The 126768-nt window shown below is 35.5% G+C and overlaps 4 protein-coding genes across 5 annotated transcripts; 3 read left to right on the forward strand and 1 right to left on the reverse strand.

Moving 5' to 3' along the window:
- The first annotated feature begins 15661 nt into the window (after positions 1–15661).
- LOC102809107 (gamma-aminobutyric acid type B receptor subunit 2-like) lies at positions 15662–68348 on the forward strand. 2 transcript variants are annotated; one of them, XM_085501059.1, is made up of 21 exons: positions 15662–15764; positions 19051–19515; positions 54072–54209; positions 55924–56094; positions 56459–56560; positions 56659–56724; positions 56916–57107; positions 58835–59059; positions 59783–59843; positions 60401–60481; positions 61288–61438; positions 62119–62251; positions 62390–62497; positions 63075–63197; positions 63864–63974; positions 64964–65188; positions 65641–65787; positions 66155–66263; positions 66481–66786; positions 67052–67124; positions 68253–68348. In XM_085501059.1, exons 2-20 carry the CDS (start codon positions 19237–19239, stop codon positions 67060–67062), a joined length of 2739 nt encoding a protein of 912 aa, XP_085357185.1. In that variant the 5' UTR covers positions 15662–15764; positions 19051–19236; the 3' UTR covers positions 67063–67124; positions 68253–68348. The 2 variants fall into 2 exon arrangements, with proteins under 2 accessions (XP_085357185.1, XP_085357184.1); XM_085501058.1 differs by lacking the exon at positions 68253–68348 and adding an exon at positions 67376–68076.
- Positions 68349–73084: 4736 nt separating this feature from the next.
- LOC100375057 (serine/threonine-protein kinase PLK1) lies at positions 73085–81392 on the reverse strand. Its single transcript, XM_002730907.4, has 12 exons — positions 81114–81392; positions 80356–80463; positions 79980–80096; positions 79361–79578; positions 78725–78820; positions 77817–78130; positions 76001–76117; positions 75790–75885; positions 75486–75639; positions 75228–75357; positions 74612–74728; positions 73085–74397 (listed from the first exon to the last, which is right to left on the reverse strand). The coding sequence occupies exons 1-12, from the start codon at positions 81219–81221 to the stop codon at positions 74176–74178; spliced, it is 1797 nt and encodes a 598-aa protein (XP_002730953.1). The 5' UTR covers positions 81222–81392; the 3' UTR covers positions 73085–74175.
- A 147-nt stretch (positions 81393–81539) lies between these two features.
- On the forward strand, positions 81540–99305 carry LOC100375654 (PIN2/TERF1-interacting telomerase inhibitor 1-like). The gene is made up of 5 exons (XM_006811727.3): positions 81540–81648; positions 82614–82736; positions 84681–84843; positions 96798–96921; positions 97427–99305. The coding sequence occupies exons 1-5, from the start codon at positions 81576–81578 to the stop codon at positions 98126–98128; spliced, it is 1185 nt and encodes a 394-aa protein (XP_006811790.1). The 5' UTR covers positions 81540–81575; the 3' UTR covers positions 98129–99305.
- An 8174-nt stretch (positions 99306–107479) lies between these two features.
- LOC100375503 (sodium-dependent glucose transporter 1A-like) lies at positions 107480–125445 on the forward strand. Its single transcript, XM_002730910.4, has 4 exons — positions 107480–107621; positions 110584–110788; positions 120937–121222; positions 121982–125445. Exons 2-4 carry the CDS (start codon positions 110612–110614, stop codon positions 123526–123528), a joined length of 2010 nt encoding a protein of 669 aa, XP_002730956.1. The 5' UTR covers positions 107480–107621; positions 110584–110611; the 3' UTR covers positions 123529–125445.
- The last annotated feature ends 1323 nt before the right edge of the window (positions 125446–126768 follow it).

Raw genomic sequence — 126768 nt, forward strand, 5'->3', positions numbered from 1 at the left:
AAGATATTAAGCCAATTTAAGAATGTTGAAATTAATATTGCCCTGAAGATCTTTGACGTCAAAATCGTACCAATATTAAATTATATGGTTGCGAAATTTGGGGATTCCATGCTGGAGAAAATATTGAAAATGTTCATACCTCTTTTTGCAAGTATATACTATAATATGTTGAATAATAATACCTGTAAACCGCTGAACTTGGTAGATTTCCGCTGAGAACCCTTATGATGCCTAGATCGTGACAAGACGTCGTATATTAAATGTTATAACTACCAATGTGAAATGGCCGAAAAGGGTTACAAGTGCTGGGCATATAATGTAAAAACTGTTGGTTTTTTTTTTTTAGTTTTGATTTCGGTATGGCCTGGAATATGCAAAGGGTTGGCAATGTAAATATGTCTGTATCAAAGTTCGCCTGATTTTGCTGCATAACAATGGTCAATAAGTATGCAATCCTTTTCCAAACGTGACACCTATCACCTGTAAAAAAAATAATCTGTTTTTTGAGAAATATTTATTGATAAAGATTTGTTAGGAGTTTCTTATGCAGATTTCGTGTTTCTTGTCATAGATTGCGTATGTAAAGTGGTAGGGTACTTTATGTGCTTTACAGAAAGTGGAAGATGAATTTCATTTTTGTTGCGAATGTCTCTTGTACAAACATTTGAGAAACTTATGTCTCTAATATTATTACAAATACCGATTAAAAAGTAACATTAATTTGACTTTTTAATTCTCATAACCCGTTTGTACTTATGTCTTCATCAAAGTACATATTCTACGGTTTCAAATTTAAATGGCATGATCATTTATTTGACTCATTATTATAATTATATACAAACGGTTTATTTGAATATAACAACTATTCTAACATGTACAACATTTTCCCCATCAAAACTTCTCTTGAACATACGAAGATTGGTGATATTTGCTCAAAATATAGTCCTGAAACATTCTTTATTATATCCGTTGAGATGAGAGAGAGTGTAGTCCCTGTCTAAGTTGTGGTGATAACATACTAAAATGCTGAGAAACTACGTTAATGCTCTCATAGTGCTAACCCAAGTAATATTATTCACACTGTCAACTAACGCCTGTGAGTTTGAATTTTTAAGACTACAACTGACATCTAGGAATCGCCGACGACCCAGCTAAAGGATGACACTGAATACGATCTTGTACCCGAAACAAAGACATTACTAGGTCACAATACCACGGTGCAAACCCGGGGATTGATAAGCCCTCCCCGGCCGTAATTCAACATATCATCCAGTAAAAGAAAACATCTTTTTTACGGAATGTTCTACAACTTAAAGCGAGGTGGTCGTCGTGCTGCGCATGTGCGACATTTGTGTTGATAAATACTGATTTTCCCACAATCCAATGTGAGGTGTGAGGTTTGATCAGGGCACGACTTGCACGGATTACCGCCGGTAACTCCTTCGATACCTTCAAATCACCTGAAAATTATCTAATTAAAGCTGAAACGTCTCAGTTCGTACTCGTTGATCTGCGCAACAGTCAAAGTCGCCATCTTTGTTTACATGAGACCCATATATCTCGCACATGCGTGGTGCGACGACTACCGCCCTTTAATCAAGGGCTTTATGAAAAAGGTTTTAGGTTAGTGGTGTAATCTGCTTTTAAAGGTCTGAGGAATAATGTAAATGTGTGGCAGTTGCACACTCTGGTTTCCACGGGTAACTAGATATTAGGATTATAATTAATAGAATAATATACGTAATTGACATATGCACAAAATGGGTACTACCATTATATCTGTGTTTAATTTCTTCGCCGATTTGACACGTATGAAATAGAGAAAGCCGTAAGTTATCAATAGCGGCGTACATGAGAGCACAGCGCCGCCGCCGACGAAGAACGATTGTGGTCCCCTTCACGATCGATTGCGTAAATGAGAAATTCCGCTAAAGGATTATAAAATAGACATCGCATTCTATTACATTTTCGGGCATACCGCGTACTCGACTTCTCGTAGCGAACAGTCGAATTCTAATTATTTCGGTGTAATATGGTATGTAATTTGTATTTTTATGAAATGCGGAAATAAACCATACTTTACTAACCCAGGCAGTTTTGTCTGTTGCCCTTGATTTAAGGTAGAGATGCAGGTTGGGAGTGAACTTTTGTTTTTGCTTTTTATTATCCAAACAGTCTTGGCTATAGACTGTTAAAATTTTGTAGAATTGTGAATAGTGGAACATACTCAAAAAACGATTTTAAAATATAGATAACAGGTGCAAACATTCTCTCTTTTGAATGCTTGGCAAGATTTAGTGTTACAACAATCGTACAGACAACTAGCCTGGGTGTTAATTTATGCATAAACTTGAAGTAGTGAAATTTTAGCTACCGCCCTGCAAAATTGACAACTGGTAGACAGTTTTCAAGACGGCACTTTTTTCATAGTAAACAGATGGGTACTCACTAAAACGAAGGACCGCGAAGGACCGAAGGACCTAACCGAAAGACCGAAGGACTTAAACGGGTGTAATGACTATAATGTGGAAAACCTGCTATGTAGTGCTGCTAATTTAAGTGGCTATTTTAGTAACACTGATGACCTGGGGTCACGTTCACCAAGAGCCGAGAACAAACTTCTTATTTATCGATTTTTATGTTGACATTTGTTCCAAAAGTCTAGTTATTATATTAGTCTCAATTATTGTTATGAACATTAGCGAAGTTCAAATATGAGAAATAATTCTTAATTAGAACTTTCGGTATTCAGAGCGCATTATGAGAGTTGTTATGAACATCGTGACTGAATTATTATCGAACAACAAACATTCAGGATATATCTCATTGTACAAGATTCGTGATTTATTTGTGTGTACAATCTGATATCGGGAAATCGTTTATTACAAAATTTACGCACCAGCTATTCTACAGTTATTGTCATTCGCGATGATTTCACTCTGATTTGTAAGATAAATTCCCCATACTCTTACATTACCCATGATACTGTTCGAGCCTCGTTGGTAGGTTTTTCTAGAATGTTCAAGATGTCGCTGATGTAACAAGTGTTTGTAAACCGTTCCGTTGAAATAAAACAGAGTTTGTGTTCATCGAGAACCATGAGTTTCTTCAGTGTCACTGGGAATGGGCGAAAACCTGTATCAGAACATTAAACGTTCCCCGCAATAAAACGCTGATACGAATTACGTTGTTACACGTTGCATTTGTTCACAAACTATGCAGTAGTGATTAAATTTACAAAAATAACAAAAATGCGAAGGACCACCATTATATTATAAATATGAGCGAAGGACCTTGTTTTTATTGTAAATATGAGCGAAGGACCACGTTATATTATAAATAAGAGCGAAGGACCACGATTACGTGATAAATATGATCGAAGGACCACGATTATATTATAAATATGAGCGAAGGACCACGTTTATATTATAAATAAGAGCGAAGGACCACGATTACGTGATAAATATGATCGAAGGACCACGATTATATTATAAATATGAGCGAAGGACCACGTTTATATTATAAATATGAACGAAGGACCACGTTTATATTATAAATATGAGCGAAGGACCACGTTTATATTATAAATAAGAGCGAAGGACCACGATTACGTGATAAATATGAGCGAAAGACCACGATTATATGATAAGTATGAGCGAAGGACCACGTTTATATTATAAATATGAGCGAAGAACCACGTTCATATTATAAATATGAGCGAAGGACCACGTTCATAAAACATCACAAGGTCGGCACTCAGCTGGAACCCACAGGGCAAAAGGAAAAGGGGCTGTCCAAGAAATACCCGACGACGGGACCTAGAGGCTGATGTCCGGAGGTTGGGCTATACCTGGAGGGAAGTGGAGTGGCACAGTGGCACAGGACCGGCCTGGTTGGAGAAATCTTGTTGATGTCCCAAGAGGGACGATAGGCATTAATAATAATTAATAATCTATCAATTTGGTTTATACTTAGCTTTACAATTCATTAATTAACATTGCATTGGATACTAGCCGTACGTTTTTCGCTCAGGATTTTAAAATATACATGTCAATTGTTTTTTAATTCATACACAATGTTTTGTATAAGAAAACAACTATTATTATATGATGTTGGCAAATGTTTAGCTCCGGGTATGTTGAAAATATATAATAATATATCATCTTAACAAGTAATGTAACTTTAATATTAATAAAGTGTTTTTGTTTGAAAATTGCAAAAAAATTATTAATAATATAAAAGACTATTCATACAAAACTTTGGTAATTTTGAATACAAATTATAATATAGTCGTAGCAAATTGTATTTCAGAATATTTTTAAATGGAGTTTCTACGTGTATTGGGTATTGTGGTTTGTGCGTGGTTTTGATATTACTTTCATCTGTATTTTGTGACAATATGATTATTACTACAATTTCTAATGGAAGCAGGTGTTTTTCCACGCGTGGGTGATAGATTGTTGGCTCACATATCTATTTTTTCTACGCCTATATAGGCAATATTGCAACAAAATATACGAGGTTGAATAAGTTCAGGTACTACATGTTGATAAATGAGTGATAAAAATATACGACCCACTGTCTAACTGTTCATAATACCCGTCAGGGGAAGAGTATATAAAGTGAGTTTCAAAAAGCTCTAAAACTATTATTTAGTTCTGTTTTATTTGTAAGCATTATTTTTGTATAAAATGTGTTATTATTCTTCATCTCTATTCCCACGTCCACTAAAAAATGCAAATTATCACGATCCACTAACTCGTTTTTATCTTAGCAAGCAATTTAATTTTCACTGAATGTTTTGGTTTGCGCAAAATACGTATGTGCGAACACAACAAGTAACCCGAAAGATCAACTAGTGGTCGAAATTTGTTCATTGCTATTGCTTGTAGATAATAATCAGTCAATAAGCACTAATGGACTAAGATGTCATTTCAAACGTCACTGTTACGCGTAGAGAATCCGTGGAACTGTCAGTCTGGTAAAACCAGGCTACAACCAATTGACCGTCCGTGCCTGGCAAACCCTTTAGTTGCTTACATCTCAACATAAAGCAATCCGATGTTGTTGTATATTGGGTATGGGATGAACACATGTGGTGACAATGACCATTCCAGTCCAAAATATTCACATTAGCCCAATACACTTTAATATTCACAATATAGAGTACGACTATTATTACATGATATAAGTACCAATATTGGGGTGTGGTTAATGTCAAGCCAATTATTTTAGCAATTATTTCAAACTATGTTATCACGCAGAAGAAGTCCCTGTTTTGTTTTGTTTTAATTCCATTATAATGTAGCCTTGACTCCAGTCATTTAGATTTCCCTTCTCAGTGCATCCGAGAATGATCGGCTGAATTGCAACGTTAATACGTAGACGGCACAGAATTCTGTTTCATCACTGATTGGATGTCTCTATGACTTCAGTTCATTCTTATGGAAACTCTCATGCGCTGACCGAGTCGTAAATAAGGTCCGCTCACGTCAAGAACGATTTACTAGTCTATTATATAATCAATGATGTCAATGCCTAAAGAAAACCAAATGAAATGACTCCATTTCATTTCCCCTTGACACTTGATATGATATTAATACGGAATTAAACCACATTTTCTATTTCTTCACGATTTTTATTGGAAATAATTAATGTTATTTGTTTAATAATTGATAGTTTATATTTGCTATTCTTACAAGCAGGGTATAACTCGTCAAAATAATGACACCGACTGTGGCGTGTTAAAGTTTTGTATTTAATGTTCACCAAGTTACGATGTCGTTTGTTTTTGTTTTTATGTTGATTACCAAAATGTGCAATGATTGGGCATTTTGGCACATTTTTCTAACCATGCAGGCCGGGATGTATTGCCGTTGTTTAGGGGATAGTGGGCTCGCATCACATAAGTGAGATATATGAGTTCCATCCGATCCTTAACCATTCCTTCATGTTGAACATACATCGCTTCAATGCGTAATTACAGCCAGTCCCCGTGAAATTTAATTAAGTCAGGCATATTCGGTTAAACGGATTTCGAATAGATAAAACTTGTGCACTGTGTCAAATTACTAATAATTGTTGGATTATGTATTACCATATTATAGCACACGGGAAGATTACATACATAAACTAATTATTAATTGTTATTTATTTCAGTATCTCAAGAGCTGCATTTTACAGGAAACTCTTCGCTTTAGTGTAGGTTATCAACAGTTAAAACAGTTAAATAATCAATCCAATCATGTTAAATAATTATGCAAATACTTACACAGGGATATAAAGTTGGATAGCATACTGATGTGATTTTGACAAAATCAAATAATGTACATATCAAGTAGAATGCACGTGCGTGATTTATAGTGGTGATATATAAGGGCATCCCATTCTTGATTATGATATGTGAGCTACTGGTATATTATCAACATGTCAAAATGACGATATTAACACATAAATTACTAGTTTGGACCTATTGCATTCATAGTGCATTATTTTATTTATTGTATACAAAATGAACTCAGTTAAGAATGTACCGTATATTAAATTCTGTTGGCATTGCTTATTAGAGTGACTCTAAATATCACTCTGAAATAATGAGTGATGTGAAAAAAAGATTGAGTTAAATATATTATTAATAAATCCATATTTATTTTGTATTGTTAAAAGTTTATCAAAGACAAAACGGTTAATTCAACATATTCAAAAATCGTCAATAGTACATACATTTGAACTGTCAAAGGTCAAGGAAGCACTATATATTATCATTATTATTTCCATTTCTCTAAAGAAATATACCAAATTAACCTGGAGGAACAGGTTACACTGCATATAAAAAATAAAGTTACAAGCGTGACTTTAATCGCCTCAATAAAATAAAATATTATACCTCATCTGTTAGAGAACTCACACTAACAAATTATATCTAAACTGAAAAGCTGTGTATACAAATCTTGCAAGAATTTGGATGATTTCATGGTTATCCTGAGAAAATATATATATAAGTTTACTGATAGGCGAAAAGAGCTCAAATTGTGGTTCAATGCAGTTAATTCAATCAAAAAATGGTTTTAGAATATGGTTATATGCTGGACAAACTACCAGAAAATGAGTCTCATCTTCAACAGCATCTGTACATATTTGGCAGGTTCTATTTTCCACTGGAGTTCCATAATATCTACCGATCTCAATGTGTAACTTATGATTAGAGCACTGAAAGTTAGTCCAAATAATTCTCATAAAAAAATATTTGTTTTAAATTGGCGAAACGTTCGTAACTTATTTCTACTGTTTGGGGATTTACGAACATCGTCAAATAAAGCACTTTCCAACTTTCGAAATAACAATCTCTCTCTTTCTTTCCAATTAACAACGTTATTTCATCTCATCAATAAACCTATTCTCCCAAATAGTATGCATATTTTGTTTAATTAATAATTTCATAATAGCTAAAGCAAAAGATGGCTTTTCTACTAGTGCCAATTTTTCGGACTCTTTATAGGCTTTGTAAACGAGTGGATTAGATGACATTTCTATATTACGTTTCCAAAATTTAATACGGATTATATTTCTGTGGAGATCGTACGAGTTCCCCCATAACTGCATTGCTGGTTGTATTTTGCCCCACACCTAATATATAATTACACCACTTTAACTGAACATCTTCAATTGATTTACAATACCGATTTCCTATAACTGCCGCTCCATAGTTTAAAATTCGCTTAATTTTAGAGTTAAATATTTGTTGAAGTAATTTTGGAGAAATCTCGTTACCAATTCCTTTCCTGACCACGTACGCTGCCTTTGAAGTTTTTCCGGCCAAAATTGCACATGCCAACTTAAATGAACCATTTTCGGCAAAGACAACACCTAGATATGTATAATTTACAACAATATCAATTTGATTTCCAAATAGTTTCAAATCCAAGTTATCGTCATCACAGTCACGAATATACTATTGGAGATAATAATTTCAGTTTTAGTGGTGTTTACAAACATTTTCCACGTATAACAATAAAATTGAAATCTGGCAAGTAGCAACTGTAAACCCGAAGCACTATCAGATACAATAACGGTGTCGTCGGCATACATAAGACATGTTGGTGGATAATCATCCAATTCAACCCCATTAAATTGTGCTTTATTCAAAGCCTTTTCTAAATCGTTTAGAAAAATGCAAATTGGGCTTAATATGCCCTTTGTTGTACCCCAATCTCAGATGTATACGTTTTTGTATAACCATGCGGTACTTTTACATAATATTTAACCACACTGTACACATTCTTTAAAAGATTGACTATTTTAAAACTAAAGCTTACTCTAACAAGCTTTAAAAATAAACTAGCTCGGTCAACATAGTCAAACGCTTTTTATAGTCTACAAAACAAACGTAAAATCTCTTTCTAGCGACTCTATATTTCTCAATTAGCGTTGACAGGGTAAAATATTATCCTCAGTTCTGTGATTTGCCCGGACGCCTGCCTGATTATCACTGAGAATATTATTTGTATCAAGCCATTTGACTATTCTTTAGTTAATAATAATTGTAAAAATCTTACCAAAACAACTCAATAGGGAAATGTCACGTTAATTAGCGGGGTCGTGTATGCTACCTTTCTTAAAAATTTATATATCATATAAGTGATTGTCCGTCATCGTTCGTGTCAACTTTATTTTCAACTTATTCTTGAAAACTACAATTCTTATTGCTTTGATTCTTGGTGTCGTGTACATTGAGCAGACCTCTCTTAGATTTTTTTCATTTCGTGTTGACATCCTTAATTCTCCAATTTTGATGAATATTTTTGTCATTTTTGGTAAAAGTGATATCTTTGACTTGTTGAAAACCGCAGGTCTGATTGCTTTGATATTATGAATATAGGTACTACATGTATACCTCTCTCAGATTAATTCATTTCGTGACGATATCTTTAATTTTGATGAATATTTTTGGTAAAAATTGATATTTTTTTAATTCTTGTTGAAAACCAAAGTCCGATTACTTTGATATTATACTTATTGTTCATTTTCTAATGAAATATTCAGTTCTTTAATTGAAATGTGCATTGCTAACAGCGGAGCGGAGCCGACAATACGTGATATTGAATAGCATACATTAAAGTGATTGTTGTTATTTAAGTTTATTGAGTGAATCTACGTTATTTTGAACGTGGTCCTTCGCTCATATTTATAAAATCAACGTGGTCCTTCGCTTATATTTATCACGTAATTGTGGTCCTCGCTCATATTTATAATATCAACGTGGTCCTTCGCTCATATTTATCACGTAATCAAGGTCCTTCGCTCATATTTATAATATAAACGTGGCCCTTCGCTAATATTTATAAGATAAACGTGATTCTTCGCTCATATTTATCACGTAATCATGGTCCTTCGCTCATATTTATAATATAAACGAGGCCCTTCGCTAATATTTATAAGATAAACGTGATTCTTCGCTCATATTTATCACGTAATCATGGTCATTCGCTCATATTTATAATATAAACGTGGTCCTTCGCTCATCTTTATAATATAAACGTGGTCCTTCGCTCATATTTATCACGTGATCATGATCCTTCGCTCATATTTGTCACGTAATCACGGTCCTTCGCTCTTATTTATAATATAAACGTGGTCCTTAGCTCATTTTTATCACGTAATCATGGTTCTTCGCTCATATTTATAATATAAACGTGGTCCTTCGCTCATATTTATCACGTAATCGTGGTCCTTCGCTCTTATTTTTAATATAATCGTGGTCCTTCGCTCATATTTTTAATAAAAACGTGGTCCTTCGCTCATCTTTATAATATAAACGTGGTCCTTCGCTCATATTTATCACGTAATCATGGTCCTTCGCTCTTATTTATAATATAAACGTGGTCCTTCGCTCATATATATAACGTACTCATAGTCCTTCGCTCATATTTATCACGTAATCGTGGTCCTTCGCTCTTATTTATAATATAAACGTGGTCCTTCGCTCATATATATAACGTACTCATAGTCCTTCGGTCATATTTATCACGTAATCATGGTCCTTCGCTCATATTTATAACGTAATCGTGGTCCTTCGCTCATATTTATAATATAAACGTGGTCCTTCGCTCATATTTTTAATATAATCGTGGTCCTTCGCTCATACTTTTAATAAAAACGTGGTCCTTCGCTCATCTTTATAATATAAACGTGGTCCTTCGCTCATATTTATCACGTAATCGTGGTCCTTCGCTCTTATTTATAATATAAACGTGGTCCTTCGCTCATATATATAACGTACTCATAGTCCTTCGGTCATATTTATCACGTAATCATGGTCCTTCGCTCATATTTATAACGTAATCGTGGTCCTTCGCTCATATTTATAATATAAACGTGGTCCTTCGCTCATATTTATAATATAATCGTGGTCCTTCGCTCATATTAATAATAAAATCGTGGTCATTCGCTCATATTTACAATAAAAACGAGGTCCTTCGCTCATATTTATAATATAATTGTGGTCCTTCGCTTTTTTATTATTTTTGTAAATTTAATCACTACTGCATAATTTGTGAACAAATGCAACGTGTAACAACGTAATTCGTATCAGCGTTTTATAGTCATTACACCCGTTTAAGTCCTTCGGTCTTTCGGTTAGGTCCTTCGGTCCTTCGCGGTCCTTCGTTTTAGTGAGTACCCATCTGTTTACTATGAAAAAAGTGCCGTCTTGAAAACTGTCTACCAGTTGTCAATTTTGCAGGGCGGTAGCTCAAATTTCACTACTTCAAGTTTATGCATAAATTAACACCCAGGCTAGTTGTCTGTACGATTGTTGTAACACTAAATCTTGCTAAACATTCAAAAGAGAGAATGTTTGCACCTGTTATCTATATGTTAAAATCGTTTTTTGAGTATGTTCCACTATTCACAATTCTACAAAATTTTAACAGTCTATAGCCAAGACTGTTTGGATAATAAAAAGCAAAAACAAAAGTTCACTCCCAACCTGCATCTCTACCTTAAATAAAGGGCAACAGACAAAACTGCTTGGGTTAGTAAAGTATGGTTTATTTCCGCATTTCATAAAAATACAAATTACATACCATATTACACCGAAATAATTAGAATTCGACTGTTCGCTACGAGATTCGAGTACGCGGTATGCCCGAAAATGTAATGGAATGCGATGTCTATTTTATAATCCTTTAGCGGAATTTCTCATTTACGCAATCGATCGTGAAAGGTACCACAATCGTTCTTCGTCGGCGGCGGCGCTGTGCTCTCATGTAATATAATTGTGGTCCTTCGCTTTTTTATTATTTTTGTAAATTTAATCGCTACTGCATAATTTGTGAACAAATGCAACGTGTAACAACGTAATTCGTATCAGCGTTTTATAGTCATTACACCCGTTTAAGTCCTTCGGTCCTTCGCGGTCCTTCGTTTTAGTGAATACCAACAGATGTACCCATAAACCAATTTGGACAGGAAACAGAAGCATGGTTTAGAAGCTAATTTTTTTTTAATCACTTTTGACCAAAAAAAGCACATTTTTGTGCATATTTCAAACTACAGTGTCCATAAAAAAAATACTAACAACATTTTAAAATTCATACAATAAGCTTTCCGAAAATATATAGTTTTGTGGACAAGGGAGGTCATCTTGGTTGCCGAATTAACTAATTAAAATACCTGTCAGGTAAACTCCTACCTATATTAAATTTTTAAAATTTTACAAAATGCCATTATTAAGGCGTCTGCATTATATGCTGCTCCTTTCAGATTTGCGTGGCCCGCAGATGTTTCACCCCAACTAAAACAATCGTTTTTTTTTTCAGTTTTCATAATATAATTACTAATCTATTCAGTAGTAAATGCGACAACTCTGTCTATTCATTCGACAATCTAATCTGTGTAGCGAATTATTTGTTCGCAATTGTCAAAAACACGCTCAAACGTGTATAGCGCCACCCAGTGTTCAAATTGTCTACTTACTGGTTTTTTTTTAAATCATAATGTTGGCAAACTTTTGAATGTATATCTATATAATTTAATTTACATATCTACGGGTGCAATAGTCAGACAATCGAGTTACTGGGCCGATGAAAAAAATACCGTGTATTGTTTTTTTGTTTTTTAAAGAAAAATACTGCAATGGTTCGGTGTCTCGACACTTCTTTCATTCAAGGCAGCATGCGATGTGTACAACTTGGCCGCTATTTTGATTATTGGTTTACAAATTTGTTTGTTCGGTGTTTACGACATTTTTTAGTTATTGTACCTCCATTTAATTGTATTAAAGCGCAACATGCAACAGTCGAATTTGTAAACAATGTATTTTACACGCGCTGTATATGTCGCACGTCGAACACGACGCGGTGTGACCACGTGACGTCTGTGAACATTGTTACTCAACCGTGATGAGAGTGCTTGAACATTATATACAACATTTTTCTTTTAAGAATGTTTAACAATTTTGAATACAAGATGTGCAGTCGAATAATTATATATTATGTATTGTTAATCTTAATAATTACCAATGTCTTTATGGTTGTTTTGTTTTAATTTCGCAATTCGCCTGTTATGCCCTTCCACGAAGAACTGCAACATTGAAAGTACACACGAGTATAAAGTGACACGGTTTAGTGTGTTTTGTTATACTGAAGGGAATGCCTTTAGAGCTGATTAACTCTTAAGATGTCACTATCCACTTAAGTCATTGGATAGTGTTTTAATTTAACGTCACTATTTAACCTCAGTATACACGAATGTTTAGGATGAGTTCTATCATTTCCCCCGCCATTAAATAAACTAGGTCAAGACCCCTACATCTCATAGAACCCCGCAACATATATAATCAGATTCTTTTTAACTAACCGCTGATGTTGAGGCGACTTCGCGTGAATCGCTTGAATTAAAATACGAAGTTAATTAAGGTCTACTCATAAACGTCCAGAATTTGTCTAAATTGCATGGTATTGTACGCGAATCCAAATTTGCGTAAACACAGTTGAAGTCATCAAAATATTTGTTAAGGATATTTTGTTTTTACAAATACAGCTATGTTAACAGTTTCGGGACCATTTAATCCGTGGTTTCCATGGCAACGTCATCTTTCCATCTCTCAAATATTTGAAGCAAAGGGTACACTTGTACAGCATTAAAATATAGTACTCGAGTAAACCCAGTAAACTAGCTGTGCAATCGCCTTAGCAGTACACTAAATACTAATTCCAAAATACCGGATAGAAACAATGGATTAACTTCATTAATCTGTCCACGTTATTATGACGAATCACAATAACATATCTGTTCGTGACAGTAGCAATTCGTCTTCCATCACCAAATGAATGCACTATTCTATTATTCCGGTTGTCCTTGGTACACCTGTTGCACGTGTCACATGCCACTGTAACTGCGACTGGCGCAGCAGAGAGACTAAACATCCACGTCGTCATTTAAAAATAGTATCGTCCTCCAAAATCCCGAGCCATTTTCATCCTCATCGATCACTTCGATAACTGAATGATAGGAGTTTTGCAGTATTGTGTTAATGTACCTCATTGTGGGTCCGGTTTAGTGAACTTTTCAGATTATGTGATTGTTTTTGGGGGACGGGGAATGAATGATAACAAACATTGTAGCAGAAACTCAACCTTTGTATAAGAGCATGGTAGTTTGCACAAATTATTGCCAGTGAATCCGTAGAAATAACATTACCATTGTATATGTTTTCATCCGGGTTCACAAGTTGAGAAACAACAACCGTCTGCGATTTTGTTTTCTTCGTTCGCGGCTTAACGTCACAGAGAGACAACAATTTTGTCACTCTGGTTTCATCCGCTCAATTATACGTGCAAGTTTTCCACGAATAAAAGACGCAAAACCGTAATGGCGGAGTATAGAATTTATGTTTTTCAGGGTCATCATGTAGAGCCCATAAAAATTAAAAATAAATGAAATATCACTCACAGAGATTTTTGTTGACGTGTCTTTAAATACATTTCAGAATATATATCAAAGAATAGAATGCTATTCATTTTTTTTACTTTGACTTTGAGTGCTCTACGGCTACCACAAAAATACGTTATTTCAAGGCAAATATGTAATTTGCAGTATTTATGTTATACACACGAGAAATTTCACCAATGCAACCCAATTGAACATAGCAGGCGCGTTATGTCGACAACCCAAGAAAATATGTATGTATGCCGATATATTAAAGAACTTTTTATTTAAAAAAAAAGACTTAGAAAGTATTATTCGCCGCGACTGTTAGGTTCCAAATGTGAACCTCGACGAATTATTGACGAGAATGATGCGTTTCCACGATCCATTGACCCGAATGTACCCGCGGGTGCCCGTATAACCGTTTCGTCCCCTGAGACAGACTACAGACATGCGCACAGTGAGTGAATAGCCACAATTGACGCAATAACAATTCATTTGTTTTATTCATTGCCGCAGACTGGTTACTCACTATTATTTGCGTCTTCCACTAGTACGAACGTGTAGCAGTGGATGATAATCACCCAAGTGAGTCATATCTTAGTGGGTTTCATTTATATTGCTATCATAATTCCTCCCCTCATCGATGTCAAGTTACGGGATTTTACACCCGATGTGTTGATATTACCTAAGTACGTCCTTTAACAATACAGTGCAAAGGTATCAAATAAAAATAAACAGCTATAATTTATGATCTCAAGTTTTTTTTTTATTTTCGACATTTCGGGATTTTGTTTCTGGGTATGACTGCACTGTTTGCCATATCAATGCGGAAACAAGTATATTACGTAAAATGAATTATTCGTTCTGTTACATTCGAACAAAGCTAATATCAGCTACTAGTCTTCACATGGCACAGTTCCTGGTAATATATAACTTATCATGTCATGGAAAGTCATATTGATATTTAGAAGACGTGCCCATATGAGCATAACAGGGCCACTTAATTACTTGAAAACCCTTCATCGGAACACTACATATTCAACGACCCTGTTGAACCATGTGACGAGTCTCATCATTCATGATCATTCAACGTAAAAAAACACCGTGTGATTTATAGAATAGATATATTTTTAATCAAGGAAAGAGCTGGTTAAATGTCATGACATCTCGAGGGCAGTGGCGACCATCAGCTACCAACATAATACACGCATATCTATCGATTTTTTTTCACTCATCGGCCGTCCCATTTCCATCTGTATTTAGATACGGTAACTGTAATTTATCGGTTAATACCATTGGGATACAGAGAGTGAACATACATTTTGATGTTCCGTTTTTTTGCTGTTTTTTTACAGTACCTAGAACTAAATTTTTGGACAAAATAATGTTAAAATAAAAAATAATCTAGATAATGCTGAAAAAATTGTTATAAACTCGCCTTTTAATTTAGTGAGTTATCAATAAGTCTATAATATCATAGTCAACTGCACTGTTTTTTATAACTGCTTAGCTGTCTGTAGTTGCTAAATTGGGGCAAAACTCGAATCGGGTAAAACTCCATCAACACAAATGCACAGACAGGTGAAAATTAAAAATAGTGACAACATTGTTAAAAATTCAACTACTCTGCGACATTTAAGTAAATCGTGTTGTTAATAGATGTGTACCTGCATATCTATTTATAAACATATTTATAAGCTTACCACTGTTTTCATTTTAGCACCGTGCTTTGAGGCATATGGTTATATCGTGAATGTAGTGGGTTATTTTCTCGTACCTAATTCCAAGGCAAATTATCGTTGTGTGACGCTGATATTGGCGACTGTAAATTGGTAAGTTGGAAATATTTTCTTCTAGACAGTATTTCATAGTCAACTTTACTCTTTTCCTTGCTTGATACAGCCGATTTTTTTCGATCAATAATTTGTTTTCTTTTACTTAATTTTAAAGTCGGCCAAACCGTTAGATGGCAACAACAAAAACGTTTTCAGACCGTTTAGCTCTGCTATGAATCGAAATATCGATCTGTCGTTAGTGTGATAGAATACGTCATTTCGATTGTCTAAGTGATTGATCATACAGCAATCGGAGTAATTGATGAAAAGAGGCGGCAGTTTGCATCAAAGAACTTGAATAATTTAGTTAGACCCGATAAATCGATACGCAACGACTTGAATAGTGACGGGTCGGGCGGCGGGAGCTCTTTATTTGTCGGCACTATGTGAAGTGGGAGGCGATAATGGCAATGCATATACATTCTCAAATCGGTACACAGGTATGTGTCCTCACTTCGCGGTAGCTTTCTTTCACGCGATGAATCACCAGACAAAAACAAATTGAAAACCTCGTTCACATCGCTAAGTTCGTAAATTTCATGAACTCTGGTTATGAAACCCCTCTATTAGATGCTATGGATTGTTTTATAGATCTATATTATGAAGTATAGTACAAATTTGTCAACCTTCATCGCGTCTGTAATTATTGTTGTTATGGTGATTTTATTTACACATTGTTAGATTTTATCGATATTTTACTTTGGGGCTCCGAAATAAACTATCCAAATTAGACCATAATAATAATAATAATAATAATAATAATAATAATAATAATAATAATAATAATAATAATAATAATAATAATAATAATAATAATAATAATAATAATAATAACAATAATAATGGTGTACTAGTTACATCATTTCCACATACTGGTCCATGTTTACGATTCCGTTAAGCTACCACCAACGTTGAACACCATTTGACCAATCAGAACGAGTATGTATTTGACGTCACTACACTGCTGATGGATACATTCACTTGATTACGTGTACAACGCATATATCGTCCAATCAATACCATCGAGCACTATTACATCAACAGAATTCATCGTGCCCATGAGCGTATGTGGACTAAAGCAGAGTGTACGTATTTTCCTGTAAATCACGTCTTACTTTTCTTTCAAATATAGCTAAATGTGCGCCAATTCGCTAAGATTTATGAAGGTATCGTCTATCAGCAGAAAAAGGGGAAGTTGTATACGCGTTTTGTTGAATAGAGGGCAGCCTAACTGGACAATCGTCTAACCAATCATGAAGGACGTCAGTACAAATGGGTCTCAACTGTTTATAACTTTATTGAAATACATATGGCACTTGGTTAGGTTCGAAAGCGGCGTAAGAGAAGCTCCTGACTCAAATTCCACTTGTTCGGAAAACATGGCTACATTTATTCTTTTTTAACTTTGACAGCGAATATATTCTCGTCGTTTTTTTTTTCATTATAATGTGAGAACGTTTGTCTCTGAATATGAATATTGTCTCATTGTAGCTAAAATTATTATAACCATCAAACAATGCCCGCTTCGATACATTGATCTTAGAAAACCTTATCTCCTGAATATCGCTCCTGTGGCGATTAGTTTGAAATTAAATTGACCGTCCAAGAACTGAAGCCATATTTGCAATGCCCAGTGACTCTGTTTCGTTGTTTTTCAAATTGTTCCGGATTTTAATAATTCAAAAGCAAATTGCGTCTTATCCCTAATTAAAAACAACGAATACAATCTTTAATATGAATATATTAATTTTGCATTGGAAGTGATATTTTTCCAAAATTTGAAGCAAAGCAAAAAATCAATGCGTTATACAGCCCCAGTTAGTTCTCAATAGTTTTGTTATATAGTTTTGTTTATAGTAATATTGTTGGAATATAAACATGTGAGAGATATGGATCCAGGAGCTAATGCTTGATTATGATGATTTTTTAATATTAAAGTGGTTGACATTCAGTCATCTTGTATATGATCATCAAAAGAGTACTTGTCCATATTGAGAGATATTGCTCTGGAACAGCAATAATTAAAACTAAGTGGCCACCAGTCGGCCATTTTGAATACTACTGTATGACAAGATGTATAATGGATATGTAAACATAATCAGTCAAAGCACGTCTGAGCTATGGCATTCATTAAAACAAAATGGTCGCCAGTCAGCCATTCTGAATCCGATCTGAAAAACAAAACGACGTGCATCAAGAACCAATAATGTCAAATTTATGTAACAAGGTTGGACGAAATCCATCCATAAACAACCAAAACCCGGTTCCTGAATGCCAGAAGTGCTTCAGTTAATTTGTGATGATTTTTAGCAGAAAATGGCCACCATTTGGTCATTTTGATTCGGATGATCAAACCAATACATCTGTAAATCTATTACATGATGTATAATGAATATATAACATTTAAACAAAATCAGTCAAATCATGTCAGAGATATGAAACTAGAACCGCATTGATTAAAACAAATAGGCCACCGGTCGGCCGTTTTGAATCCGATCTGAAAAACACAATGTGCAAATGTATGTACCAAGTTTCAACAAAATCCATCTGCAAAACACCCGAGAACCGGTTCCGAAAAGCCAGAAATGCTTGATTTCATTTGAAAAATGGCAGCCATTCGGCCATTTAAATCAGATACAACAAAATGATATGCATATATATAATAGTATGTATGATGTATTGTGAAGTTTGAATGTAGGTTCGGACGCACGCACGCACGCACGAACGCACGAACGCACGCACACACAGTGCGTCCGAACGGGGGTTAATCAGTGAATTTGTTTCCATAGAAATTGTATATTTCTATAATATTAGCAGACATCATTGGCATAAACGGGTAAATCACTTTTGTGAAGCCCCAACTTTGAATAAAGATCAATAAACCCCGTGCATTCTTATGTATCAATCTAACATACATTGCTGTGGATTTGTAGTAATAATCTGATCACTAGACTAAGACAATAAAATGGTACTAATTTATATATGCTAATTGTTTTGAATACAATACTAGTACTCGAATGGGCTGTCCCTCGAGAAGCGCGCCCCCAGTGGTAATCAAAGTACTTTAACTTTGGGTGATAATTCGATAAAAGTGTCTGACTGACTGAACTAATATCGTCATAGATATAAATGATGCTACTCATGACACCAGCAATATCTGTTTATACTGTACACTCTGCTGTACTAAAGCAAATTTCTCGTGCAGAACCATCATCTACCCACAATCCTTTGGGAATTCACGCAGTTTTATTATTTAAACCGGCGGTTTATTTTTCTTTCCTAGGTCACCGATGAAACGTACGATAAGCACCAATTAAGAGGCACTTGGAGTCGACAGTGGAAACAAGTACTGCTAAGCGTGGAACTTCGTTCGCTACAGTTGTTTGTATATACACGTGCCTGGACGGTTCAGTCCACTCTGTGTCTCGTCCAAAGCGGCTGGTTCCGGGGTTTCAACTGTGACTCCGTGATGATGCTCCACTGTAGTTCTCTTCCCATGTTGTTACTGGCACTGCAGTTCTCATGGCCGTTACCGACAAAGACGGTTTCAGTTGCGTTGCCTGAGAACAATACCGACTCGGTTGTGGACTTGTATATCGCTGCTATGTTCCCGTTCACGTCAGACGGGCCCGAGAGTGGCGTCACCAGGGGCGTGGAACCAGCCATCAACTTGGCTCTTCGACATATCAACAATGACAGTGACGTTCTGAGCGGGTGCCGATTAAAAATGAAGTTCTATGACACTAAGGTAAGGCAGTTTAATTACTAATCGAAGTAAGCTAATTAACAACACAAAACACCAAGATCGTTTAGCATCACGGTCATTTGAAGATCATCATCAATTTTCTACGCAAATAAACGTGGGAGATTTTCATTATCTGTCGGATATGCTCGGTGCTCAGATTCAATGAATCAATGAAATATTCAATGAATCGTAATTTCAATTTCAACAAAAATCAAGGATAGGAATTTTGTGACCCTTGCAATAAGCTTTTTTTTCTTGTACAATTTACTCATTGTCGCAATCGTTAAGAACATAACAATCCGCAACATATCGATCGGGGTGTTTTCCGGGCGACGTCGCGGTGGTGTCTTATTTTTTCCTTACATACGGGGCTTACTCCTATAAAATGTACTGCCATCACTCGCTAAATGTAAATCAGACACTATATTAACTTAATGTGGCTAAAATTACCTATCATATTACGAACATTCAAGAAACTCATTGTAACAGTTCTGAATAAAGTGAATTAATTACTAGAAGTGAGACGGTCGGTGTACTCTGTACAGAAGAACTAACCGTTAAACTACTAATGTGTTACGATCCCGGGTGCTTGCCTTGGTACCTCAAAGATACTGGGGACGTCCCGCTACAGCAAACACATTGCAAATACGATTAATACTTTTCAAAAAAAATACAACAATACAACAAATATCCCGGGGTAATTTATTTCAGCAGAGTCTAGTTTAAGCTATGTATCCCGCTGATTAATACTTGTCGTATTTCAGTTGTTTATTTAAAAGACCACATTAGTGTCGTCTTCAAAAGGTCATTTTTTTCTTTCTTACTACTCACGAATAAATAACATGGGTATCCCCATCGAGGCTGAGATTTGGATCTGCGAACTTCAAAATTTTAAATAATAATAGATTTTTTTTATTTGTTTCGTTTCGCTTGTTATTCTCTCCATTATTTATTTAATAAATTAAATATCCAATTAAACAGCATATTATATTTTTTCACTGTATTATGACAAAAACTCCACAACAATGTTTTTGGAATTCGGCGGGAATTATCACAATGCAGTGTTCTCGAATTCCCTCACAGCTAAAAGCAAACTAACCGCGGTCACCGAGATTGAACAACATGGTGGTACCGATGTGCGATTTAGAATCCTTTTATACGCTACAGTCGATATACCAAGATCGACTTTTTTTTTTAATCACATGTTTCCCAGTGTTGAATTTAAATGTCAGGGACTAAGTCGGAGTGGTATTTTTTCAGACGTAGTTGATAAGCAATAATATTTAGATTGGAAAACCGAGCGAAACATTAATCTCAATAAAATGTCACCGAGCTTTATATGTTGTCGGTAGCAAAGTGATTAAAACCATCGTCACGTGAGCGGGCATGTGCAATACTAATTCAGGTATTAGAGAACTGATAACGCACGTCATCCTAATTTCCTATTTTTTTAAAAAATACCCGAATAAATGTGATTTTAATATACATCTATTTATTCACAAAAGTGCTACAATATAAGGAGATTTGTTTTACGAACCTATTTTTCTTGATATGTTAGTGTAGAGATTGTACCAATCAGTTCTGGGGAGGAAATAGTCATTCATCGCCATGGAAACATGGATTTTATTTATTTTAATTTAACTACACAGCGTTACGCCAGCACTGAAGTATTTTTCCGAGCTGAACAACTTTCGATTTCGAAATGTTGTTAGTTAAAATTGTGATATTGAATGTGGGACATGGTCTATATTTTCCACGCAAGTAAAATAGTGTCAAAAACGTATACCATTATTGTATCATATGTTTCCACAGTATTATGACGAAATTGATTATATACCCATCAATTACTGCTGATTTCCTTATGCAAAATTTGTCTTCTTATCCCGAACTGATAATACCAAAATAATGTGTAATCTTGTAAAGTCCTTTGAGCCAGTAAACTTCCCCAGGTATATAATGAAATATGTGTTGTGGTTATCATATTGTCACGAAATGTAACTTATGTCATTGTATGAGTGTTTAACGTATATTGTAGTGACTACTGTAGCAATAGGACGATTGTAATGAAAATGAATTATTATAGTATAATAAATTGAGTGTACTGCTGTAATAAAAACCACAGCAGATTATATGTATGATTTATTTCTAGTCCAACCGTTTTGATTACGTGGTTGTAAGTCGATTATTAGAAGTACACACTTTGTATCCATGTATTAAACAACTTGTTAAATTGTGTATCGACTAATACAACGTAACGGCACTGTCGCAGATATGACACTGGCGGTAGTAGTAAGTCGGTAAGTTGGCACGTTGCCAATCGACCTTGAGGGGACTCGTACGTACAAATATTGCTGCACAATTCTTAAAATTAACGAGCCATAAGCGTCAAGTGACAACGCGTGTAAACGACTGCGGCGCTATAAGGACAGAATACAGGCCATCATTATAACTTGAAAACTGAGCCAATTGATCATTTCTATTTATTCTCTCCGCTTCAGGACCTTCTTATCATGTGAATTACTCAAGTGTTGTCAACGTAATTTTAATTATGTTTTCATTTTAAGCGCCTTATTACTTATTTAAATGTTTTATTATTCCATTCATTTAGATACATTAGACAATAATGGGTAATTCCTAATATAAATTGACATAGATGGGGTATCACGTGACTATCTACTAATGGACTAAAACACCCCGTCATAAGGGAAGTACTAAGCGCGATTAGTGATGATGTGTCACTCTTACTTAAATGTTTTCATTTTATTCTCAATGACTCGCAGTAACGTCTATTTGTTCGTTACGTTGTATATAATTTCCAATTATTTGACTCGCCTTTGTTGGAATTGTTCTGACGATCGAACTTATTCAACATTTTTTTCAACTAGGTTAAAATTTTAGTTTACCCTTGTTCTGCCTTCACGCGACGGTGAAAAGCGCCTTGGAAACTTCCTAACTCTCGTCCTTTACCGGAGTTTTAATATCACACCAATTGGGACGATTCTATCCTCCGGAAACGTTATGTTAGATGAGATAATATTGAAATGACTTTCAGCCTACATATTCGGTAAATACAGACGGCTACTCGTCGGATATTGTGATGTAAATTAGAAGTCAGTCAAAATGGCCTTGGTATTATTGTATTGACTAAATCAATAATACGCATTGTGATGAGTTTGAATTTATAACATAGTACAGATGGTTGTTGCTATCATAGCAGGAGTGCCTTTACCGTTGACCACATGTTGTAATTTATGGGAATGCGGTTGTTGCATTTATACATCTTCTCGTTTCTTGCAATGAGCAACACCGATCAAAGCTCGAGGTACCCCAGCTGGGTGTCGCCGTGACGGTTCAATATGTTGCCACAGAACACAGTATAACATTCATCGGTACACATTGGTAACCTATTACAAGTTTAGCAGGATTAAAATCCATTTCTTTTTACCGAAAACTGCACAATTTCGGTAAACCACCTGCAAATGTGTGTGGCCTCTTGTAACACTAATTGTAATTCGATCAGTACGTGTCCTTGATCGAGTACGTTACCAGATATTCATTAATTATCGCAGTTCCTAATTAACATTTTAGAAATTCCATTTCAAATGAACTAGTCCAACAATTAACGTCATTAACATTCATGCTGGCAGTCGTGAATGAAAGATGATTGTTGTTTGCGTTCATTTTGGGATTGCATTGCTTCATCAGGGAGTCTAAAAGCTGATACCACATTGCATTAATGGCACCATATTAGTAGGATAGAGTTGTATTAAATCGCGGTGAAATTTATCTCCTTGGTGACTAATTACTATTACTGACTTGCAATTGCCCATTGCCAGTGAATTATAGTAACGTGCGTATAGCATATTAAACAAATCGTTGAATAATAATTCATCAATTTCTCACGTTTGTACTCGAGGTTTGATTCAGCGACTTAAGAACTTAATGTACAACGCTACTCAAATATTAAATGTTTATATATATATATTTTTCATTTTCATTTGAGACTTTAAAAATGAAATAAAAGTGTGACGTCACCGTACAGAGTTCTGAGGATACTGTACGATATACAGTATTGGTTGCTCTTCTTTCGCATTATAGCATTCTTTCCCATGTCACGCAAATATCACAATATTTAAAAAAAAAAGGTTATAAGTTATACGTATTTAAACATGAACAGAATTTAAGTAGGTTCCAATGACATAAAGTGTTTTTGTGGTCTATATAAACTGTTGAATACAGCAATAACCAGTTGTCTGTGACTTATATATTTATATACAGTCGAAAACATGTTATACTTCTACATATGGTTAAATACAGTTTATACAAGAAGTCTATAGACAGTAGGATATTGTCTATATAATTAGAGACAGCTAAAATATACGCGCAAATCTTTTGGATGGGATCCAATTTGACTATTTTTTGCGGCTTAATAGAAACTTTATTCGTAATGACATTTTGTTGCCAGCAATAATAATAAGCACATTGGTTGGATATATCTATAGTGAGTGTATGTTAATGAACACATTGGTTGGATATATCTATAGTGAGTGTATGTAATGAACACATAGGTTGGATATATCTATAGTGAGTGTATGTTAATGAACACATTGGTGGGATATTTCTATAGTGAGTGTATGTTAATGAACACATTGGTTGGATATATCTATAGTGAGTGTATGTTAATGAACACATTGGTTGGATATATCTATAGTGAGTGTACGTTAATGAACACATTGGTGGGATATATCTATAGTGAGTGTATGTTAATGAACACATTGGTGGGATATTTCTATAGTGAGTGTATGTTAATGAACACATTGGTGGGATATTTCTATAGTGAGTGTATGTTAATGAACACATTGGTGGGATATTTCTATAGTGAGTGTATGTTAATGAACACATTGGTGGGATATTTCTATAGTGAGTGTATGTTAATGAACACATTGGTGGGATATTTCTATAGTGAGTGTATGTTAATGAACACATTGGTGGGATATATCTATAGTGAGTGTATGTTAATGAACACATTGGTGGGATATATCTATAGTGAGTGTACGTTCATGAATACATTGGTGGGATATATCTATAGTAAGTGTACGTTAATGAACACATTGGTGGGATATTTCTATAGTGAGTGTATGTTAATGAACACATTGGTGGGATATATCTATAGTGAGTGAATGTTAACGAACACATTGGTGTGATATATCTATAGTGAGTGTATGATAATGAACACATTGGTTGGATATATATATATATATATATATATATATATATATATATATATATAGTGAGTGTATGTTAATGAACACATTGGTGGGATATATCTATAGTGAGTGTATGTTAATGAACACATTGGTGGGATATATCTATAGTGAGTGTACGTTCATGAATACATTAGTGGGATATATCTATAGTGAGTGTACGTTAATGGACACATTGGTGGGATATTTCTATAGTGAGTGTATGTTAATGAACACATTGGTGGGATATTTCTATAGTGAGTGTATGTTAATGAACACATTGGTGGGATATTTCTATAGTGAGTGTATGTTAATGAACACATTGGTGGGATATTTCTATAGTGAGTGTATGTTAATGAACACATTGGTGGGATATATCTATAGTGAGTGTATGTTAATGAACACATTGGTGGGATATATCTATAGTGAGTGTATGTTAATGAACACATTGGTGGGATATATCTATAGTGAGTGTTTGTTAATGAACACATTGGTTGGATATATCTATAGTGAGTGTACGTTCATGAATACATTGGTGGGATATATCTATAGTAAGTGTACGTTAATGAACACATTGGTGGGATATTTCTATAGTGAGTGTATGTTAACGAACACATTGGTGGGATATTTCTATAGTGAGTGTATGTTAATGAACACATTGGTGGGATATATCTATAGTGAGTGAATGTTAACGAACACATTGGTGTGATATTTCTATAGTGAGTGTATGTTAATGAACACATTGGTGGGATATTTCTATAGTGAGTGTATGTTAATGAACACATTGGTGGGATATTTCTATAGTGAGTGTATGTTAATGAACACATTGGTGGGATATATCTATAGTGAGTGTATGTTAATGAACACATTGGTGGGATATATCTATAGTGAGTGTACGTTCATGAATACATTGGTGGGATATATCTATAGTAAGTGTACGTTAATGAACACATTGGTGGGATATTTCTATAGTGAGTGTATGTTAACGAACACATTGGTGGGATATTTCTATAGTGAGTGTATGTTAATGAACACATTGGTGGGATATATCTATAGTGAGTGAATGTTAACGAACACATTGGTGTGATATATCTATAGTGAGTGTATGATAATGAACACATTGGTTGGATATATATATATATATATATATATATAGTGAGTGTATGTTAATGAACACATTGGTGGGATATATCTATAGTGAGTGAATGTTAACGAACACATTGGTGTGATATATCTATAGTGAGTGTATGATAATGAACACATTGGTTGGATATATATATATATATATATATATATATAGTGAGTGTATGTTAATGAACACATTGGTGGGATATATCTATAGTGAGTGTATGTTAATGAACACATTGGTGGGATATATCTATAGTGAGTGTACGTTCATGAATACATTAGTGGGATATATCTATAGTGAGTGTACGTTAATGGACACATTGGTGGGATATTTCTATAGTGAGTGTATGTTAATGAACACATTGGTGGGATATTTCTATAGTGAGTGTATGTTAATGAACACATTGGTGGGATATTTCTATAGTGAGTGTATGTTAATGAACACATTGGTGGGATATATCTATAGTGAGTGTATGTTAATGAACACATTGGTGGGATATATCTATAGTGAGTGTACGTTCATGAATACATTGGTGGGATATATCTATAGTAAGTGTACGTTAATGAACACATTGGTGGGATATTTCTATAGTGAGTGTATGTTAACGAACACATTGGTGGGATATTTCTATAGTGAGTGTATGTTAATGAACACATTGGTGGGATATATCTATAGTGAGTGAATGTTAACGAACACATTGGTGTGATATATCTATAGTGAGTGTATGATAATGAACACATTGGTTGGATATATATATATATATATATATATATATAGTGAGTGTATGTTAATGAACACATTGGTGGGATATATCTATAGTGAGTGTATGTTAATGAACACATTGGTGGGATATATCTATAGTGAGTGTACGTTCATGAATACATTAGTGGGATATATCTATAGTGAGTGTACGTTAATGGACACATTGGTGGGATATTTCTATAGTGAGTGTATGTTAATGAACACATTGGTGGGATATTTCTATAGTGAGTGTATGTTAATGAACACATTGGTGGGATATTTCTATAGTGAGTGTATGTTAATGAACACATTGGTGGGATATTTCTATAGTGAGTGTATGTTAATGAACACATTGGTGGGATATATCTATAGTGAGTGTATGTTAATGAACACATTGGTGGGATATATCTATAGTGAGTGTATGTTAATGAACACATTGGTGGGATATATCTATAGTGAGTGTTTGTTAATGAACACATTGGTTGGATATATCTATAGTGAGTGTACGTTCATGAATACATTGGTGGAATATATCTATAGTAAGTGTACGTTAATGAACACATTGGTGGGATATTTCTATAGTGAGTGTATGTTAACGAACACATTGGTGGGATATTTCTATAGTGAGTGTATGTTAATGAACACATTGGTGGGATATATCTATAGTGAGTGAATGTTAACGAACACATTGGTGTGATATATCTATAGTGAGTGTATGTTAATGAACACATTGGTTGGATATTTCTATAGTGAGTGTATGTTAATGAACACATTGGTGGGATATTTCTATAGTGAGTGTATGTTAATGAACACATTGGTTGGATATTTCTATAGTGAGTGTATGTTAATGAACACATTGGTGGGATATTTCTATAGTGAGTGTATGTTAATGAACACTTCAATAAACATACACAAGCGAGGCAAAGCTATGGTGAGTATACGTTGAAGTTGCTTTGCCACGTTGCAAATATCTGGAATATCCCACCCGGGACAAGCTAAGAACATAACATGTCTGTATATCATCTCTTAGACAAACTACAAATTAAATGTCCTTCAAGGACAAACAATGCCCCTAACTCATTGAGTGTGTAGTGTTTACAGCTTCATACTCTGCAGTTAATTTGTCATTACCCATCTGCAATCTCAGCATTTTAGTACCTCGAAGATTTGCAAATCGGGAATACAACTTTATTAAAGATGCTTTATGCGATTTATTGTGTTTATATTTATATTTTGTCTAAGAGAGATGGTGGACTTTCCTAATTAATTGGATTTCTTGGTTTAAATGGAAATGTTCAGTGGATAAGTGATATACATGAAGTCCGTCACACATGGCTCGGATATTTGGGCATTCAGTGCAGATTCGAGATATGTGGTGTTAGTCACATAATCCAGGTATTAGGACATTCAGTGCGCTGGTGATATATGTATCGTCACCTGTTCAATGTAATCCTACCTTTATTCTACAAATGAGAATACCCTGAAAACTGAAATTCAGAAGCACTGATATATTCATATACGCATCCATCCATCTTTAACCTAAACATGTTCCTGTGTTTGAGCACAACCTTTCACGTGGCAGCATTTGCTTCGTAATTTAACACACCATCGTCTTGATAATTGATATTACCCCAGTACTATTAATTATCTAGTATCACATATCAGCACATGTATGTTCATACTCGTTTACCAGTGTGATTTGGTTAGTCTGTGCAGTGCAGTATATATCGGATATGACGTACAGATATACCATTACGTCATATGCATTAGTTGCGTTTATTAAACGATGGCAGCGTGTAACTATCTGTAACTACGATCAATACATTCGTCCTAATATCCCCTCAAATGGAAATCGTAACCACGCGAATACTGTGCAAAATGGTTTTGCTTCAGTCATTGAGTACAACGATTGCAAATGTCCGGTTGTACTGCGCGATTGGTTTTCGAATGACTGTCTTTTAGACTGCAGACATCTCTGGTTCTTCGGATCACTTATCCCAACGAAATAGACCTCAGTAGCTCGCTCACTTTTGGTAGTTTTAAAACCCATTACTCAACACTCGTCATGACATCTACCGGTATTTATCTTCTATTGGACACGAATATCCTTGTCATTGGGCGATACACCATGCTTCTCTCGGATAATCCAATAGTGCAATGAAACTTAACCTATCACTGTCTGTGACCGCTGTTTAACCGAAAGGTTGTCAATCAACAACTTGTCTCTCACTGAGACTCTGAACTGAATTATATTGCAGTTATCTTAGTTTGACGTTGACTAACACTTGACTCATGAACTTGACTGAGTGACAGTTTTTATTGACCGACTCTGACTGCCACACTCGTACTGGGCATTTACAATGTTCTTTGCTGAATACATTCGTATGCATTATGTAATGTCCTACATGCCATAAATGTCTAGAATATATAAAACCACAATACATAGATCTAATCTATAAATTATCTGAACAAGACAAAAATAGCTATTTCTGACAGCATATATATCAAAAAGAAAAATCTACTTAACTGTCATTTTGAAATCATTATACTGTATTTTAAGTGATATCGCAAAAAGATGCAGAACCAACATGTACTGATATACTTTCTGTGAATGACATGTGGTCACTCTGGTCATAATGCAGCGTGTTATAATTGTTAAACTTCAACATCATTCTAATATTTTTCTTCTGAATTTAGGTTACAACTACGCAGACACAGGCGTAAAATACGCCACGGCAATAGGCAATCCTTAATTCAAAACAAGTTGTGATTGGTCAAATACTATTAAATTACTAAAGAGCAATTCCCAACACATATATAAAAGATATATATTATATGTGTAATACTTGAAATACATCTCGCAAACTGCATTGAAAATAGTATGTATAATGTTGCGTATTGGGTACCCTTTTGAAATTGTAGTTATGCGCACGCGCACACCGGACAGTATTAACGTGAAAGGAGAATGGAATCAACTTCTCGTAAGATGTTATCATTTTCTCGCACCTTAAGTTTCATTAATGGCATGTCACGTTCTCCGGATGCAAACAATTACGTCATATTGCTTTGCAGTTAATATTTATTTAAACGAGCACTCGGGTAACTAGGCAACAATCAATATCTTCAATGTCTGTTCGTCTAACAATCACCAATATTAGTTTTTTTTTAATAACGCCAATTTTACGGGTATGTGAGCTGGCGTCGGCGTATTAGATGTCGGAATAATCTGTTGGTGTGTTAGAGGTATGTGTCAAACCTGTCATACATATGACAGACTCTCTTCCCTTCCTCGTGCAAAATTGTCATAGTTGTCGCCAAACTCAAAATATCGTGCTTTGTTGGGTAAAATATTACCATATTAAAAACATTGAATCTTGCATTTTAGTAAGCTTAGACCAATTTGTATTTGTTATCTTCATTCAGAGGACTATGTCACATAAAATTTCATATGAAAACTAACGAATTATTGGTGTAAGGTCGTTTTAGTTTAGTTTAGCTGTTATTTTATTTTTGTGAGACCAGCGTCTTCAAGGCACTACTGATGTCATCGTAATGCAGCGTACGTCAGAACAACTAAATACTAGTACGTCACAGCACGATGACCGTGGCGCCGAAAAATGTATATGGTGTAGAACATAGCGCAGGCTGGTTCCGTGTCAACATATTTGTACAACTGACTTGGCACAGGATGGTTCCCGTATCAGCGTATTTGTACAACTGACTTAGCACATGATGGTTTTCGTATCAGCGTATTTGTACAACTGACTTGGCACAGGCTGGTTCCCGTATCAGCGCATTTGTACAACTGACTTGGCACAGGCTGGTTCCCGTATCAGCGTATACGTACAACTGACATGGCACAGGATGGTTCCCGTGTCAGCGTATTTGTACAACTGACTTGGCACAGGATGGTTCCCGTATCAGCGTATTTGTAAAACTGACTTGGCACAGAATGGTTCCCGTATCAGCGTATTTGTACAACTGACTTGGCACAGGCTGGTTCCCGTATCAGCGTATTTGTACAACAGACTTGGCACAGGCTGGTTCCCGTATCAGCGTATACGTACAACTGACATGGCACAGGATGGTTCCCGTATCAGCGTATTTGTACAACTGACTTGGCACAGGATGGTTCCCGTATCAGCGTATTTGTAAAACTGACTTGGCACAGAATGGTTCCCGTATCAGCGTATTTGTACAACTGACTTGGCACAGGCTGGTTCCCGTATTAGCGTATTTGTACAACTGACATGGCACAAGATGGTTCCCGTATTAGCGTATTTGTACAACTGACATGGCACAAGATGGTTCCCGTATCAGCGTATTTGTACAACTGACTTGGTACAGGATGGTTCCCGTATCAGCATATTTGTACAACTGACTTGGCACAGATTGGTTCCCATATCAGCGTATTTGTACAACTGACTTGGCACAGGATGGTTCCAGTATCAGCGTATTTGTACAACTGACTTGGCACAGGATGATCCCGTATCAGCGTATTTGTAAAACAGACATGGCACAGGCTGGTTCCCATATCAGCGTATAATTACAACTGACATGACACAGGCTGGTTCCCATATCAGCGTATACGTACAACTAACATGGCACAGGCTGGTTCCCATATCAGCGTGAACGTACAACTGACATGGCGCAGGCTGGTTCCCGGATCAGCATGTATGTATAACTGAAATGGCACATGCTGGTTCCCATATCAGCGTGTATTTACAACTGACTTGGCACAGGCTGGGACCTATATCAGCGTGTATGTATAACTGACATGGCACAGGCTGGTTTCCATATCAGCGTATACGTACAACTGACATGGCACAGGCTTGTTCCCAGATCAGCGTGTATGTATAACTGACATGGCACAGGCTGGTTTCCATATCAGCGTATACGTACAACTGACATGGCACAGGCTTGTTCCCGTATCAGCGTATTTGTACAACTGACTTGGCACAGGTTGGTTCCCGTATCAGCGTATTTGTTCAACTGACTTCGCACAGGATGGTTCCCGTATCAGCGTATTTGTACAACAGACATGGCACAGGCTGGTTCCCATATCAGCGTATATGTACAACTGACATGACACAGGCTGGTTCCCATATCAGCATATGCGTACAACTAACGTGGCACAGGCTGGTTCCCATATCAGCGTATACGTACAACTGACATGGCGCAGGCTGGTTCCGGGATCAGCATGTATGTATAACTGAAATGGCACAGGCTGGTTCCCATATCAGCGTGTATTTACAACTGACATGGCACAGGCTTGTTCCCAGATCAGCGTGTATGTATAACTGACATGGCACAGGCTGGTTTCCATATCAGCGTATACGTACAACTGACATGGCACAGGTTTGTTCCCAGATCAGCGTGTATTTACAACTGACTTGGCACAGGCTGATACACATATCAGCGTATATGTATAACTGAAATGGCACAGGCTGGTTCCCATACCAGTGTATACGTACAACTGACATGGCACAGGCTGGTTCCCGGATCAGCGTGTATGTATAATTGAAATGACACAGGCTGGTTCCCACATCAGCGTGTATGTACAACTAACATGGCACAGGCTGGTTCTTGGATCAGCGTGTATGTATAACTGAAATGGTACAGGCTGGCTCCAATACCAACGTATACGTACAACTGACATGGCACAGGCTGGTTCCCGGATCAGCGTGTATGTATAACTGAAATGGCACAGGCTGGTTCCCGGATCAGCGTGTATGTATAACTGAAATGGCACAGGCTGGTTCCCATACCAGCGTGTATGTATAACTGACATGGCACAGGCTGGTTCCCAGATCAGCGTGTATGTATAACTGACATGGCACAGGCTGGTTTCCATATCAGCGTATACGTACAACTGACATGGCACAGGCTTGTTCCCAGATCAGCGTGTATGTATAACTGAAATGGCACAGGCTGGTTCCCATACCAGCGTATACGTACAACTGAAATGGCACAGGCTGGTTCCCATACCAGCGTATACGTACAACTGACATGGCATAGGCTGGCTCCAATACCAGCGTATACGTACAACTGACATGGCACAGGCTGGTTCCCGGATCAGCGTGTATGCATAATTGAAATGACACAGGCAGGCTCCCATCCCAGCGTATACATACAACTGAAATGGCACAGGCTGGTTCCCATATCAGCGTATACGTACAGCTGACGTGGCACAGGCTGGTTCCCGGATCAGCGTATACGTACAACTGAAATGGCACATGCTGGCTCCCATACCAGCGTATACGTACAACTGAAATGGCACAGGCCGGTTCCCATATCAGCGTATACGTACAGCTGACATGGCACAGGCTGGTTCCCGGATCAGCGTGTATGTACAACTGACATGGCACAGGCTGGTACCCATATCAGCGTATACGTACAGCTGACATGGCACAGGCTGGTTCCCGGATCAGCGTGTATGTACAACTGACATGGCACAAACTAGGTCCCACATCAGCGTGTATATGTATATATATTTGATCGATCCCTTAATATCCATTGGAATGGATGATAATGGATACAATACACACACGAAAAAACACGAAAAGTGACGTGACAACAAATACACATACACAATCAAAATGAAAATGCCAAAAATCTAAGAATGATTTGTATGTACGACTGCCATGGGACAGGCGTCGATCATGATATCTAATCACTAACATTGTCAGACAAATCCGACTGTATAAATAGCAAATGTAATTCATTTTTGATAATAAATAAGAGCGTTTTTTGAATATATGATGTAGTGGTTAGTATGAGTGAATACAATCTACCACATTACACGTCACATTACATTGTGGGTACAATCAATCGTGTTTGCACTGGTTGTTTTATTGAAATAGTTTAGTTTCAATGTAATCATTGAAAATTAATAAGAAAAGAAGGAAGACAAATTTAAAAAGCACGATAACGTTAATAATTGTTGTCAGTCTGAGAATTAATTTCTAATAACCGTGTTATTATACCTTGCTCACTACTATGTTTATTTTGTTGATTCAATGACGATCTATTATATTTCGGCTTTCATCACTCATCACCAGAGGTGAATCACGTGTGTGTCACCGCAGTGAGGGCGAGTTCGCCTGCCAAATAATTCATGAAATAGCAATTAAACTCCTGTTAATCATGCTATAAAAAGATTCAGTCTTTCATGCATGTATTTAATTTATTATTATTTAATTATCATATATACATATAAATTAATAAATGTGTACCGGATACAGTGTCGAATTATTCTGATATCGAATATATTCATCAGTATTTAATATACGGCGTGTGTTTGATAGGTGTTAAATTTCCAACATAATGGCTTATTTACCTACTCGACAGTTGTGGATGGTGAAAACGAGTGCGAACAAGTTGGATGAATGATTGATCGGTCCACACCGCAACATGTCACTCGTGTGGTACACCCACCAAGCATATTGGGCCCGGGTATATGTCGTAATTGCGGTATTTAAAATAAATTTCCGCCGGTAGACTGCTACTTTGTATGGGTGCACTATGATGGTTACCAGAAACTAAGAATGTGTACAATGCAAATGCAGACTTTTAAAGCGGGGGAGTCGTCACCTGCGAATGCGTCAGATGGCCATATAGTGTCATTGTTTATAAACAAGCGTCTACCCATGAGCCTTTGCGTTTTTAGCGTGTGTTGTTACCGTCGCTTGGGACTCAATTCACGCGTTAAATCGTTGAGTTCGACAAAACAAGTTTGTCACGTGATGGGGTTTTACATTATCTTTAAGGTAGAAGCCTACTCATAAATTAAATTTAACATTGTGTTTTATGGAATTATTCTGAAAATAGCATTTTTCAAGAAATATTGGGACACGTTTCCCAAAACTGTAACACACAAAATAGTGCTATTTCATTTTCATTATACCATGAGACTTTAGCTTCATGATTGTATACATAATAAACTAATGAACATTGTCATGCGATTTATGACCAATTTTGTCAAAAATTATGACTCGGCTTCTACCTTAACATAACATTGGTATCACACTAATAGTTTTATTCTTCTTTTGTGTTCTAGATTATGTTTATTTCGATGATTATATTCGGCATCAATCGTTTAATCTCCCGGTTAGCGAGATCTCGATCATCGTACGTGACATTCGGAAAGGGTTAAACACACCGGGAAATGTCCTTGCTTGCTGTCGAATCAGACATGTGTGCGTGTGTGTGTATTTTCTCTATTGTAAATGTACAATTTTACATTACCCACAATCCCTGTGTGTCGCAGTGGATCTTCAATAGACCACTTTCCCGGATGTAGCGAGACTGGGCGCAGAAAAATGCTTTTGTCTTGGCGGCAAATAATAATAAATAATTCGGTGAAAAGGAATTTTATTTTTGCACGTCGATTGGTACATTCACGCACACAATATCACGCGTGCATGGTTACGTTGCATCATCCCATATCCGGTGTGCGCACGCATGCGAAACGTGGTATCTTCGACATCCGTGAAAGTGGTATATTGTGCGTTGTTCATTTGTTTGTGACAAATGGAATCGACTATCCAAAATTCATTTTCATTTTACCCAACCACAGTATACAGCCAACTATTATATCTGCCTCATGTCGAGCATCGTGAAATTCCTTTGTCGGAAACGTAATATGTGTTGTGAACTAATCAGGTTAACTCGTCCTTTTTTAATTGTGCATAAACTTCGTCACAAAGTCGGGGAACGCTTGATAGATCTTTAATTTCACAGATTAATAACACTCATCGACTACACATGTGAAAGTGAATTGTCACATGCATAGAAATTTCATTCACCACGAGTCACATCAATGTAACTATGGTGACCGTGCAAGATCCGATGGAAAGATACATACATGTCCCTATCTCGCGTCCTACTTTGATTTATGGAAGCCATGACCCTACACTAACGTAGACATCTCTGATAGTCCGTTTGCTTCCATTATAAATTATGATTGATCATTTTGCTTGGAGAAATAAAAAAAAAGAAATTAAATTCTAATAGTTAGTCAATGACTTTGTCGCCGGCATTGTTGTGGCTCTAATTATGTGCACAACGGGTATCGATCACATGGTTTCGGTGATTCCTGCTCGTAAGTTCCAATAACGACACCCAAAGAAAAAAGACATTTAGTTTGATCTCGGTCCCTGCACTGAAATCATTCGTAACTGACATTGTTCATTGTTTATTACGTCCCTTGGGTATCGTTATCTTTAGTTATCGTTTCTACGTATCACTCTGATGACGTCATGTGTTCTTCTCCGAAACAGACTGGTTAGATTGGAAGATAGTTAGCCTATTTCGCGGGAAGATTTCCGTACGTTAATACGACAAAACGATTGACTAGAATTGTTACCAAGGTGGTAACTTTTCTAAGCTTGTGAGCTCAACATCGCCAAAAAAAAGGAATCAGACGATCGAACTCACCACATTCGACTCTAAAGTTATCTCTTCGTATTTTCGTCATTATCTCATTTGCATATTCACGGGTTTTACGTCGATTGCCACCCATGCATGTTAGTCAGCATTTGTTTGAATATATAGACGTTTCGCCGTTACTTTCACCACCTATACAGCCAGATCAGGAGACAGGAACGGACGCGTGATGTTCGGTTAGAGGTATCTTTACAATGACGTCAGTGATGCATTGGATTGTGTGATATACACGTTTGAGTAATTTTCTCAGTTATAAAGCATTTTTAACGCCGGGGCCGACAGGAGACGAGCTGTGGTGATTTGGTGATGTACGTCGGCGTTTTTTTCGATTCATTCACGCAGTAATATTTACTTTGATCACCATAGCCATGTATTCGATATATGCAAATTCTTAGGTTCATAACCTCGCTCTGCGGATCCACCCCGTAGTCTGATCATTTATAATGGTGTTAATTCTGCTTCACTGTATGACACTCTCAGTTTTCTGATGATTTCACTATTTGTAATAATTCAATGCAATCCGAGGAGTCTTTTTATTTTAAACACTAACTGGGCAATTATCTCGGAGATCACTACGACACTGACTCCGAACGTTAACGGGGCAATACAGAAACCACGTGACATGACTGCTACTACTAGATTATGTTTCCGTGACAACTTAACGTTGGCGTTGGTAATTATTGGTCATAAGTGTTCAAAGGTGTTCAACAATAACTCTGTAGTTTACTGGTTTAAATATATATAATTGCCACTTGGTTCACATCGTATATACCAAGAGAATATGGAATAACGCGTTTTCTGTCAGTTATAAATAATAGTCAATGTTCTGTTCGTGAAAAAGATTTTCAGTAGCTTTTTGAAAAATGTCAATCCATTTGTAGGCCGTCATTTTTTTCAACAATATATGTTTATATATTATGAATAATCACACACTAAGATGCACTCCGAGTAACACATTCAATGTGAGATCTACTGTTCAGTGTTATCAGTTACAATCGTGGTGCAATCTATTCGAGTAGGTCAAAGCCAAATGTCAAGATCATCGCAAAAACAAACCGTAATAGCACGGGGTTCGTATTAATGGAAAATAATTTGATGCTATCGTTATCAGAAATGAACTTCATAATAAAAAGGTGACTTCTAAAAAAAACTTTAATAAATGGCACATTCGTCTTTTGCTTTAGTATCTAATCAAATATCATGATTTCATTCATTTTCACGTTCATCTTTAATGCTTTTTGTCGCCACAGTTAAAATATAGAGCTTGCAATAACTAGTATTATTATGCATCTGTCACCGTAACGCTACAGCGTGCCGTAATTTCGCGGTATTTTACGGGATATTTCCATTCTATCATATAAGGAAATGCGATTTCCAAATATGGAATGATTACGCGCGTAAGCGTCGTCTAATAATAAAAACAAACACGGCTGCTATCGGAGTTTGACCGGTCTCCACACAAAGAAGTTCGCTTATTCTGTTCTAAACTTTTTGGATTTCGGTATTCCCTAAATGTATCCTTGGATAGAAAAGATGTATAATAATAAGGTTATTATTATAAACTCATAATATGATTACCTTATTTGGGCTTGCTTGGGGCTGGTAGCGCTGCTTACAAACAATCTTTTCTAAGTGAGGATGAAATTCTGGTTTATTAAAAGTCATTCATTGCAACTGTTAATAGTCTTTCCAAGGACTTGTCTAGTAACTTGTCTTGAATATTCTAAGTGCTGCGGTTTTATATATGCGGGAATGTGCCTTGTTTAATCAATTAGATATGAAATTGTTCTAAATTTATTTTAACAGAAAAACAGAAAAGGAGCTTGCACCTAAATTCGGATAAAGTTATCCTTTTATAATTAATTGAAAGATCAGTGCACATTTTTAAATTTTATATCAGCGAAGTGGACGTTATTCTTAGTGAAAGAAAAACAAAAATGAACTCTGTTAGTCTTTTGAAAACGTTACCCTTATTCAACTTTTGATATTATTTTAAATATATTGTTACATGCGTTTGCGTCTGCACTGGCAGATGGCGGTGTTATTTTCGCGCGTATTTGAGTTGTTTCTTATAGGTATAATAAACATATCATGAACAATCTCAGAAGTTGGCTATTTTAATTTCCCAAGAGTGAAGCATATTGAATGAACGACCAGGTGGTTCTCGCATTTATTCTGAAGAGGCACCACACGTTTGATAAATTTGACTTCTCATATTCGAGAACGCAACTGTGGTTGGACGAGAGGCGGTCATGAGGAACTTGGAATTCAGTTTTAATTATTACATAACTCTTGCATTACTCATTGAGTATTTATTTAGTTTCTGTTGCAAGAAATGTACGTACTGTTAATTACAATGCATGTGCGCATTTGTGGTTCATTCACGTGCCGCGCACATGCTGCTCAGTTGTGAAAACACCGCGTAACTTACGATAAACAACAATCTGTGCATATCAATATATCGAACATGGATATTAAAAATATCTACTCCATATTGCCTCCTCAATAAAAAAAGACAAACGGAATAACCCCACCGCATGTTGTTATATGTTCTGTATGTTTTGCTATATCCAAGACCGCCATTAATTAAATCAGCATTTTCTCACTACCATCTGTGCCACCTCGATATCGGTAGGATACAGGGCAGCAATAAACCTCGGGGATTAATTAGCGGCGGCTTATTATCCTCGTTACAATATTTCCGCACAATGAATCGATTCATCTTCGATAGATCCTCGATGGGAAATAAATAACTACTTGCAGACAGTTTTATTATCGTGAAATACGTCATAAGCAGCAGAATTATTTTGGTCTCTTGTAATGGATTGTTTTAATTGTATGAATTCGTTAAAAGTGTACAGACAACTGAGCGTCAGGTACGGAGGTCAAGAGTAAATAAACAGATTTAAAATAAATAAATTTAAAATAAATATAAAAACAGTTTCAGCTTGAAATCGAATAAAAAGTAAATTAAAACCTGCCGGTGCTTATAAAATCGAATCCGGCAGTATCACCGACTCGGAATGTTGCTTTCTTTCAAGTTGAGTGGCGTTAAAAGAGTGATTGTCGAATAAATAGCAACTTAAATAAGGGTCACGTCCGAGCTTATATTTTGAATTCTTTGTTTAATAAGTGGATGATGTGCGAGGTTCTCTCATGTAGAAGGCAGCTCTGGAGAATGAAATCTGATATGCAGAACTCTATTTGACAGTTTATATTTCGTACATGTATATTTAACACGTCTACGTAATTACAGGATGGGCACTTTAATGTGTGTAAACGTCTTCATCTTAAACATTATTCATATTTGTAAACCATTTTTTTTTTCAATTTGCCAGTTTAGTCAAAAGTATGTTTCTGTATCCAACACTAGTCGTATGAATGACGTAACATGTGTTATAGATAAGAAATCGTTTGAATGAGAGGTATCCCAGCATGCTCCACTGATGCTTGGTAGACCATTTGACAAATCATAGAGAACAATTTACAATTCTTTTCGAATGTAGTCGTTTTAGCGGGTCAATTTGAAGTCATCCGAAATTGGGAAAATTAAAAATGTATAGTATAGTATAAATGTTTTACAGTGGACCAACACGAGTGGGGGTAACGATATGGGGGAAACGTGAGAGTCCTTATAATGGAAAATAAACACGTGTGAATCTAAAAACGACAGGAATTCAAAGAGCACTCAATGAGTACGTGCACGTGGATTTACAATATTGCCGGTCGTCCTGAGCCGTGGCCGTTAAACATACCAACTCTAGGATGCGTGTTATTTAGTAGGTTACTGATTGTTGAAATAAAATGAAAATCAATACCGTTTTTGTACATAAAGGATGCCGTGAACAATTATTAGCTACCATACATATGGGGAGTCTTCTTAAAACCTCCCTATGACTTGTTTATTGATATGAACATACTAAATGGGCCGCATTGTCGATTCTGATTGGTTATTCTTACTTTCTCATTTATAACAAAAAATATGATAAAGTGATACAGTAATTATCAGTTCCCTGTTTTTTTTTCGAAGCTCTACGGAAAAACAGCGTAAATGTGTTAACATTCTAAACAGTGACAGCAACACTAAAGAATCCATACGATGTATCAGTGAATATGCGAAGATTCACCGCAGACCATGGTAAACTAATCTCATCAGCGATAAATAACTATGTTTCTAAATAAAATTAGCTTCAGAGAAAATACTTAGAATGTCGTAATAGACTATCCTTAACATTGTTTGCGTACTGCATATCCCTGGGCATTTACTCGGTACAGCAAGGTGATAAAACAAACTCGCCAGGGATCAACGTCTCAGTTATTTATAGCTTTTAATCAAAATATAACCATAAAAGTGGCCTTTTATTTTTAATCCGTTAGAATAACACCACATCTCCAGCAGCACCCGGCATCCCACCCCATCATCACTCACTCATATTGGTACACTTCGCGCCGACATCAACATATCCATTCTTCATACGCACAGGACAGGCACGCCCATTCGAAACTTTTAAGTGAAACTCGGTATTCCATTCTTCCGGGAAATGAATGTATAAACCCCGCCAATACGATTCCAACAACAAATTATCCTTAGTATTTTGTTAGCTTTAAAAATAAAGTAATCCGATAAAAATATGAAACTGTCGGCGGATTCGTTGATTTATGTTAGTGTGTGTATTTTGAACTTAATCCCCGACGGGTTGTAACAACCGGCATACCAATACAGAGATTAGTATGTCTACAATATGGTGTACTAGATTGGAAGTCGCATTACACGGTCGTAATTGTATGGACAGATGTTGTCATTATTAACCGTTATTTACAGGCAATGCCGTGTTCCGCAACAATCTGATAATCTGGCCTAAAATGGATACAATTATTGAGGTAAGTCTCACGGCAATAAGAGTACGGTGACCTTTGACACTGACTAGAATTGAGTAAAGAATTGTTGTCGAGAAGTGTAATCAAATCACAGCGTAAAATGATTACATGTACGTCTTTTCTTTCTAATTTTATTTTCCTATTTGTAAGGGAGAAAGGAAAATTTATGTATGTCGGTATGTTCATTAAATATCCGAACTACTGAAGCATCATGGGATATAGAGTTATACAGCGTTTTACCATTATCACTGTAACACAGTTTATCATAATCACTGTAACACGGTTTTATCATAATCACTGTAACACAGTTTTATCATAATCACTGTAACACGGTTTTATCATAATCACTCACTGTAACACGTTTTTTTCATAATCACTGTAAAACGGTGTTACCTTAATCACTGTAACACGATTTTATCATAATCACTGTAACATGGTTTTATCATAATCATTGTAACACAATTTATCATAATCACTGTAACACGGTTTTATCATAATCACTGTAACACGATTTTATCATAATCACTGTAACATGGTTTTATCATAAGTACTGTAACACGGTTTTATCATGGTCACTGTAACACGGTTTTATCATAATCACTGTAACACGGTTTCATCGTAATCACTGTAACACGGTTTTATCATTATCACTGTAACACGCTTTTATCATAATCACTGTAACACGGTTTTATCATAATCACCGTAACGCGGTTTCATCATTATCACTGTAACACGGCTTTATCATTATCACTGTAACACGGTTTGATCATAATCACTGTAACACGGTTTTATCATAATCACTGTTACACGGTTTTATCATAATCACTGTAACACGGATTTATCATAATCACTGTAACACGTTTTTTTTTCATAATCACTGTAACACGGTGTTACCTTAATCACTGTAACACGATTTTATCATAATCACTGTAACATGATTTCATCATAATCACTGTAACACGGTTTTATCATAATCACTGTAACACGGTTTTATCATAATCACTGTAACACGATTTTATCATAATCACTGTAACACTGTTTTATCATAATCAATGTAACATGGTTTTATCATAATCACCGTAACGCGGTTTCATCACAAACGCTGTAACACGGTTTTATCATTATCACTGTAACACGGTTTTATCATAATCACTGTAACACAGTTTATCATAATCACTGTAACACGGTTTTATCATAATCACTGTAACACAGTTTTATCATAATCACTGTAACACGATTTTATCATAATCACTGTAACACGTTTTTTTCATAATCACTGTAAAACGGTGTTACCTTAATCACTGTAACACGATTTTATCATAATCACTGTAACATGGTTTTATCATAATCACTGTAACACAATTTATCATAATCACTGTAACGCGGTTTTATCATAATCACTGTAACACGATTTTATCATAATCACTGTAACATGGTTTTATCATAAGTACTGTAACACGGTTTTATCATGGTCACTGTAACACGGTTTTATCATAATCACCATAACGCGGTTTTATCACAATCACTGTAACACGGTTTTATCATAATCACTGTAACACGGTTTCATCATAATCACTGTAACACGGTTTTATCATTATCACTGTAACACGCTTTTATCATAATCACTGTAACACGGTTTTATCATAATCACCGTAACGCGGTTTCATCATTATCACTGTAACACGGCTTTATCATTATCACTGTAACACGGTTTGATCATAATCACTGTAATACGGTTTTATCATAATCACTGTTACACGGTTTTATCATAATCACTGTAACACGGATTTATCATAATCACTGTAACACGTTTTTTTTCATAATCACTGTAACACGGTGTTACCTTAATCACTGTAACACGATTTTATCATAATCACTGTAACATGATTTCATCATAATCACTGTAACACGGTTTTATCATAATCACTGTAACACGGTTTTATCATAATCACTGTAACACGATTTTATCATAATCACTGTAACACGTTTTCATCATGATCACTGTAACACGGTTTTGTCATTATCACTGTAACACTGTTTTATCATAATCAATGTAACATGGTTTTATCATAATCACCGTAACGCGGTTTCATCACAAACGCTGTAACACGGTTTTATCATTATCACTGTAACACGGTTTTATCATAATCACTGTAACACGGTTTTATCATACTCACTGTAACACGGGTTTTTTTCATAATCAGTGTAACACGGTGTTACCTTAATCACGATTTTATCATAATCACTGTAACACGGTGTTACCTTAATCACTGTAACACGGTTTTATCATTATCACTGTAACACTGTTTTATCATAACCACTGTAACACGGTTTTATCATTATCATTGTAACACGGTTTTATTATGATCACTGTAACACGGTTTCATCATAATCACTGTAACACGGTGTTACCTCAATCACTGTAACACGATTTTATCATAATCACTGTAATACGATTTTATCATAATCACTGTAACACGGTTTCATCATAATCACTGTAACACGTTTTCTTTCATAATCACTGTAACACTGTGTTACCTTAATCACTGTAACACGATTTTATCATAATCACTGTAACACGTTTTTTTTTCATAATCACTGTAACACGGTGTTACCTTAATCACTGTAACACGATTTTATCATAATCACTGTAACACGTTTTTATCATAATCACTGTAACACGATTTTATCATAATCACTGTAACATGATTTCATCATAATCACTGTAACACGGTTTTATCATAATCACTGTAACACGGTTTTATCATAATCACTGTAACACGATTTTATCATAATCACTGTAACACGTTTTCATCATGATCACTGTAACACGGTTTTGTCATTATCACTGTAACACTGTTTTATCATAATCAATGTAACATGGTTTTATCATAATCACCGTAACGCGGTTTCATCACAAACGCTGTAACACGGTTTTATCATTATCACTGTAACACGGTTTTATCATAATCACTGTAACACAGTTTATCATAATCACTGTAACACGGTTTTATCATAATCACTGTAACACAGTTTTATCATAATCACTGTAACACGGTTTTATCATAATCACTGTAACACGTTTTTTTCATAATCACTGTAAAACGGTGTTACCTTAATCACTGTAACACGACTTTATCATAATCAGTGTAACATGGTTTTATCATAATCACTGTAACACAATTTATCATAATCACTGTAACACGGTTTTATCATAATCACTGTAACACGATTTTATCATAATCACTGTAACATGGTTTTATCATAAGTACTGTAACACGGTTTTATCATGGTCACTGTAACACGGTTTTATCATAATCACCATAACGCGGTTTTATCACAATCACTGTAACACGGTTTTATCATAATCACTGTAACACGGTTTCATCATAATCACTGTAACACGGTTTTATCATTATCACTGTAACACGCTTTTATCATAATCACTGTAACACGGTTTTATCATAATCACCGTAACGCGGTTTCATCATTATCACTGTAACACGGCTTTATCATTATCACTGTAACACGGTTTGATCATAATCACTGTAATACGGTTTTATCATAATCACTGTTACACGGTTTTATCATAATCACTGTAACACGGATTTATCATAATCACTGTAACACGTTTTTTTTCATAATCACTGTAACACGGTGTTACCTTAATCACTGTAACACGATTTTATCATAATCACTGTAACATGATTTCATCATAATCACTGTAACACGGTTTTATCATAATCACTGTAACACGGTTTTATCATAATCACTGTAACACGATTTTATCATAATCACTGTAACACGTTTTCATCATGATCACTGTAACACGGTTTTGTCATTATCACTGTAACACTGTTTTATCATAATCAATGTAACATGGTTTTATCATAATCACCGTAACGCGGTTTCATCACAAACGCTGTAACACGGTTTTATCATTATCACTGTAACACGGTTTTATCATAATCACTGTAACACGGTTTTATCATACTCACTGTAACACGGGTTTTTTTCATAATCAGTGTAACACGGTGTTACCTTAATCACGATTTTATCATAATCACTGTAACACGGTGTTACCTTAATCACTGTAACACGATTTTATCATAATCACTGTAACACGTTTTTATCATAATCAACGTAACACGGTTTTATCATTATCACTGTAACACGGTTTTATCATAATCACTGTAACACGGCTTTATCATTGTCACTGTAACACGGTTTTATCATAATCACTGTAACACGGTTTTATCATTATCACTGTAACACTGTTTTATCATAACCACTGTAACACGGTTTTATCATTATCATTGTAACACGGTTTTATTATGATCACTGTAACACGGTTTCATCATAATCACTGTAACACGGTGTTACCTCAATCACTGTAACACGATTTTATCATAATCACTGTAATACGATTTTATCATAATCACTGTAACACGGTTTCATCATAACCACTGTAACACGTTTTCTTTCATAATCACTGTAACACTGTGTTACCTTAATCACTGTAACACGATTTTATCATAATCACTGTAACACGGTTTTATCATTATTACTGTAACACGGTTTTATCATTATCACTGTAACACGGTTTTATCATTATCACTGTAACACGGTTATATCATAATCACCGTAACGCGGTTTCATCATAATCACTGTAACACGGTTTTATCATTATCACTGTAACACGGTTTTATCATAATCACTGTAACACGATTTTATCATAATCACTGTAACACGGTTTCATCATAATCACTGTAACACGTTTTCTTTCATAATCACTGTAACACGGTGTTACCTTAATCACTGTAACACGGTTTCATCACAATCACTGTAACACGGTTTTATCATAATCACTGTAACACGGTTTTATCATAATCACTGTAACACGGTTTTATCATTATCACTGTAACACGGTTATACCATAATCACTCTAACATGATTTTATCCTAATCACTGTAACACGTTTTTTAGTTCCGCTGTCGACTTTGTCGAGCGGAGCTTATCATATGAGTGATTGTCCGTCGTCGTCCATCGTCCGTCGTCCGTCGTCCGTGTCAATGTTTTACTTTTTCGACTTCTTCTTGAAAACTACAAGCCTGAATGCTTTGATACTTGGTGTATATGTACCTTGGGTAGACCTCTCTTAGATTTGTTCATTTCATGATGATATCTTCAATTCTCTAATTTTGGTGAATATTTTTGTTATTTTTGGTAAAAAGTGATATTTTCAACTTTTTGTTAAAAACCGCAAGTCCAATTGCTTTGATATTACATATATAGATACTACATGTGGACCTCTCTCAGATTTGTTCATTTTGTAATGGTATCTTTAAATTCTCTAATTTTGGTGAATATTTTTGTCATTTTTGGTAAAAGGTGATATTTTCGACTTCTTGTTGAAAACCGCAAGTCCAATTGCTTTGATATTACATATATAGGTACTACATGTGGTTCTAACTCAGATTCGTTCATTTCATGATGATATCTTCAATTCTCTAATTTTGATGAATATGTTTGCAATTTTTGGTAAAAGGTGATATTTTCCACTTCTTGTTGAAAACCGCAAGTCTGATTGTTTTGATACTATACATTTTGTTCATTTTCTAATGATATCTTCTGTTCTTTAATTGAAATGTGCATTGCTAACAGCGGAGCTATCTCAGCCGGGAGGCTGCTTGTTTCATAATCATTGTAACACGGTTTTATCACTACCCCTTATAACATTACGACTCAGATTTCCTTTCAAAATTTAATCACTAGATTCCTAATTCTGTGGATATCATTTGTGAGTTTGAGTGTTAATGAATATAGATTGTAGTTTAGTCGCTCACTTCTTTCATGACATCTTTATTCGTGTGATTTATTTTATGACCACAGATATGAGTTTTAATTGGATGACTACAAAACAATATCCTGCGCTTTGTATATTTCCTCTTTATAATGTGAAATAGCAAAAGTCGTGTACATCATGGTAGGGGTCTCGATCTAAAATAAATTATGTTTAATAGAGATAACTGCACCGGAACTTCGTTGTCTCCGAGAGATAAGGCACGTTATGTCAATAGATATAGAAATATCGTACTCCGGCAAACAGTGTCAGTGTGAAAATATAAAAAAAAAATTACAATATCGAATTAATTATATTTGTACAACGTATTTCACCTATGAGTGGTATGTTAACAATTGCATTTTATTCGAGCTTGAGAATTAACAAATTATGAGATTACGTGAAAAACAAAGCTATTCCTGCATTTTTACCTTTAGGATTGTAATGAAAACGACGAAACCGTAAAGTAAGACACCATTGTGTCCTGACATGACGTGATTCCGACCCACTTTATCAATGTTGCCAGCGGGGATACACCCATGCCCCGACACAATTTCTATATATAGTTTAATATAATCTGATAGCAGACTGCACTGAATCGTCTTCTTCTTTTTTTTTTTTTTAATATCCGGTGAATAGAAGAAAATGTATGTCTAAAAAAATGAAAAGTCCTCTGCATAAATTCACAAATGAAAATCAATGGGAATCGATTTGGAATTCGACAGTTATTATTGCTAAGGAAATTGTCCAATATTGCCGACTTGCAATATACATATTGTTGATTTTGGAAAGAGTCTATTTTTGTCATCATATGGGGAGTATTCACTGCGGCAAAGAGAAACTTGAGATTACGTTATTCAATCAATAAGGAATAACACCACGTGACATTTAATAATTGTCCCCCTGTCCGGATAAAGTAGTTTCAAGTCTTTACTACATTCCATACAAATGCCGCTATTGTATAATTCTACTCTCTTGTCGGTCAAATCCGCCGCATATTGTTGAAATATATTGCATACATATCAAGTGTTTAAGAAAGCTATATAATCATTGCATGAGGTTACCACAACGCTTGTGGCAATATCATAAATGTGTATAAAAATAGCCCTGTTTATACTGAAAAAAACGTCGCTGTGTCTCACCCCGGGCCAGACGTGTAAAAACGCATATTAGGTAGAGTCAATGTTCCTAGAAGATGATATGGGAAAAACAAGTTGTAAGTTGAATTGTCGAACTGCATAAGCATGTTCAACACCCTTGAAATTAACAAGTACAATAGTAGTTCCCTAAGTGCACGTACATCTCAGCACTTATACTTCACTTTCATGATTTGTTATGTACTGCTGACAATATCAACTTTGAAGTTGCGCAAGCCCCATGACCGCTTACAGCTGACGCAGAAATAAACTGATCTTGAAAACTCTATCAGTTTTCCTTGAAAAACTGCAATATGCCTTGAAACATTCTTAGCCATGTTTGTTCCGAGTTTGTGTTCAGCAGTTTGTCTCCATGGTCGGTTGGTTTCGATGCTCGTTGCAATGCAGGCTCGAGCCAAATACCGGCATAATGTGAACGTAGCTTTTTGCGCACTATGTAATATTACCCGGCAGCCCAAAGAGATACTCATAAACTGTATGATGTCAATGGGTGGGATTCATTACTTTCACAGACCTACAATGTTTTTTTATCATTATCTGTGAAAAGGGATAGTCAAGATGACTGGATAACTGTGTAATTGGTTCCCTACATACTGAGTTAATCGGTCACCTACTAAGTATCACCCAGTAATCACTACCACAAGCGTAATATAAAACTATATTTGCCCAGTCATTTAAGTTTACACAACCAAATATTTAGGAGACCGAGTTGTCAGTGATTTACAAACACTGAAGTTTTGGGACGACAGATTGAACACATGGTACGTGAAATCAGAAGATGTCAAAGCACGGAGCAATATATACAAGGGGTCCTATCACTGCTTAAGGTGCACTATTACGTAAAGCTGCGTTGTATGTGTCATCGACGGATCTCTACACGAGATAGAAATGCATAAACAGAGTGTTCAGATAGGCACTATAATGGATACGATGAGAAACACTGATTATACAAACTCACCCGGGATATTCAGTCAGGATAACACAATTTTGATCACGTGTTCTGCATATTATATCTCGATAACCTAAATATGTACGTAATTTACGCTAAACCTACAAATGCCGGAGATAAAACTCAAACATAAATATCGCATAAATATAAGTCGAACTAATTGAACATTTTATCCTTCTCGTGATAAATTGCATTCACAATATATGCTGGTTGTTTTGTTGCGAATTTATGATTGTTTCAAACAGTTAGAAGATTCTAACTTTAAAATTCGTATTCATTGCACGGTCGTTTGTGGACATTCTCATTTAAAAAAGGCACAAATGTGATCTTAGTGTGATACATTTGTTTGGCAGCAAAGGGAATGAACAAACGAACATTTTCAAAACTAGTTTCAAGGGAATCCATCTTACTATTATTTTTATTATTATTCGTAAAAATGATAACGATATATACCTTTCTTATAACTACACTTTATGTCACCGAACTCAGTAGTGCTTTGGTACGATGACATTATTGTGCCAACGGAACCAATGGTGAATTGTCGTCGGTCGGATATTTGGCCTAGAATTTTTATGCAAATAATGATTCGATAATCACACTTCTTATCTTGGTGTTGAGTACAAGTACACAGTAAAAGTTGAGGGTATGTGATCTGTTTTACCCTAACGCAATCCTTCAATTGAATCTATCCAGTGTGTAAATCCTCCACACAAATCTACTTTGTAATCATTGGGCTTTTTTAAACTCGAAAATATGTCCGAACATGAACATAGTTGTAACTTTATTGTAAAATACGTGTGTGTTGTCATTGCAAGAAGACAAATAGAGGTGTAAATTTACTAAAACATATGCATGGGCCATCACACTATGATTATGTGATTGCGTCATTTATACCATATTTCTTACCGTCAACGTGTTTTATTTGCGCGTCGTAAACTAGCGAAACCAACAACTTATGCGCCGTATGTATTAAGGGTGGTTTTACGACGATTTAACAAATCGAAGGGTAGCTTTCGAGGGGATTACGTTTTCGAGCGATGCTTAAAATAGTCGTAGTTAATAGTTTGGCTACTGCATAAACACACCGTACATGTAGACGAGTTGTAACGTGTTCCACACATTGAAACAAACAGACAATCTAGGTCGGGTCGTCATATATTTGAAACTGGCACCGCTTTGTAGTTCGCTTACAATATGCATATGGTTGTGTTTAATACATACACTCGCTCACTATTTAAAGACGATGATAATGTGTACGCTTGGGACGCTTTTACATTCCAGTGCCTGGAGATGAGCTATCATTGGATACAGTCGACATACAGTCATGGAGATGAGCGAGATTATAGAGCTATCATTGGATACAGTCGACATACAGTCATGGAGATGAGCGAGATTATATAGCTATCATTGAATACAGTCGACATATTTGCCACACAACCATATTGCCCTGACACTGTAATTGATTTCTAATTATGGGGGATGTTTTCAATTATATGCAAATTAACTAATTGCCGTATGCGTGTTCAGAGACAAGTAGAATTACTTCGTATTAAGATGTAGATATGATCGCGGATATTCAGAGTCCGCTCACTGCTGCGTTGTTTTGCGATGACTGGCGTTTGAAGGCTTTGCACTTAAACACAGGCCACACAAATCAAGGTCGGAATAAGCAAATGGATGTCAGGATAGTTTTATAAGTTATTTTTTCATTCCATTGAGATGTTGACGTCCAGTGGATCACAGAGCTTGATTTAATTCTTTTCATTAGGCACGGTTAATTAAGCTCTCCATGGGTACTAGGTATAATGGCTTCTCTGTCACACAACTATATATACTCAAAGCTGACCTCCCATGTGATCACGCAGAGTACTCAGTAATCATTGCTCGCAATCGGTGTATTCAATTGCACAATTTCATTTTCCTTATCTCTGTTGTCGACTAAGTCGAGACAGAGCGGAGCTATTACTGTTACTGATTGTCCATCGGCGTCAATTGCACCGGGGTTCGTCATCATCATCAGAGTCAGCGTTCGAAAAGATAGCCAACATTCGGACGCTCTGAAAACTTAACTGAAAAAATATATATTTCCAGCAATTCGCGTAACTTCAGATAACTCTTAAATTCGAATCAAAAAAACTTTGAATGATTTTAGAGTGCAGCTTTAAATTTTGTTACGTCATATACATTCAACTTTCTATGACGTATGTGAAGGCTTAGCTGTGTAGGATGATGTAAACAAAGACGAATCACCTGATTACTCAGTTTGAGATGTATAACTCCGCCAATCTCGAATCAAATGTTTTGCAGTTAATATAAAAATTCCCAGATTTCAAAAACTTGTTTTTGCTTGTGATGACTTAATGTTTAAACTTTGAAACGCTCACAATGTGATGTTTATGTTTATTCTGTTTAATTACATATACGAGCTGCACTACCTTGTTATTTGACGCAGTGCTTGGATAATTATTCGTGTGGTCAAAAACGTGCGCGAACGCTTGGCACGGGCTAAGAAACGCTAAGTACGGGTTAAAGCGAATCCGTTTTCAAGGTCCGGTGCAGATTCTTAGCACGGGCTGACGAAGTATGCATGAACGCTTAGCTAAGCACCAAAAACGACATTGTATTCAATGTCCATTTGGTGGTTATACTATTATATTCATAACTATTCATTTCGGTATGCCATTTCCGACATGAAAATCAACGCGAGCACATCTAGGGACATTGTTATCGAGAGAAAAATGAACTGATGATGACAGTACTACTTTCTGTTATTTTCAAATCTGTACTTTCTAAATGTGAATATATATACTTTGTGTTTATTCACGGTACTGTACTGAGTGAGCATACTGTAAAACATATCTTTTTAGCGAATTTAGCGAGAGAACTGATTCGCCAATTCAAGATGTCGCTAATGACTTTATTACAAATTCAAAATGACCAAGGCTTGGGGATTTGTATACAGTAATCCGGAACATAGAAAAATCCGAGGCGTTTTCTAATTACACTTGACAGTTTTTCTTTGTTTTTATGGAGGCGATAACTGCCCATTTATTTTGGCACGCAATAGACAAGTATTGTGAAAACAGAAAATCAACAATGACAAGAGAAATTCGCTAAATCAACATTTCGCTATTACGTCATTTTACCACAATTCGCTAAAAATAAAATTACATGTCGCATTTTCAACATGTTTTACAGTAGTTACAGAGACTGAAGATTTGTATATTCATAACAAGTTTGAATGTTCCTTCGCAATTGGGTCTAGCCGAAATTCATATTAGCCTAAATCTTAGCACGTACTTGGTGTAGCCCGAACACGACTATATGTACCGCCGATGATACGATGATACTGTGACTCCACATTAAATTGTCCTGCCATATATAATGAAATGAAAATGTAATAGATCTGAGTGCATATATCACGATATAACGGGGGTCATTATCTGACCTTTCCTGAGAGTATGCGTTTCACGTTTAAATATTAAATAGATTTGAAATATGGTTAAGACATTCGACTGATTCTAATATGGCAGATTACCTCTCGCAGTTCAGTGAGGATGAACACATAGACAGAGACAGATCGATAACTAGATTAAATCGCTTGGTGAATTAAATAGCTGAAACAATTATATTAAATACTTCCAAGAGTTCAATCACCTTTGTATGTATGCATGTAAAGCATGTTAGATGTGACCCGAGTGATTCTGTGTGAGGGAGGAGTTAGTGAGTGAATGGTGTTCTGTAAACATATTATCTTCAGTAGTATACGTTAGTAACGTTGCTGCTGATGACTGCATCTGGCGTTCATTATAGCTGGATATACTACCACTTTCCACAAACCTTACTTTATTGGTTTCAATTGACATCATCATTAAAAGAAACGTCTCATGGTCACATCACAGTTATTATAATAAATAAAAACGACTATTCTAATGACGCCTGAATATATTTGGTATTGCAACAGGGTGATCTAAATAATTGGACAAAATTCGGTTATAATGTTTAATGAGATTTCCATGAATCGTGAGGGCATATTTTGACATATATTGATTTTGATTTGCCCTGGGTGCGGATTCGAACAGGCAGCCTCTATAATATGTCACCAACGCTGCAGTGGACTGATCGGGTTAACTGGTGTGTAGGAGGAAGGGGATATTGTTTTTAATGATGCCTCCAAGCTTTGAGTTTTGTGACTGCTTAATTAATGCCCATCATAGCGTGTGGCCCAATCGTGACTGCACGGGAACCGTACGGACTGCACGCAAATAGTGACCTGACCTGAACTCAGAATTGGCGTTGTATACAGTATAACATGGACTATATCTACTTGGAAAAGAACATACCCATTTAATAATATTTACATTAAAACCTGCGGCATATCTGCCTTGACGCGGTGATGACATCATGACAGGGTCCTTTGTAATATTGATTAACAAGGCTAGCACGCATGAATAATCAAGCTGCTGCTGTACTGCGCTGTGCTGTGCGACGTGACATAACTACGCGCTGTTTCGCTCCATACTTTCTCATTTACAAACGTGTCCGCAACAGACACGCTAACACCGCCACGTACAAAATCAAAACACTAGTCAATGCGAAACTACTTAGACTGTGCCTGATTGGCTATCCAACCCTAACACCTAATAGTCGAACCAATCAGAGAGCCGCTTGTTTGTTGACAGATTTTGTTTTGTAAAGTTTCGGCTCAACTGCGAAATTCTTCACAATAAAGCGTCGCAAAAAAAAAACACAAAAAAACAGAAGCCATGAAAACGAGACTTACTAATGTGAGGCGGGTTTAATACTACATATTCTGACATTCAAACTAGAAATAGAAGCGGAGAAAACGAGGCTTGTGAATTACCAATGTGTGGCAGGTTGAATACTACCTAGTCTGTCGAGTGTTAGATGCATAGGCAAGTTATCCCGTGAATAAAATGATTTTCAAATACAAATAAACTAATCTGTTGATGTCTGTTGGCAGTGTTATATGTTGCCATGGATACTTTCTTTTTCTGGTTGGATATCCTATATCGAATTAATGAACTGAAACAATGTCAGAACATGACACGGGTTTTTGAGGTAACTGCGTGTAATGGTCACATTTGCAGATTACATAACATTCTCAAGATTATAATGATTTATCATAATAATAATTACTTCTTCTTCTCAGTGCGATATGGCTGAAGGTACAAAGGCGTTTTTTGAAGCTGTTGCGGAAGGACCGCCTAAAGTAGCATTATTTGGCGGCATATGTGAAAATGTCACTGCACCCATTGCAGAAACAGTGGCATGGTGGAACTTGATACAGGTAGGTGATACTGTGATGACGTAATTGTTATACTCGTTGAAAATTGCAGCTGTTGTACACTTAAACGCCACTGAGTTTGACGTCATATAAAAAGCAGACTTACGGATGGACTACCTGCATTATGTTTTGACACACAATAGCATAGATAATATAATGTTTACCATTGTCATAGTTCCTTACTGGTGGTAATCCACGTATCTATTTAACTCACCTGCCATGTTGTTTTCGTACATGAGATACCAATTTTCGTGTGAATGAATGATTTAACAAATCGGGCTTCTGCTCTTTGTAATTCGTCCGCCTGTGGTAACTATTTTGACTACCACACTGTTATGATGAAAAGAAATTGTTGGTATGTCGGTGTAGTGTACATATCATATTATTTTTAAAGTGATAAAAATGTATTCGTTTAAAAATTGGAATACCACAAAACTTTGACTTTTATATGAATTATTGTATGTCTCTGTTTAGTGGAATGCAATTTAACCGGCACTGATCGACAATGACCGGCAATGATCGGCAATAACCGGCACTGATCGAAAGTAACCGGCAATGATCGGAAATAACCGGCACTGCTCAGCAATAACCGGCAATGATCGGCAATTACTGGCTTTTCAGGAAATGCGTGTGTCGTTTAGCCACTGATGCTGACACATAAATGAGGTACAATCGGCGATGAACTGAATTTAAACCTGGACATGAAGAGTTACTTATAATCGCTTAATCAGAATCATGTCATCACCGACATCAGTTTCTGTCCTGCAACTCAGTCATTATATGTAATGCATGTGTTGACAATAACAGTATAGCGAATCAGTGTACATGAAGTCGGTGAAGTATAGTTTATTTTGGAGTTGGCTCTTCTGTTTACTGTGAGATAATATCGTGTTATTTCGTCTCCGTTAAGGTTAGCACTTGATGAAACGAACGGGTTGGAACCCAGCTTGCCGTTCAATTCGTCATTGAATGAGCCCGACAGACTGGACGTTATAATAAGGTGATTTCAGCCGAATTGTACATCAAATGAACATATTACTATGTCATAGAACGCAATGAAAAATGATACACTAAACACACAGCGGTCAAATGTCATCACATTAAAACTCATTAATTAAATTGCAATTTTGTTGAGATATTTGGATTTCACCCGAGAAAAACGTTTAGATAGGGAGTTTTTAACATAGAAATTAACACACGGAGCAGAAAAATAAAACAATATTGTCTCTATTCTTGTTTCTCTGAAGGCTTGTGTTGCTTTGTGAGTTACAGGGTATAGCCACATCGCCAAGATCGGTTTTTCAAAAATGAGATAGCCAAAGATAGCCAGATATAAATGCTATCTATGATATGAAACAAATAAACAGAACTCGACTTAGTAGTAACATGTTATTGGAACTCAAATTCAATGATTCGCCATTGGCCTAAATATATAAATTATGCAAAAACTGTCCTACTCTGATGATGAGAAATTAATTATTTAACTATCATCAATATATATATATATATTTATATATGTAATGTGATATCAAGTTCTTCCATTGATTTCAGTGAATAATTGGAATTATATATGTAATAAATGCGTCACAATGTGTTTTGCATTTGCACTTCTGTTTGCGTTGTTATTGGGTAACCTACATAATCATTTTATTTCAGCTGCCGTTAACACCTGGATGTCACATGAAACAAATAATTGATATAGACTCTTTATTTGCAGCTATCGTACGCAAACACGGAACCTTTTTTATCAGAACGAGAGAAGTACCCGACGTTCTTTCGAACCATTCCGTCTCTGACAGATTTTAACCCTGCTAAATTGCAACTAATGGAATATTTTAACTGGACACATGTTGCAACCTTACATCAGGACACGCCACAGTTTGCATTTGTAAGTGAAACATTCGCTGTAACAGTTCGCAGTACGAGTCTCCTTACACCGGTCCTATATATACGCGCCCTCTAGTGACGACTCCGATTTACGTCAAAGAAGCGTATTGTCGCTAGATAGCGCGACTTGCAGAGAAGACGGTATACTGTTAGGTTTCAGTTAAAATTTGTCTGAATTCTTAATTTGGTCTGTCAGCAAGATATAAATACCAAATTAGTAGATTGCTTCAGCAAAACTTGTTGCTAATTAAACCGGATGCACTCTATCGCCCATCATTCAATAGTACGGGACAATAGTGCGAAACGTCGTAATTGATGTCTCGCGATAACTACGCCAGCTCACTCGTGTATGTTTTGTCATATAGGCGCAAAATAAGCTGTCCAGCAGCATAGACGGTTCCGAGAAGAAAATAATCGAAATGAAGAGCTTTGCCGATGATCCCACAAATGCAGTATCATCCATCAAGGTAAGTCATTTCCATGGTAATCCTGTCCAAAATCATACCACGTGATTAAATTCTCAAGTCCGTAACACTTGACCTTGGTGTATTCGGTTTTTTTACAGGAGTCTGGAGCAAGAATTATTCTGGGATCCTTTGATCAGAAAATGGCGCTAGATGTTTTCTGCAAGGTAAGTACATGCATTGGGTAGAAAACTTAACACTATCTATCGTCAGTAATTTGTAAAGGTGAGAATCCATATGGACGAAAATCATATATATTCTCTGCCGCGGATATATTACGGTGGATTGTTTTGAAAGTTTGCATGGCAAATACGACAGTTTATCATGAAATGCCATGATCTAAGTTGTCTGTCTTCAGGCTTACAGAGAAGAACTATATGGCAGAAAGTATGTATGGATTATTCCGGGTTGGTACGAAGAAAATTGGTGGAACGTTACTAACATACCGGGTGGGTGTTCTTCCGGCGATATTCTGCAAGCACTTGAGGGGTCTCTGGCCACGAATAGCCTGCCCCTGAGTACTAAAGCACAGGAAACAGTGTCTGGTTTGGTAAGTTGTCGGCCTTATTCAAATACTGAAGAATAGTAAACAACGCGTCTTTTATTAGTGCAATATGACGTTCTTAACTCAGGTCTTTGACTCATTTTTATTAGAGATTTAGATATTAGAGACTTCGAAGCTTTGTATTTTTTTATAATGACATATAGTCGAATTGTCCGTGATCCGATCTATTAATTTAAAGTCTAGTTTGAGTCATTTTACATATTTATGAAGGGATAGATTGTACAATGTTATTGTGTCCGTATTCAGTTTCACCGTGAAATAACATACATTTTTATCAAAAACAACGCCAGACCACCTTATCTAAGAATACATGTTTTGAGGTTGTTTCGGTATCACCTGGAACTTTTGTCCGGCTACGTCAACATGTTGACTTCTTCGTAGCTAATCGTGCAGTGTAATAATCACTAAAATCGTCCTCTAAATATCAATCACGCCTTTGCATAATTAAATCATAAAACTTGCAATAATCTGGCTCATTTGTTCGTATTAGTGTATGCAAGAGACAGTAACGATCTTGGACTAACTGAGAACGAGCTTACTACGTAATCATAGTTAGGTAATAAAATCCGCGTTAAGCATTAATCTAACCCATATAAAAACACAAGGAAGTTTTTCCAACAAAGATAAAAATAAACTGAATTAGATGGTAGAGGGTTGACTAGGGAAGGAGAACGTCAGTACAACTAATTAAAATAATGTCAAATTTCACAGTAAAACCTGGTTACTGCTTAAGTAAATGTGATCGAATACGTTCATAATGAATTCGAGTTCTCAGTAGATTCAACTTCGTGTCGTTTATAGGGGATTGCCTACTTCGTATCACGTAGACACCCCCTAACTTGTTACTATATATGCCACTTGTTTCAGCATGTAGATAGAAGGTAAATTCCGCGTGAAGACCAAATAAACATAACTACAGCGATTGTTAGTCGAGCGAAGAAAATAAACAAACATGACAGATGCTGGGCACTCAGAAACAACATCACAGTCGAAATGTGAACCCGTGCAAGTCAGTCTGTGTATCAGATGGCTCTGCGATTTATTCGCCAGTGGTCATAGCCCGGGTACTCCTAACAAGTAATTATGTCCAAGTAATGTTTGATCATTTTGTTTAATATTTCATTGTGAACGAAAAGCACAATGTTTGACAGGACATGAAAAAATTACCTCTTTTGATGACAGACTTACGAGGTTAATGCATCTAATAGTTGTGACTGCTGTCTTCATAAAACGCGCAATTAAAATGCTTGATCATGTACATGTATTGTGAATCACCTAACTCTATACTTCCCAAAATGTTAATCCATGTTAATGTCGATGTTAGGCTTGAAATTTGCACGACTTAAATGGACCTTTTACAGTAGGTCGCGCCCCCTAGAGTTGATACTTTTTGGTGACGTAAATGGGTCACGTGTATGAAGGGCGTTCACCGCGCTGCTATTGTTTAGATCTGCCGTCAATAACAATAAACGATATTTATATATTGTGAATGACGAACGACTACAGAACTTTTGTATAGTTCAATTATATGTTAAGTTATATTTATTTTGGTGAATATGTGAAAGTCATGATTGACCAAGTGTAAGTCTAATAACATCATAACTATGACTGACGTAATGTGTAGAATTACGTCACTTCCTTTTGATACGAATGACTGCTTGTTGTGAAAGGTTGAAATAATATAACACTACTCATGCAAGCATTTATTACAGACACCATCAGAGTACAAGCAGCAGTATGACAACATTATTGGTAACAACTCTACTCCCTTTCATGGATATGCGTACGATGGAGTCTGGGTAATAGCTTTGGCCCTGGACAAACTGCTGAGACGAACAGACAACATTTCGTCGTTGTCCAATTACACATACGATAACAAAGAAGTTTTTAAGCAGTTGTTTGATGCAATGAATGAGACTGATTTCTTTGGCGTCACAGTATGTATATTTCAACGTCATATGTGACCTCTTAAATTACATTTTAATGGCAGTGTACATACAGACTATACAAATGCGCATGCGCGTTGAATTACTTGTTTTCGCAATTGTGTAGTTTATTTATTTATATATTATAGTTATTTTATTCAAGCATGGTGCACATTTTACTGCTTCGGATTTAGGACTGCTCATATTATAAGGTCGCACGTGACGTCATACATTCAAATCCCGGTATTGAATACCACTTATAGTACATGTTACCTTTAAGGGTGGGTATCGTCGCACAGTGCGTGTTCGAACTTCGTGTAAACAAACAATGTATTTTCCATGCGTTTTATACATCGCTATGGAATCCATATTCAACACGACACAGCGTGGCCCAGAAATAAGACAAAACGAATGTTTCAATGCATACAGGCTCATACTCATATTACCAGTCTGAGATACACCTAAAAGTATATGAAACGTGACTATCCCTATGACGAGATGCGCAATCGCATTATACTCACTTCGGTAGCTGCGGACGTACACTATTTCGCGTGATTATGTTAGAGGACGTAGTGATATCATGGTAACACAGTGTATCCCATAATGAAACACAATGAAGTGTGTATTGTACCACAATTGATGAAAACGACATTCATATGAAAACATTGTGATCGACCATACTGTTATTGGTTGTTATCTACGCACTTATTTACTACTCTGTTCTCGTTTACCAAGGGGCCAGTAAAATTCAAAAATGGTGATCGTCTTGGTACAGTTGTGCTTGAGCAATTTCAAGGTAAATTCACTTTACGCATGCGTAGTTAAAAAGCGCACCCATTCGCTACCATCGGTCCCGCCCGCCCAAGAGTACCCTCTGAGTCGAACACTATCTTCATGCCTTACAGTCCCCCTGGCCTATTGGTTGTTTCACATCTAAGATGCGTTTCAAGCAAGGGCCTTTTGCATTTCGCAAACGCATTGCAGCGTCTGATTACATAATTTTAGCTGAAAAGAATATTAGGCCGTAGGGTTTGTCAACCGTCTAGCCTTACACTACGACAAGGTTACTTACAATTGTTTGTAAGCCACTTACTGAATTTAGGTTGCAATGTATTAACATCTGAGCCGAAAGTGAAGATCTCGCTAAATAGAGTACGTGTAAGGGTGCCAAAGTGTACCATTTATATAACTGTTTGGTCTTTTTGCATTTGCATCTAAATATCTATTAAGAATAATATTGTTTTAAGTCGTAGCAAAACACACTACTAACTTCATAATACCACGAAAGTATTTCTCGAAATATTCCCTTGAAATAAATAATAGTAAACATTTTTTCCCGTTTTGTATTTTCAGCTGGAAGGCAAGTTAAAATTGGCGAGTACTATGCACATACTGACACTATTAACGTGACAGAGAATTCTATCATATGGCAAGGTAGTTAATTTGTACTTACCTATTCACTCATGTATAACGTAGGCTTATTAAGGTAATAGTCACGTACACAGTATTCGCCTCCGCCTCGTTCTCGTGATTTTTTAAAACAAAGGCTAAGCTACCTGGACAAGAGCGTGATTTAGTTACTTCGATAAAATGTCAAATGCAACGACCAGAAGATTAACGAGATTGCGAATTTAATCTTCTCACAGCTTCACGATTGTGTTTTATTTTAATCATACTAATGTGTGTAACTGTGTTTATTGTGATCATCCGATACACGTCATTAATTTATTTTATGCTACACGTGTACGTCTACACTATATTGGTTCGCTTTCCGGCCTCTCAACAAAACACACTGGTCTTCCTAATCGCGGGTATAGTGATCAGACCCACGGTGTCATATGCGTATGTGTTAGTAAATAACGGCCAGTCACCAGTCGCAGAAACAAGCGCTTCATCCATGGAGAACTATGTTTGTATCCACTCTGCTTTTACCGAAATCTTACCGAGTCTTATAATTACGTGCAATTTGCAACGATCAAGTAACCAAAGGAACAGGTTAATTGTACACATTCCGTCCACAGCTATTATGTCTTCCGGTTTCATACAGTGAAAAGATTTATATTCGGAACTAAATTCCCCGGGATCAACTTGAGTCTTTAAACAACATTAGTTGTTTGTTCTTTTGTTCAATTTTAAATATTCAATTTTAGAGGGTATAATTGCTTACTATGAAACAGAGTATTTCCAACATCAAAATAAATTCTACGAATTCAGTACCAAATATTTTATGATCTCGACAGGGGGACTGCCACCATTGGACCTTCAAATTGTGCACAGGATTCCCGCTGACGTGTCTCTCGTTTTATTCGCCACAATGTGTTGTTTCAGTTACATTGGGATCATGGTGGCGATGGTCTTCCTGTTTTTTAATATGAGATTCAGAAAACACAGGTATGAATACAGTCTAGTGGTTGATATCCCAATTTGCATATAATTTTAATATAATAGCTTAACAATATACCGAGATTATAATCCGAATCTAAACTCACAAATACGGATTTAAACATATTCTTATTTGTAGTTAATATATAGTTATCGTTAAAGAGTGATTTTGAAGAGTGTGACGCAAACAGAAATGGGTCATTTGTTTCTTTTCATTGTCCAATCATGTACTAGTCGGTACAAATTACGCAATAATATATTCTGTGTTGCTTCAAGTTATTGAGAATGGCAGGAACAACATTAGTGACACGACAAAATACAAACTTCAAGAAACATAATAAACGATTGTAAAGGCCGTGTTTTAGGCATGCATGTAAATGAAGGACCTGTATTTAGACTGAATAGTGGCGACAAGATTAATAGCTCACGTGTGTTCACGTTCCAGTATTATGCAAATGTTTTCTCACGGCGCTTATGCCGGTTATAACCTGCAACATGGGAAACTTGAAAGCGAAATTGTGGTTGTAGTTAATAAAAGTAAAATAGAACTTAGTTGCCTGACAGTAAGTTTACTGATCACGTGACATGAACTTAGAGTGAAATTCTATTTAATAGAGCGCCATCACACGACCATGATCGTACACGTGTGGGCGCCACGACCGAGCTTTACTTTTTTCTTATCCATGCAGGTATATTAAGATGTCAAGTCCGTACATTAATAATCTGATTATAATTGGTGGTCTTCTATGTTATGCGTCTGTGTTTTTTTCGGGATCACATAGTTCATATCGTTCAGACAAGGCTTTTAATCTGTTATGTGGGGTGAGTATTGCTCTTTACTGTGCGTGTTAATGTCGTGTAAAGTTCCTAAACTTGCCGACTTCAGGCGAAATACACAATCCACTAATGCGTACAGATTGCAATTCCGTCATTTACTATCATGGCGTGTTTTACTCACAGTTGAGGGCGTGGTCACTGGCATTGGGTTTCACATTGTCGTTTGGTGCCATGTTCGCAAAGACGTGGAGAGTGTACAGTATTTTCACAGACATAAGACTGAAAAGGAAGGTGGGTCGCTATTTGTATGAAACAGTTTATTCAAATAAAATAGAACACTGACCCAAGTGTATATATCATATACACACTCTATTTCCTACACGTTGTACGTGGAAATTCACATGCATGTCCTTTGAAAACATATTCCCAAGGTTTGTTACCCATGTTTTACCCCTCCGTTCAGGCTATTGTAACACTAGAAGTTAGCGATCGAGAGAAATAATACAGCGGAGTATGTGTACTATCAAATGCGTACATACAAACACGCGCTGTAACACCCAAACACACAGGGGTGTGACACGAATGCAGTTCAAAGCGTCGGTGTCGTTTTGATCTACAGTCATCTGTCAATAAAGATTATGTTTTGGAAAAAAAATCAGATGACGAACGACTACACATTCAAACACAGATGTCTATTTAAATGATAATGAATCGTTCACACCAATGTACGTCATTTTGACGTCACAGAAGCGCCCGTCACTAGAGGGCGTGACACTATAGGAATGGTGTATTGAAAACACATCATTGCCGACTCATAATTTAACTTAAATGAATTCCATTTTATTTATATTTTTAACATGATGTCTAGGTGATAAGGGATGCGAAATTATTTACAATAGTTGGCACATTGGCGTTTATTGATTTGATAATTCTTATCTCCTGGGGCATCGTTGACCCTCTGGTAAGGCAAGAACAGGAAGGAACGGCGAAGGTAGGTTGCACGTAATTCGTTATGTTCTATATATGGGCATATGGCTGCCATGTAGAGAATTGTGTCATTTACGACAATATTAGGCGTAATTATAATAATAATAATTATAATAAGACGATTTCAATATTTTGTACTCAACCCATGATTGGCTACGAGAAATATATGAAAATATATTTGTTATGAATATATATATAATATATATATATATATATATATATATATATATATATAATAACGCTAACTTTGAGTGTGTTTTGTTGAACCGTGACATGAGATAAATATTTTGCTAATTTAATAAAGGGTATGTAAGTATGTAATTAGTGCGTTATTGACAAATTTTCGTTAAATCTCCCGCGGCCTGTCACATTTGAATCTTGATAACCCGAATGTTACGGGATCGCGAATTCGGCAGTCTGTTCTTTCTCAAAGTTTGAATGAATGATAACTCACTGTTACTCACATAAATATCAGTTCCAATATCATCAAGCAGAAGCTAATATATTTAAACATTGTCTAAAGCAATATTTTTTAAATTGCATTGATTTAAATTCAACTAATTCCAGAGCTAAGACATCATCGGTACTGCGGTTTATCGTTTTTTGGAGTTTTATATATATTATGTTTTTTAAATTTTGACTGTGAATGATTTTATATGATTTTCTGTAGCCGGACCAGAGTGGAAGTGACGTAACTATTATTCCCATAACACACCATTGCAAAAGTACCCGGATGACGATGTGGCTTTCGCTGATCTATGTTTCCAAAGGAGTGCTTATGGTAAATTTGTATTTAGTCACAGATACTTGTGGGCGGCTGACTGCTGTCAGTCAAAACATTTTCTTTTCAACGGCATATATAATCTGTATAATAGTTTACGTTATGAGCCGCCGTGAGAGTGAATATCAATAAACAAAAACACTTGGACTACCGTTCAATACGTCCGCTCATAATTTGTCTTTATGTCGATGAAAAGAAAATGTTTACGCAATGCCCGGGATCTAGAGCGATTGTCGGTCATTAATGTGATTCCAGTTACTTCACAGTCTCTCCTGGGGATAATGCACATGAAATGTGTTTAAAAAGGGGTCGTTCACCCCTGCACTTCCCGGGGAACAGTGATCCCTATTAAACGATATCGACGGTTAACTGTTTTAATTAACTCTGTATTCGCAACATATCGAACTCGCCTTTTCTCAGTTGATGCCTGGCGAGGAATATTTGATTGCCTGAGAGTGTTTGAGTGCTATACCCACAAATCATTCGATAAGAGTCGTAAATTACTGTAAACGTTACGTTACGCTGTTAAGCATTTGGAAGGGGTGGTTACAAACATTACGTGGAGACTCCTCGGAAATCAGTATACCCTTTCAACTATCATGTTATTTTCTTTTTAAAATATTCTTTCCCATATAACATCGATAACAAAATCATAGGACATCGTAACCACGAGCGTTGATTGGGCGGGTTATGCGTTCACATAGCACTATGTATCACTTTAACAGGTTGTCCGGGCGTTTTGATACGGTCAAGTGGACTGGGTTTATATCACGCCATCATCCCGGTTGACCACGCTTAGAAATGTTTTTCTCAAACTAATTTTGCACGCTGATAGGCCCTTTCTCAAACCTAGAAGTCCCAATAAGTGTATCCCTACATGACCCGCCCGTTTTGTTTACCAAATGGGGATAGACGAACCTCGTTGAAAAAAAGTCTTTATTATAATACAAGTTATTATGTATTTTTTTTTCTCTGTATACCTGCTGTAGGTGTTCGGTTGCTTCTTAGCTTGGGAAACTCGACAAGTCAGTATTCCTGCGCTGAACGACAGTAAATACATAGGTATGAGCGTATACAACGTTGTTGTCATGTGTACCGTTGGGGTCGCTCTATCGTTCTTCATACCAGATTCACCGAGTGCGTCGTTTGGTCTCTTATCACTGTTCATATTATTTTCAACGACCGTGACGCTTTGCCTTGTGTTTGTTCCTAAGGTAAGTTCGACTGGAGGGCACATTTTACAATGTAATGAGAGGTGTGTGATTGCGAGTAACTGGATAGCGGTCGTTCGTACCCGAAGCCATCATATTCAATCGATAATGAATGGAGTGTGTCACTGAGACCGGCACGATGTATTCTGCTGCATCCGCACATACTAGTATACTTAGATTAAATAAATTTTAATTTGTTGTCACGGTTACAGTGACTCGCAAGAAGAATTCAATAATGCAATCTCCTGATTGTATGTGGTATACTACGAAAGATGACAACCAATTGTCAATAGGGTAAATTTGTTCTGTGCTCAGAAAAAAAAACTTTGCGGCAATCACAATACTACGTACTTGGTCACTTGTATAATAATTACCAGGTGTAAAAATATCTTCGAAAGTAAAACAGAGGAAATGTAATTATTTTGTTGTCTTTTTTGTTTCACTTATTGGTGAAGATATTACAATTGCGGAAAGATCCGAAAGGTGAAGATAGGAAAATCCGATGTACGTCACAGAAAGGCAACTTCAAGACCAACTCCAGTATAATCAAACTACAACAAATGCAAACAGAAAATATTGAACTGAACCGAATACTAGCAGAGGTAGGACGTGGGGGCGGTAATACAGAGAGTGTTAAACACGTACCATTCGTACTGTTTATGGCTAAGTAAAGTATGAGACAAAAAAATAAAACGAACACAACAAAATGACATGCCTGTCTAGTATGCTAATTTGTATGGTTATACTCACAAAATTGACTACTTTTTTGTAAAATCACTCACGCTAATCACAGCAACGATTCTTATTTCAATCATGGTTAGCATGCATACGTTAACGGTCTTTTTATTGCCATTAATTGCAATATATTTTACCGACAATCGCACCACGGAAAAAAAAACAGTATAATGCACGGCGCTGATTATTTTATTTTCTCTTTCCGGAAACCATGTTTCACCATGATGCCCGCAGAAAGATTGTGAAATTGCCATTCTACTCAAAGAACTTAAAATGAAAATGCCATTGGTTTTTAAGAAACTCGTAGAAGGCGATGCGGCAACGGTAGAGGTCCAACCACACGGTAATTGTAATACCTTATTCTGTTAGTCAGTGTGAATTACAAAAATTACCATGATTATGATAGCACTTATTCTACATCCGAGAACTGTGTACATATTACGATGTTGAAGATGACATCAGTCACTCGAAAAAGCCTCCAAGATATGTGTATTTACAGAAGGGTGAAAGCTTCTCTCGAAAATTGAACCTCATTTTTGTTTTTGTTTTTCGCTATACAGGCACGCCGAATGCAAATCAACTAGATTGCGACTATGGGGGAGTGTACTTAAGCGTTCCTTTGTCCAATCATATTGGCTTACCGACGTTTTCTGTGGGTGAATTCGACTCTAATGTCGATAAATCTGCTCTCTTGCAAGAATGTGATGGCGACAATTGCCTCAGTAGTCCGTCCAAGCAACATTTATGCGAATGCCCTTTGCTGGATCAAACACGTTTTTTGGAAGAAATACTTCCTATTTTAGGATCATTGCGTGAAACTGCGATATTATCAGACTCAGACGACAGTCAACTTAGCCTTGGTGAAGGTAAGGAATGGACGAGTATTTCGTCCGCGGTTGACAATTGCTATGACAATGGATGGATCATGACAAGTAATTCTAACTTTAATATGATCATCTGTATACGTTGAAGCACAAATGTTTGGTACATTGTACATTTATATACAACCGTTTACAAAAAAACGCGTTTTTCATCATATAGGACGACGATCTATTCATTAAATGATACTATAATGCATGTAACATGTATGTATTTTATATTATAATCTAACAATATTATATTTTTTACTAGGAGTGTTTTAGTACGTGCCAAAGAATATAAAATGAAAAAGTTATTCAGAGAACAAATTGGTCACGTGTTAAAGGTGGGTGTACTTCTTAATGTTGGACGAGGGCATACTACAATTTCATGCGCATGCGTATATGTGTTCCCCAATAGGATTTCTGACAGCTTCGTTGCAGTGTCAGGATCAAGAACCCTCGCGCTGTATGAACGCTCTGATACTGACAACTTTTAGCGTCAGGTCTAAGACTACAGTTTCGGTGGGGGTGTCACGTGATACGCACTGGGTAATCATCTGTTACTTACTAGCCCATTGTTTATTTTGATCAACAGATCATGCAGCAAATCACAGAACTGCTAAAATGAGATGCCACTATGCGTACTCGTGTGATGGGATGCATGTTGTCTGGGTATGGTGTTTACATACGAGGAGGGAGCGGTTGTTATCAGTACTTTTGAAGCCCCGACTCGCATAACTCGTCTACGGATATTTTAAAATGCAAATACTAATATTAAACGTGGAATTTCAGCCAAACTCATTTTGTGGTAGTTCTTTGCGATTGACTGTTGAATAAGAGTACATTGTGGCTTATAATTGACAAAAGCATTTGCGACTTATGTATTGCCATGGAAATTTGAGACGAGACATACTTGTTATGGAAAAATACGAACAGCAAAGAAATTTACTTTTGACAACGCAGCAAAAATAATTGACAGGCTTGAGTAATTGAGGAAAAACAATCGTGAATTCAGATACACAAATGTATAACATTTACAACAAGGACATAGACAAATGTTTATATATGAAGACAACCTGAGCAACTTTAAGTCCGAACACAAAAAGCCCAGTCTATATAAAATCCTTGTTATGTCCAAATTTCCATGTTCTCCTGAAATCTTAATTTTGTAGCGTTATAGTTCCTAGTCGTCTTGTATTAGTGGTATGAGGATGCATGTCTTAGTTTTAGTTGTTTTTAAGACCATACTGTTATACCTTTCTGCGTCAGTGTCGTGTCAATAAAATATTACTATTACATTGAGTTGAGTTAGCGTGCCACACAATACCGTTAGACACCGAGTTTAGGTCGAAAAACAATTTTCATATGCTAATGAGAATCGTCACTATGGTGATGTAAATATTCATGAGTCAATTCACTGAATAATTAAACATTTTGATCTTTTCTCAAAATTACCGAACTATTCTATCTAGATACAATGAGAACAAATGAGGAGACACACAGTAATTTTGGCGGGTAAAACAGGAATGGAGAATGCTAGCAACATGGAAAAAGATAACAGTAGCTTAGATACATGCCATCTATACTCGGCAAAAAGGAGCCAAGCAAGAAAGACCTACCAAAACTCAAGTCAAAACTCAAATGAAGGTAAAAAGTCAGTGTGTCAAGTCCAAGTTGCTGGCTCTAATGGCTGCATAAATACATCGATGCAGATATGTACAGGCGATGACCAATTGGTGATTCAGCGTATGACAAATATGCGTGTGGGACCAATCACATTGAGCTTTGAAAGCTTCTGATGCTGCACCAGATTGGAAGGTGAATGAAACACCGCCCGGCGAAAACTTTGGCCCGAATAAAAATCTGGGTTGGGACTGATCGCCAGCAGAAGAGACTTCAAATGCAGTGTGAATGATTGGTATAGATTTATGGTTGCAACACTCATGGTGCAGAAATTAATAGAATAACCGGTGTAGTGCAGTAGTGACTGATCAGAGTTGTCAGTTGTGTCTGACCTTGCCCAAATAACACGTTGAAGTGAAACGGAATCAATGCAGTAAAAATTGCCTGTCTTGGTTGTATGTGCCATTGTTATTATTGCGTACGTTTTTACGGGAAATAATATGGAAAGTTCCATTTACAATAAAAAATATTTTTTTTACACTTTTCAGATAAAGAAAATTCCTATTTACATTTGTATAATATACTTGATAATTTGTGTTTAAGAATCAAAATTGGAGATTGCGTACGAATTACGACATTTAATGTTGAAAATGCTTTATACGCTAATACAAAAAATAAATCTAAATTACATTTTACACCTTGTCCATGTTTACGAAATTACGTTTTTTATTTATTTAAATTACATTATTATGAAAATAAAAACAATTGATTACAGCTTACGAAAATACCCCTTGCCGACCCTCATTAAAGTATTAGTAAACGGAACGCTGGAAGTTAAGGCGTAGAGGGCGGTATAGTGAGCTGCGTAGTGTCTTTTTTGAGTCAGGCTGAGTCGCTGCTGAGTCAATGTTTTTATCCGTTTTATTAACATTGGAGAACTGCTTGTTTTTTCAATGTCGTCTAATTAGCAAGCCCTTCATTTTCAATAAATGAGCGGTCCCTGTTGCAACGTCACTTGAAGGCTTGCGCGCTCATTGTGGACTAGGCGTAGATAACGGTGGCTCTCTCCAGCCAATCATTAGAATTAGGATGAAAGTCGACGATCGGCACTGTACAAATTGTTATACATATGTTCATACAATTACAAATTTACGAATGATTTCTTCATTTTTATCAATATTTATGAATATTAATGCAGTTGAATCTAACCAAGCATTCAACGAGCGCCTTACGTAATGACGTCTGTGAAGCCATTCAAGTTGAATGCGTCCCCAAAATACAGAATATATATATATAGACTCTTGTGAAGCCATTAAATGTATCACGAACATATACAGACTGTATACAGGTCCTACTAGCAATGCCATTATTAACCCATGTTTGTCCTACATCACAGTAAACATTGGTATTGTAATTATGTTCAAACTAAGAAAGTTGTCTCAGCGTACGTCACGGCCTACAGTGATTACAATGTAAACAGTTTAATGAAATGAGTTTATTTCTGCAAACAGTAATGCTTAGTTAGACATTACATTTCTGTTTTTCGAAATTTATTATTGCGGAATAATATATGGGTGAAAAATGGTAAAAAAAAATCTTTGCCCGACGTAAATATTCACATGAAAAAGACTAAGGCTCTTGTTTTGAAATACATGGAGGTGCATAGAAACGTCAAATGCTCATTAAAACTTTGTATTGCAATACGTGTACCGGTATACTGAAAAAAAGTGTAGACGCAAAGGACGCCGGGAGCCATCGAAATCGAGCGTAAAAACAGGGCGTCGTCACAGGAAGCGATGTGAGTAGATGCGTCAAAATATGGCGTGAGATTCGACAAACGCAAAACTATGTTTTGGAAATTTTCACGCCTAAATAACGTGCTATACACATTTGATGAAGGTCAGTTTTGATGAAATAAAGATATGTCAACGTCAGATTACTCTCTAAAAATTAAATACAATTTTGTGGCAGACGTTCAAACCACGTCTTTAACGCCTTACGAGAGATATCACAGCGAACGGAAAATCACCTAATCAATGGTCATCGATAGAGGGCCAGAACGCTGATTAGTGATTCCTGTTCAATTCGAGCTTCTGGCTCGCTAGAACCAGAAATTTCAACCTGACCCATTATCTGTTTATTCATTTGATGAAAATGCTGCATCAAACCAGTGGTAGCTACAAGTGACTGCAACTGAGACTGATCTTACTATCTAATTCCATTGCTTTTAGATATGTTTATTTAATAATTGCGCATTTCTGCTAAGAGTTATGTTTTATTAAAGGAAACATCAATCCAAACAACATAATGACCCTATAGAAAAAGCTCCACAAATGTAGGAGAATGCAATTTACAGGTTTTTTATGTCACTTTCCATTTTCCAGATATTCAACTTTTCATCCATTGACAGGCAGATCGCCGCAAACCAACCGATCAGACACATACCGCGCGTGGAACTATGGGAAAAGTGGTCGGAACTATTTCCATATTGTGTCAACACAGGTGGCGCTAGTCGCTTGGTTTGCGGCGATCTGCGTGTCAATGCAATATTGAGAAAAATTAGACCTTTGACCTCCCAATTTACATGCATTTTAATGTTAATAAAATAAGATATTCTGATGAGTGTTGTGTGTTATTTTAATTGATCAACTCATTAAAGATTAAATCTTGCTAAAAATCGGGGGAGGATGTGTTCAAAACAAGAAAAATACTTTTATATAGTTCCGCGGCAGAAACGCTGAGAAAAATGGTAGCGGATGGATATTTAGCCTTCAGAGGCTAGTTATGCGTCATAAGACACAGGTCTGTGCTGAATAGCGCCATCTGTGTTGACACAATGCTTTTCATCAGTATTATGTAGTCAGCCATTTTGATTTTCAAGCAAAGGGTTATGGGTAAAGTATGACATCATAGAATCAGTTGTCAGAAATTGAGAAAATGATTTCATCTGTAAATTCAAAAATTGAACTTCAAATTGGCTGAAAGTTTAGAAATTGATAGCATACATGTGCCATCCATGTTTATAAAATAGTTGTTATGGAAACAGAACTGAAAATCCAGTTTTATGTTTTCCTACCAAATGCTCAAATTTCCTTATATTGTATACAATTTACTAATGTGAGTATGTTATATAGGTGATATATTACATGTTGACAACAAAAAGGAGACACAAAAGTGTCATTCTATATTTCACGACTAAAATATTGATTTTTATTTTTTTAACGTTTTAGCAATATCTTTACTTTATGTGTATTTGTAATATTTTAATTTCCATTACTATAATTATATACATGAGTAATATGCACAACGAAAATTTGAACTTATTCGCATCAGTATTTCTCATGCATAGATGAAATAATTTTCTCAATTTCTGACAACAGATTCTATAATGTCATACTTTACCCATGATCCTTTGCCTGAGAATAAAGATGGCTGACTACATAAAACTGATATAAAGTTGAATATCTAGAGAATGAAAAGTGATATAAAAAACTGTAAATTGCATTCTCCTACATTTGTGAAACTTTTTCTTTAGGGGTCATTATGTTGTTTAGATTGATGTTTCTTTTAAATGGCGGTAGTCGTCGCACCACGCTTGCGCAATATATAGAGGTCGCATAAACGAAGATGGCAACTTTGACTTTGCACACATCAACGAGTACAAACTGAGACGTTACCAAGCTTTAATTGGGTATTTTTAGGTGATTGTAAATTAATGAAGGAGTCATCGGCGGTAATTAGTGAAAGTCGGGCCTAGGTCAAACCTCATACTTATGATTTCCATTAGAAGAGCGAATTGTATTGCGAGAAAAATCAATGTTTATCAACACAAGTCGCACATGCGCAGCGCGACGACCACCGTCCTTTCACATAGGAGCTTTGTAGAGTTTAAAGCGCGAGGGTAGTCACCTGCGCACGCGCGACAATTGAGTCCCAAACGATTATAATACGCCCTAAAAACGCAAAGGCTCATGGGTAGACGCTTATTTGTAAACAATCTGACTTGTGCGCAGGTGATGACTACCTAGCTTTAACTTCGATTTCTTTTTTATATTTTTGTTTATAAATATTTTGTTTTTTTCTTGTAACTTGGTTGCCATGAGATATGCACACCCAAATTCAAAATGGAATATTTGGATCAAATATATAAAATTTTCAACTACAAGGCATCGCAACAAGATGGCTACACATATTAAGCATCTGGCACCATGCGCTAAGCTGAAATACCCAACCAGCCATAGGTTGTATAGAAGAGTATTCATTCTTGTCAAATCAGGCTTCTCAGTGATTCAATGGGATTTCTTTCTAGGACAGGACAGCCGTGTGGCACAGTTTGATGGCTTCAATTTACCATTATATTTTTTCTAATTGGGGAAAACCGAGATGGATTCGATTAGAGACAACTATGCATAAAAGTTTTCATAGATATCTACTTGGCACTTGGATTTCATACTACAGCCAAGTCTCAAAGAAGATCTCCAACACAAGTGTATTTATAGTTGAAATGCATACTGTCACTGGTGTGCGTTCACAAGGTATATTCTCATCAGTTTTCCAAAGATCAATGCGTGTGCATGTACCTTTTTTTGGTAGTTATTTTGATTGCCCATTAAACTTTTCACAAATGCACTTTCATTTTCAGCCGATGCATGCTGAAATCATTTCGAACTTTACAAGTACATTTGTGTTTCTAAAGTTAGTATTTATTAAATGGTTCATTTTTATACAAAAATTGAAAAAATTTCACTTCAAATGCCCGCATTACAATATCAATTTCAAGATAAGACATGTACTGAAAAGGACAATGATTTATTTTTAAAAATAACACTTTATTTTTGATCAACGACTTGATCATGATTTTACAGTGGCATTTGAACCAAAATTGCTCTTATTTGTTATTCATGTGACAAAATATATTTTTTTTTTCTTCCATATTTCACAATAGAGCCACCCTAGATGACACCTAATAGCTGACACTAATTTGATTGTGCGGGATATTTCTGTCATTGCCTCGGAAGATTGTGTTGCTACATTTTTTTTCAAAACAATGGAAACTCCTAAGGATTCCACTTTACAGAACACGAAAGTGTAAAAAAAAAAAACCCAGATACAACACATTACAAAAAGAAAAAAAAAACTAATGAGCTATTTACAATACAAAAGTTTAAATACCATATGTACAATATACTGGCTACTCCGTTTCTTTTGTCTGCTTTTAACACAAAACATTCAAATTATTGATTTGTGTTTATAATTTTGTTTAAAAAACATGGTTGTTAAAGTATGTAAAACTGCAATTTAAGGACATTCCATTATTGCTTTAACAAATTATTGAAGCAGAAACTACACCTGAACAAGTCAAAGACAAAATTCAGTCTTGAATACATGTATGTTGTATCCAAAATTTAACGAGTTGAAATAAACCGCCTCTTGCATTAGCTGAAAATACACAATATACACCTAATTTGTCTTTATCTATTTTAAAAGATTTTGGGAAAAAGTAGGGTATATTTGCAAGCAATCTGAAGTAAATAATAAATTTGAAGCTTCCAGCCACACCCAGCTTTGTAAAAACAAACTAGAATTTTGTCACGTTAAAACATTGATTGTGTTTTCTTCATATGCATTGTGTTTGATCATTTTCACAAAACATGCTGTCAAAATTTGACTGCCGACAAACACGTTTTGGTTACATGAACAATTTCCAAGTAAAATATCCCAATTAAGTTACTACTATATGTAAATTGTCTATCAAGGAAATTGGATTGCTGCTCATGACGTGGATTTGACACGAGATGATCCCGATTTCGATGTTATCAGCCGTTCAACCATGACACGCGCATAGTCCAAACGGTTTGCCAACACCTTTGAGCAACCATGTTTCTCAAGAAGAGGTAGTCTGAATGTACGGAAGTTCTTTTTCTCATCAATAAACGTGACAGCCGACATCAGTGGGCAGATTATGATCTTGGTGTGATCTTGGAAGAAATTAACCTGTGAAGTAATAAAGTCAAACCATAAGAATATACCAAATCATACTAGCGTTAACTAGCAATAACCTCACCATATTAATTTACAAATCAAAATAATAATTTGCTTTTTCTTCGTTCATTATCTCACAAAATCAAAATGTCCAAAATGAACTAGAGGCGACATCTAACACCATGAGACTGTCTCTAAAGTATTTGCTCTAATCGACAAGATTTACCTGAAGTAAGCCATTGCTGAGATGCAAGATAATGGCACTACGTGTACGGAACCAGGCATTCAGAAATGGTAGGCGAATCATCTCATCACCATCTCTTGGGGTCATCTGAGCACCAGCCTAGATACAAATAATAAATAACTTTATGAGATATCTATATGACAGATATTGGTCAAAGTGGTGCTCATTTTATAGGAACAGCACACACCTGTTCGCATAAACATAATCACAAACACAAAATGAACACCGAGGGCAGTTGTCATTTTGGTACAATAGTGTTACACAACTAAACATACCGCATGCTCCTGAAAACACCAAGGTCTAAAAAAAAAGGCTTAGTGGCCTTACGTGCAAAATTTAGATTAAATGATTGACCACAGGTGAGAAATTATCACATGTAAATACACGTATTGTATAGTAGATGTCTCGTCTAACAGCACTATATGATGAAAAACAATTGTATAATCAAAGTAAACCTTGCTTGTGCTTCGGATCAAGTCAAACATGTATAGTTTGATTTAACATAGTACGGTATTGACCCAACCATGCTCATTCAGTGTAATATACTGCCTACTGTGGTGTTTAACCACTGGTCAAACCAATAATAAGACAAACTTGCCTTTGAAAGGTTTTCGTTCATGTAGTTACGGAAATATTTTAGGAGGGTCACTTTCTTAGTTAGTGTTTCTGGGAAGGTCTTCAGTTGATAGTAACTTTCGCCGCCATCCTTCTCAATATATTGGAGTGTACTGAAAAATAAATATGCAAAAGAAAAACAATGTGAGCTTCCTTGCCTTATGACCATGTGGATTGATGTGAAAAAAAAACCTTGAATGAGCTGCAGATGTGAGCAAAGAAATTAATCTGCAGTACTTACTCTCCATTTGCATAAAGTAGTAGTTTTGTTGAATCATTATATCTGACACCAACGCTATCATCACTCAACATATAGCCCAGACCGTATTTGTCTGAATAGTCAACCCATTTGCTAACCCAGTAAACTGGTACAGCGGCTGGATCCTCTGCTTCGTCTGGTGATAAACAAAATGGCTGTTAGTCATGTCCTCCCTTTTCATTCATGTTTATAATTACAAAAAATGAAAAAAAAATACTAAACCAGTATCTTCATGACAGAAAAACGCAAGACCCCTAACTTAACAAGAATTAAGAGAAAATCGTACCTTCATCTATCACTGCTTTGCTAGCAGGACCTGATTTAACAATTGTATTTAGTTGTGCCAGTAACTCTGACAAGTAACAGTCAGTTGGTTCTCCAGCTGTAGAAAAGTAATCATATAATGTATTGTTAATAATGTAAATGATATGACATGGTTGGATTTTGGTGAAATAAAAACATAATTAACATCGAAGCATCACTGATAAAACACTTACCACCATCTTCTGACCTGAGAACACCTCTCGACCCTTCTTCTTTTCCTTCACCATTCTTAGCGGCGAGTTTTCTTAATGCCTCTGATTCTTTCGTCAAACCATTGGTTGGGATGGCATCTAAAAAAAAAATTGTTATTCTGTATACAATAGTCTTAGAATGTTATTGATCACACCAATCAATGTGGTTCACTCAAATGGAAAGTTTATATCTTAAGTATGCCCACAGAATGCTTCATTGTTATAATTATCTAAATGCCCTGTTCTAGTTTGGTTGGAAGCCTTTGACATGTCAAGTAATGTCTGTACTGTAATAAATGCAATAGCTGCATTATTCACAAGATATTAACATCAGAAAAATTAGAGAGAAGGGGCCCTTAATCCATGATTTTTTCGACAATTACCATGTTCTATTTGTATACAAATTAATTGTTAATGCCATGTTATTTTACCAGGGAGAACACTGTAGTAAATAGCCGAATATTAGTCAGCAGTTCCACTAATTTGGTTGTGTATGAGTTTTCAGTGCCCTAGAGTCTCATCAAGTTACCTCAAATCAAATGAGCATCAAATGATGCAACTTTTAAATTTGATTTTTTGTCAAGTTACTCTAAATTGCAACTAAGGTTCGTCGGCTATACAAGTTAGACAAAGCACCTTGTAATTACTGGAGAGTCCTTCTCAAAAAAAAAATGTATCGGCGTCTGACCACAACATTTTATCTTGGCTCAGACTTACAGCTGTATTTTCAGTTTCTTATTTGAAGTATGTATAGTGAAATTAATTGGAATCAACAGTTAAAATGTTCATGAGTTACGAGTGTCAGAAAATGAGTGAATTATTTTTTTATCTGGAACGCCTAACATCAAACATGCAACGCTATTTCGAATCCAGTTTGGAACATGCTCAGCAACTAGCCTAGGAAGTATGAAATGTTCCATGTTTGCTTGGAAAGCTATGAACTCTTGTACAACAAATATAAATAAAAAAACAGTGGCTGTTCAAACATTCTTTAACTTGCTTCTTATCAAATTTTGATTAATTGAGTAGGCATGCATCAGTTTGACACGCGATTTGATGTACTGAAAATTTGATCATCAAGTCTACACAAATTGTTGTTTACGAACAACTTTCGACGTACATGTTCATCCTATTTTTTTTTTTAAACCAAGTCTACTGGCTTACAAGTGATAAGATAAATGTGATTAATTCACTGATATTTACTATACGGGGACAGCCACCATTAACACTGCTTGAAAATAGACAAGATCTTTTAGTTTCCTACAAATCAGGGGGGGGGGGGGTAAGTTCACGTTCTGCTTGGATAATATTACACCAACTGCTGATAAAATTTGACTACATTCGTTTTTACATGGAAAATCCCTTGTACACTAACACTTCATTACATGAAGAACATAGAACACTTTCCTCTGGGTATTTGAAACCTAAATCTCCATCTAACTGTAAGGCCGTCGCTGACTAGCTCCAGAAAATGAGATAACAGTCCCTTCGCTGTTTTAATAATGGAGCTAAAAAGAGGCGGTTTCATCCAGTAAAGGAACTTTTGATCATATAAACTCCAGTATTTATTATTTAGTTTTTCTTTGGTGTAGCCATGAAGATCCCTCCATCCTCTGTACTGTTTACAAAATCATTTATTTATATTCCACTACATAAGAAATTTGAAAACCAACTGCTTATCCAAAACCCAGGCAGTTAATCAATTCGCTGGCGAGTTTGCCAATTGGCTGCCCCAATACTTTTGAGACTTGCTGTGAAACATTGCCATCTCAAATTCAGTTAAGTAGAATATATTTACCTCCTGTGCCATTTTTCTCCAACAAGGGTTTTCTACTCGATGCCATTGGTTGGGCCACACTGAATCTAGGTGCTGTTGTGAGGCAAGATGTTGGTAACCTAGTTGGTAATGGACCGCATTTAAAAAACTCATCATCTAGCGCTTCTTGCATCGATGGTCGCTCAATGGGATTGCTTTGTAACATTTTCTGTATAAGTGACTTTGCAGGAGCAGATATTCTAGATGGGATGTAGTATTCATTCTTTTTAATACGGAGGTAGGTGTCTTTCAGGCAGGTTGTCTCAAACGGTGGTTTGCCGACTAATAATGTGTATCTGCAAAGAAAAATCAGCAGAAGGTACTTTATATTCAAGAATTAACTTTTTTAAATAGTCAAAGCACAGAAATGTACAATTTCCGAGTTTCCAATAGATTCTGAAGGATTATAAATAGACCAATATGTGACTTTGTTTTGACTAAGGATGAATAAACAGATATGCACAGACAAATCAATCATAAAAAGCAATAACAATAACATTTACAAAATTTTACTGTGACTAGGTTCTTGTTCTAAAGCCTCACTGATTACTTTGTGAATTACTGAGACCAACAAAACAAAAATTGACTATTTTCTGCGCACTGCGAGATCCTGCATTATGTGTGAAATCAAATGTTATAGCACAACAGTGGCGTCAAAACATCACAGGATTAACACGCTCATTAATGTGCTATACACATTCGATGATTATTTTGATGAAGTAAGGGTACCTACATTTCCCTCAACATTTAACGATAGAAAAAAACTAAATTAAAGTTCAAAATCAAGTCATTCAGTTTTTGTGGCAGAAATGTGCACAGTGAACGAAAAATCACCTATTAAGAATAAGAGCTTGAAAGTGATGAAAAATAAGCTTGATATTAAAACCTACAATATACAGCCTATCGACCACATATCCACTTCATAGCTGTGTCCTTTCTTATTGAGTACTTCAGGAGCAATGTAATTTGGTGTACCACACAAAGTTCTGAAAAAAACACAGATAAGAATGTATATATTATAATATATCATACATGTATAATGTTTCTGGAAAATTAAATTACCGATAATCACAACACATTGAACCAGTGACTTTCACCAAAACATGCACTTTAGTTTCAACAACAAAATGTAGTATAGCGTGGGCATGTGGCAAGTAATGGTTTATAAGGCCTCATCAGGATGAAAGTGTTGTTGATAGGTGCGATTATTCATAGACACTGACAGCATGAATGAATACAGACATGAATTCACTGCTCAACCCCGTACAATAATTATTGTAGAGTTCAAGCACACTGGAAGCTCAGTTGCATAAATTTGAATTTCTGATTAGTACTAAATAATTCTAAGATTCATGATCTAGTATTATTATAAATTTGTTAGCAAAGCAGACTTCCAATTTTTTTTTGAATGTCCACCTCGGGCATAAATGGATATTATTTGGCAGATATGTAACCCCCACCCCAATAATATTTATTGAATTAATCAAAAATTATTCATTTCATGCAAAAAGAAATAAACTACTTACTTTTTTCTTTCACCTTCGTAGTCTATTTTTGTTGCAAGGCCAAAATCACCAATTTTGATTTCCATCATATCATTAAGAAAGAGATTCCCTAACTTCATGTCCCTGTGTATAACCTTCTCCTTGTGAATGTAAATGGTAGCTAAAAGGATCTGACGCATAAAGTAACGGGCTTCTGGTTCGGTCACCGCTTTTCTCCTTTTGTGTAACTCCATGAGTGACTGATAAAAAGTAAAAAAAAAATACTGAGGATTTGCATTCCATCTCTGTGATTCAAGCAATGATTGATTAGTGGGGGATGATTATAATCACTTACAAAATAAATTGAATCAATTTCTCAAAAAATATACACACATTTACCATCTATTTTCTATGCAAAGCACATCTCTAATAGAAACACATGAAACAAAAATTGTAATTGTATATTACATGAGAATGACGCTTGAAAATATGTTCGCACTAGAGCTGGATAGAACAATCAGTAATGTATCAAATATAGGGACCAGTATAGTTGTTGGGCCCCTTGCCAAAATCAGTTGGGACAATCAGGTCAAAATTGTTAACAATGCGGTAACTGGCATTATAACTGTTTAGTGTAAATTGATTAAAAGAATTCTCTTACCCGCCTTCGACACAGTTCCAGTAAAACATAGACAAAATTGCTGTCTTCAAAGAATCCATGAAATCCAACAATATTGGGGTGAATCAGACTACGGTGAATTGCAATCTCCATTGTCATCTACAGAAAAGCAACACAGGTTTCCCAGTTATATTTTTTTTTAGTAACATGATGAATATTCTTACATTGGTAAATATAATTCCATCTCCATCTGATTGAAATATATTGAAATGCAATTATTTATGATAAATATAACATTCATGGTAAATAAAAACAAAACTTCATGTAATGATTATGCAAAATAATGCAACGTATGTTTTTATGCAGCTCTTTTTATTTATTTTGAATTCAACAACAGCCTTTAAAATGTTGTACTTACTTTGTCCTTCTGGTGTGGCTTGATTAACAATGCTTTTGGTACTATTTTGGCAGCGTAAATGTGGTTGTTTTCGACGTCTGTCATTTCGTAACATTTTGCAAATCCGCCCTGTGTGTATTAAATGATTACCATGTTACTTAATCCGAGTCTGGTGGTGATGCGACATTGGACCACGGTTACTCGTAACCGTGATTGGACGGATTATGTTATTGGAACGTTGTAGTGGAACAGTTGGAATTTTGGAAACCGAGCTACTTACTTATACGCTCATATACACACGTTATAGCCGTACATATTATCAACAGCTGATAAAATGAATTTTAAACGAAAAAAAACTTGCAAACAACGACCAGTAAACAGAAAACGTCTACGATATAATCGTCCACAGAAAGCCGGTGCGAAAATATTGAACAAAGACTTGGTAATTAATAATAAACGGCGAACCCCGTAACGGCCAGTACACGTTTAAAAAAGTAGAATACAAACAAAATTAAAAAATTAAACATTTTGTTAATATCAGTTTTGTTGGGTTGTTGATTGTATTGATATTGTATATAGTGAGGCGATTTAAAGAGGGAACCGTGAATCGTGACCCAACATGCAGAAATCTACAAACGTTTCCATGTTTACTTTTTATCAAGGTCGTGCATTTGCAAACATCTGGGACGTTTATAAACAGTAAATCACAACAAATGACAAACTGTTTGGAATAGTCATTGAAAAAACATCGAGGAATATTACATAAATGATCAATTTACCTTGCCGAGAAATCTACCTTTCATATAACGTTTGCTACTACTCGGGTCAATCACGATGTCCGGGATCTCCTTCATTCTTGGGTCGTCCGCCCGGTGTCTGCTCGACATTTTCGACTTTGTGTTCGCTCGAGCAGAAGAAGACTTTTTAAAACAAGATCCGAAAATGTGTTTTTCGGAAATGAATAAGCTGAGATTTCACAAATGTTGTCAAGCTTCACCAAAATGTATAGTTTCACTGAGACCAGATGCTGTACATTTCATGCAAGAATCCCGTTTGAAAAAGACGGTTCTTATTGGGCTCGATACTGATTGGTTGAGCTTGCAGGAAAAACCTGTCATCTGATTGGTTTGTGGCGGCAATTTAAAAATTCTAATGCCCAAATATAGATATCACGCCGATCACGATAACTCACGAGATCTCGATTTAGGTCAAAGGTAAGGTCAGTTTTTACAACAAGAAATATGTCGATGTTGGCTAATCCTAAATATCGACAAAAATGGTCGTCGGATCCAAGAAATACGAATTGGAGTAATGGTAAGATGTTGTTTTATTCTAATTATTTAGAATGTCGAGGTGGATCACTTCGTCCTGTCCCCAAAACAGGAAATTATAATCGGTGACCGTGTCAGTTTTTAAAATGACGGAACACACGTGTTTCGAAAACAACCTCATAGTGAAATATTATTAGCGCACTACTCATATCTATCGACAGTATTTGATTGAGTTTTTAAAAATTATATTTTTCAGAAAATCCATACAATGCATTTGTAAGGTCAATGGCAAATCAAATCAAATTTGTAACATAATCTACATATTGCAAAACAACACATGAATATTTTTTTTTAAAACACGATATCTCTGTAACAAACTATCACAATATAACATTTTAAATCTATAGTTAGAGGGGGGGGGGTCACTCACGCACAGTTTAGTACTTAATATGACAATAGAACAGTAGAATTCAATGGTCTGCTTTTCGCAAGGGACTTAAAAACAGTCTCGACAAACTGTAGTTTAGTTTAGTTCAGTAAAGCATAACATAAAATATTATTGTATAGTTTATGCAACTGTCTATGATATATATTTACTATGAGATAGAAGCTTATACATGTCAATACACATGTACCATCATCGTTTTCAATAAATTTCGTGCATCATGAACTTCTCCGAGGCCAGATAGCTAGTTTTGGTAAATTACAGACAAAGTTCTACATCTGTTAAACAGTGTTTGCAAAAACAGAATATCTGGAAGTGTGGAAATTAAATAATCTGGTTGCCAGAGGATCTGCTCCCAAGGGTAAGGGGGTTATGGCAATGGCATGAGGGTGCTGTCCCCCTGTTCGCTTGTTTAAAAAAATCCCTGAGCATGTGTGTACAAAGCAATAAAGATATATTCAAACCTAGTTTTTAGAAGTAGTATGCCATAGTTCATTTACTCTCAAAGATTTTTTTTTAATTTGATTATCCTGAAAACTAATGTCTTTTTTTCTGTCTGTTAGATTCTAGTAAATTTGGTCAGCGTATGTTGGAAAGAATGGGATGGGAGCACGGGAAAGGTCTTGGTGTCAATGAAGATGGGAATACTTCACATGTCAAAGTATCAAAAAAGGATGATACATTCGGTGAGTTATCATTGTCGTTGAATTCCTACCCCAGACCATTCGTCCCGGTGTTATCGCTATCGCCACACAAGACTCCAGCTTGTCTCCTATACAATTTGACTGCGCACATCCAGAAAGTAGATGTAGCTGTGATTGGTGGAATACTAATGAGTTGAGTGTCAATCAAACGCCCACGCTATCTTTAGTAAACAAAGTAACGTGACACGCGCCATTTTAGTTTTGATTAGTTCATCGGATCGGAGTGTCGGTGTTCACCATCCATAAATCAAATCAAAATGATTTCTAAGGAAATTGTCGCGTCAGCAGTGGACAGTGTCTTAAAACACATCGATGGCATCAACTCTATCAAAGAAGAACAATTGTCCGCAATTGAAGCTATATGTAACAGGAAAGATACTGTCGCTTTTTTGCCGACTGGTTTCGGAAAATCGCTTATTTTCCAAATTCTTCCACTTGTCATCAAAGAACTAGGGTTAGATCCAAACCCTTTCGTTCACAGGTTGGGAGATATTAGAATGACTGACAATTTCACGCCACTGTTTTACATTATTGGCGGATTTGTCTGCGCTATCAATCTTTCTCTTACAAACTAGACATAGATGAGACGATTTCCATAAGTTATCCCTCCTGCTTTTCCTGGCTTGAATAAATTCACACACGACTTTAACTGTCCACAAACTCGAAGACTACACGAACACAGTCTACAATAGTCGTCCGCAACAATATGTATGTATTTCTTCGGTGTACTGATGCACGAATGCACCGTGACACGGTGTTTCTCGGGTGTCGCCATCGTTGAGAATGCCGCCGGCGCAATTTTTCACCCAACTCGCGATTCTGTTTTGCAACATTTTATCAATATTCCCTTTGACAAAATCGCCGACAAAAGCACCGCTTTGCTGATCTTTTGTTCTATAATTCTTAATGCAAACACCGACCCTAGTAGTAATTAGTAACGTCGCCTAGTACATATGAACGGTCGTCATTGCAAATCGAACATCCTTTTGAAATTTGGACGTCGGGCAGGCGATTTCAAGGCACCGCACTTAAATATTAGCAACATATTTTTCTGAGCGGTTGTTTATTCTCTTTCAAACGAGACATAAATGTGACGACATAGTCGATCCCTTATCCACGGCTAAGAATGCCGCAATGTTTCGTTCGTTTTGCAACATGCCAAAAATCGTCGAAAAAAACACCACTTCGACGGAAGCTTGCGTAATAAGGGGGTTAAAACAAGAAAACAAATGCCATGTTTAATACATATCGACCTGTTTTACTTGCGAAAGATAACGGAACATGAACTCGTTTCGTGCGACCTCGGAACCCGAAGGAACACACCAACAACGTTGAATTTACCCGCTATCTTCCAAATATGGTATATTAATTTATTCAGTTGTTTATTTAGAGTGACGTCCGCGGTCGAATGCGATTGGCTATCGATGTCAGTGCAAAGGTCATATGAATATTAAAATTAAGTGGGCGGAAGGAAAATTGTATAGGAGACAAGCTGGAGTCTCGTGTGGCGATAGCGATAACACCGGGACGAATGGTCTGGGGTATTGAATTCCATACCAGGAATTGAAATCAGGTGTTGCATCAGACTCATCACTGAATCCCACGAATTATTTACTTAATTTGCATAATAATGGAACTTGCTACATAGATGTTTTAGATAATCTATAGGCCTGATTAGTTTGTTGTTGCAGTATGTGCATATTATCTAATGCGCATACATTTTTAATATTTTTACCTCAAAATATCTCAAAAACCACTCAGATCAGATTAAAATGAAACTTGGGATATGCTCTGAAGCAATCATCAGATGTGATTAGTTGAAATCATTGCATATTAATTTCCAGATTTGCGTAATCAATTGTCTTATATCTCAACAGCAGGTAAGAAATACACTAGTGAATCAGCATAAATTATATTTTTTTTTAGGACTAGGTGCAAACTACAAGACCGATGAAAACTGGATTGCTCACCAAGACGATTTTAACTCTTTGCTTGCCAACCTCAACGATAACCATGGAACCACTGAAGAGCCAAAAATAGTTTCGACAAGTTTAGAAGAGCGATCAAAGTTGTCCAAAAAAAGAGTTCAGTAAGTACCACCAAGTTGGTTGTCATGGATATATATCAACATAAATTGGTCTATCCAGACAATGACAATATCATTACATGTATTTGGTCATCCAGTGTTTTCACCAGACATGACACTTAAAACATTTGTCTCATGGTTTAATTTCTCATGAAACAAATAGTCTCACAAAAATGTAAGAAAATACAAGTGACAATTCTTAAGTGTAGAACAAAATTCAAACATAATAAATATTTGAGTACACTGTCTCCAATATAAGGGGTACAAAATACTTCATTACTGTCTTTTGTTTCCACATGGATGGGTAATTGTCTTGTAATTTCCATAAGCTGATGGAACAATTCTAACCAACATATTAATTCCTGGTGAAAACATTTGTCATCTCTTATTTTTTTTTTTTATTTGAAAAAATATCTTTATGAATACTAAATGTATACTGGCACTTTGGGTTTTTGTAGTAAAGAGTAAAGAGAAAATGATATACAATAATTTTTATATTTTTAGTTCCGCTGTCGACTTTGTCGAGCGGAGCTTATCATATGAGTGATTGTCCGTCGTCGTCGTCGTCCGTGTCAATGTTTTACTTTTTCGACTTCTTCTTGAAAACTACAAGCCTGAATGCTTTGATACTTGGTGTATATGTACCTTGGGTAGACCTCTCTCAGATTTGTTCATTTCATGATGATATCTTCAATTCTCTAATTTTGGTGAATATTTTTGTCATTTTTAGTAAAAAGTGATATTTTCGACTTCTTGTTGAAAACCGCAAGTGCAATTGCTTTGATATTACATATATAGGTACTACATGTGAACCTCTCTCAGATTTGTTCATTTTGTAATGATATCTTTAATTCTCTAATTTTGGTGAATATTTTTGTCATTTTTGGTAAAAAGTGATATTTTCGACTTCTTGTTGAAAACCGCAAGTCCAATTGCTTTGATATTTACATATATAGGTACTACATGTCGACCTCTCTCAGATTTGTTCATTTTGTAATGATATCTTCAATTCTCTAATTTTGGTGAATATTTTTGTAATTTTTGGTAAAAAGTGATATTTTCGACCTCTTGTTGAAAACCGCAAGTCCAATTGCTTTGATATTACATATATAGGTACTACATGTGGACCTCTCTCAGATTTGTTCATTTTGTAATGATATCTTTAATTCTCTAATTTTGGTGAATATTTTTGTAATTTTTGGTAAAAAGTGATATTTTCGACTTCTTGTTGAAAACCGCAAGTCCAATTGCTTTGATATTACATATATAGGTACTACATGTGGACCTCTCTCAGATTTGTTCATTTTGTAATGATATCTTTAATTCTCTAATTTCGGTGAATATTTTTGTAATTTTTGGTAAAAAGTGATATTTTCGACTTCTTGTTGAAAACCGCAAGTCCAATTGCTTTGATATTACATATATAGGTACTACATGTGGACCTCTCTCAGATTTGTTCATTTCATGATGATATCTTTAATTCTCTAATTTTGATGAATATTTTTGTAATTTTTGGTAAAAAGTGATATTTTCGACTTCTTGTTGAAAACCGCAAGTCCAATTGCTTTGATATATTATACATATAGGTACTACATGTGGACCTCTCTCAGATTTGTTCATTTTCTAATGATATCTTCTGTTCTTTAATTGCCATGTGCATTGCTAACAGCGGAGCTATCTCAGCCGATAGGCTGCTTGTTTAAAGACTCATCACAAAGCTTTGCGTTTTCTTATGGGCATATGCAGTGGGGAAGCAAGGGTAGATAGCTGGTACAGGTTACAGTAGATGAAAAAAAAAAAAAGACATTTTGCGGATTAAAAGCACTAATAGTCCGTCGGACCATTGATTTTATAGATAAAAAATAATAAATGTGTCTGCATATAACAATTTAATCTAAAAATAGTCCTGATATTCGTAGTCTCAAAACTGAGTTTATTACGTGGAACGTAGTGACGTCCTTTGTTTTCTTATGCAGACTGTAATTGGTCAATAATATAGCACACGGAAACATCAATGATGTCAGCCTACTTTGTGCGTGACAGCAATACAATGAATCCTGCACGCGCAAACATTATTTGTGTACAGCAGCCATGAGTAACAGTTTGTTAGCTCCGCTGTCGACTTTGTCGAGCGGAGCTTATCATATGAGTGATTGTCCGTCGTCGTCGTCCGTGTCAATGTTTTACTTTTTCGACTTCTTCTTGAAAACTACAAGCCTAAATGCTTTGATACTTGGTGTATATGTACCTTGGGTAGACCTCTCTTAGGTTTGTTCATTTCATGTTGATATCTTTAATTCTCTAATTTTGGTGAATATTTTTGTCATTTTTGGTAAAAACTGATATTTTCGACTTCTTGTTAAAAACCGCAAGTGCAATTGCTTTGATATTACATCTATAGGTACTACATGTGGACCTCTCTCAGATTTGTTAATTTTGTAATGATATCTTTAATTCTTTAATTTTGGTGAATATTTTTGTCATTTTTGGTAAAAACTGATATTTTCGACTTCTTGTTAAAAACCGCAAGTCCAATTGCTTTGATACTACATATATAGATACTACATGTGGACCTCTCTCAGATTTGTTCATTTCGTGATGATATCTTCAATTCTCTAATTTTGGTGAATATTTTTGTCATTTTTGGTAAAAACTGATATTTTCGACTTCTTGTTAAAAACCGCAAGTGCAAATGCTTTGATATTACATATATAGGTACTACATGTGGACCTCTCTCAGATTTGTTCATTTTGTAATGATATCTTTAATTCTCTAATTTTGGTGAATATTTTTGTCATTTTTTGGTGAAAAGTGATATTTTCGACTTCTTGTTAAAAACCGCAAGTCCAATTGCTTTGATACTACATATATAGGTACTACATGTGGACCTCTCTCAGATTTGTTTATTTCGTGATGATATCTTTAATTCTCTAATTTTGGTGAATATTTTTGTCATTTTTGGTAAAAAGTGATATTTTTGACTTTTTGTTAAAAACCGCAAGTCCCATTGCTTTGATATTACATATATAGGTACTACATGTGGACCTCTCTCAGATTTGTTCATTTTGTGATGATATCTTCAATTCTCTAATTTTGGTGAATATTTTTGTCATTTTTGGTAAAAAGTGATATTTTCGACTTCTTGTTAAAAACCGCAAGTCCGATTGCTTTGATATTACATATATAGGTACTACATGTGGACCTTTCTCAGATTTGTTCGTTTTGTGATGATATCTTCAATTCTCTAATTAATTTATTTTGGTGAATATTTTTGTAATTTTTGGTAAAAAGTGATATTTTCGACTTCTTGTTAAAAACTGTAAGTCCGATTGCTTTGATACTATTCATATTGTTCATTTTCTAATGATGTCTTCAGTTCTTTAATTGAAATGTGCATTGCTAACAGCGGAGCTATCTCAGCCGATAGGCTGCTTGTTTGATTTTGGGTTTAGTCAAACTAAAAAATCTAAAGGGAGTGATGACCATGAGACAGAAGAAGTTCCGTCTAAAAAACAGAAGTACAATGTGACATCAAGTCATAGTGAACCAGAGAAACTCGCGAACTTGACGAAGGACAAGAAATATGATCGTGAAAAACATGTTCGGATTTTCAAGTCACATTGGACAACTGAATTTCCTTGGGTACGCTACGATGAAGTTACGGATACTATGTTCTGTGAATATTGCCGAAACTATCCGCTGTCATCTGATAAGTCAAGTGCCTTAGTGAAATTAACGACTAATTTGAAACTCGATCCGCTACGATCTCACGATGTCACCAACGAACACTTATCCTGTAGCCGACAGTTCTTGAGAGATAAAGATAGCCGAGCAGCAACGCCAGTGTCACAGGAAAATGTATTTGAAATTCTTCACGCGAATGGGTAAAGAAAACCAAGACCAAATGAGATATTTATTCAACACCACATATACGGTCGCCAAAGCGGGAAACCCTTTTTGACTCCCATGTGAAGCACATAATGGGAGTCTTTGCAGTTAGTGTGTGTGGGGGGGGGGGGGGGGTGTATGGGTGTGTGTATGTGTGTCCGACTGTTCCACTGCTATCTCAAGAACCATACATCAGTTTTTGATGAAACTTGATGCATAGATGCTCTGGGCCAATGTGCAGATTTGATTAGGTTTTGATAAAAATCCATGCTCGTTAATTACCTAATTTGCATGATAATTAGCTAATTTTTAGCTGTTCTATGACTGTTCCACTGATATCTAAAGAACCACTCATTGGATTTTGATGAAACTTGGTACATAGATTCTCTGAACATATGCGCAGATTTGATTAATTTTTGGTGAAAATCCGTGCATATTAATTACCTAATTTGCATGATAATTAGCTAATTTTTAGCGGTTCCATGACTGTTCCACTGATATCTAAACTAACCACTCATTGGATTTTGATGAAACTTTGTACATAGATGCTCTGAACTAATGCTAGGTTTTGATTAGTTTTTGGTAATAATCCGTGGATACTAATTACCTAATTTGCATAATGATTATTCAATTTTCGGTTTTTCTACTGATATCTCAAGTACTAATCATCACATTTCAATGAAACTTGGTACATAGATGTCATATGACACTGCACAGACCTGATAGTTTTTATGGTAATATCAGTACATATTAATTACCTAATTTGCATAATTAATTAATTTTCAGCATTTGATATAAGTAGTGAGGATTACATTTCAATGAAACTTGGTACTTACATACTCAAGGACTATGCAGAGATTGATTGTTTCCGATAAATATTTGTGCATATTAATCACCCAATTTGCATAATTAGTTAATTTTCAGCTTTTCCACAGGTATCTCAAGTACTAATCATCGCATTTCAATGAAACTTGGTACATAGATCCTTTAGGATTATGCAGAGACCTGATTAGTTTTAGGGTAAATAATTGTGCATATTAATTACCTAATTTGCATAATTAATTTTCAGCTTTTCTACTGATATCTAAAGTACTAATCACATTTCAATGAATCTAGTATTATGCAGAGACCCAATTGGTTTTCGGTAAATATTTGTGCATATTAATCACCTAATTTGCATAATTAACCAATTTTAAGCTTTCACACTGATATCTAAAGTACTATTTATTCCATTTCAATGAAACTTAGTACAAAGATGCTCTAGGACATTGTACAAATTTAATTAGTTTGGGGTAAAAATCTGTTCATATTAATTCCCTAATAAGCATAATAATTCATAATTTTTTTGGTTCTAATCACATTTCAATTAAACTTGGAAACATAGATTTTCTGTTACATTGCGCAGACCTCATTAGTTTTACACTCAAATCTGTTCATATTAATTTTCTGATTTGCATAATTAGTTTTCAAGCTAAGTAATTTCGAATTATATTTAATGCGTCTCCAATACTCTCAGCACATGGGAGTTCTTTCTAAGCTTTCTTTGATTCTGACTTCTAGTTTATTTGTGCTATTCAAAAGAAAAATGGATTAAAGCTCTGAGAAAATTATGTTAAATTATGTTATGAAAATGAAATGTGCGCTGATTAAACCTCTGCTCAAGAAAGCATCGTTGGATTCAAACATGCTGAAAAATTATCGACCGATTTCTAATTTGTCTTTTATATCTAAAGTCCTTGAACGTGTCGTTGCATCCAGAGTGAAACAACATTTAGAGAATTATTCGTTGTATGAAGAGTTTCAATCAGCGTATCGGACCGCACATAGCACTGAAACGGCTCTTTTGCGGGTCGCTAACGATGTACTATGCAGTATTGATAATTCTAAGAATTCAGTTGCTCTCGTACTTTTGGATCTTTCAGCCGCTTTTGATACTGTGAATCACAGGATTCTCATCGATAGGTTGAGATCAAATTTTGGTTTAAATGGTCTCATCATCAAATGGTTTGAGTCGTATTTGAGTAACCGCATTCAAAAAGTGAAAATTGGAAATGTATTTTCTGATATGACGTCTATATTAGAAACCGGTGTTCCACAGGGCTCCGTCTTAGGGCCATTATTGTTCTCAATGTACATGCGTCCATTGGGCGAGTTATTGCGACGTCACGGCGTAAAATATCATTTTTTTTACGCCGATGACACACAGATTTATTTATCGGTTTCTGAAGATGATCAAATTCGCGCCCGGGTGATACTTCAGACATGTATTCAAGACGTTAGCGATTGGATGTCTTGTAATTTCCTACTTTTGAATGTGTCGAAAACTGAATTTGTGTGCATGTCGTCTCGGAGATTCTCACAAGACTCGTGTCCTTTGTCTAGTATCGCAATTGGTGAAGAATTGGTTAGTGCTTCGTCAAGTGCTAGAAACTTAGGTGTCTTGTTTGATTCGCAGCTATCTATGGAAACACACATTTCTACTATTTGTAGATCTGGATATTCCCATCTAAGAAATATTAATCGTATTCGTAAATCATTATCCCAATCTGATACTGAAAAGTTGGTACATGCATTCATATCTTCTCGCTTAGACAGCTGTAATTCATTATTGTCTGGTCTCCCTGTAACTAAGATAAAACCTCTTATTCGTGTACAAAATGCAGCAGCCCGCCTTGTCACTCGTGCTCGAAAATATGACCACATTACAGACATTTTTATTAAACTTCATTGGTTACCAGTTGTACAAAGAATCAATTTCAAATTACTTTTACTAGTGTATAAATCTTTGTATGGTTTTGCCCCAAATTATCTATGTGAATTAATCGAATTTTATGTACCTAGTCGTAGTTTAAGATCTGAATCAAAGTTTCTTATTAAAACTCGTCAGGTGTGTAGTAAAAAGTCCAAGGTGTTATACAAAGACCGTGCTTTTGAAAATTTAGGTCCTAAACTTTTTAATGAATTACCTCTGTCTGTTCGTTCTAGTCCTTCAGTAGACATTTTTAAATCCAGACTGAAAACGCACTTATTTAAATGTGCTTTTAATATTTGACTGATTGTTTATTGTATCAGCGCCTTTGATCTTCATATGTTGGAATTGTTGCGCTTAATTAAATAAAGTTATTATTATTATTAATAGTCATGGCTGTACAGAATTTATGGAACACATTCCTTCAACATTATGAAAGGACATTTCCCAAGAAATCAAGACAGTAAATTTTATCAGTGTTCTTGGGACGGTAGTACCGACAAGTCAACTATTGAACAGGAAATTACCTATGTACGTTATGTTGGGCCACGTACCAAGTTACCTGTCATCCGCGAGGTTGCGATTACATCGGTAGAAAATGACACATCACAGGGGGTTTTTGATGCTTTGACGAATGTATTATCAAGTGTTGATTTAAATTTGGACGATCTCAACCCTGATAGGGAGAAAAAAAACATCTCTTATATCATCAAACTTTTATGGTGCATCAAACTTTTATGGGAAAGAAGACGGGTGTCGTCACAAAAATAAAAGACGTTGTCCCGTCATCTATTGGTATTCATTGTGTGGCGCACAAGGTAGAATTGGCGATTTTGGACGCTTGTAAAACTGTGAAACAAATATCAGACTTCGAGGCCACGTTAAAGGGGATATTTCATTTTTGACTCCCATGTGCGAAGCACAAAATGGGAGTCTTTGCAGTTAGTGTGTCTGTATGTGTGTATGTGTGTCCGACTGTTCCACTGCTATCTCAAGAACCATACATCGGTTTTTGATGAAACTTGGTGCATAGATGCTCTGGGCCAATGCGCAGATTTGATTAGGTTTTGGTAAAAATCCATGCTCGTTAATTACCTAATTTGCATGATAATTAGCTATTTTTTAGCTGTTCTATGACTGTTCCACTGATATCTAAAGAACCACTCATTGGATTTTGATGAAACTTGGTACATAGATGCTCTGAACATATGCGCAGATTTGATTAATTTTTGGTAAAAATCCGTGCATATTAATTACCTAATTTGCATGATAATTAGCTATTTTTTAGTGGTTCCATGACTGTTCCACTGATATCTAAACAACTACTCATTGGATTTTGATGAAACTTGGTACATAGATGCTCTGAACTAATGCTAGGTTTTGATTAGTTTTTGGTAATAATCCGTGGATACTAATTACCTAATTTGCATAATGATTAGTCAATTTTCGGTTTTTCCACTGATATCTCAAGTACTAATCATCACATTTCAATGAAACTTGGTACATAGATGTCATACGACACTGCACAGACCTGATAGTTTTTATGGTAATATCAGTACATATTAATTACCTAATTTGCATAATTAATTAATTTTCAGCATTTGATATAAGTAGTTAGCATTACATTTCAATGAAACTTGGTACTTACATACTCAAGGACTATGCAGAGATTGATTGTTTTCGATAAATATTTGTGCATATTAATCACCTAATTTGCATAATTAGTTAATTTTCAGCTTTTCCACGGGTATCTCAAGTACTAATCATCGCATTTCAATGAAACTTGGTACATAGATCCTTTAGGACTATGCAGAGACCTGATTAGTTTTAGGGTAAATAATTGTGCATATTAATTACCTAATTTGCATAATTAACCAACTTTCACACTGATATCTCAGGTACTATACATCACATATCAATGAATGTACATGGATGCTGTAGGACAATAGACAGACCTGAATAATTGTGGGTTAAAATCTGTACATATTAATTACCTAATTTGCATAATTAACCAATTTTAAGCTTTCACACTGATATCTAAAGTACTGTAAAAACTCCAAAAATGCGACCGGTTTTAAATAATTGGTGTTAGAAATGTGACGTGTTTTTAGAGTCAAAATTAAGGTGCATTTTCGGACGGTCGAATTTTTCAGAATAGAAATCAGCAAATGAAAAAAATGGGGATGATAGACAGTGTGCTTCATTAGTTTTTAAAAAATGCAATGTCCGTCAATTGACGTAAACTTCCTCATGTTTCACGGTAAAAGCAAAGGTCGTGGCCGAGTTGTAACTCAAAATCTAAACAAAGTCATCAATCAGTGAGTATTATGACAAGCAAAACAAAACATCAAGACGCGGAGAAGAAGTCAGCACAAAACTAATAGGTCAAAAGACAAAGCTGTCTCGCACTACCTAGGAAAACTTGCGAATGTTCGAAGTACAGGTACCCATTGGACAAAAGATACATGGAAGTTTAGCAAACTATCTCCCCGACCCAGTGCAATGTATCCGGTTAGAATCAAAGCTCACGTATTTGAGGGACCAAATTCTGCCGTAAATTCGCGCTTGGATTAAAAAATAAAATGGGATTTAAGAAAATAAAATGGGACTTTTAAGGTGTATTTTGGCGTCATTTTTCGAACATTTCAATCAATCCTGCCGGCTAAAATAGAGTAAGTTTTACCGTAGTCCACAGTGATAGAGGGACTGTGCGTAGTCATTGACGTCTGTCTATTCAAGAGTACACGTGTATGATTTTTATCGTGACTAGCGTGAGCGGGTAAGCTTCCTTTCGAGAATGAGCTGTTATCACTGTGAACAATGTTAAATTATTCTTCAGATGACCAGTTTATTTTTTAAAAACAACTAATTTTTTTATTTAAAAAAAATCATGCCGTTTTCGCATCAAAATCCAAGCCAAAATATCGTACTACAACATCAATCTCTTCCGCATTGCGTTCAATAACATTAACATATTTAAATAAGCTATGGTAATTTGAACACGTTGGCATCATCCAGCTTTTTGATTGGTTAATTAGCGATTTGACCTATTTGACCTAAGAGAACATGGCGGATATCCTACAGCATCAAACGTTTATACGAGACCGGAATCATTCGCTTACGATGAAACTAAGTTGACTTTTATTTGTATTTCATAACCATTCAACAAATTTATTTTGTGTACATTATTATAATCATTACTGAGTACAGTAATAATCAACAATTCAGAAACGCAGCATGCCGAGATTTTTGTGTTCGTTTTTATTTGAAACTTCGTTTATTTAGAATATATTTTCGTTACCAATAAAATAAAAATCTCTCAGTCAATCAGAAACCCGGATTCATGCCTTCGAGGAAGGTCCCGTTTGAACGCTCACACCGTTTTTTTTTTTCGTTTTGGGGAAAACTAAAACTGGTCGCAATTTTCGAATAAGAATGAGTCGGCAATTTTTAGTGGAGTCGAAAATTTGGAGGTAAATAAAACACCGAAACCCGGCAAATAAATAGGCGATCGAATTTTTAGAGGGGTCGAAATTTTGGAGTTTTCACGGTACTAATTATTCCATTTCAATGAAACTTAGTACAAAGATGCTCTAGGACAATGTACAAACCTAATTAGTTTGGGGTAAAAATCTGTTCATATTAATTCCCTAATAAGCATAATAATTCATAATTTTTTGGTTCTAATCACATTTCAATTAAACTTGAAGACATAGATTTTCTGTTACATTGCGCAGACCTCATTAGTTTTACACTCAAATCTGGTCATATTAATTTTCTGATTTGCATAATTAGTTTTCAGCTAAGTAATTTCGAATTATATTTAATGTGTCTCCAATACTCTCAGCACATGGGAGTTCTTTCTAAGCTTTCTTTGATTACCACTATTCTCCGAAACGTCGACCTGAACTTAAGGAGATTGCCAATATATTTGAGATTGATTTAGCACATTTCTCGTCAGTCAAACAAGTTCGCTGGTTGGCAAGTAAAGAACGCGCAGTGAAGTCATTAGCGGTAAATATAGTAACAGTTGTAAAACACTTTCATACTGCTGGTAATCGAGCCGATGATGCAAACCACGCAATGGGTTATTTAAAGGCGATTAGATCGTCATCTTTCCTGAAGATGCTCTATTTTTTGTTATATTTTCTTCCAATTATTGCAAATTTGTCAAGGGTATTTCAGCAAGACACGTTAGTTGTTGAACTCTCTGATAAAATTGAACAAACTATTATGAAGTTAAATGCTCTGAAAACTGTTCCTGGTACGAGTATGAAACATTTTATTGACTGCTATGAACCATAAACTTTGGAGATATTGAAATTAAAGGTATTTTATTACCAGCTGAATATAATACACCAGTTTTTGAAAAACTGATTGACATACCACTAAATATATAAACAACAGATTTATTGAACTTAATGAACCACCATTTAAACAGTTGTTGTGCCTGAACTTTCATCAGTGGCCTATGGATAAACAAGAATTGGCTACATATGGCAATGAAGATATTCATGAACTCATGAACAATACAGTAGTCAAGTCATATTTCAGTGAATCAGAAAAAGAGACAATAATTAATGATTGGTTAAACTTGAAGTTTTATTGCAAAACACACAGGTCAAAGACACTTTTAGATGTATACTCAATAATCATACAGAGTGCAAATGATGTTATTAGTGCACCAGTTAAGAAATTATTGGAATATATGTTGACAGTATCACCTAGTACTAGTGCTTGTGAGAGAGGTATTTCTAAAGTGAATGTTATAAAAACTGAACTCAGAACTAGACTAAATCATAACAATTTTCAGAACCAATTATTTGTTATGTCTGAAGGACCAGATTTAGCTGATTATAATCCTGACCCAGCAATTGTTGACTGGTTGTTATCTTCATCAACTTCAAGGCATATATCAGGACATAAGTTATCTCATCCTAAAACTGATGAACATGCTCCATTACCTGAGATTGTATCAGAAAAGTAACTTACTCATGTACATGTATATGTATTAAAAATGAAAGATGCTGTTAAAAAATAAAAAATAATGTTAAAACATCATTTCAGGACCAGTGACAATTTTCTTATCACTAGTCCAGGACCAGTGGGAAAATTCCATATTCTTCAACCCATGGATCATGAGATCAATATCTTTTTAAATACCAGACGCAATTTGTTATTTGTGTCCCAAATAATGAATTTCAATGTTATGGCATCTGAAAATCTTTTAACTACTTTGTGCGAAACAAACTAACCAAATATGGGTGCAGGTAATTTAATAATTTCATTAGTTATCTAACCAATATCTCTCTCCTGGCAGCTACATGAAGTTTACCAGAGGAAAGGATCTTAGTGTCTACAGTAGAACAGACCTGGCTTGTATTATGGGAACAAAAACTGGTGAATCAAAGCCCCAGTCAAATAGTCCCCAGCGTCCATCAGAGGTAAGCTATGAAGTGTTTAGGCCTGTGAATTTGGTTCATTCTGAATGTAAATTGGCCTTGCTCTAATCACTGTAGACAACACTACGTTTTAATAATTTGTGTATATTGCCAAGCAATCACTTCTTGTGTTAGCAGCTTAGTGGTTAGCATGTCCGTCCATCATCAGAGAGATTGTGGGTATGGCTCCCATGTGAAACAAAGTACACGTCGGTACCCTCTTGTCAGTGTCGAGAATATTGCATCGGAGGGGACATTAATCTATTGATGTGTTGTTCCTGTTCTCAATGCAAATGAAAAACCACAGTATCCTTGTCACTACAACTAGCAGATTGCTGTGGGGTGACTGGAACTTAATTCGTTCCAGATCTATAATTGGGTTTGTCCATGATCTGCATAATAAATGAATAAAAATTACTTGTTGTTGATTTTGTAGTCATCTCACTTTGAATGCCAATATCAATGACAGGGATTGTTATTCACAGTGACTTATTTCCTTTTTACATAGACTGAGAGTTCTGACAGTGACAGTGCAAATTCTTCGACTGATCATGGTATAGTGACAGTCACAAGTTCACAGAGTTTACAGGAGTATTTTGCTCAGAAAATGGCAGCATTGAAAGAAAAACAAAATGCTACATTGGATCCATTGACGGGCGGGGAATTTGCTACTGAGGTAAATATGGCTGCTATGGCATCTGATAGTGATGACTGTATATGGATTGGCAAGAAAGATGAAAAGAAAAAGAGGGTGAAAAAATCCAAAAACAACAAAATAGCCAATAATACCGTGGATCATGGGAGAGAAGATTTAAAAAACATTGATGAGGTAGTCAGAAAATCAAAGAAAAAGAAAAGAGCTAAAGAAGAAAAAAATGATGACACTAAACGTGATGAGCTGGAAAGGAGAGACAGGAAAAAGAAACGGAAATTGAATAGAGAAGAAGGCCGGGTTCTGGATAATGAAAATATTATAGATGAAATTGCAAGTAAGAAAAAGAAGAAAATAAAACAAATTGATGAACAGAACAGTAGCGATTGTGATGAAAGTCATCAGAAAGAAAGTGGTTTAATCATTGTTGAGAAAAGTAAAAAGAAGAAAAACAAAAATTTAGATACTGCTCATGTTCTTGATAGAACTCAACTCAATTCAGATGAAATTAAAATTAAAAAAAGCAAAAAAAAGAAAAGCAAGAGAGAGAAAAGATGATGTGTAAATAATTTGAATGAATAAATTTAAACCATAGTCATTAAACTAATTATAATATTGTCCCGTATAAGGAAGTGAATTGAAAATGTATTCGGAATAAATTACTTCATTACATTTGTAATGAAATCTGTGACATAATTACCAGAACTGAATAAAGTATGAAATCTTTATTTTAACAGTAAAAACATGCGTTTTATTCTGTTATCTTATAACCTGCAAGATGGAGATATGTTATTGTTTCTTGTCTTATTTCATTTTGCAAACACCCGCAACCCATCACTGCCATACTCTGTCGTACCCCCAAACGGCAACAATAACAGCTAGGTTACCGACTGTGTTGCTAAGGATGTCTTGCAATAGTTGCGAGATTGGGTTGAACTGATATCAAAGGGAGTCGTCAAAATAACACTGAGTGACATGTATAATGTGACTGCTGCTGGTGGGCATTCTTTTCCACTCTCAATACTACCTGTATTGTAGTTGGTTGTGATGCAGGAGTTGTATATAAAAATGTTGTGTTCATTTCAAAGGGTGATTTGCAAGTTACCCATTTCAATACTAGAGAAATTGTATTCTCTCAAAACAAGTTTGTATTGCACTTCCTGTATTTATTCGAATGGCAAATCAAAAGTAGTTTGATTTAACCATTCCAATCATGTAGCGATCTTGGTACCTCTCGGCAAACTAGTTGGCTGTTTTGGTATTTAAAACAATATGGTGGGAACAGCAATTCACAGTGCCAGTCTAGGACAAGTAATATAGAATCAATTCATGAAAATGATGAAATTAAAATGTTTGAACTTTGCTGGAATGCTACTATATGCTGCTCTCCAGACTAGAAATGTTGCACCCCAATAACTGTAGGACGGTTTGACAAAAAAAATGTATATATATATATATATATACATATACATATATATACAAAATACAAGCAATTAGTTCGAGCATATTGTCTTTCTCATATGGCAATGTTCACCATGGTGTTATCTTGAAGACTTGTGGAACATGTGACCCAAAATAAACCGCATGTGCAACAATTGTTTCATTTTCTTTCAAGCACAATGTATCATGATTGTGGTTAACCTTTTCACCACCAGACTTTCTCAGCCAATTTTTTCTGCATTTTTTTCTTATATTCTTCAATATTTCTAGAAATAAACCATAATTTTGAAGCCAACAGGCATAATTTGAGTCAATTTTCAGCTTTTACTCAGAAAATTTGGCTGTTTTGTCCCTGGGCCAGTCTTCTGAAGGTAAGTGGGACTATTTTGTGAATTGTTGATGAAAATGTTCAGAATTTTGCTGAATGAGCAAAATATATTTTTCCCTTGCCCTGGTGTTTGTATGTGTACTCAACATGACGAACCAAATTGTATCATTGCACCATACGTTACCGCTTGCCCCTTTGTATATATCTCCCATATTCCAGCATTCACAGATTCACTGCATAGCTGTAATAAAGTACTAGCAAATGAAATCAAAACGTACGTCGTACCCCCCCCCCCCCCCGGGGGGTGTCACTCTATATGCTGTTACTACCCCATGTGCTTTCCAAATTTAACGGGAAAGCGGGGTGTTTTTCACCTTCTAAAGCGGGGTCGTGCGAGAAGCAAATGGGCCCCCTTTAAAATGCTAATGTCTGCAATAGGCCCCCAGAAATAAACTCGCAGGGTTGCTGCGCCCATTGTAGGCCCCTTCTTGCAACAACCACTTCCATACACCGCCCTAGGCCCCGAATTGGTGGACCCATAGCCCGACCAGACCGCAAACGTCCGCTTGAACTTTCCCACCAGACATTCCCGCCACCTACAACACGAGCATATGAAGGCTTATTGTAATCGAAGAAATGAAAAAAAATAGAACGAAACTGGATAACACACATAATGAAAATTAAACTAATCAGTGATCAACGAAAGCTCAGAAAGAACTCCCATGTGCTGAGTATTGGAGACACATTAAATATATTTCAAAATTACTTGTCGGAGATAGTGATGGAAAAGCCGAAAACTAATAATGCAAATTAGAAAATTAATATGAACAGATTTTAATTTAAAACTAATGAGGTCTGCGCAATGTAACAGAACATCTATGTACCAAGTTTTATTGAAATGTGATTGGAACCAAAAAAAATTATACATTACTATGCCAATTAGGGAATTAATATAAACAGATTTTAACCCAAAACTAATCAGGTTTGTACATTGTCCTAGAGCATCTTTGCACTAAGTTTCATTGAAATTGAATAATTAGTACCCTGGTACTTTAGATTTCAGTGTGAAAGCTTAAAATTGGTTAATTATGCAAATTAGGTGAATTTTTTGGTTCTAATCACATTTCAATTAAACTTGGTACATAGATTTTCTGTTACATTGCGCAGACCTCATTAGTTTTACACTAAAATCTGTTCATATTAATTTTCTGATTTGCATAATAAGTTTTCAGCTAAGTAATTCCGAATTATATTTAATGTGTTACAATACTCTCAGCACATGGGAGTTTTTTCTAAGCTTTCTTTGATTTTCTGTGTTTTCTGCCCTGTATTCATGCCAAAGTCACTCGGAGAACAGGCGCTCGGAACGTTTCTTGGCTAATAAAAAATGACCTACAGTAGGATCGGCATACATTCCCCTACTACTCATATAATAACAACACAAGGTAGGAGAGCGTTGACACCATGACATCGAAACTTCCCGAAAATAACACGATTTTCCAAATTATATTTCGATCCGCTTCACACAACTCAAGCATGATATTGTAACCGATTGAAATAATTAGTACTTCGATTAAGTGTAGGTTCTAACTGAGTATGTATTGTAAGTCAATAGACCTAGGGTACGATAGCTAGTACATGTTAGTGTCTGTATACCAGCTGTTGTTTATTGATACTTGAGTTCCCACTATCAGTTGGTGAGAGTGACAGTTAATTAGTGTTATGGTTAGTGTGTGTGAACTTCAGTTAAAACTACAGGGAAAGTAAGAATTAGGTCAAAGCCAATTATGTGGTAATGAGTATAATTAGCAGAGATTTAATGTTTGAGGTTTAGCCGTAGTATATCATAGATAATTTGTGTTTTTTATTAGTTTTTGAGCATTGCTAAATCGCTTCCAGAATTACTGTGTTTGAATTAAGTTTCCTATACAGAGTAATGTAGCTTTCTTGGTAGCTATGGGGGTAACCATGGAGACCAAATTGAAGATGAAGATGAAATCACTTATTACAAGCAAGTTAATGGCTACTTGGTAATAATTAGGGCAGCAATTAATTAGAATAGCTTAATAAGGAATCAAGGTGATTAATATTAATTAGTCGCGAAATTAATAAGTTAACTATTTAGACATATGATAATAGTGTATTGACGTAGGTTTCTTTATTTTTTAGTTTTTATTGTTATTGATAATCACGCACAATTATCCAGATTTTCAAAGTTATAAGCACATTCCAGGCAATTTTCCCACTTTTTCAGAAACAATGGGCTGAACTGTGTTTCACTCCATATAGGGATCTGGGAATTTTAAAATCATTAATATCTGTCGAAAAGTACACCGTCATTATCAGATGATGGACTCCTATGGGGTGCGTCCAAGGGTGGAGTTATCCCCAGTAAAGATATTAGCTTAAGCATGGAACTATAAAAGGGGTTTATAGTTCCGAATTAGTCAGCAGATAGTTCCCGGTTAACTGTTGTTTTGTCTCACAGCTAATTTTGTCCAAATTCGTTTCGTTCCAGTGGTGTTTCGTTTTAGTAAATATTTACAAATAAACCGAGAGCAATACACACTGACGGGCTTATATCATTATCTCCACAGGGTCGCGTAATACTGTTTGTATCAAAGAACACAGAACATGTAAAACTGTTATTAGTATAATGCCTACTATTTGAATTTTCAGTGAGATGAACTGTTAATAATTTCATACCTAGTTTCATGCATCTGCTAGTGAGTTTCTTGTATGCCACTATTCACGTGATCGGAAATTGCTACATTTTACTATGCAGTCACATGAATTGGTAGATGTTATCGTCATTCCAGTGTCACCTCTACGTTTTTGTCACCGGTCATTAAAACCACTCTTTTTATATATAAAAAAAACGGACATAATGACACCAGTGCTATGAAAATTGTCACGCCAAATGTTCTGTTAGATGAGAACAATTTATTCTACATTCAGACTTTATTGAATCGATGAAATATAAAAAGAATAATATTTATAATTTATTAAACGAAACTAATATACTATTATGTATCAAAAATTGATGAACTGGGACGGAACACCACTTAGACAAAACGGATCGAAACAACTGGGACGGAACGACATTCCCGTATCCTATGACCATTGATGTGTATTATATTCAATAAATATATTCCGCTTCATCTTAAAAGAGAATGTAACAGACACCGCGTGTCTATAGTTCAAAGCTTATCTTCAGCAAATAACTGGATGCAATCAAATAATATGATTCTAAACAGTGATAAAATAATATATAATACATTACTACTGATCAAAAACTACACCGCCTATCTAGAAACAAACTAATATTAACGTCGGGTGGCGTGGATGTTACCTGCGTAAAATGTGAGACTTCAGGGGTAGTCGGTAAGTGCTTTGATTTATGTAACCTGATCTTTATTGTGACACAAGGCCCATGGCCCAAAATACAGACTACATTATTAGAACATAAATAAAACGTGTAGTAAAGTCACACAAAGAGTGATATAGTTAATCTGTCGTGGATTGTAGTGCGTGACTGTCAACCGTCCTCATCAATTCAACATATTTATATTTTGGAACGTATTATTTTCTAAGATCCTCAAAAACCGGACAAATTAATAATAAATGATATTCGTCTTCAATTTTAGAATAATTGCATAAAGGACAGACTCGTTCACTTGTTTCAATATCATTTTTCCTGCCAGTCTCGATGCTGAGACATTGAGACGAGCATCGAAAATGCGATAATATGCACCTGTCCACAGTCCCTCATAACATACACCTGTCCACAGTCCCTCATAACATACACCTGTCCACAGTCCCTCATAAAATACACCTGTCCACAGTCCCTCATAACATACACCTGTCCACGGTTCCTCTAGAGGTATAGCATGAAATAACTTATCCTGTTCGTACATAATAATTTGACCCAATACGCATGTTTTAGCAGTTATTAAACATTGTGTAACGTCCACAATCTTCCAGTACGGCACAATTTGGAGCAATTTACCTAAAATTTCAAATTAAATCGAAGCGGTATTAGTAGTCCGATACTGAGTTACCGGTAGATGAAAAATAGTGACGTAGAAACTAATACGTAATCCATTACAATTGTTCCAGTGTGAACAGGGCACGTAAAATCACATTTTTGCATCACACCCTGCCTTGCCATTCAACACATGTAAATTGAAAGATCGTGCACAGAGATAACAGAGAAAGACCAGTATTAATTAATTTATGTTTATAGTATATGATATAGTAAAATGTTCAGCTCGAATCACGTTACGTCATTAATCACATGTAGACGGTTGTCGCCATGGATACACTCAGATTCGTGTGCCTGTACTTGCATTTAAAATCACCCAACAAAAATACATGAACATCGTAACTATCTTAGCACATCGCATGAATTCCATTCAAACAAATCCATACTATAAATCACACCAAGGCCATTGGAATTTTCTGAGGTATATACATATTCAAGTTCCTACAATGATGTGATTGCGTGTATTCAAAATGCGGTCTTGTAGGCCCCAATGAAGGCGTGTGATAGATTTAGTTACATTGTGTATTGTTTCTGACTACAACACACGGACTACACAATTTAATTCCCGTTCTATATTACACAAATGTTTTCAACTAATTTAGTTTATCGTGCGGGCCAGAATCCAAACTTGCCGAAACCTTTACAGCCACAAGCGCATGCAACGGATATTCATCGCTTTTTTCAGAGACTCTGGGTAAATTAGTTTCAGCATGGAGCCTGAGCCTGTCTTTGGAGGTGGCTCAAACTTAAAAAGGCCCATTTTAACATTCATATACTAGTATTACATTCAAACTATTATAGTTTGTATTCAAGTTGAAATATTGTCGTACAAGTGATAATAAACTATCACCGTATAGAAAGTATCGCTAAATTATTTCTATTTATTTTATTATTACATGTATCACTTAATTACCATAATGATACTTTTTTACATATATATTAACAATATTAGGATTCATATCAATAATAGATATGACTTTTTATCTATGTCATCGAGCATAATTACGAGATATGAAGAGAAAATTTCACCGTAGAAATCAGTCCAAAATTAGTAATATTGACCATTTAACAATTTGTTAATTAATTTTTTTCCCGTTACCAAATTAAAAAAAAATGATAATATAATAATGATTCTATGTTATCGAAATACAATGAGAACAAATAAAAAAAAACAAGAGTGGAAAACGATAACATTGGCTTACATACAAGCCATCTGTGCCCGACAACAAAGAGGGTATGAACACGTAAATAAACAAAAATCATACTCAAAAAAATATCTCTATAATAATAGCCATTCAAAAGATATCATAACCTCAAAGTCTAACAAAATCTATGCTTGCTTCATAGATTTTAGAAAGGCGTTTGACAGTGTGTGGCATAATGGTCTCTATTTCAAACTCCATAAAAATGGCATATCAGGTAAAATGTTTGATATAATAAAAAACATGTATGAAAACAACAGATACAGAATTAAAACAAAAGAGGGTTTAACTGAGAGCTTTAAATCAACAGTTGGAGTCAGACAAGGGTGCAATCTTAGCCCTACTCTTTTTAACATTTTCTTAAATAATCTACCTGACTGTTTCAACTCTGAAAACTGTGACTCCCCGGTTCTTGATAATTTAAAAGTAAGTAGTCTCCTATATGCAGATGATGTTGTCATTTTATCTAAATCTGCTAGGGGGCTACAAAACTGTTTGGACAACTTAAAAATACATACGTCAAAATGGCGCCTGGCTGTTAATACAGAGAAAACAAAGGTTATTGTATTCAATAAATCAAACAGAGCTCTGAGCAATAATATATTCTTCTTCGCTGAAAAAGAAATTGCCATTGTTAAGCAAATTAATTACCTGGGTATAACTATAAGTGATAATGGCAAACATAAAGAGGGTATCAATAATTTAAAAAATAAAGGGATGAAAGCTCTCTTTGCTTTGAAATGCAAACTTGGTTATGACAACTCACTAAACATACCCCTCCAACTATCTTTATTTGACAAACTGGTAAGACCCATTATTGTATATGGTAGTGATGCTTGGAGTGATGAAAGCACAACTAAGTCTGCAATTGAGGATGTCCATCTTTCATTTTGTCGGTTCATTTTTGGTCCCAAAATTCACACCAAAAATGGCTGTTTATGGTGAGCTAGGAAGGTACCCCATTGACTGTTTTATCAAGAAACAACGACTTAAATATTTCAACCGGGTAACAAACTCTGATAACACATTACTAAGAAAAGCCTACTTAGTAAATAAGAATGTAAAAAGTAAATGGTTTACTAGTGCAGAAACCCTCATGCAAGATATAGATCATGTTGTCACCATTGTAAACTCAAGTGAAAAAATAAATAAGAAAAATTTAGACTTTATTCATAAAAAAAATAAACAAATCATTTGAGAACCAATGGATCTTAGACATGCATAATGATAATAGAAAACAAACCTTGGCTAAAAACAAACTAAGAACATACATACTTTTCAAACAAGATTTAAAAATTGAAAATTACCTAATTAATATGCAGAACCATGGTCTTAGAAGGTTAATTGCAAATTTCAGGACAAGCAACCATGACCTTAAAATTGAGAAAGGCAGACATAATAATGTGCCGCTGGATAAAAGAACATGTGATATGTGCAGCCAAACTATAATTGAGGATGAGCAACATTTTGTAATGAAATGTCCAGCTTACAGTCACCATAGGGACAAATTATTCCTGACTGCACAAAATAAAGTTCAAAATTTTGATAAAGAAAATAGTCAGAATAAATTCATTTTGATTATGGCAAACCATACTCTAGCACCAGCCTTAGCAGTCTTCCTAAAAAACAGCTATGGAACAAAACAGCAACAACTATCAGTGTATTAGGCCACATTTTGTGTTCATTCTATATTCTGTACTCACCATTGGCTGCAAATTGTCTTTATTGTTTTTGATTTGTTTTATTTTTTAGAAAAGTTTTTATTTTCTGTTTTCTTTTTTAGATTGTAGTTTGTTTTAATTTTTTTCTGTAAGACCCTTTTTATCCTTTCCTAAGGATTTTATGCGTCTAATAAAACAATAAAATAAAAAAATAATTGAGAAAGAATGAACACAGAACAATAAACCTCTATGAAAACTATTGTAACGACCAAATGCATAGCAACCAGCCTAACACGGAAGGTGGGTTGGAAAAACCAGTAATCGGCAACCCCGTCGGCCGGTCCCGTCGGCAACTCAATTGGCGCGAAAGTGTACACATGCTCACTGATAAACATTCGTGAGTAAATTGAATAATTAAACATTTTGATCTTTTCTCAAAATTGCTGAATGAAAGATTGAAGAAGATTACATAAAATCTTCTGAGCCTCGTGAATGGCATGTGGCAAGTGCAGTCAACGAGTAAATTTTCAAAAATGTTTGATTTTTATGTTTGATCAACAGTAACTTAATTTATGAACATTATTAAGGCTTAATTAATTTGGAGGGGAGAGGTCAAGCTGTTCGCAACTCCCCTCCCTCTCAACCAAATTAAATTGCCCTCCCACTGTTTTTTGCTCCCACTGCCCTCTCCTCACTCGGTTTTGCTCCCACTGCCCTCTCCCCACTCGGTTTTGCTTCCACTGCCCTCTCCCCACTCAGTTTTTGTTCCCCGTTGCCTTCTCTTCAATCGGTTTTTCTCCCACTGCTCTTTTCCCACTCAGTTTTTGTTCCCCATAACCCATTTCACCGACAACGCTCTTTATTAAGAGAGTTGTACCCAAGTTCAAATTTTGCACTTCTGAAAAATACAATGTATAATCAGTGATTTTGCCCTTACCCGCTCAATCTAAAAATGGAACTTGCCTGCTCTCTGAATAAAAATCTTCTCCTACTGGAATTCCCCTCTGAGAAACCCTATTTTTAATTCCCTCCCACTGAAGATGTTTTATTTTGCCTGCCCGCTAAAAATCCCCTGTGAACACATTTTTTCACGAACAGCTTCGTTGACTGCACCTGATGTGGTTACTTTTCCAATATTTTCTCGAAGCGCCCGCTGTGTGCACGTCTGAATATCGAATCAACATAATCACACGGCTGTTAGTTTGTTTCGTGTGTGTTTTCGTTACCCGGAAGTTTACGTGGATGGGGCACGTTTGTCGTTAATTTACCAGTATCAGCTACCAGTGTTGCAATTAAAATAATCGTACCCTGTTTTGACACTTACGTTACCGCCAGTGGAATCAAGATTAGCATTTGCTGATTTCGAAATCAACAGGTTTGTATTTCCAGGATATTCGGGGCGTTGTATATACGGGGAAAATTTGCAAAATAAGTAGCATGTTTCTTACGCAGAGCCCGAGTCGCAAGTCACTGTTTGGCGGGACATTTTGTCTAACAGCAACAAATTCGTCATTTGTCCAACAATTGACTTGAATTACACCTTGCAGCTATATGTAAGAGGCGATTTAATTTCATGCTGTACATTCAATGTTGACACATAATCGTAACTTCAAGATCAAAACTTTCGAAGGTAGAAATTTGAGACCTCGCATAACATCAGAAAACAGTGACAACGCGAGCAATGGTGGGTAATTTAATCAGATAATACGAAAAGGTTTACTGTTGATGCATGTAACGTATTTTGACTGTTTCTCGTCTTTTTCGTTGTAGTTATTTTGCTATGATAATTTTAATTACATGTACTGAATATGCAAACATTGTCAGTGGCGGTGACCTACGTGAATGCCTGTGTGAATGCATGTACGTACACGTGAATAGATTTGTATGGCGTATTAATTACATTACATAGATATGATAGTTGGTAGGATTTCATCTCAATCAATCAACCCATCCATGGTAATGTTTTGTTGCTCAGTCCTACATTGAATGCAATCAATATTACACGATAACCCACTACTCAGTGAGTATTGTGAATTTTATGAAGGCAGGACTAAAAAAATATATATAATAAATAATATTTATAAAACTTCTATGAGGCATAAATAATTTTACAAGCAAATGGCAAACTATGAACATATGCAATAATTTTAAGTAGGCTATAATTTTGAATTCAACAGCATTGAAAACAACTATATTCAGAATTAGTAACAATTACAATTTGAAATGAAAATGGATAATTTCAATAATAATGACGAACACTTTACAGTAATAAAATAATCATTACTGTATTTTCCGTAACCCTACCTATTTTTTCGGGAAATTTACAAGTTTATTTCATGCAAATATTTCCTGTCATTCCCCCAATGTTGCAATTTATTTTTTATCAAATGACTAGCACCCAGTTGTAATAAGGAAATATATTCTGTAAACTAAGTTCGGTGTCAATAATTAAACCATGAGTATGTTCTCACAAAAACCTACTGAGTACAACTCATAAAATAAAACTCCTTGCCTATACCTACCTAATATTTTTAGGCCATTTCTAAAAAATGTGTTGATTTAGCCTTATTGAAGTCAAGATTACACTTGATTTTAACACGGTGAAATTCACATACTGTATAAGCTTTAACTTTCATTGATGTTTGATTTCACTATTTGATATTTGATCAAATTCACTAGAATTTAATTTTAATGTAATTTTAGAGGGATGCACTCCAATATATTATTCACATCGATGTATTTTAGTGGATTTTACTTATCAGCGAAAGAAACAAAATTAAAGAGCAGTCAATAATTCATGCATTTACAGTATTTCATGCTTTACAAATTTAAACAGAATGATGATACGTTCAATCAGAGGTACATTACTTGGGGTTTGCAACTACGGTGACATGATACCAAGATCCCGTTACAATCTCGCTCTCGCATAAGCGTTCCAACTCAGAAAAATGCGAATGCGTATGCCCGAGGTAACTAGGATACTGGGATATCCAGGTGGATCAAAATATCTGCCCACGATATGACGGATTACGAGAACTATATTTTCTGTACATTTTCGATGTATTACAGTTTTCACTATGATAGTGACAAGAAAAGTTTTATTTTTTCATTACAAACCTTGAACATTGATATATATCATGTCAGAAGGTCGTAGCCTCAGTCTCGCTATCTACGAGATGAGACTTCAATGGGATCTTGACATGATGTCACCATACAGTACTATGCGAGTTGCAAACCCCAAGTAATTTACCTCTGGTTCAATATATACCCGGTATATATCTGATGAAGTGTTTGAAATGTTTTGAATGCATTTGATGTTCTGCATGAATCTGTCATGTTTGAGGGAAATGCGCACAGACTTGTGGGTAATTTATTCCTCTCAATATTTCTGAGTCTGTAAATGGGCTCCGAACTCGTTTACAGGAAATGAAATGTGTGGGTATTATGCATGCATCTTCAATCCCATGAATACTGACTAAATAAATAAATAAAAAAAACTACCACAAGTTCTGGGTTCAAATAACGTCTAAAACGAATAGTGCAGAGGTCAAACAAGCTGCGCCTGTTCGCAGTTCTACTGGGTACACTCACACATTGTGGATAAATTTTATGCTGTTAATTGATATTTTAGCGTACTTGCATCGAATTTTAATCAGATTCGTCTTCCTGTGTGATCATTAAAATATGTACATTGATCTACACAAATTTGTGAGGAAGTTTCATTACTCAAAGAATAGGATCGTTTTATTATATTGTTCTTATTTCAAGAAACTTATTGTATCAAGACAGCAGTCAGTATAATGGTATGCCCATTGAACTGATATTTACAGGCTTTAACATAAGTACAATTACTTACAAAGCCAATAGTATTCACCATATGAATTTCTTGCATAATCAACTAACATAGGCTTTTTTCGCTCTAATGAAACGATGTACTGTTCCCAGAACCTCAGTCCATAGCCAAAGGCTTGTATTGGTTGCTTTGCCATGCCCATTTTCACATGTATATTCAAATCCATATAATCGACAGGGGTGTCATGTGTAGACAATAGTCCAACAGTCACTAGATGCCCCATTGTTTTAATTTGTTTGAATGTTTTCTTCCATATTCAAATTTAGTCACCGCCAGTTAGTCCCAACCGGAAATCTCAACTCATTTTTGGCACACAGTTTCAAAACAAAGTAAAGATGGGAACAGTAGCATTTATGTGTCGTATATGGAAATATGCGTAATCATGACAAACCTTGTACCTAAGAGAAAACGATTCTCCTGTAACTCTGACTGTTTTTACAATTATCTATTGCAATAAACCCATACTGTCTCATTTCCCTTGCAGTCAGTCAGGTGTGACTACATTTGTCAGTATGGATCGCAACAGTTTTGACTTTGAAGATGAAGACGTGCTATATGAACAGCCAGATGGTAAAGAGGATAGAACTGGACTTCTGAATAACCAGACCAAAAAGACACAGTTCACAGATGGTAAAACACCACATCGATGTATCAAGACTGGGTTACTCTGTGCTGGATTCCTTGGTTTGGTGAGTATCGACATAACACGTAGTACTTAGAACCAGGGAGGGTATGCAACTGGAGTGAGATGCAATGATCATAACATTTCTTATGAAAAATTACATTTTCAATGAGTTTTGTTTTGAAATTGGCTATTGAAATTAACACAGTATGCAGGGATTTTTTTTAAACAAGGGAACAGTGGAGCAGTGCCCTTGGCCATTCACCCCCTTACCTTGAGGAGCAGATCCTCTTGCAACAATAAAATTCTGATTGACCAGGGATCACATGTGGCCACAGTCTTCAACTGTGACCTGTCTGATAGTAATTTTGGCCCCAAGGAAGCCATAGAATGCTCCATTTTAAGATATAATCATCAAAAACTCCACACTCAGGTAGGGAGAACCCTATCTCCCCTACTTAGTGGCACCGCTGAATTGCAGTGCTCCCTCTTGCAGTTTTTTTTCTCGAAAAACCTCTGGTATAGTCAGTGATTAGAGGAGCTATCCTACTAAAATCTCTATATTACCAAGCAACATTTTTGGAGGAGATTTATTTTACTGTTCCTGATATGCAGCTGTTGTAAATACTGAAGTAGCCGGTGCTCAGCTATAGTCAGCTGACTATGTGTTCACATTAAGAGCTGCTGCTTGTCAAGGAGGTCATCAATCATCTTTTTAAAAACATTTTTGTGAAAACTGTTAAAGAGCAGCTCTGCAATCCTCCATGATTGAACCAATGCATCATGGGACATATAATTTGAATAACCCGCTCATCGTTTACTATGCATATAAATGTTATATGTAATCATATCTCACAAACACTGTTGTCTGCCTTCAAAGGACATTAACAGTTTAAATTAACACTTTGATTTGAATAAACCCAATGATTGGAAATGATTTTAAAGTGCCTATGAAACTCTTGTATTCCTGATGTCCCAAATCACTTATTGGTATATGATTATTATCATACTTTATATGTCTTAGCACAAAATAGATATTTTAATAAAAAAAATGAGTTTTAAAATTGCTGTCTACTACCAGTCATTTATTGGATTTCACAGCAATAAGGCTTCTCATTAGTCCTCATTTGCATATAAGTACTCCACTTGTGATGTCACCAGGGGACATTGCTGTACAGCATAGGCACTTTAAAGTGCCTGTGCAATGCCCACCCTCACGTTTCCCATTTTAGATCTGTGTCCCACTGAAATGGGTAGTTATTGATATATTTGCTGAAAATGATTACTCGTATCCAAGTAAATTTGGGATATTTCTCGTGTTGTAACCACGCCCACCTATCGTGAAATGGTCTACTGTTTCCGGATTTCCGACTCTCGCTGAAGGTGCGCCACCAAATGACAAAATGTGAGAGGAAGTCATACCCCTGAGCCGTAATAACACTGGTCATTCAGTATATGTACTTTTAAACGATATACTTGTACATACATTTTTTGAAAAACTGTCCTCGTCCATGAAAAAAAGCGACTAGGTTTAAAGAGAAACGCCGACAACGTAAACCTGGCGCAACACTTTTGAAAGAAATAGATTCCGAACGAGCCCATGATCACCGAGGCGGATTTCAGAAGAGATAGGGAAGTGTTTCAAATGAGTTGACTTTTTCTGCGATCCTGATTATCGTTTTATAGAGACCATTTAGTTCCTGTTAAGTAAAAGGTAGCAATAATTTTGACAGTGACACGAAATCGAAGCGTCGGGCAAACAGGAAATTACACAGCCTTACACACTGCTGATTGTTTTCATTTTCGAAGGCTAAAAGTTTCTGAATTGTTTGGTGATTGGTGTTGAATGTCGAATTCACACCTCTGTTCTTTTTTTACCTCCATGCTTGCAGCTTGTCTGGGTAATAATTTATGAAATAAGAATCCAGGCTTGGTCAATGTGTTTCCACCAAATAAAGTTTTAATACGATGTTATAATTAAGACAATCACGCCATGGATCACGCTAACTCCAATCCACTCTGAATTTATCTGTATGTGTGTCGATCTGGATTATTTTTGTTATCCAATTAAACGGTGCTTCTAATGCACTTGCCCTCGTGACCTGACTCGTTCACCTATTTCAACAAAATGTCAATTTATTTCTACGCGGCTGTCATATATTTAGTAACTGTGATTGGTCGTTTTTTTAATTATTTTATAGTGATCACTATAGTCTAATGTTTAGAATGTCAAAATATGTTCTCTTTTATTTTAATTTTGAAAGTTTTAATAAAACAGTGTAGTGACGTGTCTAGTAACCTGCTAAATAACGAGATAATTCCAACGTCAAATTCTATTTTGTCCAGTGACAGTGTACAAACGTGCGCCGGTGTCGGTGATGATCACGGTGACCAGCTACACCAGAACCGACATATTTCGCATCTAACTCAACCCTATGCAACAAAAATTGATACTATGTGTTAATTATGGTCCATTCTTCCTCGACGAACAAGTACATAAGTTTAAATTTAGTCAAAGACGAGAAAACTGCACAAGAAATATGCCTTATTTACACGTATCGGCAATGCAAGCTGCCATGCGACTTCCCCTTCTGACGTCACAAGGGGAATTTCTGTTTGCAAATGAGAAGCTAATGAGGAGCCTCGTTTTAAAATACACAAAAATAAAGTTGCCATAGACTGAGTTTAAAACACATTTTTTCACTTAAAAAAATAATTCATGCTTAGAAACATAAAAATTAATAATATTTATGCATCAATGGATAATTTTAGGCGTGAAAATAGCAGCCATTTCACAGACACTTTAAGGCAGTTCTGGAGAACACTTCACATCCCAATTTATTGTCTACAATTTTTTTTACTAATTTTCATTTTTAGCTCCGCTGTCGACTTTGTCGAGCGGAGCTTATCATATGAGTGATTGTCCGTCGTCCGTGTCAATGTTTTACTTTTTCCACTTCTTCTTGAAAACTACAAGCCTGAATGCTTTGATACTTGGTGTATATGTACCTTGGGTAGACCTCGCTCAGATTTGTTCATTTCGTGATCATATCTTCAATTCTCTAATTTTGGTGAATATTTTTGTCATTTTTGGTAAAAAGTGATATTTTCAACTTCTTGTTAAAAACCACAAGTCCAATTGCTTTGATATTACATATATAGGTACTACATGTGGACCTCTCTCAGATTTGTTCATTTCATGATGATATCTTCAATTCTCTAATTTTGATGAACATTTTTGTAAAAATTGATATTTTCAACTTCTTGTTAAAAATCACAATCATTTATGGTGAAAAATGATATTTTTGAATTCTTGTTGAAAACAGCAAGTCCCATTGCATTGATACTATGCATATTGTTCATTTTCTAATGATATCTTCTGTTCTTTAATTGAAATGTGTATTGCTAACAGCGGAGCTATCTCAGCCGAGAGGCTGCTTGTTTCATAATCTTGGATGACTGATATTACATTGTGTTATTAGTACAGTAACAACTCATTTACGAGAGTTCAAACCCATATATATATTAATTTCATGACCTGTCATCGTGACTTACTATGGTATATTTTGAGTTTTCTCTCTATTTGAAGACTATAAATTAACGTGGAAATCATTTATGGCAAGCATGTTGTACAATTAAATATTTGATTCATATTCCACAGTACAACTTGTCTGGTTAAAATCACTTGGTGATCACAGGTATCTTTATGCAGGTAACACGTACAATGCATTGAACTATTAATGATCCACCAAAACTTAATTCAATTTACCCACAACATAAACGCAAATACAGATATGTAGTAAGAATAATAATTATTATTTGCTTTGAGGCTAAAGGTGGGACCTCAGGTCATTGGAACCTTATTTTTTAATGCATTCAATGACTTGATACATGGAAGCATGTTTTTTATTTGTCAGCTGCTTGACCCTGTATCATACTTGATGCATAAGATGGTAAACACATTCACTGTAGACGGAAATTCAGGGAGATTCATTTGAAATTTTACTGGACTTCAGTTTTAAATTTCAACCGCCAACGCCACTCACTAAGTGGCGATCATATGTTAGTGATCACATATTGGAATACTGACTGTGCATAAATACACAGTATAGTGCCAGCAGAAGACCAATATTTTGTCTCCAATAACATGACAGACATTCTATTAATTCCTAGACAACAAAATCATGGTTTTAATTAGCATACTAGTAATTCACATGCTTGTAAAGGCATTAGTTTTACAACTACAAGTTTTTATGGTATTCAGTACATGGCACTTGCATGGCTTCCTTCTTTGTCTGATGTTTGAGGAAACCTGGCAACTGTCGTCTTTGACATTAAAAGGGGCATGGCTAGAATTCAGGAGCTTTTTTTCAATTTTACTCTGAGATGATTTTATTATTTAATTTTTTTTTTTTTTTTTACAAATGTGAGCATTTCACAGGCACTTTAAATAATTGTTTAGGCAAGAATTAAACTTAAATCATATCCAACTACCGGTAGTAAACTTACATCGAAATTGTATTCTATAAATAATCATGATTGTATACTACAAAAAAATAAAGCACTCCGCTTTCTGATATATCACTATGCAGTGTGATTTTTTTTTTTTTTATACACCTGCAGCTTTGTTTTAAGGAGACTCCATTTTGAAAATATTGGATTAAAATTAAGAGTATGCTGAATCAAAAATGTTATTAATATTTTAGATCATTACAGAAAAACTGTCTTTTTATTTGGGTTAGAAAAAGCAAATCTGAATAAAAATATCTGAAACACTAAAAAATAAGCACATGAAAAATGAGTATTGACTTACCAGTATTGTATATCCATGGCAACAGCAAAGCTTTATTGAAAAACTTGATGGGTGGTGACCTTTTGGTGATTCAACATTTCCAGGGCACTGTAGCACACTTCAAAGACAATATATGCTGAATTTATATATATAGTACTATAAAATGACATTAAGTGATTTTTACACTTATTTGTAGCTGGCAGTGTGGTTGATTTTCAATACAAACAAATTAAGCTGTGATCGCTGCATATTAGAATTCATAATACTAAACACTTAGCATTTTATTGTAAAAAGCAACAGGTGTACAGGATATTATATACAGTCCTTGATATTGAAAGCTGCCTCTTCAACAATACCAGATAAAATTAACGTTACACACATGGTGTGTATGCTCTGTATTGAATTCAATTATATGTTATGGGTTGACAGATGTGACAGTGTAGTTTTTGTTTACATTTCCTAATTATATAACTATAACAAATATGCTTAAATTAATTTTAATATATCAATGGTTTAATAAAGCAATGGTTTGCATGAATGATGTAATACCGTTTGTCATGCGCCTTTAGTAACAATTCCACAAATTATTTGACAGTGCGTAGTGCTAATACATGACAAGTCTGATTAATTGTTAACCATATGTTAGCTTGTTTCAACATTATATTATTTATTTTTCAATGCTGTTGCACTCAATTTACTACTGCTAAAATAAAATGCAACACCTTGTTGTCAGAGAAGACAATGCTTTATTACAGAACAAACTAAAACACAAGCATTACACCAAATTGTAATACAAAGAAGGTAAGCTAGAGTGAAATACATGTAGAACAAAAGGCAAATTACAGGAAAGTACGGTAAAGCGAAAACTGTCACATAAATTATAGAATAAGGTAAATATTTGGTGGGTGAGGATAATTTATGTTGTGTAAAAACAGAATTGTGACTGACGAGAGCATGGAGGAAACAACAAAATGGCTGACTGATGTTGAATAAGCCTGCTGGGGGTGCTGTACAAGAAAACACAAGATAAAAATAAACTGAACTCTAGGGGACACCTGCTCTAGGAAGTCATAACAGATCTGTAATAACAGATCATTTATTACAGAATGTTCAATTTTATTTTTCGATGTCAAAGTCTTTAAATTACATGAAACGATTAATGACTTCTACACAATCAATCAATAACCAATGAGAGTAGCTTATACAAAAAAATGTTTTTATTAGTCCCTGTTCGGACGAAGTCCGAAAACGGGGACTTATAATTCGGTCTCCGTCTGTGCGTCCGTCCGGAGTCATATCTCAGAATCCCTTTGACCGATTCCGTTCATTCTTTGCATGTGCCTAGTACTTTATGTGGGACATATGCACGCAGTGGTTTACCGATTCGATTCAAAATGGCCGACTGGCAGTAATCTTGTTTTTTGAAAATGTTGTATTTTGGACATGCTTTGTCAGTTTTCATTCAAACTTAGTACATAGATTATACATGTTAGGATACATGTCCATGACGATTTATTTCACAATTGGATCCAAGATGGCCGACTGGCAGCCATCTTGTTTTTTGAAAATGTAGTATTTTGGACATGCTTTGTCAGTTTTCATTCAAATTTAGTACATAGATCATACATGTTAGGATTTATGTCCCGACCGTCCGTGTGTCAGTCTGTCCAGAGTCATATTTCAGAATCCTGTGGACCGATTCCGTTCATTCTTTGCATGTGCCTAGTACCTTATGTAGGACATATGCATATGCACATGCAGTGGTTTAGTGATTAGATTCAAAATGGCCGACTGGCAGCCATCTTGTTTTTTGAAAATGTTGTATTTTTGACATGCTTTGTCAGTTGTCATTCAGACTTGGTACATAGATTATACATGTTAGGATACATGTCCATGACGATTTATTTCGCAATTGGATCAAAGATGATCGACTGGCAGGCATCTTGTGTTTTTTTTTATGTGGTATCTTGGACGTGCTCTGTCAGTTTTCATTCAAATTTGGCACATACATGTACTTTATACATGTTAGGATGCATGTCTATGACAATTTGTTTCAAAATCTGGTCAAGGATGGCCGATTCACAGCCATCTGAACTTTTGGCCTTACTACTATATTTCCACAATTTATGTACCATTTTCATCCGTATTTGGCACATACATCATACATATCAGTGTGTTTCATAATCAGATCAAAGATGGCTGAATAACGGCTGTTTTTATTTTTGGCCATATTACTACTACACTGAACACGTGTTTTGATGTAAATAAACAATCTGTTGTATACGCCACTTGGAACTCAAGTTTCAAGGACACGCTCGCGACAACCCTCCGCTTTAATATGATGAGCACAAAGAGAACTTTCATTATATTTTCAATGATCAAAATAACCATTTTTATTTATTTACCTTTTGGCAATATTTTTACTTGTTGTGTCATTGCAACATTCTTAATTCCACAAGTAATGTCCAAAATGCGAATTTGAACTAATTCGCATCAGTATTTCTCAAGTTATGGATGAAATCATTTTCTCTACATTTTTTGCTACAGATGTTATGATGCCATACATTGTAGGGAATCAAAATGGTGGACATTATTGTTTCAGTAAATCACCAAACAGAATACTCATTCATGTTCATGGCTGATCATCATTTTTTTTAATGTGGTATCTTGAACATGCTTTTTCGGTACATATATTATACATGTTTATAATGCTTCATTTTGTGATCAGATTTACGGTTTTTATTGATATTTAATGCATGTGTCGTAAATAGATACATGTTCATTTTGTGATTTGATTAAAGATTGCCATCTGGCTTGTAGGGATACATGATGATTCATTTTATGATCGAATCAAAGATGGTCTACTGCAGGTAATCTTTCTTTTTGGCCATACTGCTGTGTCTAATACCCATGTACTGTCCCATATTTTTGTCACATACATACCTGCCTTTGTTTATTCGTATGAATATCTTCCAAAAGATGTAGTCAATGTTCATAGTCAAAAAATCAAAATAATAAAAATAATTATAAATTTATCTAAAAAAAAAATGTGCATTGATTATTTGGGGTATAATGAGTGAGTCTGGTTGCAAAAAATATTATCTTGTACAACAGGTTATGATTATGTAAGCGAGTAAATTTAACTGGTGCTTGAAGTTGTATATTCTCAAGCGTATGTTGTACGTTAGTCACTTAGTAAATCTTTTGTTTCGATCTCATTAATTTCCAACCAATGAAAACATGGTTAGAAAGAGTGTCATTGGGTTACGCCATAACAAATAAGTTTTATTTGAGTTTGGATACAAAAATATGAAAAATAGAAATATCAAGTTTGTGACCATATAATAGATTGCAAATTTAGAAATCATTTAATAAATCTGATTTGTTGATACTAGATTATTTAGTCTATTATTCACTCTCAATTCATTCAGAAACAATTTACCTTGTCACATGACCAGTGATTTGCATATCCGATCTGATTGCATATATTATGCATGTAGCAATACATGTCCATAACAATACAATTTGTGATCAGATAAAAGGCAGACTTGCAGCCATCTTGCTTTTTGGTTATGTCACTTTATCTTAGGCATGAATAACATATCCCATAATTGCGACAGGGATTGTGTAATGACTTGTTTATTTTCAAAATGCTGTTGACTATTTTCACTTTTTCTATATGGTTAGCATGTAACTAGTTTGAGACAAAGGAGAGCTGATATAGTGAAAATACAAATGTATTTCAGTTTTAATTTAAAACAGGGGAATAAATAAAGATGAATACATGAGGGCGCTCTTGGACTCCATTGCTTGGGCAGTTTAGTACAAAATTTACAGAGCTGGTTTCTAATAGTAGTTTGGTAATGATACTGGGCTTTTGTAAATTTTATTACCAATTTATACCATAAACCATGAATTTTTTCAGCAGTTGTTAAAATTTGCAAACAAGACCTGTAACAACAATTAAAATCATTGTGAATTCTGGAATGGTGATGACTTTGAACTTGAAATCACAATAATAATCATGTCAGATAATATACTCAATCATGATTTTGTATCACACATAATTTTTAAATTCAACATGGTGACAAGCAACTCGCATTTTCTTTTCTCAACACATATATATGAAAGTTTATGCAGTCTATGTTGATTTTTAATGGCAGTTTAGTAAATGATACTGCATGCAATTTATGCTCCCAATAATAACATGACAATGACAAATACAAATACAAGAACTACACAAATCACTTGTGTATGTTTGTTGACAGACGTCACTACACTCATAATTTATCCAAATCAGCATTCTTGCCATTCCGGAACCTGATCTCAGTTTGTACCTAGATATATTTCATTTACATGTAATGTCATCTCATGCTTATGTACCGGTAAATACACATTATATACATGTACTAATCCTCCTATTTATGTACAATATGAAAGCATATGAGAACTGTGTTACATGTGTATGTTATTTTTTATTTATTTAATGTATTTATTTGAGCCAAGCTCTTGTCTACTCTGGCAATTGTATGTGCTTGTTTTAAATGCAGTTATCATTTATCAGTTATCATGCTGTAAAAATTAAAAACTTTTTTCACAGCGAAAAGTGTTTTGATTCATAACAAAATATATATTTATATATACCAGTAGTATATCTTAGTATGAGATTTTGATATTCAATCTATACACACCCAAGTCTTTACTGCATTTCTTTGTATTTTTTCAATAACAGAAGCTGTCTAAGAAATTATCTTTCATCCTTCTAGAATTTGTTATACACAGTATTCACCAAATTCCAGATAGTTTTTTTACACCCATGTGCAAAACACACAAGGGGAGTCTTTGCAGTTAGTGTGTATCAACCTGTTCCACTGATATCTCAAGAACCAATTGTTGGATTTTGATAAAACTTGATGCATACATTTGTATATGCTCTGGGCTAATGTGCAGATTTGATTAAGTTTTGGGTTAAATCCATGCCTATTAATTACCTGCATGTAGTTTGCATGACAATTAACTAATTTTTAGCTAAAGAACTACACATTCGATTTAGATGAAACTTGGTACATAGTTGTTCTGCGACATCGTGCAGACCTGATTAGTTTGGGTAAAAGCCATGCATATTAATTACCTAATTTGCATGATTAGTCAATTTTCAGCCTCTCTTTTGATATCTCAAGTACTAATCATCACATTACAATGAAACTTGGCACATAGATTCTCCAGGAAATGCACATACCTGATAAGTATTGGGTCAAAATCGGTGAATGATTAGTTTGTTTTTTTGGGAGTTGTTTGTAAGCTTTCTTTGATTTGAATTTGCACATCACATTTCTTCGCATTGCAGTACTCTGACTGAATATTTCTTTTTATTACATTGGTAACTTGTTTATTCATATCCTTCTGTGTTTTCCTTCTCATAGGGTCTCTGCACTTCCATCCTCGGACCAACATTACTAGATCTTGCTACTAATGTGGAAAAAGACTTTTCTGATGTCTCCTACGCAATCACAGTACGAAATACAGGCATGCTTGTTGGTTCATTGGTTGCTGGTTTTGCGTTTGATAGATTTGATCAACATTTGCTGATGGGTAGCTCATTGGCATTGATGGCTATCTTGGCAGTGTTGGTTCCTTGGTGTGGCAAGTACTGGAAGCTACTACTTACTATTTCTGTGTGGGGTATGTCGATGGGATTCCACAGCACAGGTAATAGTATTGTTTCAATGTTTTCTCTGCATTAATTAAATAACAACGCCATTTTTAAGTCTATGTACAACAGATATCTTATGACTGACTCTACAATATCAGATTTATTAAATATGTGTCCCGTAAAATCTGTATTGGATGCCTCATCTCTAATATAAGTTGCACCCATTTCTTTTGAACAATTTAGAACCAAATATTTATCATTTCTGATATGTGTAGATGCTCTAATGGAAGCCGCATTCCCTCTGTTGCATTGCACTATTTTAGAACCAGATTTTACAGGAGTAATTTTCATTTGTTCTGAACCTCTTATTTCAGTGGAAACATGCAACCAACCAAGTGTAATTAGATGCAATTTGATACTGATAAGATTAGCTTAGCTTGAAAGTTTAAAACAATTAAGTAATGAGAAATTAAATATAATAATAACCACTTTTATTTTTACCTTGTCTGTATGATTAAAACATGCGACTACATGTTCTAGTTACCATGCAAACACACCAGAGTATTCGCCATTAGTGTTTGATTTCATCAACAGTGAACACAGGTTTATAGTGGTCGAATAAATGAACCTTTGGCTGTTGAAGATGGTGAAAATTAAGTTAAAATGAAAAACAAATACAAATTAGAGATGAAAATAAGTGCAGAAGTGAAGACATTTGGATGAAATACAAAAATGGGGACAGATTTACGTCTTGACATGTCTGGCTAAAATATGAGGGTAAATTTTAATGACTTTTTATTGTTCATTTCTTACAGGTGGCAACATTGTGTGCATCAGCTTGTGGGGCAAGAGAACTGGACCATTTGTGCAAGCCTTGCATTTTAGTTTTGGATTAGGTGCATTTGTATCACCACTCATTGCAGAGCCTTATTTGTCATACAACCAGACAAATAATAATACTGAAATTCTTTCTGTTGAAAGACATTCTGTTAATAACGTGATTAATAATAGTACAGATGTTAATAAAAATGAGACAATGTCCAATTTTACTAGTATTGTAGGTTCAGGTGATGGTGATGTTCTGTTTAACACTTCAACTATTGTAAGCATTGATCATACAGATAACAAAGATGGTCATCAAGATGGCAATAGTGATACTGTCAGCACTTCATCCACTCAATCCATTACTCCGACTAGCAAGGATACCAGTAGTCCAGATAACAAAGATGGGCCTGAGAATGGCATTAATGATCATGATAATTCATCAAATCAATCCACTACTGTAAGCATTGAGCATACAGGAAGTTCAGATAACAAAAATGTTTCTGGAGATAGTATGCTGGCTAATATTCCATCAACTGATTCATCCATTGTAAATGCCACAGATAGTTCTTCAGGCAGTGTGATTTCATTCTATACAACATTTCTGAATCATGCATCCAGTATACAAAAAGCCTACATGGTGATTGCAGTTTGCTGCCTCATTGTTTCACTGCCCTTCTTCTGGTTTTTCTGTTCTGGTCCTCGCTTTCTAATAGCTGGTCAGCGAGCTGCTGTCAGTGCTGGTGTTGGCAGAGAATCATCTGATGAGAAGCTTCTGTTTCGTTTTATATTCTTGACCGGTCTGTTTCTTTTCTTCTTCTTTTATAAAGGGTTGGAGGAGGGTTACGGTGGATACATTTATGCTTTTGCTAAAAAAACTGATGTGAACTTTACTTCACAGAATGCTAGCTACATCAATGCAGCGTTTTGGGGTGCTTTTGCACTGGGTCGCCTTCTGGCTATTTGCTTTGCTCTTTGTATGCGACCGATGTTCATGCTCGCCCCAGACTTGCTTGGGGTGCTCCTGTCAGGAATTCTACTAGTTGTATTAGGCGACTCTAATGCAGGGGTTTTATGGTTTGCCATCATACTTTTGGGATTCTCCATGGCATCTATTTTCCCAACCACTATTGCATTTGCTGATCGGTACATACTCCTGACTGGTAAAGCCATGGCGTCATTTGTAGTCGCAACGTGTCTGGGCAGCATCGCCATACCCTGGCTATTGGGGCTGTTGTTCCATCAGAAAGAAGGTGTGGATGTTCTGATGAAAGTGATGGTCACGCTTTCTATCATATTACCTGTTATGTATATCGGCATGCAGATCATGGCCTCTCGTGAGGGAGAACGTACGAACTCTCGAATTCCTGATGACAGTGCAGAGCAGCTGCTGAGCGCCATCGAAGAAGAGGTCATTGAGCTTGAAAAGATGGCTTCCAAGAACAACAATCCTAAAAAAGGACGTGTTAAAAGGGTCAGCAACAAATACAAGCTGTCGCAGACCATACGCGAATTGAAGAAAGATGTTAAAAATGATTAACAGATTATCATTATATATTTGTTTTACGTGTTTGTTACACATCTCGTATGTAAACAGATTCATTGAATTTGCAAAGGATAACTATTTCTTTCTTATGCCTATGTTTTCTGTCATAAGATGGCAGTGTTACAATGATGTACAATGAGTTACTCCACCTCATTGTACTGATTCTAGTAACTCTACTCAATATGCAACCCAAGCATATTTTCATTTTACAATATTACTCATCACCATCACCCCCAAATCCAACTTAGGTGATCTAGTCCAGATTAAACAATTTTGGCAATGGAAAATTGCAGATTATAAAATAAAAAAAGTTGATAATTTTATAATATCCGTCCCAATGAAAAACAAGTATTATTTAGATTATGGTTTCACAGCATACAGTTTTTAACTGGCCATGTTTATTATCTCATTGAAAATGCATTTTAGAATAATACATATCAAAAGTTTTGGAAAAGTGTTCTTCCATAGTCACACACAGGATAATTCCTTATTTTAATATTTAGAAATAACAGGTTATTTTGTAATTAAATCGAGGGAGTCATCACCTGCGCATCCGTCAGATGGTCATAGCGTGTCATTATTTACAAACAAGCATGTCTACCCAAGAGTCGTTGCATTTTTAGTGTGTGTTGTTATCGTCACTTATGACTGATTTCTCGCGTGTGTGCAGGTGACGACCCTCTCGCTTTAAAATGCCAATTTCTGTTGGGTCATGAATTTTGTAATGTAATGTTACTACTTTTAAAAGGTTTGATGCAAATTATTCATATAAGCAATGAATGTGAATTTGTTACATTCAGAGGGATGTAGATATGGCTGCCACATGTACATACCGGTATATAGCTAAAAAACATCATATCTAATATTTTATTTTTGCAGAAATGTGCAATTTCATTTTTTTTTGGTGCTGATTTACAATACTCATAATAGCAGCAACAATAATGGTATTCCATTATGTAAATGTATAATAAGAATGTTACTCGTGCTGATAATACATTCATTAATTAAACAATATTATTTTTTTTTTATCTAATGAATGCCAGAGTTAGATACAGCCATATATTTACTGAATTTCTTTTCATGCTGTGTATTAAAGTTGTTGTTAACTGTATATTCGAAGGGCAGTAGTTGTCGCGCCACGCATGTCCAAGGTATATTGACTGTTGCGCCGATCAGTACAAACTGAGATGTTATAAAGCTTTAATTAGGTATTTTTTAGGTGATTAGAAGGTATCAAAGATGTCAGCGGCGGTAATTAGTGCAAGTCACGCCCAGGTCGAACCTCATACTTGTGATTTCTATTGGAAAAGCGTGAGAAAAATCAATGTTTATCAACATAAATGACGCACATGCGCAGCGCGACGACCACCGCCCTTTAATTCCAAACTGAAAACCAATTCAAAATAAAAAAATTCGAAAATCATTGTACATTATTTTTGCATGTGTTTATAACTAACATCAGTTTTTGGGTATGCTTATATTCAAGCTATTATTAATAATTTGTTTTTGTCTTTGAAACTCTTGATTCATAAATAAGATTTATGATGAGAAATTGTTTATATATACATTTCAGACAACAGCATGTTATACATTTGTTGTGCTGAAGCCAAATTGTAGTTTTGACTTGATGCGTTTCTGTTGGAGATGCGCTAGTAGATAAGAGAAATTACAGAATATTTTGTTAATTCTATAATAAATTTGGTGGTACATAGTTACTGATTAGTTTTATGATTGCATTTGAGTTTAAGGATTGTGTTTCATAATATATAAATCTTCTTTTTAGAAACAATTTGGATCTTGACTGCATCAATTTGTGGAAATCTTTTTGAAGATCATCAAAATTATGGTACACTTGCTAGAATATTTTTTAATGTTATTTTTATTCAAATAAACATATTATAAGTACTGTTATTAATGTGATCTCTGTGAACTATGTATAAAAGACCATGTCAGTTTTATTGCCATGATTATAGCTTATATACAAGGACATCTGGTCATTCATTTGGTTCAAAGTTAGCACAAAGATGAGTCATTTTTTCATTTTATGACAATTGACTAACTGGAGGCCATTTTTGTCCACAAAGACCAACAATTTTGACAGGTCTTCAATCATTTCTCAGGCATGCCTTGATCTATTACATTCTAATGGTTTGATTTAAAATGATTGGCCGTCAGTTTGTTAGTCCCCGTTCAGTCGTATCTAAAACTTGGGACTTATGGATTGACCTCTTTGAGTCTTTACATGCATGCACGTGTTCGGGCCTGTATCTGGACCAATTACATTCAAACTTCACACATGCATCATATTATACATGCACATTAAGTTGTTTCATGATCTGTGTCAAGATGGCCAAATGGCAGCCATTTTTGTAATGAAAAATACATCAAAATAAACCATTTCTCGGCTGTTAACAGATGGATTTTGTTCAAACTTGGTATATACATTGGACATTATGGGACCTTGATGCATGTTGACGCAAATTTTTCAGATAAAATTCAAAACGACTGGTGACCATTTTGTTTTAATGAATGTGGTTCTAGTGCCATATCTCTGACTTGCTTTGACTGATTATCTTCAAATTTTAAACATTCATTATACGTCATCTCGTAGATATACAGATATATTGGTTTTACGATCCAATTCAAAATGGAAGAATGGTGGCCATTTAGTGCTAAAACAATCATCAAAAATCTGGAACTGGATCTCGGTAGTGTATGAATGGATTTCGTTCAAACTTGGTACATACATTAGACATTATGGGTCCCTGATGCATGTCATTTTGATTCAGATCAGATTCATATTGGGTGACTGGGGGCCATTTTTTTAATCGTATTATTATACAGATGTATTGGTTTGACGACCCGATTGAAAAGGGCCAACCAGTAGCTATTTTATTTTAATTTTTGCTATTCAATAGCAAAATCTTGCGATATACAAGTACTTGTACTATATTGCTATAAACAAAATTATATAACTTAGGTTTGATAACTAACTAGGACTGTGCTATGCTTTGCTGGAATCGGCATACTGGTCCTGCAAAACATTCCTCATAAACCCTAGCAACTGGCTGCTTGAGTAGTGGAATAGCAGTTCTCTCATTTACTGATCACTGTGGTTTTCCACACTAGTACATGTTACTATGAAGACTAAACTTGATTTTATGATGAAAAAAACCTGAATTCAATGCAACTTTTATTTTTAACCCTCTCCTCTCACACTCAATTTATGGGACC

The sequence above is a fragment of the Saccoglossus kowalevskii genome, chromosome 7 (genome assembly GCF_978046115.1).
Source record: "Saccoglossus kowalevskii chromosome 7, keSacKowa6.1, whole genome shotgun sequence".
NCBI lineage: Eukaryota > Metazoa > Hemichordata > Enteropneusta > Harrimaniidae > Saccoglossus > Saccoglossus kowalevskii.

Bases quoted from the DNA above. Each gene is read 5' to 3' on its own strand.
- LOC102809107 (XM_085501059.1), top strand. From the start codon at position 19,237: ATGATGCTCCACTGTAGTTCTCTTCCCATGTTGTTACTGGCACTGCAG. The intron at 59,844-60,400 runs GTAAATTCACTT...TTGTATTTTCAG, and splicing joins TGTGCTTGAGCAATTTCAAG to CTGGAAGGCAAGTTAAAATT. The intron at 63,198-63,863 runs GTAGGTTGCACG...GATTTTCTGTAG, and splicing joins AACAGGAAGGAACGGCGAAG to CCGGACCAGAGTGGAAGTGA.
- LOC100375057 (XM_002730907.4), bottom strand. From the start codon at position 81,221: ATGTCGAGCAGACACCGGGCGGACGACCCAAGAATGAAGGAGATCCCG. The intron at 78,821-79,360 runs GTAAGTAGTTTA...TGTTTTTTTCAG, and splicing joins TACGAAGGTGAAAGAAAAAA to AACTTTGTGTGGTACACCAA. The intron at 76,118-77,816 runs GTAAATATATTC...TTTTTTTTTTAG, and splicing joins GGAGAAAAATGGCACAGGAG to ATGCCATCCCAACCAATGGT.
- LOC100375654 (XM_006811727.3), top strand. From the start codon at position 81,576: ATGTCGATGTTGGCTAATCCTAAATATCGACAAAAATGGTCGTCGGAT. The intron at 81,649-82,613 runs GTAAGATGTTGT...TCTGTCTGTTAG, and splicing joins AAATACGAATTGGAGTAATG to ATTCTAGTAAATTTGGTCAG. The intron at 82,737-84,680 runs GTGAGTTATCAT...ATTTTTTTTTAG, and splicing joins AAAAAAGGATGATACATTCG to GACTAGGTGCAAACTACAAG.
- LOC100375503 (XM_002730910.4), top strand. From the start codon at position 110,612: ATGGATCGCAACAGTTTTGACTTTGAAGATGAAGACGTGCTATATGAA. The intron at 110,789-120,936 runs GTGAGTATCGAC...TCCTTCTCATAG, and splicing joins GTGCTGGATTCCTTGGTTTG to GGTCTCTGCACTTCCATCCT. The intron at 121,223-121,981 runs GTAATAGTATTG...CATTTCTTACAG, and splicing joins GATGGGATTCCACAGCACAG to GTGGCAACATTGTGTGCATC.